This window comes from Salvia splendens, chromosome 14, assembly GCF_004379255.2.
Source record: "Salvia splendens isolate huo1 chromosome 14, SspV2, whole genome shotgun sequence".
Taxonomy (NCBI): Eukaryota; Viridiplantae; Streptophyta; class Magnoliopsida; order Lamiales; family Lamiaceae; genus Salvia; species Salvia splendens.
The window spans coordinates 20,325,386-20,469,564 of record NC_056045.1 but is presented as its reverse complement, the minus strand read 5'-3'; the positions used below and the strand labels follow the sequence as shown (position 1 = coordinate 20,469,564).

At 40.0% G+C, this 144,179-nt stretch overlaps 5 protein-coding genes and 1 pseudogene across 6 annotated transcripts; 4 read left to right on the top strand and 2 right to left on the bottom strand.

Moving 5' to 3' along the window:
- The first annotated feature begins 49,367 nt into the window (after nucleotides 1-49,367).
- LOC121765751 (serine carboxypeptidase-like 20) lies at nucleotides 49,368-53,248 on the top strand. The gene is made up of 14 exons (XM_042161965.1): nucleotides 49,368-49,674; nucleotides 49,789-49,925; nucleotides 50,758-50,831; nucleotides 50,927-51,049; nucleotides 51,143-51,245; nucleotides 51,325-51,362; nucleotides 51,434-51,535; nucleotides 51,669-51,749; nucleotides 51,832-52,070; nucleotides 52,130-52,196; nucleotides 52,266-52,387; nucleotides 52,507-52,620; nucleotides 52,815-52,860; nucleotides 52,946-53,248. The coding sequence occupies exons 1-14, from the start codon at nucleotides 49,523-49,525 to the stop codon at nucleotides 53,027-53,029; spliced, it is 1,482 nt and encodes a 493-aa protein (XP_042017899.1). The 5' UTR covers nucleotides 49,368-49,522; the 3' UTR covers nucleotides 53,030-53,248.
- A 2,134-nt stretch (nucleotides 53,249-55,382) lies between these two features.
- Nucleotides 55,383-89,385, top strand: LOC121764320 (annotated as a pseudogene).
- Nucleotides 89,386-90,963: 1,578 nt separating this feature from the next.
- Nucleotides 90,964-94,387, top strand: LOC121764865 (poly(A)-specific ribonuclease PARN-like). Its single transcript, XM_042160887.1, has 8 exons — nucleotides 90,964-91,294; nucleotides 91,790-91,920; nucleotides 92,015-92,200; nucleotides 92,277-92,389; nucleotides 92,480-92,590; nucleotides 92,668-92,782; nucleotides 92,880-93,095; nucleotides 93,235-94,387. The coding sequence occupies exons 1-8, from the start codon at nucleotides 90,978-90,980 to the stop codon at nucleotides 93,879-93,881; spliced, it is 1,836 nt and encodes a 611-aa protein (XP_042016821.1). The 5' UTR covers nucleotides 90,964-90,977; the 3' UTR covers nucleotides 93,882-94,387.
- A 35-nt stretch (nucleotides 94,388-94,422) lies between these two features.
- On the bottom strand, nucleotides 94,423-100,815 carry LOC121764864 (linoleate 9S-lipoxygenase 6-like). Its single transcript, XM_042160886.1, has 9 exons — nucleotides 100,590-100,815; nucleotides 97,212-97,501; nucleotides 96,893-97,133; nucleotides 96,474-96,818; nucleotides 96,315-96,400; nucleotides 96,112-96,201; nucleotides 95,682-95,983; nucleotides 95,354-95,617; nucleotides 94,423-95,268 (listed from the first exon to the last, which is right to left on the bottom strand). The coding sequence occupies exons 1-9, from the start codon at nucleotides 100,813-100,815 to the stop codon at nucleotides 94,500-94,502; spliced, it is 2,613 nt and encodes an 870-aa protein (XP_042016820.1). The 3' UTR covers nucleotides 94,423-94,499.
- Nucleotides 100,816-129,241: 28,426 nt separating this feature from the next.
- LOC121763839 (uncharacterized CRM domain-containing protein At3g25440, chloroplastic-like) lies at nucleotides 129,242-133,172 on the top strand. Its single transcript, XM_042159927.1, has 4 exons — nucleotides 129,242-129,399; nucleotides 129,555-129,837; nucleotides 130,520-130,927; nucleotides 131,132-133,172. Exons 1-4 carry the CDS (start codon nucleotides 129,287-129,289, stop codon nucleotides 131,663-131,665), a joined length of 1,338 nt encoding a protein of 445 aa, XP_042015861.1. The 5' UTR covers nucleotides 129,242-129,286; the 3' UTR covers nucleotides 131,666-133,172.
- Nucleotides 133,173-133,660: 488 nt separating this feature from the next.
- On the bottom strand, nucleotides 133,661-137,399 carry LOC121764935 (protein FAR1-RELATED SEQUENCE 5-like). 2 transcript variants are annotated; one of them, XM_042160967.1, is made up of 3 exons: nucleotides 137,239-137,399; nucleotides 134,125-134,585; nucleotides 133,661-134,051 (listed from the first exon to the last, which is right to left on the bottom strand). In XM_042160967.1, coding segments are annotated over exons 1-3 (687 nt in total). In that variant the 5' UTR covers nucleotides 137,240-137,399; the 3' UTR covers nucleotides 133,661-133,826. The 2 variants fall into 2 exon arrangements, with proteins under 2 accessions (XP_042016901.1, XP_042016902.1); XM_042160968.1 differs by having other exon boundaries at nucleotides 133,661-134,042; nucleotides 137,239-137,396.
- Between the last annotated feature and the right edge of the window lie 6,780 nt (nucleotides 137,400-144,179).

Below are 144,179 nucleotides of genomic sequence, written 5' to 3'. Positions count from 1 at the left end.
TACCCTCACTTTCACATGGAAAAATTCACACCACACTACACAATTCTCATCTACATTCTCTCATTTCCATTCTCATCTACATTCTCTCATCTCCATTCTCAATCTTTCTTCCACTCATACAACATAACAATGTCCGGCCAAGGCGATCACCCTCTAGGCTCCCACGGTTGAAACCCCGATTGGTTCGGTTCACAACCGTTTCCTAGTCCGAAAACGGAATATTCAGCCCCTCCTCAAACCCAAAGTTCGGGCGTTTCAGGTGGCTACCGGCCTTACCCGATGAACGACCAAGATGCCCCCGAAGGGCTATACGGGTGGACACCCGAACCTAGAGCGAGGTCGACCGCCCCCTCCCAAACTCCGACTCATCCTACTCGCGGTGTCCACACACCGTACACTCCGGCGGAGATGGAGCAATTGTTCAAGGAGTTCTTGTCAATCTCCGAAGATCCGGAGGTTGACACGAACCAATCCGGCGATCACTTTTGGTGGCGCATTTGTCGCCGGTACAATGAAAACCGACCGGAGGGAACAATCGAGCGCAACGAGAGTATGGTGCGCAACGCCATCTATAGAGCCAACGAAGAAATCCAAAAGTTCCAGGGGTATTACCTCCAGGAAGAGCGGTCGGCGGGGAGCGGCCGGAGCGAGGTCGACATCATCAGTTCCGCCATGTCGACCTACCAATCCATGAACTACAAGGCGTTCAAGTACCTCAACATTTGGCAGGCGACGCGGTCGCATCCGAAGTATAGGGGAGGCGTAACATCCTCCTCTAACGGCTCCTCCAAACGGTCAAGGTCGGTATCCCTATCCGACGCCGGCTCCGAAGACGTGGTTAGCTAACTCGCCGGAGCTAACTTGGGTAGCCCCGACGCCAGCCCGAGCGGTTCCCAAAGCCGACCGCAAGGAAGGATGAAGGGGGCGGCCAACCGCCGTCGCGCCGCGACTCCATCCGGCGATGCTCCCGAACCCGCTCCCATTCCCGTTCCCGTGCCCTATGCGCCACCTCTACCCCCACCAACTCGTTGTGGGCGATTTTGGCCCAACTCAAATGGCCGATAGGTCAACTATGACCCCCTCGCAACTTCGATCGCACGAGGCCATGATATTGGGCATCCAAAAATAATTGGGGGTAGTGCCGCCGGATGAATAGTCTTCCACGAGGATATTTTTAACTTTAATTATGTAATTGTGTAATTTTTAGTATTTTAATTGTGTAATTTTTAATTTTTAAGATTTTAATTATGTAATTTTTATTTTTTAGGATTTTAATTGTATCTTTTTTATTTTATTTATAATTTGTAATATTATTTCAGTTTTTTTAATGAATTTTAATATTATGGAAATGTTTTTATTTAAATTGAATAATAGAATGGTTGGACCCTTGTGCTCGTCCTTGCGGAAGAGCACAACTGTGGGTGTTGTGCTCTTGCCTAAGAGCAGGCAGAAGTAGTGGCGCCGGGCCAACAACCATGCTCGTTGGCAAGAGCACGGTTGTGGGTGCTCTAAATCGGGAATTCCACGAGTCACAAATTTATTCGTGATTAAAGGTAATGTGTCTGTTAAGGTTTGAAGCTCGACAAACACAACAATAACGCGATGAACTAAAACACACCAAGGATTTACGTGGTTCGATCAAAGATGATCTACGTCCACGGACAACAAAATGGATCTTTATTCACTCCACTCTCAAGATTACAATCTCTCAATCTATCTGCTATCTCTTGATTATTCAATGAGCAAAACCGCAAGAAGCTCTTGATGAATACAACAAGAATGAGAAAAAAGATTGAGCTAACTAACTTGTATGTGTGTGTGCGTCGACTGCTTTTATATGTGAATGGTTACAACAGAATCATAGAGAGGTTGGATTCTCTAGTAACAAACTCGTGCTGCTACTCCTGATCCTTACTTCAAACGGACTCCTTCCGAGCTGACGTGGATAACCGGACTCCTTCCGAGCTGCCGGACTCCTTCCGAGCTGCCGGACTCCTTCCGAGCTGACTATCCACATTTTTGAGTTGAACTTCACTTCGCATGCAGTCACAACTCCACCTCTTCTCTTATTCTCTTATGCCATCACATTCACACACTACAAATCTCCACCTTGAATGTGAAGCATAGAAACACTTTGCTGTCAACCTTTCCTTGCATTCATTTCTCAACCATATTTACCAACTCCTGACAATAGTTGAACTTGGCAGTTGGTAATGGTTTTGTGAGCATGTCGGCTGGGTTGTGGTCTGTGCTGATCTTCACCACTTTAACTTCTCCCTTGTCAACTTCGTCTCTGACAAAATGCATACGCACGTCAATGTGCTTGCTTCTTTCATGGAATACTTGATGCTTTGCAAGGCACAAAGCACCACTGCTGTCACAGTTGATCTCCACAGCCTTCTGCTTCACACCGAAATCCTCAAGGATCCCCTTTAGCCATTTACACTCCTTAACTGCTTCTGTGAGTGAAATGTACTCGGCCTCTGTGGTGGAGAGGGCCACCACTGACTGCAATCCAGACTTCCAAGAGATGGCTGAACCAAATAGAGTGAAGATATAACCGGATTGTGATTTTCTATTATCCAGATTAGCAGCATAATCTGAGTCACAAAATCCCACCAAGGGCTCGGATCCCACATCATCCACTCCTCCATACACAATGCCAATGCCCTGAGATTGTTTAGCATATCTCATCAGCCATTTCACAGCCTGCCAGTGGCTTCTGCCCGGATTGCTCATATACCTGCTAACTACACTCATTGCTTGAGCTATGTCCGGCCTAGTACACACCATAGTGTACATGAGGCTGCCCACAATGTTTGAGTATGGGATCATGTCCATTTGCTTCTTCTCTTGATCATCCTTAGGTGCTTGGTTTCCAGAGAGCTTGAACTGCTGGCTCAGAGGAGTTGAGACACCTTTCGACTCATGCATCTGATACTTCTTCAACATCCTCCCAAGATAATCTCCTTGCATCAGCCACAGCCTCTTAGACTTCCTATCCCTGACAATGTCAATGCCAAGGATTCTTTGGGCACAACCAAGATCCTTCATCTCAAACACTGAGCTGAGTTGCCTCTTTATGCAGTCTACTTCCTTGATATCAGGGCTAGCTATGAGCATGTCATCTACATACAGCAATAACCATGCCACAGCTCCCTGATTCCTGTATCTGATGTACACACATCCATCAAACTTGGACTTTATAAATCCCAGCTTGTGCATCTCTTCATCAAATTTGAGATACCACTGTCGACTTGACTGCTTCAGACCATATAGACTCCTTTTGAGGAGACACACCTTATCCTCATCACCCGGAGCTATGAAACCCTCTGGTTGAAGCATGTAAATCTTCTCCTCAAGGCTCCCATGTAAGAAAGCTGTTTTTACATCCATTTGGTGTAATTCCCAGTCGAGTTGTGCTGTGAGAGCCATCAAGATTCTGATAGAAGCATGCTTTACCACCGGAGAGAAGACTTCATTGAAGTCTATGCCTTCCTTTTGTGAGTACCCTTTAGCTACGAGCCTTGCTTTGTATCTAAGCTTCTCAATTCCAGTGACCTCCACCTTTCTTTTGAAAATCCATTTACATCCAATGGGCTTTTGCAGATCAGATCTCTTTACAAGGATCCATGTTCCATTCTTCAACAAGGATTTTATTTCATCAATCATGGCCTTCTTCCATGCTTCTTTCTCCTTGCTCTTGATGGCTTCTGCATAGGTCAGTGGCTCTGAATACTCTATCTCTTCAGCAACACACAAAGCATAGTATATCATATCAGCTTGGCTGTATCTTGTAGGTAGCTTCTGTACTCTCCTTGGCCTATCTCTTGCAAGCAAATAGTTATCAAGATTTTGAGCTACTGGAGCTGGCTCTTCATTATTTTCTGGAATAGGACCCTCAGCAGCTACTGGAGCTGGCTCCTCTGCTCCTTCTTGTGACTGATCATCATCATTACCATGCATTCTGCCCAGCTCCACCTCAGTCGAAGTACCACCATAATCAGAGATACCTGCTGCAGGTTGCTTAATCTCAGAGAATGGCATCTTGCCTTCATCAAACTTGACATCTCTACTTATCACCAATTTGTGATTCCCGGGCTCAATGGACCATAGCCTATAGCCCTTCACACCAGGCTGATACCCCAACATAATGCACCTTAAGGCCCTAGCTTCAAGCTTGCTTTGCTTTATGTGTGCATATGCAGCACACCCAAAACTCCTAAGCTGGCAGTAGCTGCTGTCCCTGCCATACCATCTGTAATCCGGGGTATCAAAATCAATAGCTGAGCTGGGGCATTTGTTGATCAAGACTGCTGCTGTTGTCACTGCCTCTCCCCAGAATCTCTTAGGAACACCCGAGCCAAGAATCATGCACCTAACTCTCTCCAATAATGTTCTATTCATCCTCTCAGCAGTGCCATTTTGTTGGGGATTGTTAGGCACTGTTCTGTGTCTTCTAATGCCCTTTTGAGCACAATAACTCTGAAACTCATTCGAAAGAAACTCTAATCCATTATCAGTTCTCAAACACTTGAGGGATCTGCCCTTTTCCAATTCAACTTCAGAGCACCAAACTTTGAATTTTAGAAAAGCTTGAGATTTTTCTTTCAAGATGTATATCCAAACTCTTCTTGAATAGTCATCTATAATTGACATAAAATACCTCCCTCCTCCCTCAGAAACAGTAGGTGAAGGCCCCCACAAATCTGAATGTGCATAATCAAGTGGAGAGGAAGAAGTATGAATACCTTTCTGATATGGAAGCTTCTTGCTCTTTCCTAATGCACAATCCTCACAGCTTGTCAGATTCTGCTGAGTTCCAGATCTTATCAATCCCCTTTTGATGAGCTCTTTCAGGCCCTTCTCTGAGACATGCCCGAGCCTCCTATGCCATAAATCCAAGTCACAGCTAGTAGCAGCATTTACCTGTGAACTGACTTCAGTCTCACCAAGCAAATAATAGAGGGTGTTGATTCTTGTTGCCTTCAACAATTCCTTGCCTCCTTTGGACACTATCATCTCCCCAGCTTTTGACATGAACACACACCCCTTTGCTTCAAGAACACCAAGGGACACCAGATTTCTTTTAACCTCAGGTATATACCTTACCTGAGTAAGAATCAGAGAGGAGCCATCTTCATTTCGGATCTTGATGTCTCCTATTCCCTTCACTTGGCAGATTTGGTTGTTGCCTAGTAGAACGGTGCCATCACTCTTGGTTAGATTCAAGAACCACGACTTGTGAGGACTCATATGAAAACTGCATCCCGAGTCCATAATCCAAGAGTTGCCAATGTCTTGCTCAACTACATTCATTATCTGAGGCATTTCCAGATCTTCAGCAATATCTGCCTCGTTTGCACCATTCTGCTCCTCAGCAACCTTCTTCTTCCAGGAATGACAATTTTTCTTTAAGTGTCCCGGCTTTTTGCAGTAGAAACATTCCCTAGTTTCCCTTTTCTGAGGATCTTTACTCCCCTGATACTTAGCCTTTGCATTCTTGGTTTTCTGCATGGGCTTCTTGCCTTTGAATCTGACATTCAAGGCTTCTGCTGAATGATCAGTGGTGGATTTGATGGTGGATTTCTGCAATTGTTTGGCTCTCAAAACCGATTGCACTTCATCAAGAGTGATGGTTTTCTCCCGGCCATACAACATCGCATCCTTCAAATGATCAAAAGACTTTGGCAAAGCATTAAGAAGGAGAATAGCTTTATCTTCATCAACTAAACTCACATCAATATTTTCAAGGTCATCAATGGCCTTGTTGAATTCCTCCAGCTGCTCCTCTACGCCCCTTTCTTCAAGAAATCGATAGGAGTATAGTTTCTGCTTCATGAACAGCCGATTTGCCAAAGATTTCGTCATGTGCAAGTTCTCCAATTTAGACCACACATCAGCGGCAGTCTTCTCCTTGGCCACCTCGCGCAAAACCTTATCCCCCAAGCAGAGAATAATTGCGCTATGCGCGCGATCAAGCATCTCCTGCCTTTTGATCGCAGCTTTCGGATCCTCTTCCACCACTGCAGCATCTTTATCGATAGGCTTCAGCGCCTCCGCCAGACCCTGCTGCACAAGGACGGCCTTCATCTTGATGCGCCATAACCCGAAGTCGTTGCGCCCGGTGAATTTCTCGGTTTCCAATTTCGTCGTCGCCATCGCTCCGCTTCCCACAGACGGCGCCAGTTGTTACGGTTTGAAGCTCGACAAACACAACAATAACGCGATGGACTAAAACACACCAAGGATTTACGTGGTTCGATCAAAGATGATCTACGTCCACGGACAACAAAATGGATCTTTATTCACTCCACTCTCAAGATTACAATCTCTCAATCTATCTGCTATCTCTTGATTATTCAATGAGCAAAACCGCAAGAAGCTCTTGATGAATACAACAAGAATGAGAAAAAAGATTGAGCTAACTAACTTGTATGTGTGTGTGCGTCGACTGCTTTTATATGTGAATGGTTACAACAGAATCATAGAGAGGTTGGATTCTCTAGTAACAAACTCGTGCTGTTACTCCTGATCCTTACTTCAAACGGACTCCTTCCGAGCTGACGTGGATAACCGGACTCCTTCCGAGCTGCCGGACTCCTTCCGAGCTGCCGGACTCCTTCCGAGCTGCCGGACTCCTTCCGAGCTGACTATCCACATTTTTGAGTTGAACTTCACTTCGCATGCAGTCACAACTCCACCTCTTCTCTTATTCTCTTATGCCATCACATTCACACACTACAAATCTCCACCTTGAATGTGAAGCATAGAAACACTTTGCTGTCAACCTTTCCTTGCATTCATTTCTCAACCATATTTACCAACTCCTGACAATAGTTGAACTTGGCAGTTGGTAATGGTTTTGTGAGCATGTCGGCTGGGTTGTGGTCTGTGCTGATCTTCACCACTTTAACTTCTCCCTTGTCAACTTCGTCTCTGACAAAATGCATACGCACGTCAATGTGCTTGCTTCTTTCATGGAATACTTGATGCTTTGCAAGGCACAAAGCACCACTGCTGTCACAGTTGATCTCCACAGCCTTCTGCTTCACACCGAAATCCTCAAGGATCCCCTTTAGCCATTTACACTCCTTAACTGCTTCTGTGAGTGAAATGTACTCGGCCTCTGTGGTGGAGAGGGCCACCACTGACTGCAATCCAGACTTCCAAGAGATGGCTGAACCAAATAGAGTGAAGATATAACCGGATTGTGATTTTCTATTATCCAGATTAGCAGCATAATCTGAGTCACAAAATCCCACCAAGGGCTCGGATCCCACATCATCCACTCCTCCATACACAATGCCAATGCCCTGAGATTGTTTAGCATATCTCATCAGCCATTTCACAGCCTGCCAGTGGCTTCTGCCCGGATTGCTCATATACCTGCTAACTACACTCATTGCTTGAGCTATGTCCGGCCTAGTACACACCATAGTGTACATGAGGCTGCCCACAATGTTTGAGTATGGGATCATGTCCATTTGCTTCTTCTCTTGATCATCCTTAGGTGCTTGGTTTCCAGAGAGCTTGAACTGCTGGCTCAGAGGAGTTGAGACACCTTTCGACTCATGCATCTGATACTTCTTCAACATCCTCCCAAGATAATCTCCTTGCATCAGCCACAGCCTCTTAGACTTCCTATCCCTGACAATGTCAATGCCAAGGATTCTTTGGGCACAACCAAGATCCTTCATCTCAAACACTGAGCTGAGTTGCCTCTTTATGCAGTCTACTTCCTTGATATCAGGGCTAGCTATGAGCATGTCATCTACATACAGCAATAACCATGCCACAGCTCCCTGATTCCTGTATCTGATGTACACACATCCATCAAACTTGGACTTTATAAATCCCAGCTTGTGCATCTCTTCATCAAATTTGAGATACCACTGTCGACTTGACTGCTTCAGACCATATAGACTCCTTTTGAGGAGACACACCTTATCCTCATCACCCGGAGCTATGAAACCCTCTGGTTGAAGCATGTAAATCTTCTCCTCAAGGCTCCCATGTAAGAAAGCTGTTTTTACATCCATTTGGTGTAATTCCCAGTCGAGTTGTGCTGTGAGAGCCATCAAGATTCTGATAGAAGCATGCTTTACCACCGGAGAGAAGACTTCATTGAAGTCTATGCCTTCCTTTTGTGAGTACCCTTTAGCTACGAGCCTTGCTTTGTATCTAAGCTTCTCAATTCCAGTGACCTCCACCTTTCTTTTGAAAATCCATTTACATCCAATGGGCTTTTGCAGATCAGATCTCTTTACAAGGATCCATGTTCCATTCTTCAACAAGGATTTTATTTCATCAATCATGGCCTTCTTCCATGCTTCTTTCTCCTTGCTCTTGATGGCTTCTGCATAGGTCAGTGGCTCTGAATACTCTATCTCTTCAGCAACACACAAAGCATAGTATATCATATCAGCTTGGCTGTATCTTGTAGGTAGCTTCTGTACTCTCCTTGGCCTATCTCTTGCAAGCAAATAGTTATCAAGATTTTGAGCTACTGGAGCTGGCTCTTCATTATTTTCTGGAATAGGACCCTCAGCAGCTACTGGAGCTGGCTCCTCTGCTCCTTCTTGTGACTGATCATCATCATTACCATGCATTCTGCCCAGCTCCACCTCAGTCGAAGTACCACCATAATCAGAGATACCTGCTGCAGGTTGCTTAATCTCAGAGAATGGCATCTTGCCTTCATCAAACTTGACATCTCTACTTATCACCAATTTGTGATTCCCGGGCTCAATGGACCATAGCCTATAGCCCTTCACACCAGGCTGATACCCCAACATAATGCACCTTAAGGCCCTAGCTTCAAGCTTGCTTTGCTTTATGTGTGCATATGCAGCACACCCAAAACTCCTAAGCTGGCAGTAGCTGCTGTCCCTGCCATACCATTTGTAATCCGGGGTATCAAAATCAATAGCTGAGCTGGGGCATTTGTTGATCAAGACTGCTGCTGTTGTCACTGCCTCTCCCCAGAATCTCTTAGGAACACCCGAGCCAAGAATCATGCACCTAACTCTCTCCAATAATGTTCTATTCATCCTCTCAGCAGTGCCATTTTGTTGGGGATTGTTAGGCACTGTTCTGTGTCTTCTAATGCCCTTTTGAGCACAATAACTCTGAAACTCATTCGAAAGAAACTCTAATCCATTATCAGTTCTCAAACACTTGAGGGATCTGCCCTTTTCCAATTCAACTTCAGAGCACCAAACTTTGAATTTTAGAAAAGCTTGAGATTTTTCTTTCAAGATGTATATCCAAACTCTTCTTGAATAGTCATCTATAATTGACATAAAATACCTCCCTCCTCCCTCAGAAACAGTAGGTGAAGGCCCCCACAAATCTGAATGTGCATAATCAAGTGGAGAGGAAGAAGTATGAATACCTTTCTGATATGGAAGCTTCTTGCTCTTTCCTAATGCACAATCCTCACAGCTTGTCAGATTCTGCTGAGTTCCAGATCTTATCAATCCCCTTTTGATGAGCTCTTTCAGGCCCTTCTCTGAGACATGCCCGAGCCTCCTATGCCATAAATCCAAGTCACAGCTAGTAGCAGCATTTACCTGTGAACTGACTTCAGTCTCACCAAGCAAATAATAGAGGGTGTTGATTCTTGTTGCCTTCAACAATTCCTTGCCTCCTTTGGACACTATCATCTCCCCAGCTTTTGACATGAACACACACCCCTTTGCTTCAAGAACACCAAGGGACACCAGATTTCTTTTAACCTCAGGTATATACCTTACCTGAGTAAGAATCAGAGAGGAGCCATCTTCATTTCGGATCTTGATGTCTCCTATTCCCTTCACTTGGCAGATTTGGTTGTTGCCTAGTAGAACGGTGCCATCACTCTTGGTTAGATTCAAGAACCACGACTTGTGAGGACTCATATGAAAACTGCATCCCGAGTCCATAATCCAAGAGTTGCCAATGTCTTGCTCAACTACATTCATTATCTGAGGCATTTCCAGATCTTCAGCAATATCTGCCTCGTTTGCACCATTCTGCTCCTCAGCAACCTTCTTCTTCCAGGAATGACAATTTTTCTTTAAGTGTCCCGGCTTTTTGCAGTAGAAACATTCCCTAGTTTCCCTTTTCTGAGGATCTTTACTCCCCTGATACTTAGCCTTTGCATTCTTGGTTTTCTGCATGGGCTTCTTGCCTTTGAATCTGACATTCAAGGCTTCTGCTGAATGATCAGTGGTGGATTTGATGGTGGATTTCTGCAATTGTTTGGCTCTCAAAACCGATTGCACTTCATCAAGAGTGATGGTTTTCTCCCGGCCATACAACATCGCATCCTTCAAATGATCAAAAGACTTTGGCAAAGCATTAAGAAGGAGAATAGCTTTATCTTCATCAACTAAACTCACATCAATATTTTCAAGGTCATCAATGGCCTTGTTGAATTCCTCCAGCTGCTCCTCTACGCCCCTTTCTTCAAGAAATCGATAGGAGTATAGTTTCTGCTTCATGAACAGCCGATTTGCCAAAGATTTCGTCATGTGCAAGTTCTCCAATTTAGACCACACATCAGCGGCAGTCTTCTCCTTGGCCACCTCGCGCAAAACCTTATCCCCCAAGCAGAGAATAATTGCGCTATGCGCGCGATCAAGCATCTCCTGCCTTTTGATCGCAGCTTTCGGATCCTCTTCCACCACTGCAGCATCTTTATCGATAGGCTTCAGCGCCTCCGCCAGACCCTGCTGCACAAGGACGGCCTTCATCTTGATGCGCCATAACCCGAAGTCGTTGCGCCCGGTGAATTTCTCGGTTTCCAATTTCGTCGTCGCCATCGCTCCGCTTCCCACAGACGGCGCCAGTTGTTACGGTTTGAAGCTCGACAAACACAACAATAACGCGATGGACTAAAACACACCAAGGATTTACGTGGTTCGATCAAAGATGATCTACGTCCACGGACAACAAAATGGATCTTTATTCACTCCACTCTCAAGATTACAATCTCTCAATCTATCTGCTATCTCTTGATTATTCAATGAGCAAAACCGCAAGAAGCTCTTGATGAATACAACAAGAATGAGAAAAAAGATTGAGCTAACTAACTTGTATGTGTGTGTGCGTCGACTGCTTTTATATGTGAATGGTTACAACAGAATCATAGAGAGGTTGGATTCTCTAGTAACAAACTCGTGCTGTTACTCCTGATCCTTACTTCAAACGGACTCCTTCCGAGCTGACGTGGATAACCGGACTCCTTCCGAGCTGCCGGACTCCTTCCGAGCTGCCGGACTCCTTCCGAGCTGCCGGACTCCTTCCGAGCTGACTATCCACATTTTTGAGTTGAACTTCACTTCGCATGCAGTCACAACTCCACCTCTTCTCTTATTCTCTTATGCCATCACATTCACACACTACAGTTACAACAGAATCATAGAGAGGTTGGATTCTCTAGTAACAAACTCGTGCTGTTACTCCTGATCCTTACTTCAAACGGACTCCTTCCGAGCTGACGTGGATAACCGGACTCCTTCCGAGCTGCCGGACTCCTTCCGAGCTGCCGGACTCCTTCCGAGCTGCCGGACTCCTTCCGAGCTGACTATCCACATTTTTGAGTTGAACTTCACTTCGCATGCAGTCACAACTCCACCTCTTCTCTTATTCTCTTATGCCATCACAGTGTCAAATACATCGAGATTACTTCTCTCGAATAAAATACTCCCCACTTTTACCGCACTTTTGCTTCCAACACGTTGCTTGAAAGCTAAACTAGATTCCCAAGTCAAAATTTAGATACAAAGATCCCAATCTTTTCAGATTTCAGTGTGTTGAAAATTCTAGAGATAATTTACCAAAAACATCTTCCAATTTAACAATATGTACATCTTTGTGCTCACCACCTTCCGACCTCCAGTGCCGCCGGCTACCGCTGCGGCAGGAGTCAGAGATGCACACAGACGGTGGCATAAGGCGAATGAGATGGCTAAGTGCTACATGTTGGCTTCTATGTCTTCAGTACTCAAGCATCAGCATTCAGCCATGGAAACAACCGCCGAGATTATGCAGAATCTTAAAAATCTTTTTGGTACTCAGAATCGAACGGCTAAGTCTCAAGCCTTTCGGAGTATCATGTCGAAGACAATGAAGGAAGGCTCGTCTGTGAGGGACCACGTCCTCGAGATGATGGGCCACCTCAACCAAATTGAGGTCTTGGGAGGGACGATCGATCCCGAGTCCCAGGTGACTATCATCCTTCAAAGTCTTCCCCCTAGCTTCCAACAGTTCAAGCTCAACTTCGAGATGAACAAAAGGAATTACACCTTGGCAGAGCTGTTAACTGAACTTCAGTCGGCAGAGGACCTTATGGTCCAGGCTAAGGCGGCCATGATGATTTTGGCGCCTCGTTCCTCTGGCTTAAAGCCTAGCAAAGGAAAAAGGCAGGCACCGAACTTAGGACCGGCCAAGATAGCTAAGGGAAAGAAGAAGAAGAGGGCTAACAAGAAGCCCACGGGGAAATGTTTCAAGTGTGGAGAGAAGGGCATTGGAAGCCAGACTGTCCTAAACGGGGCAAGGCTACAGGTTGCACCAAGCTCTAGTTGTCGAGTCTTGTTTGACTTCGACATCATTTTGCACTTGGGTTATTGACACATGAGCCACTGATCATATTTGTTTTGATCCTGACTTATTGCAGGTGACAAGACGGCTACATGATCGTGAGATCGAAGTCCAGCTGGGCGACTGACAAACACAGATTTTGCATGTTTTTAAGGACTCGATTTGACTTGTTTTAAATGTCAATCATGCAAATTATGTTCTTAAATTGCATATGTTAAACATTTGGTATTTTTGACGTGTTTGTTGATAAATGATAGAAAAAGATAGAAAAATGTGAAAAAAAGGCCAAACTGCAGCAGCCTCTGTTCGAGCCCATTCTGGAAGCGATTTTGAAGTCCAATCAGTGCCTACTAGATACCAGTCTCTTCCTCTTCGAAAGACCTTCGCGTGGATATCTTAAACATCTAAATCGGAGTTCTCTGGAGAAAGTTATGACCATTTTACAAACATCGCGCAATGCAGTCAAAATCTGGCGGAAATTAGGCGGAAATTCACGGAAGAAAAGAAATTATTATATTATGAAGCCAAATCTCTCCTATTTCTTGTAGGGCACGAAATTTATCAAAAATAAACCTTTTTCCAGCCTATAAATACCTCTGAACCTAATTCATAATCTTGATCTCAGAGCCTCCAATCCTTCTCCATCTCTACACCTCTTTTCATTCCAAAATACACACATAATTCATCCATCTTCCATTGGAGCGGAGCTCTGCAGATCCAGGCAAGAGAAGACTGAAGATTGAAGATTCAACCTTGGGTTTTATCAATTTCTTTCATGTATCGTACTTTAATTGTAGTTTTTACTTGTCTATGAGTAGAACATCTTTTGTAGATTTTTTTGGTATAGATATTCAATTGATTCTCCTTGTTAGCTCTTGCAGTTATTTGATTTATCTGGTGCTTTCTATGTTCAATTGATTAGCTACCTCTTGAATACATGTTAGAGTTGATTAGAGTACTCGGGAGACGAAATAATTGACTTGGAAAAATGGATAATTCACACCTTAATTCAATAGAACTCGGGAGAGTTGAGGTTTTGAGTGAGGTCTTTGATCTTATATGCTTTTAGGAGTTAGGGGTTTAAGGGTTAGAAGGGGACTTCAATCCTATCAACTAATCTACAGGTTTCTCACCTCGGGAGGGGGTTTAACCTATAATTGTGATCGACTTAATAGCTCTGGAGACCGTAATTCTAGGAAGTCGATTGTGTTTTTGGATCCTAAAATTCTACATTCTTAAGCCTGCTTTGTATTATTTCTTTTTATGTTTTCCATTTTTTTGTTTATTTCTTTCAGTCTAGTTTAATTAATCAACCCAAAAATCACATGTCTCTAGATAGTATATGATGCTTAGTATATGGTAGTCAGTTGCAATCTTATTCCATGTGTTCGATATCCGGTACTGACCTTTAGCTATACTAGATCTACCATGTATGCTTGCAGGTATTTTTAGTGCTAATAAATAGTGCATCAAGCTTTTGGCGCCGTTGCCGGGGAATATTATTGCTTTAAGCTGATATTGTAGAACGGTTGATAATACTAATTTGGAGTGTAATATTTTGTATAGTTTTATTTTAATTGTTTTTATTTTATTTATTTTGCAAGGAGCACGAAGCACAACAATGGATTACTCTGCGCTCTTATGGAAGATGCAATTATCTGCTACAACATTTGATATACTCCGTAGAGCGTGGGTGAGATATAAAATATGCTTGCTCTCTTGTTTTTTTTTTACCTTTAGTTTTCTCCTCCGTAGAGATGAAGTTTTTCTCCATAGAGCTTAAGTTAAATAAAAAAAATCTTTTCTTTAAACTTTTTTTTCTTTTCCGTGTGAATTTTTCCTTTTTTTTTCTTTTTCTTTTTTTTTTAACTTCTTACTCTTCGTTTTTTTTTCAAGAAAATCTTTAAAAGAAAGTAGAAAAACTAGAACCTCCTTCCCCCTATTTTTATTTTATTTTATTTTCTTCACATAAATCACTCACACACACTTCAAATTCACATCACTTAAGCAATTTCTTTGTACTCTACCAATTATTCATGTGCTTAGCTCTCAATCGACACAAGGTACGTTCTCTTTTAATTTCTGAGCTTTGATCTTGAATTCTTTCATTGAATGACTTTGTTGTTGATATATATATTGGGAGTTTGATGAGTGACGATTTACTTTGAATTTATTTTTGGTGAATTTGTGAGTTTTGGATATTTGCAAGAAATAGTTGTTGGGTGTGCTTGGGTATGTTTGGTCTTTGGTGGATGAAAATTGAATATCACTTTGGCTTGATTGTTGATACACATAGTTCATGTTCATAGCATTGCGAGGTTATTTTATCTTGCATGAATTGTGTTTTAGAAGCTTAAATTGTTTTGCGTGATCTTGGTCTATTGTTGAAAATTTTTGCAATTAATTGGGGGATAGAGAATATTACGGGGGATGAAAAATGATCATGTTAAGGTAGATAATTTGATTTGCATATTTTATGCCTTGATATGATTAAAGTTTAGGGGATTGCCACATGTTATGCATTGTACTCTACTATAATTTTCTTCATTCTATGCTCACATTGCGAAATTGTAGGTACATAAGGCATCCCAAAGAAAATCCCGAGAATGGGGGATATTTTATGAGCCTCAAAGAACGTCAAGCTAAAGACATTAACCAAGCGCTTGTTGGGAGGCAACCCAACATTGGTATTTTTTTATTAAGTTTGATTTGTTTTCTTAGTTTACTCTCATCTCCACAGACTTTGCAAACTTATTCTTAACGTAATTTTGAATAAGTTTGGGGGATGAAGTGGTGGACCGTGAGTTTAGTTGTTTTTGCTTATTTTTGTTAGTTTTTTTTAATAATCCCTAGGTGAATCTTGTCATGACCATAACATAGAAAATATAGAAATACTCATGTCTAGGAACATCAGACTGAGTTGCCTATGATTAAAAGTTCGTTTATGTGTTGATTGAGTTGACTTGATGCATTGATTTGAAGGTTTAGTGAAAATGTGCATAAATAATGAATTGCTTGTTTGCCTTGAATCTTGCTTATACCTTGTGAGACTTGAGCCATAAATTTCTTTCTTGTGTGATTTATCTGTATTCATGTATTTGTTTCTAGAACTTGCTCCTAGTCTGCTTAAGTCTGCAAAGTGTTTAAATGATAAAAGAGGACGTTAGGTCATCTTTCTTAGCTACTTTATATATCCAAATTATTTACCTTACTCAAAATATTTTTCCCTAGCTAGCCATTTTGAGCCTTTAAAGCCTTTTTCTTTGGAAGCTAAATAAAGGGGGAATATTCATACACTCTTGGAGAAAGTTAGTTCATATCTTACGAAAAGAGTTGGAGAGATAAGGTAGAAAGAAAAGTAGTGTGTTTACTTGTGAAAAGTGCATAGACATTTGTGGTTTGAATGAGATATTTGGTTGTGCATAAAAGAAAAAAAAAAGAAAGGATGTACAAAAGAAAAAAAAATGAAAAGAAAAAAAAATCAAAGGAATTTGGGAAGTGAGAAGAAATTTAGACAAAGTCTAGAATTTACTGAGATTCGAATTGTTGGTGCAGTGCTATGTTTGATGTAGTAGAAAATGATCACTTTTGCTATGTTTGGGATTAGTCACTTTTTAGCCATATTTTCTCACCTTACCAAAGAGCCTACATTATAACCGAAAATAAAGACCTTTCGGATTTTTGATTTTAATCACATAAAGTAGAGGATGTATTAGACATCGAGCAAGCCTATGGTAAAACTTTGCATGTTGCATGATCTGAGAGCATATATTCTTTACCTTATACACTTTGAGAGTGAGTGATAAACACACTTCTAAACACTTGTGAGTACATGCACTTCAAGGTGATCAACGAGCTAGTAATGAAAATGCACTAATAAGCTTTGCTTGATTTGATTTGTATTTTTGTCAAACTCTTTATTTCTTGTTACAATTTTTGAGGCAACTATGAAGTCTAGTTCTTAGCATCCGTATTTCTTTAGTAGTTTTTCTCTTGTTTTGTTTGAGGACAAACAAATAATTAAGTTTGGGGGAGATGACAAACACAGATTTTGCATGTTTTTAAGGACTAGATTTAACTTGTTTTAAATGTCAATCATGCAAATTATGTTCTTAAATTGCATATGTTATACATTTGGTATTTTTGACGTGTTTGTTGATAAATGATAGAAAAAGATAGAAAAAGGTGAAAAAAAGGCCAAACTGCAGCAGCCTCTGTTCGAGCCCATTCTTGAAGCGATTTTGAAGTCCAATCAGTGCCTACGAGATACCAGTCTCTTCGTCTTCGAAAGACCTTCGCGTGGATACCTTAAACATCTAAATCGGAGTTCTGTGGAGAAAGTTATGACCATTTTACAAACATCGAGCAGTGCAGTCAAAATCTGGCGGAAATTAGGCGGAAATTCACGGAAGAAAAGAAATTATTATATTATGAAGCCAAATCTCTCCTATTTCTTGTAGGGCACGAAATTTATCAAAAATAAACCTTTTTCCAGGTTATAAATACCTCTGAACCTAATTCATAATCTTGATCTCAGAGCCTCCAATCTTTCTCCATCTCTACACCTCTTTTCATTCCATAATACACACATAATTCATCCATCTTCCATTGGAGCGGAGCTCTGCAGATCCAGGCAAGAGAAGACTGAAGATTGAAGATTCAACCTTGGGTTTTATCAATTTTTTTCATGTCTCGTACTTTAATTGTAGTTTGTACTTGTCTATGAGTAGAACATCTTTTGTAGATTTTGTTGGTATAGATATTCAATTGATTCTCCTTGTTAGCTCTTGCAGTTATTTGATATATCTGGTGCTTTCTATGTTCAATTGATTAGCTACCTCTTGAATACATGTTAGAGTTGATTAGAGTACTCGGGAGACGAAATAATTGACTTGGAAAAATGGATAATTCACACCTTAATTCAATAGAACTCGGGAGAGTTGAGGTTTTGAGTGAGGTCTTTGATCTTATATGCTTTTAGGAGTTAGGGGTTTAAGGGTTAGAAGGGGACTTCAATCCTATCACCTAATCTACAGGTTTCTCACCTCGGGAGGGGGTTTAATCTATAATTGTGATAGACTTAATAGCTCTGGAGACCGTAATTCAAGAAAGTCGATTGTGTTTTTGGATCCTAAAATTTTACATTCTTAAGCCTGCTTTGTATTATTTCTTTTTATGTTTTCCATTTTTTTGTTTATTTCTTTCAGTCTAGTTTAATTAATCAACCCAAAAATCACATGTCTCTAGATAGTATATGACGCTTAGTATATGGTAGTCAGTTGCATCTTATTCCTTGTGTTCGATATCCGGTACTGACCTTTAGCTATACTAGATCTACCCTGTATGCTTGCAGGTATTTTTAGTGCTAATAAATAGTGCATCAGCGACGCTACCAAAGTGGCGGCCGTTGCAGTGGGAGACATTTATTTGCGTTTTAGTAGTGATAGATTTTTGATTTTGAAGAATGTTTTATTGATACCTTCTTTTAGAAGAAATTTAATTTCAGTTTCTAAATTGGTTTATGATGGATATTCGATTTCTTTTAATGACAACTGCGTTATTAAGAAAGATGGTTCTTATATCTGTCGTGGTATCATGGAAAACAATTTGTACACAATCACTTCTACACAGTTTAATAATCGCAAATCAGAACTCAATACAACATCGAAAATTTCAAAGAAACGAAAAGAACCTTCAAATTCAATGAACGAAACGTACTTGTGGCACCTTAGACTTGGTCATGCCAATGAAAGGAGGATCCATTCTCTTGTTCAACAAGATCTTATCAAAGGTCTAGAGGAGGAACCTTTTCATAAGTGTGAGTCATGCTTAGAAGGCAAGATGACCAAGAGGCCTTTTAAGGCTAAGGGCAATAGGTCCAAGGAAGTACTTGAGCTCGTTCATTCCGATGTATGTGGACCAATGTCAACTGAGGCAAGAGGTGGTTTTCGATACTTCATCACATTTATTGATGACTTCTCAAAAATTGGATATGTCTACTTGATGCGTCACAAGTCAGAGTCTTTTGACAAGTTTAAAGACTTTAAGACTCTTGTGGAGAAGTATCATGTGAAGAATATCAAATGCCTACGATCTGATCGTGCCTCAGTGCCTAATTTTTGGACTACTTATCGGAAGTGGGAATTCAATCCCAACTGACTGCGCCGGGCACGCCCCAGCAGAACGGCGTGGCTGAAAGAAGGAACAAGACCTTATTAAACATGGTTCGATCGATGATGAGTTATGCACGTCTGCCTATTTCGTTTTGGGGATATGCCTTGCTTTCCGCAAGTCACATTTTAGACAATTTACCATCAAAATCCGTACCTAAAACTCCATATGAGTTGTGGACTGGGCGTAAGCCCAATCTAGCACATCTCAAGGTTTGGGGTTTCCCGGCTCATGTATTGGAAAATGATCCAACTAAGCTAGGATCTAGGACGGAGGTATGTTTGTTTATAGGATACCCCAAAGGAACGAAAGGTTATGAATTCTTTAGTCTCCGAGATAAGAAAGTCATTGTGAGCACTCACGCGACATTCTTAGAGGAAGACTATGTAATGAATCATAAACCCAGCAGTGAAGTGGCTCTTGATGAGCTAACTTCAATCACAAGTTCCATTAACCAAGAACAAGTACCAAGTGTACAAACAATTCCCGAAACTTCAACTTCTACTCAAAATATTGTAGCGCCGCGCCGCAGTGGGAGGGTCTCACATGAGCCCGACATATACATTGGTTTGGGAGAATCTATGGATCACTCCACGGACAGCAATGTATTAGATCCCTGGAACTTTGCGGAGGCGCAGGCAGATATCGATCATTGCGCATGGGTAAAAGCAATGGATTCGGAACTACAATCTATGATAGACAAAGACGTCTACGATTTTTCCGTCCTACCTGAAGGTTGTACTGCCATTGGGAGCAAGTGGATATATAAACGTAAACGTGGACCCGATGGACGAGTTAAAGTCTTCAAAGCAAGACTAGTGGCCAAGGGGTATACCCAAAAGGAAGGCATCGATTATGATGAGACCTTCTCCCCAGTGGCCATGCTCAAATCGATCCGGATACTGTTGTCTATTGCAGCTTATATGAATTGGGATGTATGGCAGATGGACGTTAAGACTGCATTTCTAAACGGCAGTCTTGAGGAGACCATCTACATGGAACAACCCGAAGGATATGCCATAAAGGGCAAAGAACACATGGTTTGGAAGCTTAAAAAGGTCATTTATGACCTCTAGCAAGCATCCAGATCGTGGAACCAATGTTTCGATCAAACTGTTTGCAAGTTTGGATTCGAAAAGTGTCCAAGTGAAAGCTGCGTGTATAAGAAAGTTGATAAGGGGAATGTGGTGTTCTTAGTTTTATATGTAGATGACATTCTTCTAATTGGAAACAATAAAAAGATGTTGTCATCAGTTCGAACATGGTTATCAAACCAGTTCGAGATGAAGGATATGGGAGACGCGGGACACATCTTCGGGATCAAGGTTCTTCGGAATCGAGAGAAGAAGATGTTGTGCTTATCTCAAGAATCTTACACCGAAATAGTACTTAGTCGATTTAGCATGCAGGACGCCAAGAAAGGTTTCTTACCTTTTACACATGGTATCCATTTATCTCAAGAGATGTGCCCTAAAACGCCGTCTGAGATACAAGCAATGAGAACGATTCCATATGCTTCGGCAGTTGGAAGTCTCATGTATGCTATGCTTTGTACTAGACCAGATATTTGCTTTGTTGTTGGCATGGTGGCAAGATATCAGTCGAATCCGGGCCAAGCGCATTGGACTATGCTCTAGTTTACAATGCAGCCGAGCTCTGTCCTTTGGGATATACTGACTCAGACTTTCAAGCTGATTAGGACTCGAGAAAATCTACTTCAGGATATGTGTTCACCTTAGGAGGTGGAGCCGTAATTTGGAAGAGTGTGAAGCAGAAATGCATCGCGGACTCGACCATGGAAGCCGAGTATGTGGCCGCTTCAGAGGCTGCAAAAGAGGCTGTATGGTTCAAGAACTTCCTTATGGATTTAGGTGTGGTTTCGAATCTGCCCAAGAGCATCACCATTTATTGTGACAATTCTGGTGCTGTGGCAAACTCGAAAGAACCAAGAGCTCACAAAGCGAGCAAACACATAGAGCGGAAGTATCATATCATTAGAGATATAGTGCAGAGATGAGACATAAAAGTGGTCAAGATTGATTCAGAGAACAACCTGGCAGATCCTTTTACAAAGGCTTTGGCGGTAAAACTGTTCGAGTGCCACGTTGAAGGGATGGGAGTTCGACTCAATTAAGACCTCAACTCGCTTTCAGTATAAGTGGGAGAAATTTAGACGTGTGCACTACTATTTGTATACTCGAAAGCTGTTTTGAGTATAAGTGGGAGATTGTTAGGGTTTTGTATACTCGAAAGCTGTTTTGGATACTGTAAAACTCTAATGGTTATTTTCCAATAAATGCAACAGATTATTTTTGTCATAATGTTGTTATGTTTTACATTTAATGGTTGTTTATTGCATATTTAAATGTATGAGCAAACGTAACAAAGTCTAAGTCTTTGTTTTAGTAGACCGGTTGTGGGCGTCGTCCAATTTAAGGTAACACGGTCAGTTCTAAACAAAGAAAAATAAGAATTTCACAACCTAGATAGGCCTAGACTACCTATCGCGAAAGGTTACAATGTCAGTCCGATTATTTCTAAGCCTTATTGAAATAAGATGACGTTGGTGTGGTATAGCGCTGAATGGATCTAACTGCAAGACGAGTCTTTATGCTATCTACTGAAAGACGAGGTCTTGAGAATTAATTTCTTAATCAATGTACGTTAGCATTGAGCATACGATATTGAGTATCTACTACTTTGACTTACCAAAGGTGCGGGTTTTTCGTAACCCAACGATCCAGGTATATTGGGTAGTGGTGATCATTATCTAGAGGTGCTAGGATTGCTATTATGTTGAAACATGCGCGAGGAGAGTCTCGTTTGATGACATCCACAAGAGGAGCTCGAAACGAGGTTTTATTATTCGGAACCTAGCTAGTTGGAGTTTAATTACTCTATGAATAATAAATAAGAGTTTCGTGCTAAGTCCACTCTTGGAATTCGAAATATGTTAATTAATTAAGTCTATAGCAGACATTAATTAATTAATGGATGTTTCTATCTTAAGCGAGGGAAATAAATCAAATACAATTAAAGGAAACCCGGAATACTTGTAATTTCGGATTTAGAAGGCAGTGCAATATTACTTCTGTAGTGGCTGTTCGTAATATTCCAATATAAGCTTATATTAAATTGTGGGTTCAATTTAATTAGTAAAAAGCTAATTGGGTGAGGCCTGTTCCAAATTCTTCCTTAGATCCCTGACTGGGCCCAATATGTGACTTATATAAATAGGAGAATACAGGAGACAGACAAAAACAACAATTATTTTGTAAAATTTTTCGTCCCCCCCTCTCTTAAGAGAGTTTTCGAAAATTGTGCTCCCTCCGTGAGCTGAGTTCTGTCTTCCATTATTCGAGTCCTAGTACGTTGGTGAGATTTGCCCACACAAATAGCAGCGTATAGTCCGGGACACCAGTCAGAAGATCCGAGGTCTTGTATTGAAGATCTTCACGTGGAGACGGAGCAAGCCATCATCGATTCTTGATTGAATCAACGAGGTAAATTGGCTAATTCCGTAGTAAGCATGTTTTAGGAATTTTATGTGCTAAAGCATGTTTTAATTCAAGTTATGAGCATGATACATGTGATAATTACGCGAATAGATTTTGTCTAAATAATCTGCTAAATAGATCCAATTCATGTGATCCGTTTTGAACGCACGCTTCCGCTGCCAGCCCTTTCATAATTCATCTCGGGTTGCACATGCATAGCGCGTAGGTATTTTTTAAAACAGACATACATAATGTACATTTTAGTATAGTATAATGCATAGTTTAGTTTCTGTAATGCATTATTTGTAATATGGAATGAATATGTATCCTGGCCAGTTTAATTTAAGTTGTGCCGTGTTTCGAAGTTTGGCGCACGTTTCTTGTTTTCCCTAAGGGTTTAACAAGCCTAGGGGCTAGGGTCTAGTATGTACAACAACAACCACGTGATGCATAAAACAAGATAAATAATGTATTCAAATAGCCTAATAATGTACAGACCCACTCAATCAATGAATATACAAATATTGCATTCATTCTTAGACTCATGTACAACAACAATGTAATGATGCATAAAACATGATAAATAATGCATAGAAATAGTTAAATAACGTACAAATATTGCATTCACTCTTAGTCTCATGTACAAGTTCTGTGACGGCTTCTTTCTGCCGTGGAGTTAAACTCTTTATACAATTCAGAAACTCGGTAGGGGTTCGTCGACAATACAGATGGTCGACATGTCACACCTCAACCCCTCTGACGTATACTCTTTTAATAAATAAATCCCTTATCATACAAGCAATCAATACACGTGTCTAATTCATAGAACCCATATTATATAAGTTCAAACCAACACTTATCCGATACATATTTCAAAATATCCTATAAAGTAGTGGAACCCTCTCACCACTCTATATACTATACATTTATCTACATGCAAAATGATGAGGAGAAGAAGGTTGCCAATATGCGTCAGCCGCCGAACCTGATAACACGTGGAGTTCCTATGACCCATGTCAGTCAAAACCTTACTGCTATCTTATTCCTGAAAAATTTAGTGGTTTATATGAGCCACAACTCAGTATATATAAATTTCCACCTTTAGTCTCACATGATACAAACATCAAGCATATTCTTTTATCAATACATATAATCAGAAACAATATATATATATATATATATATATATATATATATATATATATATATAGGGTCAAGATTAAAAATCATACATATTAGACTATGTTTTCACGACATTCCGGACTCAACATGTGAAAAAACTCACATGTTGATGGAAGAATGAATGAAACGAATAAGAGTCCATGCATGCTTTATTTTTTCACTTATCTGCATTCACCCATTAATAATAGTTTTGGTTGTAATGGGAAGTTGTGCAAATCAACACCATTGGATTAAAAGATCTAACGACCTCCGTTTGGCATTTGTTCTACGTTTAAGAATGGTTCTACGTTTAAGAATGGTTCTATCTTGATCACAATCCTATATATATATATATATATATATATATATATATATCATAATTTAAAAACAAACCATTTCATATTCATATGCATATGCCACTCTATTCAGTTTATTATTCTGTAACAGTCAAGCATGGTATCTGCCCGGGATTCCTCTATGACCCGAAGGTCTCTCTGTAATTGGACTCATAGGTCCCTCTATATTTGACCCGAAGGTCCCTCTGTAATTGGACTCATAGGTCCTCTGTATTTGACCCGAAGTTCCCAATATATCCACTGTGATTTCAGATCCAGGGCAAAACCGTCACAGATCCTCTTTAATCCAATGATTCACATAATTGGTATCATAAACATATCCTTTGCACCAATAACATATCCATATTATATTCCATCAAATTATCCAATATATCTAAACAAACACGTCCATTTCATCAATCAAATATTCATATCATATTCGACCATCAAAATCAAATAATTCATAATCATATCAATTTCACACCATGTAATCCAATATTCAGTACAATTCAACATATAACAATCAACTACATAACACATGTAAAACTAAAAGTATGACTTATACACACCTGATCACGGTAGATAAACTACTAAAAAAACTCGACCCTTCCCTTCGTTTTCCACTCTCAAATTGTACATAGTTATTACGTCTAAATTCTGAATATTCTTCTCCTTATTATTTTCTACTTCTGCTATTCTTCTCTCTCTCTTTCTCCTAACTTTCGTCCCTTTTTAATACATGTATACTGTAGCTTCCTCCAATCTCCTCTTTTTTTCTTATCCTATCCATATGATATGCGAAGCCCAGCTTTATATGATGTAGAACTAAAATAATATATCTAAGTCGGCTAAATAAATCATTGAACCACTAAATTGATTGATCTCATCCATTTTCATTATTTTATTTCATTTCTATTAAAATTTTGAGATAACTTATTGTTAGCAACTTACACATATTTTTTTATAAGTACATCTATTACAAATAATATATAAATTATAACATGTATGCATAGGTAATATACATATATACTAATCTATATAATAAAATAATATATACACATCCCTTTTAACAATTCCCGTAAATCAAAACTATCCATATATTCGACTATATTGAGTTGTCATAACAATAAATTTATTCTCTATGACACACTTAATATCTATGTAGTAAAAATGAAATTTAATATGCAATGACAATATGCAAAATAATGCATGTTTCGGGTTAGGGATGTCACACGACGTTCCTACCCCTTGGTTTCCTATCCTCCGTCTCTTCCGGAGTTGTACTAGCCCCGGCCTCTGATAATCGCTCCCGGAATTTCTGGGCAATTCCTACTGGCAGTATATCACCGACCGCCTCGTCGATGTCCAATCTTAGCTGCTTTGATGTTGTACAACATACAGAATAATAACATACAATTAGTTACATAATGTACAAACTGAATAAAATAATGTGGACAGTTATACTGCATTCACTTATACACTCTTGTACAGAAGCATCAAAATAATGCCTGAAAACTGATACATAATGCATTTTAATAATCAAATAATGTTCAGAATAAATCAACAAATGCACCATGAATATTGCAATCACCCATTGTCCCATGTCCAACAAAAGTCACATAAAGCATAAACCATGATAAATAATGCACTAAAATAACTAAATAATGTACAGATCCGGTCAAGTAATGAACATACAAATATTTCATTCACTCTTTGACCCATGTACAACAACAATCACATGATTCATAAAACAGGATAAATAATGCATTCAAATAGTCAAATAATGAACAGAATCACTCAAGTAATGAACATATAAAATTTTCCATTCACTCTAAGACTCGTGTACAACAGCAGTCAAATGATGCATAAAACATGATAAATAATGCATAGAAATAGCTACATAATGTACAGATTCAGGCTAGTTATGAACATAAAATATTCCATTCACTCTTTAACCCATGTACAACAGCAGACACTTGATGCATGAAACAAGTATATAATGCATAGAAATAGTTAAATAATGCACAATATCAACCTAATAATGCATAACATTAACCCAGTAATGTACATTTAGAAAATAACATTCAACCTTCACTCATACTATAATAATGTACCACACCAACCAAATAATGCAACGATACAACAGAAATAATGGACTCAGATTGCAAGAACAAGACCTCAATCATCAAACAGTAGTCACTTGATGTTATATACAGATACTTTCAATTAATAAACATAAAAACTTGAATTCACTATTTTACCAATGTGCAACAGCAGTCACTTGATGTTTCTACCAGTGAACATAATGCATTCATATAGGCAAATAATGCAGAGAATATATCAGGTATGAACAAACAAATATTCCATGTACTCTTTGACAATATAAAACAGCAGTGACATGATGCATAATACAGGATATGTAAATGCATAAAAATAGTGACATAATGTGCAGATTCATTCAAGTAATGAACATAAAACTATTGCATTTACTATTTTTCCAATGTCCAACGGCAGTTGCTTGAAGGTTTGTACCAGTGAGTATAATGCATTCATATAGGCATATAATGCAGAGAAATGTCAGAACAAACATAAAACCCAGTCGGATACCACAATCCATGTTTTTATACCCAAAACAATAAAAACCCGTTTGAAATTTCATGAGCTGCGACAATTATCGATGTTCCAATTTCCCACAATCCATGCTTTTATACCCAATAAAATCATGTTACCTAATGCATAGTCCAACATAAATAATGCACAAATATAATTTTGCCAGAGTATATTCAGTAAAAAACACAACACCCTACATAATGCATCATTTACTGCACATAATGACACTTACATATATACATAATACATTAATCAAACATGCAATTATCCTTCCACAAAATTGACAGATAAGATATTGAATAGCACAAGCAGCGCCGCAAATATACCTGCAGCTTGGGATGGTTGTGAGCACGGACGTCCTCGCTTAGGCATATCAATTCTGTCGGGAATTAACCAAAGCAAATACCAAATCAAATACAAGAATCCATGCTTTCATACCCAAAATACAAAAAACCCAGCCAGATACAGCGAAATGTCAGCACAAACAATATAACCCCGTCGGATAACAAAATCCATGCTTTTATACCCAAAACAATAAAATCCGGTGTGAATTTCATGAGCCGCGACAATTGTCGTTGTTCCAATTTATAGTTTTCGTGGCTACAAAATAAATACGGGAAAGTAACGTACCTTGTGGGTGTTGAAATATTAGACGATTACTTCAATGAATTCAGAGCGGCGAACGGGATCTAGGGTTTAGATAGTGGAGATAGTGGAGAGTGGGTTTACAGAGTTTAATGAGCGAGAATGAAGAGACGGATGTTCGAATCCCAAAAATTTCGCCCTTTCCAAATTCTGGCGGTTATATTTGTGTAGAATGACAATTTTAGCCTTATAATGCCATACACACAGGTTCCAAATGCAACACGGATAAATATTGGTAGTACCTATCGGACCGTTGATGCATACGATCTAACGCCTAATAATAAGAAGAACAAAGGATGTTAGTGTTGAATAGGAGAATAATGTTCCCCTATATATATATATATATATATATATATATATATATATTATATATAGGGGTGTGATAAAATACAAACTCTCTAAAATACAAACTATACAAACTTTAATCATACTCACTTAATACAATTAATCAACGGTTAATATAAGAGATTTTTCTAATGTCAACATTTTGACATCGAAAAATCAGAATTTGGACATGCCCCGTCGATAGAATTTGTACACTCCGTACATCCCCCCGGTGACATAATTTGTACATTCCGTTGACATCGACCCCCGGTTGACAGAATTTGTACAGTCCGTTGACATAATTTGTACACTCCGGTGACAGAATTTGTACACTCCGGTGACATAGTTTGTATAGTTTGTATTTTAGAGAGTTTGTATTTGATCAAACCTCTATATATATATATATATAGTTTTAATATATACATACATGGGTGCGTTAAAATGACACCACCTCTTAAACTAATAGCGTGATACCCATGAGTCTGCAATATTATAAACGCTATACTGCAATAGTATAAACACTACACTGCAATAGATTTTCGGTTGCAGTCTTGCGTATTGGATATTGCAGACGGGGCAAAATTACTCTTGAGCGTGTTTTATTATTTTCAATTATTTTTAATTATGTTGCCATATGGCAGCTGATTATTCGTCCACCTGTACAAATGATTGGCTAGAAATTGTGGTATAATGTTATTTTAAGAGGTATTGTCATTTTAATACAATGAAATCTTATATATATAGATCTCGCATAGCGCGGGTGAAACTAGTAAAGATAAACATTTGATTCACGTTGACAATCCCACAATATTTACTGTTATCAAGATTAACAGAAATCTTGAATTCCGCGAGTTACAAATTTTTCGTGATAAATGGTGATGTGTCAAATACATCAAGTCTATTCTTCGATATTAGAGCATCCACAATGGCGCCTAGCGCACCGCCTAGCCGAGCCACTGCGCTAGGCGGTGCGCTCGGCGAACCATTGCAAACCGCCTAGCAGTTTTCCGAAAAAAAAATCACCTAGCGCTCGGCGATCCGCTCTGCGCCATTGCAGGATCCGGATCGCCGAGCGCATCGCCCAATAGATTTTTTTTAATTAATTTTCGAAACACTATATATACGCGCTTGCACGTCATTTTCATTCGCACCACTTGTTTTAACGAGTTTTCTCGTATACTTAATTTCTGGACAAGAGCAACAACGCGAAATGGAGAACAACAACGAAGGTACTCCAGTGACGAGCGGTCTCAAACTCCCCCGGTACCCGTGGGGGTGGATGGAGTCCGATGCCAGGGTACTACGACAATGTACCCGTGGCAGGGGATGAATTTCCCGGGATGGCAGCCGGGGGGAATATGCCCGGGATGGCAGTTGTGGGGAGTATGCCGGCGTGGCAGGGGGTACCGGGGATGCAACCCGGTATGCAGATGATGCCGGGGTGGGTTCCCGGGATGCAGATGATGCCGGGGGGTGCCCGGGATGCAGATGATGCCGGGGGGCAATGCAACCCCCGACAGGAGGGGTACCGGCGATGCAGGGGACGCCGGGGGAGGAAAACATCTATTGCCCCAGTTTTGATTTTTCGACTGCTTCTTCGCACACATCGACCCCAATGGAGGCGCAGTTCACGTAATTTGAGACTTTTTCCTTAGAGGAGTTGGGTTTGATATTCTCGGAGTTCGGATACTCCCGTTCAAACGGGGAGAGCAGTGCGGGGTCGTCGCGCCCCAAAGAAGAAGGGCAAGGGGAAGAGGGTCGGTGAGTCGTCGCAGTCGGGTGAGGACAACTGCTCGGTACGGAGGAGGTGGACGGATGCGGAGAACGTCGCGCTGTCCAAGGCGTGGTGAGTGTTTGCGATGATCCCCTCACTTCGAACAATCAGAGGATCGTCAACTTGTGGGCTAAAATAGCAGCAGCGTACGAGACATTTTGCCCGGAGGGGAGGCCACGCACCACGGATTATTGCCGGAAGGCATGGGACCGAATCAGGGCTGCGGACTCCCGATTTTCGGGCTTGTACACCAACGCCCTCCGCATGCAGAGCAGTGGCCAAACAGAGGATGACTGCAGGAGGATAGCGGAGAAAGCCTTCCCCTGCCCGGGTTTGTATAAGGATTTCACCTACTGGAACTGCTTTGTGTGCTGAACGAATCCGAGAAGTTTCGAGCAGGTGTCGACGCTGGCTGGCCGAAGAAGCAACGACTGAACTACACCGGTGATTACAGCGGCAGCAGCGGTGGTTCCCACGACTTCCCCGAGACGGCCCAGGTGATCCCCACCCCTCGTTCGTTCGCTCGCCGACCTAGCCCGGCTGGGCAAAAGCGGGCGCAAACGGAGGCGAGGGGGGTCGCCGGGGGTTCCCAGGAGGTCCAATCGGCATCCCCCCTTGGCCGGTCCACAGAGGATCTCAAATTCTTCGCGCTTCAACAAACACGCGCTCAGATGGTCAAGACGTTAGCCGAATGGCGGGCGGCGACGGACCCCGAGGAGAAGAGTTTTCTTCACGCATTGCTCGTGAGCATGCGTGACGATTTGTGTGGAGGCGGCGGCTACGGTGGCGACGGAGACGAGGAGTGAATTTTTTAAATTAATATACTTTTTTTTAATTAATGTACTTTTTTTATTTTATTGTATTTTTTAATAAATGTATTTTTTAAAATTTTAATAGTATTATTAAATTTTTCCGTATTTGTGTCGTAAATTTAATTCCGTATGTTGTGTGATTGTTAATTATTTGTTTTATATAATTTTAAGTGATGTGGCTAGGCTATGGCTGTGCTATCTTGTCTTGATGATGTGGCAGAAGGTTTTTAGGGCTGATGATGTGGCAGGAGGAGTTTGTGACTAGGCTATGGCTGAGCTATTGCCGAGCTATTCCTATTGTGGATGCTCTTACTATATGCAAAGTTATTAAAAAAACAATAAAAGCAAGAAAGATAAAGAAGTAAAGAAAAAACAACTGGGTATTGGAATTCCTCATCATACCCTCCCCACTTTTTAGCTCACTTTTGCTCACGCCGCGCGCCTTGAAAGCAAAACTAGCTTCCTCCAATAAAAATATAGATACAGAAAAACCAAATCTTCTCAGTGTGTGTGTTCTTGAGTTGAATATTCAGGAGATACTATCCAAAACATCTCCTGTTTTTCCAATTTGACAATATGAGACTTTTTGACCTTTTCACTGTTTGCTGCTACTTGTTCTGAATCAAATTGCATTCACCTTCTATTCAGCATCATCTGCGCCAGATGGCAATCTTGTTACAAAGCTCCCTGGATTCAGTGGCAGTCTCCCTTCCAAGCACTATTCTGGGTGAGTTAAAGATTCAACCTTTGTTTTGCTTCTGTGATTTTTCTCATCAAACTATTTTGGGTAAATTAAAGATTCAATCTTTCTATTTTTCTCTCGCTCTCTACACACACACAGGTATGTCACTATTAATGAGGAGAAATTGTATTACTATTTTGTGGAGTCTGAGAGGAATCCATCAAAGGACCCTGTGGTGCTCTGGCTCAATGGTGGTCCGGGTTGCTCTAGCTTTGATGGATTCATCTACGAGCATGGTAATTATGAACACCCCCTTCTCACACACACATACATTTGTGTGCGTGTGTTATTTATCAGTTTATCTTGTGTGGACTTGTTTTTGGCAAGATCTTGGCTTTGTTGTTGAGGTGAGTAACAATGGTGTGGAATGGGACTTAGATTTCATAGAAATTGTCGTTTAACAAAAGGATTTTGAGTCTGATGCTTTTGTAGAAGCTTTTATTCTTGGTAAAGACTATGTTTTTGGTGTTAATCTGTTGGATACTAAGTTGATTATGTGGTCATTATTTTGAGCTAAGGGAATTAAAAGGTGAGCTGCAAATCAGTTAATAGCATCTTGTTATTATGGCACACAAAAAAATTGTACCAACACTTATTTTTTAGAAGATATTGTAGAACTTCATTCTTGAACTTATAAAATGCTTGTTGATGAGCAATTCTGTCGTTCATCTCTTGAAAGTTAGAAGGTAAGGATGTAATCATTCTTTTTGATTTGTGATAAGGCAAGTGAATAGTTGGCATTTGTGCTATATCTGCAAATTAATTAAGCATCATCTGTCGTGGTACACAATCAGGAAATGGACCTGCATTGATCATTTATTCATTTTAGTATAAATTGTAGAAGTTCAATGTTGATATTAACATAGTGTTTTCTTGAGTATTTCACTCCTTATATAAGTATAGCATTTCTAGTGAACAAGCATTATTTTAGTTCATTCTTGAGATGTTGCTTCAGATATGTCGGAACTGGCCATGTAGCATTCTTGGGAAGTTTTTAGTTTAACTTCAGAGATTAATTTCTTTTAGTTTCAATATGTCAAGAAGGCTTACATGATAGTGAGATCGCAGTCCAGTGGGCGACTGACAAACACAGATTTTTCATGTTTTTAAGGAATCGATTGACTTGTTTTAAATGTCATCAATCATGCAAATTATGTTCTTAAATTGCTATGTTAAACATTTGGTATTTTTGACGTGTTTGTTGATAAATGATAGAAAAAGATAGAAAAATGTGAAAAAAAGGCCAAACTGCAGCAGCCTCTGTCGAGCCCATTCTGGAAGCGATTTTGAAGTCCAATCAGTGCCTACTAGATACCAGTCTCTTCCTCTTCGAAAGACCTTCGCGTGGATATCTTAAACATCTAAATCGGAGTTCTCTGGAGAAAGTTATGACCATTTTACAAACATCGCGCAATGCAGTCAAAATCTGGCGGAAATTAGGCGGAAATTCACGGAAGAAAAGAAATTATTATATTATGAAGCCAAATCTCTCCTATTTCTTGTAGGGCACGAAATTTATCAAAAATAAACCTTTTTCCAGCCTATAAATACCTCTGAACCTAATTCATAATCTTGATCTCAGAGCCTCCAATCCTTCTCCATCTCTACACCTCTTTTCATTCCAAAATACACACATAATTCATCCATCTTCCATTGGAGCGGAGCTCTGCAGATCCAGGCAAGAGAAGACTGAAGATTGAAGATTCAACCTTGGGTTTTATCAATTTCTTTCATGTATCGTACTTTAATTGTAGTTTTTACTTGTCTATGAGTAGAACATCTTTTGTAGATTTTTTTGGTATAGATATTCAATTGATTCTCCTTGTTAGCTCTTGCAGTTATTTGATTTATCTGGTGCTTTCTATGTTCAATTGATTAGCTACCTCTTGAATACATGTTAGAGTTGATTAGAGTACTCGGGAGACGAAATAATTGACTTGGAAAAATGGATAATTCACACCTTAATTCAATAGAACTCGGGAGAGTTGAGGTTTTGAGTGAGGTCTTTGATCTTATATGCTTTTAGGAGTTAGGGGTTTAAGGGTTAGAAGGGGACTTCAATCCTATCACCTAATCTACAGGTTTCTCACCTCGGGAGGGGGTTTAACCTATAATTGTGATCGACTTAATAGCTCTGGAGACCGTAATTCTAGGAAGTCGATTGTGTTTTTGGATCCTAAAATTCTACATTCTTAAGCCTGCTTTGTATTATTTCTTTATGTTTTCCATTTTTTTGTTTATTTCTTTCAGTCTAGTTTAATTAATCAACCCAAAAATCACGTGTCTCTAGATAGTATATGATGCTTAGTATATGGTAGTCAGTTGCAATCTTATTCCATGTGTTCGATATCCGGTACTGACCTTTAGCTATACTAGATCTACCATGTATGCTTGCAGGTATTTTTAGTGCTAATAAATAGTGCATCAAGCTTTTGGCGCCGTTGCCGGGGAATATTATTGCTTTAAGCTGATATTGTAGAACGGTTGATAATACTAATTTGGAGTGTAATATTTTGTATAGTTTTATTTTAATTGTTTTTATTTTATTTATTTTGCAAGGAGCACGAAGCACAACAATGGATTACTCTGCGCTCTTATGGAAGATGCAATTATCTGCTACAACATTTGATATACTCCGTAGAGCGTGGGTGAGATATAAATATGCTTGCTCTCTTGTTTTTTTTTTACCTTTAGTTTTCTCCTCCGTGTAGAGATGAAGTTTTTCTCCATAGAGCTTAAGTTAAATAAAAAAATCTTTTCTTTAAACTTTTTTTTCTTTTCCGTGTGAATTTTTCTTTTTTTTTCTTTTTCTTTTTTTTTTAACTTCTTACTCTTCGTTTTTTTTCAAGAAAATCTTAAAAGAAAGTAGAAAAAACTAGAACCTCCTTCCCCCTATTTTTATTTTATTTTATTTTCTTCACATAAATCACTCACACACACTTCAAATTCACATCACTTAAGCAATTTCTTTGTACTCTACCAATTATTCATGTGCTTAGCTCTCAATCGACACAAGGTACGTTCTCTTTTAATTTCTGAGCTTTGATCTTGAATTCTTTCATTGAATGACTTTGTTGTTGATATATATATTGGGAGTTTGATGAGTGACGATTTACTTTGAATTTATTTTGGTGAATTTGTGAGTTTTGGATATTTGCAAGAAATAGTTGTTGGGTGTGCTTGGGTATGTTTGGTCTTTGGTGGATGAAAATTGAATATCACTTTGGCTTGATTGTTGATACACATAGTTCATGTTCATAGCATTGCGAGGTTATTTTATCTTGCATGAATTGTGTTTTAGAAGCTTAAATTGTTTTGCGTGATCTTGGTCTATTGTTGAAAATTTTTGCAATTAATTGGGGGATAGAGAATATTACGGGGGATGAAAAATGATCATGTTAAGGTAGATAATTTGATTTGCATATTTTATGCCTTGATATGATTAAAGTTTAGGGATTGCCACATGTATGCATTGTACTCTACTATAATTTTCTTCATTCTATGCTCACATTGCGAAATTGTAGGTACATAAGGCATCCCAAAGAAAATCCCGAGAATGGGGATATTTTATGAGCCTCAAAGAACGTCAAGCTAAAGACATTAACCAAGCGCTTGTTGGGAGGCAACCCAACATTGGTATTTTTTTATTAAGTTTGATTTGTTTTCTTAGTTTACTCTCATTCTCCACAGACTTTGCAAACTTATTCTTAACGTAATTTTGAATAAGTTTGGGGGATGAAGTGGTGGACCCGTGAGTTTAGTTGTTTTTTTGCTTATTTTTGTTAGTTTTTTTTAATAATCCCTAGGTGAATCTTGTCATGACCATAACATAGAAAATATAGAAATACTCATGTCTAGGAACATCAGACTGAGTTGCCTATGATTAAAAGTTCGTTTATGTGTTGATTGAGTTGACTTGATGCATTGATTTGAAGGTTTAGTGAAATGTGCATAAATAATGAATTGCTTGTTGCCTTGAATCTTGCTTTATACCTTGTGAGACTTGAGCCATAAATTTCTTTCTTGTGTGATTTATCTGTATTCATGTATTTGTTTCTAGAACTTGCTCCTAGTCTGCTTAAGTCTGCAAAGTGTTTAAATGATAAAGAGGACGTTAGGTCATCTTTCTTAGCTACTTTATATATCCAAATTATTTACCTTACTCAAAATATTTTCCCTAGCTAGCCATTTTGAGCCTTTAAAGCCTTTTTCTTTGGAAGCTAAATAAAGGGGGAATATTCATACACTCTTGGAGAAAGTTAGTTCATATCTTACGAAAAGAGTTGGAGAGTAAGGTAGAAAGAAAAGTAGTGTGTTACTTGTGAAAGTGCATAGACATTTTGTGGTTTGAATGAGATATTTGGTTGTGCATAAAAGAAAAAAAAAAGAAAGGATGGTACAAAAGAAAAAAAATGAAAAGAAAAAAAAAATCAAGGAATTGGGAAGTGAGAAGAAATTTAGACAACGTCTAGAATTTACTGAGATTCGAATTGTTGGTGCAGTGCTATGTTTGATGTAGTAGAAAATGATCACTTTTGCTATGTTTGGGATTAGTCACTTTTTAGCCATATTTCTCACCTTACCAAAGAGCCTACATTATAACCGAAAATAAAGACCTTTCGGATTTTTGATTTTAATCACATAAAGTAGAGGATGTATTAGGACATCGAGCAAGCCTATGGTAAAACTTTGCATGTTGCATGATCTGAGAGCATATATTCTTTACCTTATACACTTTGAGAGTGAGTGATAAACACACTTCTAACACTTGTGAGTACATGCACTTCAAGGTGATCAACGAAGCTAGTAATGAAAATGCACTAATAAGCTTTGCTTGATTTGATTTGTATTTTTGTCAAACTCTTTATTTCTTGTTACAATTTTTGAGGCAACTATGAAGTCTAGTTCTTAGCATCCGTATTTCTTTAGTAGTTTTTCTCTTGTTTTGTTTGAGGACAAACAAATAATTAAGTTTGGGGGAGTTGACAACCACAGATTTTGCATGTTTTTAAGGACTAGATTTAACTTGTTTTAAATGTCAATCATGCAAATTATGTTCTTAAATTGCATATGTTATACATTTGGTATTTTTGACGTGTTTGTTGATAAATGATAGAAAAAGATAGAAAAGGTGAAAAAAGGCCAAACTGCAGCAGCCTCTGTTCGAGCCCATTCTTGAAGCGATTTTGAAGTCCAATCAGTGCCTACGAGATACCAGTCTCTTCGTCTTCGAAAGACCTTCGCGTGGATACCTTAAACATCTAAATCGGAGTTCTGTGGAGAAAGTTATGGCCATTTTACAAACATCGAGCAGTGCAGTCAAAATCTGGCGGAAATTAGGCGGAAATTCACGGAAGAAAAGAAATTATTATATTATGAAGCCAAATCTCTCCTATTTCTTGTAGGGCACGAAATTTATCAAAAATAAACCTTTTTCCAGGTTATAAATACCTCTGAACCGTAATTCATAATCTTGATCTCAGAGCCTCCAATCTTTCTCCATCTCCTACACCTCTTTTCATTCCATAATACACACATAATTCATCCATCTTCCATTGGAGCGGAGCTCTGCAGATCCAGGCAAAGGCAAGAGAAGACTGAAGATTGAAGATTCAACCTTGGGTTTTTATCAATTTTTTCATGTCTCGTACTTTAATTGTAGTTTGTACTTGTCTATGAGTAGAACATCTTTTGTAGATTTTGTTGGTATAGATATTCAATTGATTCTCCTTGTTAGCTCTTGCAGTTATTTGATATATCTGGTTGCTTTCTATGTTCAATTGATTAGCTACCTCTTGAATACATGTTAGAGTTGATTAGAGTACTCGGGAGACGAAATAATTGACTTGGAAAAATGGATAATTCACACCTTAATTCAATAGAACTCGGGAGAGTTTGAGGTTTTGAGTGAGGTCTTTGATCTTATATGCTTTAGGAGTTAGGGGTTTAAGGGTTAGAAGGGGACTTCAATCCTATCACCTAATCTACAGGTTTCTCACCTCGGGAGGGGGTTTAATCTATAATTGTGATAGACTTAATAGCTCTGGAGACCGTAATTCAAGAAAGTCGATTGTGTTTTGGATCCTAAAATTTTACATTCTTAAGCCTGCTTTGTATTATTTCTTTTTTATGTTTTCCATTTTTTTGTTTATTTCTTTCAGTCTAGTTAATTAATCAACCCAAAAATCACATGTCTCTAGATAGTATATGACGCTTAGTATATGGTAGTCAGTTGCATCTTATTCCTTGTGTTCGATATCCGGTACTGACCTTTAGCTATACTAGATCTACCCTGTATGCTTGCAGGTATTTTTAGTGCTAATAAATAGTGCATCAGCGACGCTACCAAAGTGGCGGCCGTTGCAGTGGGAGACATTTATTTGCGTTTTTAGTAGTGATAGATTTTTGATTTTGAAGAATGTTTTATTGATACCTTCTTTTAGAAGAAATTTAATTTCAGTTTCTAAATTGGTTTATGATGGATATTCGATTTCTTTTAATGACAACTGCGTTATTAAGAAAGATGGTTTCTTATATCTGTCGTGGTATCATGGAAAACAATTTGTACACAATCACTTCTACACAGTTTAATAATCGCAAATCAGAACTCAATACAACATCGAAAATTTCAAAGAAACGAAAAGAACCTTCAAATTCAATGAACGAAACGTACTTGTGGCACCTTAGACTTGGTCATGCCAATGAAAGGAGGATCCATTCTCTTGTTCAACAAGATCTTATCAAAGGTCTAGAGGAGGAACCTTTTCATAAGTGTGAGTCATGCTTAGAAGGCAAGATGACCAAGAGGCCTTTTAAGGCTAAGGGCAATAGGTCCAAGGAAGTACTTGAGCTCGTTCATTCCGATGTATGTGGACCAATGTCAACTGAGGCAAGAGGTGGTTTCGATACTTCATCACATTATTGATGACTTCTCAAAAATTGGATATGTCTACTTGATGCGTCACAAGTCAGAGTCTTTTGACAAGTTTAAAGACTTTAAGACTCTTGTGGAGAAGTATCATGTGAAGAATATCAAATGCCTACGATCTGATCGTGCCTCAGTGCCGAATTTTTGGACTACTTATCGGAAGTGGGAATTCAATCCCAACTGACTGCGCCGGGCACGCCCCAGCAGAACGGCGTGGCTGAAAGAAGGAACAAGACCTTATTAAACATGGTTCGATCGATGATGAGTTATGCACGTCTGCCTATTTCGTTTTGGGGATATGCCTTGCTTTCCGCAAGTCACATTTTAGACAATTTACCATCAAAATCCGTACCTAAAACTCCATATGAGTTGTGGACTGGGCGTAAGCCCAATCTAGCACATCTCAAGGTTTGGGGTTTCCCGGCTCATGTATTGGAAAATGATCCAACTAAGCTAGGATCTAGGACGGAGGTATGTTTGTTTATAGGATACCCCAAAGGAACGAAAGGTTATGAATTCTTTAGTCTCCGAGATAAGAAAGTCATTGTGAGCACTCACGCGACATTCTTAGAGGAAGACTATGTAATGAATCATAAACCCAGCAGTGAAGTGGCTCTTGATGAGCTAACTTCAATCACAAGTTCCATTAACCAAGAACAAGTACCAAGTGTACAAACAATTCCCGAAACTTCAACTTCTACTCAAAATATTGTAGCGCCGCGCCGCAGTGGGAGGGTCTCACATGAGCCCGACATATACATTGGTTTGGGAGAATCTATGGATCACTCCACGGACAGCAATGTATTAGATCCCTGGAACTTTGCGGAGGCGCAGGCAGATATCGATCATTGCGCATGGGTAAAAGCAATGGATTCGGAACTACAATCTATGATAGACAAAGACGTCTACGATTTTTCCGTCCTACCTGAAGGTTGTACTGCCATTGGGAGCAAGTGGATATATAAACGTAAACGTGGACCCGATGGACGAGTTAAAGTCTTCAAAGCAAGACTAGTGGCCAAGGGGTATACCCAAAAGGAAGGCATCGATTATGATGAGACCTTCTCCCCAGTGGCCATGCTCAAATCGATCCGGATACTGTTGTCTATTGCAGCTTATATGAATTGGGATGTATGGCAGATGGACGTTAAGACTGCATTTCTAAACGGCAGTCTTGAGGAGACCATCTACATGGAACAACCCGAAGGATATGCCATAAAGGGCAAAGAACACATGGTTTGGAAGCTTAAAAAGGTCATTTATGACCTCTAGCAAGCATCCAGATCGTGGAACCAATGTTTCGATCAAACTGTTTGCAAGTTTGGATTCGAAAAGTGCCCAAGTGAAAGCTGCGTGTATAAGAAAGTTGATAAGGGGAATGTGGTGTTCTTAGTTTTATATGTAGATGACATTCTTCTAATTGGAAACAATAAAAAGATGTTGTCATCAGTTCGAACATGGTTATCAAACCAGTTCGAGATGAAGGATATGGGAGACGCGGGACACATCTTCGGGATCAAGGTTCTTCGGAATCGAGAGAAGAAGATGTTGTGCTTATCTCAAGAATCTTACACCGAAATAGTACTTAGTCGATTTAGCATGCAGGACGCCAAGAAAGGTTTCTTACCTTTTACACATGGTATCCATTTATCTCAAGAGATGTGCCCTAAAACGCCGTCTGAGATACAAGCAATGAGAACGATTCCATATGCTTCGGCAGTTGGAAGTCTCATGTATGCTATGCTTTGTACTAGACCAGATATTTGCTTTGTTGTTGGCATGGTGGCAAGATATCAGTCGAATCCGGGCCAAGGACATTGGACTATGCTCTAGTTTACAATGCAGCCGAGCTCTGTCCTTTGGGATATACTGACTCAGACTTTCAAGCTGATTAGGACTCGAGAAATCTACTTCAGGATATGTGTTCACCTTAGGAGGTGGAGCCGTAATTTGGAAGAGTGTGAAGCAGAAATGCATCGCGGACTCGACCATGGAAGCCGAGTATGTGGCCGCTTCAGAGGCTGCAAAAGAGGCTGTATGGTTCAAGAACTTCCTTATGGATTTAGGTGTGGTTTCGAATCTGCCCAAGAGCATCACCATTTATTGTGACAATTCTGGTGCTGTGGCAAACTCGAAAGAACCAAGAGCTCACAAAGCGAGCAAACACATAGAGCGGAAGTATCATATCATTAGAGATATAGTGCAGAGATGAGACATAAAAGTGGTCAAGATTGATTCAGAGAACAACCTGGCAGATCCTTTTACAAAGGCTTTGGCGGTAAAACTGTTCGAGTGCCACGTTGAAGGGATGGGAGTTCGACTCAATTAAGACCTCAACTCGCTTTCAGTATAAGTGGGAGAAATTTAGACGTGTGCACTACTATTTGTATACTCGAAAGCTGTTTTGAGTATAAGTGGGAGATTGTTAGGGTTTTGTATACTCGAAAGCTGTTTTGGATACTGTAAAACTCTAATGGTTATTTTCCAATAAATGCAACAGATTATTTTTGTCATAATGTTGTTATGTTTTACATTTAATGGTTGTTTATTGCATATTTAAATGTATGAGCAAACGTAACAAAGTCTAAGTCTTTGTTTTAGTAGACCGGTTGTGGGCGTCGTCCAATTTAAGGTAACACGGTCAGTTCTAAACAAAGAAAAATAAGAATTTCACAACCTAGATAGGCCTAGACTACCTATCGCGAAAGGTTACAATGTCAGTCCGATTATTTCTAAGCCTTATTGAAATAAGATGACGTTGGTGTGGTATAGCGCTGAATGGATCTAACTGCAAGACGAGTCTTTATGCTATCTACTGAAAGACGAGGTCTTGAGAATTAATTTCTTAATCAATGTACGTTAGCATTGAGCATACGATATTGAGTATCTACTACTTTGACTTACCAAAGGTGCGGGTTTTTCGTAACCCAACGATCCAGGTATATTGGGTAGTGGTGATCATTATCTAGAGGTGCTAGGATTGCTATTATGTTGAAACATGCGCGAGGAGAGTCTCGTTTGATGACATCCACAAGAGGAGCTCGAAACGAGGTTTTATTATTCGGAACCTAGCTAGTTGGAGTTTAATTACTCTATGAATAATAAATAAGAGTTTCGTGCTAAGTCCACTCTTGGAATTCGAAATATGTTAATTAATTAAGTCTATAGCAGACATTAATTAATTAATGGATGTTTCTATCTTAAGCGAGGGAAATAAATCAAATACAATTAAAGGAAACCCGGAATACTTGTAATTTCGGATTTAGAAGGCAGTGCAATATTACTTCTGTAGTGGCTGTTCGTAATATTCCAATATAAGCTTATATTAAATTGTGGGTTCAATTTAATTAGTAAAAAGCTAATTGGGTGAGGCCTGTTCCAAATTCTTCCTTAGATCCCTGACTGGGCCCAATATGTGACTTATATAAATAGGAGAATACAGGAGACAGACAAAAACAACAATTATTTTGTAAAATTTTTCGTCCCCCCCTCTCTTAAGAGAGTTTTCGAAAATTGTGCTCCCTCCGTGAGCTGAGTTCTGTCTTCCATTATTCGAGTCCTAGTACGTTGGTGAGATTTGCCCACACAAATAGCAGCGTATAGTCCGGGACACCAGTCAGAAGATCCGAGGTCTTGTATTGAAGATCTTCACGTGGAGACGGAGCAAGCCATCATCGATTCTTGATTGAATCAACGAGGGTAAATTGGCTAATTCCGTAGTAAGCATGTTTTAGGAATTTTATGTGCTAAAGCATGTTTTAATTCAAGTTATGAGCATGATACATGTGATAATTACGCGAATAGATTTTGTCTAAATAATCTGCTAAATAGATCCAATTCATGTGATCCGTTTTGAACGCACGCTTCCGCTGCCAGCCCTTTCATAATTCATCTCGGGTTGCACATGCATAGCGCGTAGGTATTTTTTAAAACAGACATACATAATGTACATTTTAGTATAGTATAATGCATAGTTTAGTTTCTGTAATGCATTATTTGTAATATGGAATGAATATGTATCCTGGCCAGTTTAATTTAAGTTGTGCCGTGTTTCGAAGTTTGGCGCACGTTTCTTGTTTTCCCTAAGGGTTTAACAAGCCTAGGGGCTAGGGTCTAGTATGTACAACAACAACCACGTGATGCATAAAACAAGATAAATAATGTATTCAAATAGCCTAATAATGTACAGACCCACTCAATCAATGAATATACAAATATTGCATTCATTCTTAGACTCATGTACAACAACAATGTAATGATGCATAAAACATGATAAATAATGCATAGAAATAGTTAAATAACGTACAAATATTGCATTCACTCTTAGTCTCATGTACAAGTTCTGTGACGGCTTCTTTCTGCCGTGGAGTTAAACTCTTTATACAATTCAGAAACTCGGTAGGGGTTCGTCGACAATACAGATGGTCGACATGTCACACCTCAACCCCTCTGACGTATACTCTTTTAATAAATAAATCCCTTATCATACAAGCAATCAATACACGTGTCTAATTCATAGAACCCATATTATATAAGTTCAAACCAACACTTATCCGATACATATTTCAAAATATCCTATAAAGTAGTGGAACCCTCTCACCACTCTATATACTATACATTTATCTACATGCAAAATGATGAGGAGAAGAAGGTTGCCAATATGCGTCAGCCACCGAACCTGATAACACGTGGAGTTCCTATGACCCATGTCAGTCAAAACCTTACTGTTATCTTATTCCTGAAAAATTTAGTGGTTTATATGAGCCACAACTCAGTATATATAAATTTCCACCTTTAGTCTCACATGATACAAACATCAAGCATATTCTTTTATCAATACATATAATCAGAAACAATATATATATATATATATATATATATATATATATATATATATATATATAGGGTCAAGATTAAAAATCATACATATTAGACTATGTTTTCACGACATTCCGGACTCAACATGTGAAAAAACTCACATGTTGATGGAAGAATGAATGAAACGAATAAGAGTCCATGCATGCTTTATTTTTTCACTTATCTGCATTCACCCATTAATAATAGTTTTGGTTGTAATGGGAAGTTGTGCAAATCAACACCATTGGATTAAAAGATCTAACGACCTCCGTTTGGCATTTGTTCTACGTTTAAGAATGGTTCTACGTTTAAGAATGGTTCTATCTTGATCACAATCCTATATATATATATATATATATATATATATATATATCATAATTTAAAAACAAACCATTTCATATTCATATGCATATGCCACTCTATTCAGTTTATTATTCTGTAACAGTCAAGCATGGTATCTGCCCGGGATTCCTCTATGACCCGAAGGTCTCTCTGTAATTGGACTCATAGGTCCCTCTATATTTGACCCGAAGGTCCCTCTGTAATTGGACTCATAGGTCCTCTGTATTTGACCCGAAGTTCCCAATATATCCACTGTGATTTCAGATCCAGGGCAAAACCGTCACAGATCCTCTTTAATCCAATGATTCACATAATTGGTATCATAAACATATCCTTTGCACCAATAACATATCCATATTATATTCCATCAAATTATCCAATATATCTAAACAAACATGTCCATTTCATCAATAAAATATTCATATCATATTCGACCATCAAAATCAAATAATTCATAATCATATCAATTTCACACCATGTAATCCAATAATTCAGTACAATTCAACATATAACAATCAAACACATAACACATGTAAAACTAAAAGTATGACTTATACACACCTGATCACGGTAGATAAACTACTAAAAAAACTCGACCCTTCCCTTCGTTTTCCACTCTCAAATTGTACATAGTTATTACGTCTAAATTCTGAATATTCTTCTCCTTATTATTTTCTACTTCTGCTATTCTTCTCTCTCTCTTTCTCCTAACTTTCGTCCCTTTTTAATACATGTATACTGTAGCTTCCTCCAATCTCCTCTTTTTTTCTTATCCTATCCATATGATATGCGAAGCCCAGCTTTATATGATGTAGAACTAAAATAATATATCTAAGTCGGCTAAATAAATCATTGAACCACTAAATTGATTGATCTCATCCATTTTCATTATTTTATTTCATTTCTATTAAAATTTTGAGATAACTTATTGTTAGCAACTTACACATATTTTTTTATAAGTACATCTATTACAAATAATATATAAATTATAACATGTATGCATAGGTAATATACATATATACTAATCTATATAATAAAATAATATATACACATCCCTTTTAACAATTCCCGTAAATCAAAACTATCCATATATTCGACTATATTGAGTTGTCATAACAATAAATTTATTCTCTATGACACACTTAATATCTATGTAGTAAAAATGAAATTTAATATGCAATGACAATATGCAAAATAATGCATGTTTCGGGTTAGGGATGTCACACGACGTTCCTACCCCTTGGTTTCCTATCCTCCGTCTCTTCCGGAGTTGTACTAGCCCCGGCCTCTGATAATCGCTCCCGGAATTTCTGGGCAATTCCTACTGGCAGTATATCACCGACCGCCTCGTCGATGTCCAATCTTAGCTGCTTTGATGTTGTACAACATACAGAATAATAACATACAATTAGTTACATAATGTACAAACTGAATAAAATAATGTGGACAGTTATACTGCATTCACTTATACACTCTTGTACAGAAGCATCAAAATAATGCCTGAAAACTGATACATAATGCATTTTAATAATCAAATAATGTTCAGAATAAATCAACAAATGCACCATGAATATTGCAATCACCCATTGTCCCATGTCCAACAAAAGTCACATAAAGCATAAACCATGATAAATAATGCACTAAAATAACTAAATAATGTACAGATCCGGTCAAGTAATGAACATACAAATATTTCATTCACTCTTTGACCCATGTACAACAACAATCACATGATTCATAAAACAGGATAAATAATGCATTCAAATAGTCAAATAATGAACAGAATCACTCAAGTAATGAACATATAAAAATTTTCCATTCACTCTAAGACTCGTGTACAACAGCAGTCAAATGATGCATAAAACATGATAAATAATGCATAGAAATAGCTACATAATGTACAGATTCAGGCTAGTTATGAACATAAAAATATTCCATTCACTCTTTAACCCATGTACAACAGCAGACACTTGATGCATGAAACAGGTATATAATGCATAGAAATAGTTAAATAATGCACAATATCAACCTAATAATGCATAACATTAACCCAGTAATGTACATTTAGAAAATAAACATTCAACCTTCACTCATACTATAATAATGTACCACACCAACCAAATAATGCAACGATACAACAGAAATAATGGACTCAGATTGCAAGAACAAGACCTCAATCATCAAACAGTAGTCACTTGATGTTATATACAGATACTTTCAATTAATAAACATAAAACTTGAATTCACTATTTTACCAATGTGCAACAGCAGTCACTTGATGTTTCTACCAGTGAACATAATGCATTCATATAGGCAAATAATGCAGAGAATATATCAGGTAATGAACAAACAAATATTCCATGTACTCTTTGACAATATAAAACAGCAGTGACATGATGCATAATACAGGATATGTAATGCATAAAAATAGTGACATAATGTGCAGATTCATTCAAGTAATGAACATAAAACTATTGCATTTACTATTTTTCCAATGTCCAACGGCAGTTGCTTGAAGGTTGTACCAGTGAGTATAATGCATTCATATAGGCATATAATGCAGAGAAATGTCAGAACAAACAATAAAACCCAGTCGGATACCACAATCCATGTTTTTATACCCAAAACAATAAAAACCCGTTTGAATTTCATGAGCTGCGACAATTATCGATGTTCCAATTTCCCACAATCCATGCTTTTATACCCAATAAAATCATGTTACCTAATGCATAGTCCAACATAAATAATGCACAAATATAATTTTGCCAGAGTATATTCAGTAAAAAACACAACACCCTACATAATGCATCATTTACTGCACATAATGACACTTACATATATACATAATACATTAATCAAACATGCAATTATCCTTCCACAAAATTGACAGATAAGATATTGAATAGCACAAGCAGCGCCGCAAATATACCTGCAGCTTGGGATGGTTGTGAGCACGGACGTCCTCGCTTAGGCATATCAATTCTGTCGGGAATTAACCAAAGCAAATACCAAATCAAATACAAGAATCCATGCTTTCATACCCAAAATACAAAAAACCCAGCCAGATACAGCGAAATGTCAGCACAAACAATATAACCCCGTCGGATAACAAAATCCATGCTTTTATACCCAAAACAATAAAATCCGGTGTGAATTTCATGAGCCGCGACAATTGTCGTTGTTCCAATTTATAGTTTTCGTGGCTACAAAATAAATACGGGAAAGTAACGTACCTTGTGGGTGTTGAAATATTAGACGATTACTTCAATGAATTCAGAGCGGCGAACGGGATCTAGGGTTTAGATAGTGGAGATAGTGGAGAGTGGGTTTACAGAGTTTAATGAGCGAGAATGAAGAGACGGATGTTTCGAATCCCAAAAATTTCGCCCTTTCCAAATTCTGGCGGTTATATTTGTGTAGAATGACAATTTTAGCCTTATAATGCATACACACAGGTTCCAAATGCAACACGGATAAATATTGGTAGTACCTATCGGGACCGTTGATGCATACGATCTAACGCCTAATAATAAGAAGAACAAAGGATGTTAGTGTTGAATAGGAGAATAATGTTCCCCTATATATATATATATATATATATATATATATATATATATATATAGGGGTGTGATAAAATACAAACTCTCTAAAATACAAACTATACAAACTTTAATCATACTCACTTAATACAATTAATCAACGGTTAATATAAGAGATTTTTCTAATGTCAACATTTTGACATCGAAAAATCAGAATTTGGACAGCCCCGTCGATAGAATTTGTACACTCCGTACATCCCCCCGGTGACATAATTTGTACATTCCGTTGACATCGACCCCCGGTGACAGAATTTGTACAGTCCGTTGACATAATTTGTACACTCCGGTGACAGAATTTGTACACTCCGGTGACATAGTTTGTATAGTTTGTATTTTAGAGAGTTTGTATTTGATCACACCTCTATATATATATATATATAGTTTTAATATATACATACATGGGTGCGTTAAAATGACACCACCTCTTAAACTAATAGCGTGATACCAATGAGTCTGCAATATTATAAACGCTATACTGCAATAGTATAAACACTACACTGCAATAGATTTTCGGTTGCAGTCTTGCGTATTGGATATTGCAGACGGGGCAAAATTACTCTTGAGCGTGTTTTATTATTTCAATTATTTTTAATTATGTTGCCATATGGCAGCTGATTATTCGTCCACCTGTACAAATGATTGGCTAGAAATTGTGGTATAATGTTATTTTAAGAGGTATTGTCATTTTAATACAATGAAATCTTATATATATAGAATCTCGCATAGCGCGGGTGAAAACTAGTAAAGATAAACATTTGATTCACGTTGACAATCCCACAATATTTACTGTTATCAAGATTAACAGAAATCTTGAATTCCGCGAGTTACAAATTTTTCGTGATAAATGGTGATGTGTCAAATACATCAAGTCTATTCTTCGATATTAGAGCATCCACAATGGCGCCTAGCGCACCGCCTAGCCGAGCCACTGCGCTAGGCGGTGCGCTCGGCGAACCATTGCAACCGCCTAGCAGTTTTCCGAAAAAAAAATCACCTAGCGCTCGGCGATCCGCTCTGCGCCATTGCAGGATCCGGATCGCCGAGCGCATCGCCCAATAGATTTTTTTTAATTAATTTTCGAAACACTATATATACGCGCTTTGCACGTCATTTTCATTCGCACCACTTGTTTTAACGAGTTTTCTCTATATCTTAATTTCTGGACAAGAGCAACAACGCGAAATGGAGAACAACAACGAAGGTACTCCAGTGACGAGCGGGTCTCAAACTCCCCCGGTACCCGTGGGGGTGGATGGAGTCCGATGCCAGGGTACTACGACATGTACCCGTGGCAGGGGATGATTCCCGGGATGGCAGCCGGGGGGAATATGCCCGGGATGGCAGTTGTGGGGAGTATGCCGGCGTGGCAGGGGGTACCGGGGATGCAACCCGGTATGCAGATGATGCCGGGGTGGGTTCCCGGGATGCAGATGATGCCGGGGGGTGCCCGGGATGCAGATGATGCCGGGGGGCAATGCAACCCCCGACAGGAGGGGTACCGGCGATGCAGGGGACGCCGGGGGAGGAAAACATCTATTGCCCCAGTTTTGATTTTTCGACTGCTTCTTCGCACACATCGACCCCAATGGAGGCGCAGTTCACGTAATTTGAGACTTTTTCCTTAGAGGAGTTGGGGTTTGATATTCTCGGAGTTCCGGATACTCCCGTTCAAACGGGGAGAGCAGTGCGGGGTCGTCGCGCCCCAAAGAAGAAGGGCAAGGGGAAGAGGGTCGGTGAGTCGTCGCAGTCGGGTGAGGACAACTGCTCGGTACGGAGGAGGTGGACGGATGCGGAGAACGTCGCGCTGTCCAAGGCGTGGGTGAGTGTTTGCGATGATCCCCTCACTTCGAACAATCAGAGGATCGTCAACTTGTGGGCTAAAATAGCAGCAGCGTACGAGACATTTTGCCCGGAGGGGAGGCCACGCACCACGGATTATTGCCGGAAGGCATGGGACCGAATCAGGGCTGCGGACTCCCGATTTTCGGGCTTGTACACCAACGCCCTCCGCATGCAGAGCAGTGGCCAAACAGAGGATGACTGCAGGAGGATAGCGGAGAAAGCCTTCCCCTGCCCGGGTTGTATAAGGATTTCACCTACTGGAACTGCTTTGTGGTGCTGAACGAATCCGAGAAGTTTCGAGCAGGTGTCGACGCTGGCTGGCCGAAGAAGCAACGACTGAACTACACCGGTGATTACAGCGGCAGCAGCGGTGGTTCCCACGACTTCCCCGAGACGGCCCAGGTGATCCCCACCCCTCGTTCGTTCGCTCGCCGACCTAGCCCGGCTGGGCAAAAGCGGGCGCAAACGGAGGCGAGGGGGGTCGCCGGGGGTTCCCAGGAGGTCCAATCGGCATCCCCCCTTGGCCGGTCCACAGAGGATCTCAAATTCTTCGCGCTTCAACAAACACGCGCTCAGATGGTCAAGACGTTAGCCGAATGGCGGGCGGCGACGGACCCCGAGGAGAAGAGTTTTCTTCACGCATTGCTCGTGAGCATGCGTGACGATTTGTGTGGAGGCGGCGGCTACGGTGGCGACGGAGACGAGGAGTGAATTTTTTAAATTAATATACTTTTTTTAATTAATGTACTTTTTTTATTTTATTGTATTTTTTTAATAAATGTATTTTTTAAAATTTTAATAGTATTATTAAATTTTTCCGTATTTGTGTCGTAAATTTAATTCCGTATGTTGTGTGATTGTTAATTATTTGTTTTATATAATTTTAAGTGATGTGGCTAGGCTATGGCTGTGCTATTTGCTTGTCTTGATGATGTGGCAGAAGGTTTTTTAGGGCTGATGATGTGGCAGGAGGAGTTTGTGACTAGGCTATGGCTGAGCTATTGCCGAGCTATTCCTATTGTGGATGCTCTTACTATATGCAAAGTTATTAAAAAAACAATAAAAGCAAGAAAGATAAAGAAGTAAAGAAAAAACAACTGGGTATTGGAATTCCTCATCATACCCTCCCCACTTTTTAGCTCACTTTTGCATCACGCGCGCCCTTGAAAGCAAAACTAGCTTCCTCCAATAAAAATATAGATACAGAAAAACCAAATCTTCTCAGTGTGTGTGTTCTTGAGTTGAATATTCAGGAGATACTATCCAAAACATCTCCTGTTTTTCCAATTTGACAATATGAGACTTTTTGACCTTTTCCACTGTTTGCTGCTACTTGTTCTGAATCAAATTGCATTCACCTTCTATTCAGCATCATCTGCGCCAGATGGCAATCTTGTTACAAAGCTCCCTGGATTCAGTGGCAGTCTCCCTTCCAAGCACTATTCTGGGTGAGTTAAAGATTCAACCTTTGTTTTGCTTCTGTGATTTTTCTCATCAAACTATTTTGGGTAAATTAAAGATTCAATCTTTCTATTTTTCTCTCGCTCTCTACACACACACAGGTATGTCACTATTAATGAGGAGAAATTGTATTACTATTTTGTGGAGTCTGAGAGGAATCCATCAAAGGACCCTGTGGTGCTCTGGCTCAATGGTGGTCCGGGTTGCTCTAGCTTTGATGGATTCATCTACGAGCATGGTAATTATGAACACCCCCTTCTCACACACACATACATTTGTGTGCGTGTGTTATTTATCAGTTTATCTTGGTGTGGACTTGTTTTTGGCAAGATCTTGGCTTTGTTGTTGAGGTGAGTAACAATGGTGTGGAATGGGACTTAGATTTCATAGAAATTGTCGTTTAACAAAAGGATTTTGAGTCTGATGCTTTTGTAGAAGCTTTTATTCTTGGTAAAGACTATGTTTTTGGTGTTAATCTGTTGGATACTAAGTTGATTATGTGGTCATTATTTTGAGCTAAGGGAATTAAAAGGTGAGCTGCAAATCAGTTAATAGCATCTTGTTATTATGGCACACAAAAAAAATTGTACCAACACTTATTTTTTAGAAGATATTGTAGAACTTCATTCTTGAACTTATAAAATGCTTGTTGATGAGCAATTCTGTCGTTCATCTCTTGAAAGTTAGAAGGTAAGGATGTAATCATTCTTTTTGATTTGTGATAAGGCAAGTGAATAGTTGGCATTTGTGCTATATCTGCAAATTAATTAAGCATCATCTGTCGTGGTACACAATCAGGAAATGGACCTGCATTGATCATTTATTCATTTTAGTATAAATTGTAGAAGTTCAATGTTGATATTAACATAGTGTTTTCTTGAGTATTTCACTCCTTATATAAGTATAGCATTTCTAGTGAACAAGCAATTATTTAGTTCATTCTTGAGATGTTGCTTCCAGATATGTCGGAACTGGACCATGTAGCATTCTTGGAAGTTTTAGTTTAACTTCAGAGATTAATTTCTTTTAGTTTCAATATGTTAAAGTATCTTGTGTGGTTCCGATTGCAGGACCCTTCAATTTTGCAAAGGAGCCACATGGTGGCTTCCCAACTCTGCATCTCAATCCATACAGCTGGTCCAAGGTTGTGATTCTTTATATTGGTTGCTAAAATCTCATTTCTTTCTTGCACTAGCAGCTTTCTATATATCAATTGAGGCTATCAATTTGTCATTCTAGGTCTCTAGTATGATATATCTAGACTCCCCGGCTGGTGTTGGATTATCTTACTCAACAAACGAATCAGATTACATCACCGGAGACCTAAAGACTGCTTCTGACTCTCATAAATTTCTCCTCAAGGTGAAAAATAATACCATTCGTTTTTGTGGGATTTCTACTTTTGTATGCCTTTGCTGCATATTTACCCCGAATAGCTGTATGTTGTCCGGCTAGTGGTTTGAGCTCTACCCGGAATACCAGAGCAACCCATTCTACATATCGGGAGAATCATATGCCGGAGTCTATGTCCCAACTTTGGCTTTTGAAGTAGCTAATGGTACTATCATTCATACTGTCTGAAGAGCTTCTGATATTTTTGGGTGCACAAACTGATTATGTTTGTCACAAATTTATAGGAATTGATGTTGGTGTGAAGCCTATCATTAACCTCAAGGTATTACATATATTATGCCCCCTCTTTGTAAGCATGAAATATGAAGAATAATGTGAATTCTTATATTGCAGGGGTACCTGGTGGGAAACGGAGTTGCTGACGATGTGTTTGATGGCAATGCTCTCGTACCATTCGCTCATGGAATGGGCCTCATTTCGGATGAACTATTTGAGGTATGTTTCTCTAACATGTCCATGATTGTGCAAGAGATACGTATTTGCACTTTTAGTTGAACAAGAGTCGGGTTTGAAGGACTATATATATGTAGATAAATATGTGTCTCATAAATCATGCTTAACTACGCAGGCAGTAAACTCTGAATGCAACGGTGCTTACTACAATCCGACGAGCCAGAACTGTGAGAACAAACTTGTCAAAGTTGATGAAGTAAGTTGTTTTCAATCTGTCAAATATTGGGATATATATGTGCTCTATTCGTATTGTATTTATCATCTTCGTGTCGTTCCAGGCTCTCAAGGACCTAAATATATACGACATTCTTGAGCCATGCTATCATGCCCCGGCAAGTATCACTCAACTCAAGAACACAAGTGTGCCACTGAGCTTCAGGAAATTAGGTGAGACCGAAAGGCCTCTACCCGTTAGAAAAAGAATTTTTGGGCGTGCATGGCCCTACAGAGCTCCAGTTAGAGACGGATATGTCCCAACATGGCCACAGCTTCTGAATGGCGAAAATGTTCCTTGCACGGACATTGATTTTCTCGGAACAATTTATCAACATCTTTCTCATCCTTCATCAACATGTAGGATGAAGAGGTCGCGGACATATGGCTAAACAACGATGCAGTTAGGAAGGCGCTTCATGCTGACAGCGTAAGGTTAAATTTTCCTGTTAAGTTGGTTCTCAAGGTAACAAACTAAAAATCATGCCCGAACCCACAGGCAGACCTATCCGGAAGGTGGGATCTTTGCACGGATCGGATTTCATTTCACCATGATTCTGGGAGCATGATCAAGTATCACAAGAACCTCACATCACGCGGGTATCAAGCCCTTATCTACAGGTTTGAATTGCACTATACGAAGTTTTGAAATACTATCTACCTTTTGTTTAGCTTTGAGGTATAGACTGCTCGAATGGTTTTTTTCCAAGACTATACATGATTGATTTGCTTGGTCGCAGTGGAGATCATGATATGTGTGTCCCATTTACGGGAAGTGAAGCCTGGACAAGATCGATCGGATACAAGATTACTGATGAGTGGAGGCCTTGGTACGTGAAAGGCCAAGTTAGTGGGTATGTAACAAAACTTGCACTGCTATTTTTCTTTTGGAGTTTGATATTTATGACTGAAAATCTAACAAAAGGTTGTGTCAAACTGACTGATGATAAGTTGGCATATTTGTGGACGATGCGTCGTGGCAATTTGACACAAGACTCCCCCTTCTGGATGACGACGACTAACATTTTTTCATTTTATGACTTCATAGGTACACTCAAGGCTATGACTACAACCTCACCTTCCTCACCATCAAGGTATGAAAACACACGACTTTTGATTGAGTACTTGTTGTCAGCTCGAGAGATTGACTACGTTGACACCTGAATCTCGACTGTGCAGGGGGCCGGACACACCGTGCCAGAATACAAGCCATCTGAGGCGTTAGAGTTCTATTCGCGCTTCTTGGCTGGGGCAAAGATATGAAAAACAACATTGCCTTCGTATGGGACGAGAGTAGTTAATCTATTCACTATTCGATTCTTCAAGTTCTCAATCATGTTGATTGATGATTGGAGAAAATATTTCAGTTATTATGTAGGGAAACAAAAAGAGTGTTTAGAGTAGTAGTACTCTTTGCTTATACTAGGAAGAATCTGATATACTGTGATTTCGAATTTATAATAAATGTTACATTTTCACGTATTCAAAATCGTATATAGTATAGATTATTCAAAAATTGGCACAATAACATATCGACTGTGATTATTTAAAGTTATGTATTTTTTACAAGATTATAACTTCGTCCTATAAACTACTGGTCATATGACGTAGTATCCGATTGCCCTGTGGGATCAATTTCGCTTTAGATTTTTGTACTCCTATATTTTATTTTTATCACATTTAAAGTTTGAGATAAAAACATGAATTAACCAAAAGTTGGGAGTGCTATTCAAGTAGGTTCCTGTAAACTTTCAGACACCTATAATATTTCTACACTTCTCTGTTAAAGCTTCTAACTTTTTGCCATAGCTTTTATAACTTGAATTCAGCATTCCTTGACTTTGTACAGATGGAAGGATTGATTGTCTTTCCGGGTGCAATTCAGTTATTATTTCTACTACTAGTAATCATGAAAAAAAAATTAACAACTATAAAACGCATAAATATTTTATATATAAAACTAAACTAGTACATAAATTAAATATTATAATGCGATAGGTATAGACGCGGATAAATAGCATGGAAAATAAATTCAAACTATTTACTCAAACAGTTCAAACTCAAAGTTCACCAAAACAATTTCTCTACTCCAAATATCTTAAACTCAAATGGAATAGGCAAAACTCAATCATTTTATCACAAAATCCTATATATACTATATTTAACAATACAAATGGTGTTTTTTTCATAATTTCAATTTCTCAATACAATGAACTGTAAAAAAAAATTAAGATTGTGCATTAGTGAACTAAAAAGAATAGAATAATTAGGGAGAAACTTATCTTACGCATTAATGCTCTGCCAAATAGACCAAAGTTATCAAGTTTGTGTGGAATTTAATGGGAAAATTTTGTAAATAATATTTTATGTAAAGATAGTTGCTTTGCAAATAAACCCTTGGAATTTGTTTTTATTAAGTTGGGAATTTAAATCTGCCTACGCAAATTACATAGCCCTTTTAGTGCAGCACTTTTAATTTAATCAATGCATTTTAACTTCTACTCCCTTTCCATCGGTCCTGTCCCTGTGTAGTCTTTTTTTTATTCCATTCTATAAAAATATGTATTTTTCAATTTTAAAAACTCTTATTTTACTAATTTTATATTAAAATCTATGCCAAACCTAAAATGCATAAATAATCATTCTATTTTAAATTAATAAAAGGGACTCGGCACATTTTATGAGTACTATTCATAATAATAAGACTAAAGTCTTAAAATGGTCCTTAACATATTGCGATTTATTTATTTCGGTCCAAAACATTATCTTTTGAATTATTCGGTCTCTCACATTTGAAAACGGGTCACATTTGATCAATTTTGGACGGTTCCGTCAAATTTTTGACGGTTTTAATTACCTGGTCACAAATCCGTCACTAACACAAACCAAACTCAACACCGCCCCTTTATGCCCTTTCATGCAGCAAGCAACGAAGAAATCCATCTCTTCATCGTCGCCGCCGTCGTCTCTCCTCTCCCAAACCAGAATCACTCCGCCGCCCCGCCAGAGGCCAACCCCGCCCCATCCGGCGTCAGCGCGAGAGCATTCACGCTCGAATCGTGCTTCGATAGCGTCGTCTTCAAGCTCTGTTTTCTCCTGTCGCCAGAGGCGGAGGCTCTCCACACCTTGATCTTCCCGTCGGCGGAGCCGGTGTAAACGATTCCGCCGGAGGAGGCGACGAAGTTCACGGCATCGGAATGCGCTGAACTGACGGAGTCGATGCAAGCCATATCGGAAGATGATTTCCACGTTTTGAAGCTCTTATCCCAGGAGATTGAGTAGAGCTCGCCGCGATCGCCGTCGACGGCTAGTCCGGAGACGGCGTCGGCGTGTTGGATCTATAAATTCTGCTTGTGGCGGCGGATTTTGACGTAGTTTTTGGCGGATAGGCAGTTGAAATCAGTTGGCGATTTTTCAATTTGGGGGAAATTGGAGTTGTCCAAACCCTAATTTTACAATCCTGGTGCGCGGTGAAGATTTTTCCGCCGGTGAACGCGATTGATTTGGCCCAGCCCGAGCCCGACCCGAACAGTGTTCAGCTCGTCGGCGGACATGTTGTGACGGTGTTCAGCTCGTCGTTGATTTGGCGGCGACGGTGTTCAGCTCGTCGGCGGACATGCGGCCGGTGGAGAAGGCGTTGAGGGCAGCGTTAGTGACGGATTTGTGACCCGGTAATTAAAACCGTCCAAAAATGACCAAATGTGATCCGTTTTCAAATGTGAGGGACCAAATAATTCAAAAGATAATGTTTTGGATCAAACTCAAAAAATCGCAATATGTTAAGGACCATTTTGGGACTTTAGTCTAATAATAATATATAATATTAGTAACATTTTTTAATTAAGTTAGTATTCTTCTTCCTGGCAGAGCTCGACAGGGTTTTTTATTTTGCTCTGTAGTTTTTCAATTTCAGATTAAGTTCAGCCCCCTCTGATCATTCAGTTTTTAGTAATTTGATCTTCAAAAGCATTGACGTAGAAAGGACTTGAGACAAGTTTTAAAATTTTCTAAAATAAAGTAGTAGAAAAAACAAGAAATATCCTTTTTGGGTGGGGGGGGGGGGGGGCGCACAAGCGGTGGAGCACGTCTGCATTTGGAAGTGTTGAAGACGAGACTGAAAAGCTAGAGATTTCTAGCTATCTATCTTCTAGCTAAGTATTAGATGGACTGGAGACTTGTTCAACAATAATTTACCAAAAAACATCTCCAGTTTTTCCCATTTTGCAATATGAGAGTGTTTGCCTTTTTTCATGGTTTGCTACTTCTTATTCTGAATCTAATTGCATTCACCTTCAATTCAGCATCATCATGGTAATCTTGTTGCAAAGTTTCCTGGATTCAGTGGCAGTTTCCCTTCCAAACACTATTCTGGGTGAGTTGAGATTCAACCTTTGTTTTGCTTCACTCATTTTTCTTCTGATTCCATCTGTAACACTATTACGGGTAAGTCATACATTCAATATTTTCTTTATTTTTTAGTGACTTCTTCCCAATGTCATCATCTCTTCTTGGATTATAGTACCCCTCTATAATAATTTTTTAAAAAATAAGGTCATTTGAGATGACACGAGAATTAATATATAGTAATTAATAAAATAAGAAAGTGAAAGTGTATGAAAATGGTAATTAAAATAGTATTATTAGATAGTGTATCCCTTATTATTATTATTAGTGTTTAATGGTTGAGCACTAGTGGTATAAGCCGTAAATAAATTAATATATATAGATAATGAATTTGGGAGAACTTTCCATAAGTGAAAATATGATAATTTTATGGGACGGACGAAAAAAGAAAATGTCAATATTTTGTATGGGACTGAGGGAGTATTATCGTTCTGGTATGAATAAAAGGTCTTTCTATTTTTCTCTCTCTCTACACACACAGGTATATCAGCATCGATGAGAAGAAATTGTACTACTACTATTTTGTGGAGTCTGAGAGGAATCCATCAAAGGACCCTGTGGTGCTCTGGCTCAATGGTGGTCCGGGTTTCTCTAGCTTTGATGGATTCATCTACGAGCATGGTAATTGATGGCTGGGCGAATTTTTGATGGTAACAAATGCAGGTAATAAATATATAGATCACGACACAAGGAATTACGTGGTTCGATTTACTGAGGTAAATCTACGTCCACGGGAAGAAAGGAGGGCAAGATTGTATTGCTTGATCTGGTTTACAGCTTACAAATACAGACTTGCTATATGATATTTGATGTTTAGAGAGCTTCCTCTTTCTGGTCTATCTGATCTAAGTTCTATTTATACATTGAACTAAGATCGTGGCTTGCATCACCACTAACTAGGTCGTGGCTTGCATCACCACTAACTAGGTAGTGGATGTCGTGGAGGTCATGAGATCCTGCATGGGTCCACTATCTCTTTGTTTGGTCCGCTATCCTGCATGAGATCCTGCATGAGTTGACACCACTAAATAGATCGTGTAGTGGAGGTCGTGGAGGTTCTGCATGAGTCCACTATCTCCCAGTTCGGTCGAATACTGAGACCGAACTGCTGAACTATTGCCGAGCAGCTTTTGCCGATCTGAGAGTAGAGCTTGATTGGTCGGCTTTTACCGAGCTGTAGGCTGGGGCCGAACTCTTTGGTAATGCCGAACTGATACTCTTCCTTGGGCTTTGGGCTGATGGGCCGTCACTGCTATTGGGCTTGTTTAGTACGTACCCCATCACTACCCCCCCCCCGAAAAGCAAAGTGAATCACTTCGGCGAAGCGAGTCACTTCGGCATTCTGGATAAAGGTACGGGGGAGGCTGACGTTAGGGGACGTGCCTTGCGCGTGACTGCATTAAATGCGACAGTAAAATCCGGCCGTTGAATCCTGAAAAGGTGGGATTCGAAACGGTGCGATGATTTTGAAATCTTCTCCGAATCTGATAAATACGTCCTTTCTTCATCATTTGAACACTTTTGCTATTGCTTCTTCTGCATTCTCTCTCTTTTGCGTAAAAATTTCCTTCCGTTTTCAAGAATTTCTTCAGAATTTCTTCAGACTTTCAAAGAGTAAGAACCATGTCTTCTTCTTCTTCTTCTGAGTCAGGTAGCGGTAGGAAAGGGGGTAAGGAGTCTTCTAGCCGGAAAGAATCTGGGGAGAAGACCGTAGAGTATTTTCACAGCATCTTGAGTAAGGATACTGTGATATCCCTACACGAAAAATATTTTTTTCCTGGGGGGAAGGTTGCGATTCCCGACGACCTTCATAGGGCTGACTCGCCGCCGGAGGGTTACGCCACCGTTTATGAAGCCGGCTTGGAATGCGGGCTTCGTTTCCCTCTTCCCCCTGCCTTTGTAGAGCTGCTTGATTTTTTCCAACTCCCTTTAGGTCAGGTGACTCCGAATTCTTGGAGGCACTTATCGGCCTTTGCTGCCGAACTGCGTAGGCTAGATAAGGATCTGTCTCTGAGGGCAATCCTTAATTTTTTCCAGTTTAAGAGAAAAGGATCTTGGTTTTACTTGATCCCTTTACAGCCTTTTAGGGCCTTCTGCAAAACCAAGTGGCCAAAGTGGCAACATCGCTTCTTTTTTTATAATAGGACAGCGGCTCCGGGCTTTCCCTGGAGAGGGCCGAAGTCCGTGATTCCTCATCCTCGGTTAGAACCGTTGAACGAGCTCGAGGGCGAGCTCAATAAGATTCCTATGATTAGGAAGCAGTACCTGGAGTCTGAGCTCGTCAAGGGCGACTTCGTGTTCGACTCCTCGTCTTCGGACGAAGAGACTGAGGGTGAGGACTTCTTTTTTGTGCCTTACTGCTTTTGTGGCGAAAACTAACCTTGCTTTCTTGCTTTTTGGCAGTGAACTTGCTAAATAAGATTAGCCGCAAATCCTCCGAGCTTAAGGAGCCGGAGAAACAGAAGGCTACCAGCTCGGCGCCTGATGCCGAGAAGAATCCGAAGAGGCAGAAGACCTCTTCTTCGGATCCAAAAAAGCCGGAGTCCACTTCGGCAAAGGGGAAGGGGAAGACCCAGAAGCCCCCAAGAGCGCCGGAGAGAGACATCGTCTTGGCGCCCCCTTCGGAGCATGTCTGTGAGCCTTTTGCATGGCCAACGGACTTTGCCGAGGTAACTTCTCTTCTTGATTCTTTGGCTTTGCATCTTTCCTATGTTTTTTTGGTGGCCCCTCTGTTGACTCTTTCCTTTTTCCATTTTCAGAGGAATAGCATGCTCAGCAAGCTCGTCGCAGTCGAACTCTCTAAAGCGTCCAGCGACTATGCTGAGATGCAGAGGAAGTTAGCGGCTGCTCGTCACCAGGCCGAACAGGCTAAGGCAGACTTTGAGAAGGCCAGAGCTGCTAGGATCTCGGCCCAGGATGAAGCCCAGTTTGCCAAAAACCAGCTCGTCATCCAGCGAGAGCAGACGAAACGGAGGGATGCTGCCGCCGTGGTTGCCCAAGGGGAGGTTCTCCGTGCTTTCGCGGAGAAACTCTTTCTGAGCAATCAATTTTCGGCCTTTGTCGGTGATCTGCTGAAACTGATGACCGATAATGCCGAGCAGGGGCCCGAAGTCGTCCTGCCGCTGTACGGCCGAGAGATAGCAGCTCGTCTCCAGAGTCTGCCGCTCCTTGAGGAGCTTGCTTCGTCCTCGGTCCTGCTTTCTGCTGACCGAGTTCGTAGTTGCCGAGCTGACCGGGACGAGAATATGGAGGCTATCTTTGCCTCCTTAGGGCCAGTTTCACCCGCTCCAATTTTCCACGGAGAGGGTGAGACCGAGCAGCTTGATCAGCAGACCGGAGACAGGCAGGCCGAGCAAGAGGTGCTGCTGATCGGTGATGGGGGCACCGAGCAGGCTGGGGGGAGCAGGGAGGCCGAGGCTGAAGCTGAGGCAGACAAGGAGAAGGAAGCTGAACCTCACCGAGGAGCCGGAGACGAAGCTGGCGGAGTATGATTTCGTCTCCCTTCTCTTAGTTTAGTTTCTTCCTTCTTGTAAAATGGCCTTGAAGCCCTCCTTGTGTAAAAAAAATTTTTTCTTATGAATGAAAAAATTCTTCTTTCTACACTTGTGTCTTCGTATAGCTTTTCGTACTCTCTTTTACTCCTGTTGTGGTTTACTACCTGCTCAGTAAAATGAAATGCCGAACTGACATAGCAGCTTTGTATTCTTAACTCTTAAGGAGCTGGAGGTACTTCACTGGAAGCGGCTGTACTCTTCCGCTTTAGACGAAGCTGAGAAAAAAGCCATAGCTGACCAGATGAAGAATGACGAACTCTTGGCTTGTTTAGTGAAGCTGGAGGCCGACAATAAGGACTTAGAGTCCGAAAAGAAAGATCTGGAGGCCGAGCTGAATACTGCCGTCGCTGAGAGGACTGCGTATGAGGATTTCATCTGCAGGCGCGGGGGAATGACCATCTCTGAAGTTCAGGAACGAGTTGACGAACTGTGGGAGGAATATCATGTACTCCGGAGGAACAATGCGCTGGAGAGCTCGGCTTGCCAACAAGTCGTGAAATCATTGCGGCGCTGGGCTTCTCGGTACGACATCATTCTTTCCCGGCGTCCCTCAATCGAGAGATTCCTTAGGCATTTCCCGCCAACAGATGGTCGCACTCCAGCTCAAACCTCTGATTCACTTGCTCAAAACCCTACTCCAAGTCAGCAACGAACTCAGGAACAACCGGAGACGTCAAGACGAGGACGGACTGAAGTTCGCAGAGGAGCGGTGACTATGAGTGAGCAAGATCGGCAAATGATTCGTGAAGAGACTCTTCGCCGCCGAGGTGCTAGAGCTTCCCGGGCTCAGGGAAGAGGCGGTAGGTCGATTAGAGCATCTCGTCGACCTGCTTATTCTTCAGCTGCCCGGAATGGCCGAACTCGGCTTCACGAGGATTTTGTGAATAGATGGCTCAACTTTAGCAACCAGGGACAGTAGAATAGTCCTTTGTAATGGCGTAACGCCTTCTCGTAGGGCAGCAGAATTATATGCCGAACAAGATTTAATAAATGAAATTTTCATTTCGCTTCTATCACTGCGTATTTACAGCTCAGCGAAAAAATTTCATCGTGCTCGTCCTCGGTCTTATGAAGTAAACTTCTTCGACCGGACTCGTCCTCGGTCTTATGAAGTAAGCTTCTTTGACCGGACTCGTCTTTGGTCTTATGAAGTAAACTTCTTTGACCGGACTTGGTCCTCGGTCTTATGAAATAAACTTCTTTGACCGGACTCGTCTTTGGTCTTATGAAGTAAACTTCTTTGACCGGACTCGTCTTTGGTTTTATGAAGTAAATTTCTTTGACCGGACTAAGCTTGTGTCCTAATTTGGCGAGTTTTATCGCTCGGATCGGACTTTCCCTTGTCCTAATTCGGCGAGTTTTATCGCGTGGATCGGACTTTCCCTTGTCCTAATTTGGCGAGTTTTATCGCGTGGATCGGACTTTCCCTTTGTTGCAGTTTGTTTCAGACGAACTGCTTGTTTCTTAAGCTGAATTGTGGTCTTGTATCCTCCTTAGAAGCTTGGACTCACAATCGTTGGCTTATATATGTTCTAAAAAGGGGATCAGCCTTTGAAGAACAAGATACCTCAGTAACATTTGTAAGAGACGACACGCACATAGACAGACAAAACGCACATAGACAAATAAAAAAGACGAAAAACAAGTAAAAAACAAAGAAAGCACATACCCCTAGGACCGAACTAGACACAAGACTGACTGACCGGACTGTCTCTTACAAATGGAACTTCTTGAGGTTGGAAATGTGCCATGTTCGGGGTACTTGTTCTCCTGACATGTGGGTCAATTTATAAGACCCTTTGCCGAGGACTTCTGACACCCGATATGGACCTTCCCATGTGGGTTCGAGTTTGCCCAGCTTTTCTGCTCGGCTTACTTCGTTGTTTCTCAAGACGAGATCTCCCACTTGAAATTGCAGCTTTTTCACCCTTTGGTTATAATACCGGGCTACTTGCTCCTTGTACTTGGCTGCTTTTATGCAGGCCAATTCTCTTCTTTCTTCGGCCAGATCTAGTTCGGCTCTCAGTCCGTCATCATTCATTTCTGAGGAGAAATTTAGAGTTCGGGGACTGGGTACGCCGATCTCAACCGGAATCACGGCTTCAGTGCCGTACACCAGACTGTACGGAGTTTCACCGTTGGAGGTTTTGGGTGTAGTTCGGTAGGAGGGAGATTTTCTACCCATTGTCCTTTGGCTTGTTCAATGGTACGAACTGAGCGGGCGGCTTCTCAGGATTGAGACGTGGCCCCAATCGGTCTTGCACCGGAGTCCTTTGAATCCTTTCAAAAGGAGTTCGGCGAGGATGTCCCTGATCGCCAAAAGGAGTTCGGCGAGGATGTCCCTGATCGCTATGATCGGGCTTCCTCCTGTCTCCTCGGGATGAGCTGTCTAAAGACCGTTTGCGACGGTCTGCCTCATCGGCACGGGAGAACTGGTCCGCAATGTCCCACATCTCTTGAGCTGTTTGCGGACTGCATTCCACGAGCTTTCTGTAGAGAGCACCGGGCAGGATTCCATTTTGGAATGCCGAAATGACAAGTAGATCATTGAGATCATCTACTTGTAGGCATTCCTTGTGGAATCTCGTCATAAAGTCGCTGATCTTTTCGTCGCGACCTTGACGTATAGAAAGCAGTTGAGCCGAAGTGATTCGGGCTTCCGCTTTCTGAAAGAACCTCCTGTGGAAAGCATCCATTAGATCTCGGTAAGATCTAATGCTGCCTTGGGGGAGGCTATCGAACCACCTTCTTGCGTTCCCGATAAGCAGCTCGGGAAACAGCTTGCACATATGGACCTCATTGAGACCCTGGTTCGCCATGTTATACTGATAGCGTCCCAGGAAGTCATGAGGATTCACTAACCCGTCATAAGTCATCGACGGAGTTCGGTAGTTCTGTGGCAAGGGAGTTCGGGGTGATATCGTCCGAGAACGGAGTCTTCAATGCTCCGTACATGGCGAACCCGACATCTCTTCGGTATGGAGGAGATGGAGTTCTCCTGTGATTCCGGTACCGAGGAGGAACAGGAACATGTCGGGGTTGAGGATTCTTCTTCCTGGAAGACACGGCACTACTGCGGTAGTGACTTTCATGTCTGGATGAGGAGGGAGAATCCACCGTTTTCGTCTCCGGCTTTTGGCCCTTTTGCAGGAAAATTAAGAACTCTTCCTGCTTCTCGGCCAAAAACAACTTGACAGCCTCGTTCAAATCGGGCTGCTGGGAAGACTCGGTGCGATGAGTCTTTGAGCGGCTTGTTCCTTCTCCGTGAGAACTGGAAGTAGATTTCTCCCGAGGCTGTTTTCCAGACCTGCGGGCTGGACTAGCTTCCTCATGGTTATCACGAACGGTATTATGGGTGTTACGTGATCTGGTATGCATTTTTTTTTTTTTTTTGGGTGGAAAAAGGGTCAAAAATTCGCTTTATCACAAATTTGGTTCTCTGTTTCCCACAGACGGCGCCAGTGATGGCTGGGCGAATTTTTGATGGTAACAAATGCAGGTAATAAATATATAGATCACGACACAAGGAATTACGTGGTTCGATTTACTGAGGTAAATCTACGTCCACGGGAAGAAAGGAGGGCAAGATTGTATTGCTTGATCTGGTTTACAGCTTACAAATACAGACTTGCTATATGATATTTGATGTTTAGAGAGCTTCCTCTTTCTGGTCTATCTGATCTAAGTTCTATTTATACATTGAACTAAGATCGTGGCTTGCATCACCACTAACTAGGTCGTGGCTTGCATCACCACTAACTAGGTAGTGGATGTCGTGGAGGTCATGAGATCCTGCATGGGTCCACTATCTCTTTGTTTGGTCCGCTATCCTGCATGAGATCCTGCATGAGTTGACACCACTAAATAGATCGTGTAGTGGAGGTCGTGGAGGTTCTGCATGAGTCCACTATCTCCCAGTTCGGTCGAATACTGAGACCGAACTGCTGAACTATTGCCGAGCAGCTTTTGCCGATCTGAGAGTAGAGCTTGATTGGTCGGCTTTTACCGAGCTGTAGGCTGGGGCCGAACTCTTTGGTAATGCCGAACTGATACTCTTCCTTGGGCTTTGGGCTGATGGGCCGTCACTGCTATTGGGCTTGTTTAGTACGTACCCCATCAGTAATTATAACCCCCCTTCTTATCTCGGTGTGGACATGTTTTTGGCAAGATTTTGACTTTATTGTTGAGGTGGAGTAACAATGGTGTGTGAGTGAGAGTGAGAGTGTGAGACTTAGTTTTCATAGAGAAAATATTCTCTAGACATATGGTATATCATGGTAGCATTATAAGGTGGTATATTCCACCAATACTTCTTTGACACGTGAAACTTAAATTCAACTCATTTGCAGATGGAAACTTCCCATATTAGATTTAGACTATTACTAATATTTATGTTCTAATATTAACATGTTCCATTTTGTCATGTTTAAGTCTTTTTCTAATATTAATATTTTAATATTTAATAAATTATAAAAATGGTATTCAACTTACAATAATTTTTTAATTGTATGTCCATAAATCAAATCAGATTATTTTTAATGTTTTACAAATTTAATAAATATTTCATTAAAACCTTAATTATACCCTGATATTAGTATCATATTTGTCCTTATATGTTTTCTGTCTTAATATTTAATATTTATTATTATTCTTAATGGAAATTAATAATTCATTTAAATTTAATTGAATCATATCCCTATTCTTTCTTTTAATTTAAAAACCAATAAATGAGTTTGACCCATCTCCATACAATTAATGTCCGACGAATTGAGATATGATTCGATTAAATTTTAATGAATTCTTAATTTCCGTTAAAGAAAATTAAATAAATAATAGTAATTAATATGACAAGAAAAGTCGAGGAGAAAAAAATAAAGAAAAAATGTGATATTAATATCAATTGAGAGATATGATTATGATTTTAATAAAATATTGCATATTAAATTCATAAAACATTAAAAATCATCTAATTTGATTTATTAACGTAATTATAAATTTGTTGTAAGATTAGATATTATTTTTTATAATTTATTAGAAAAGGATTACACACAACAAGATGGAACATATTAATATTAGAATATTAAATATTAATTTAAATTCAATTTGAAAAGTTTCTATATGCAAAATGTGAGTCGATTTTGAGTTTCACATGTCAAAGAAGTATTGGTGGGCATACCACCTCATATTGCCACCATGATATGCCTATACTAGGGAATATTTTCTCAATTTTCATACAAATTATTGTTTAACAAGAGGATTTGAGTCCGATCCTCGTACAGAAGCTTTCATTCTTGGAAAAGATTCTGTTTTTGTGTGGATCTGTTAGATACGAGCATACAAAATTGATTATGTAGTCATTATTTATTTTGGGGTAGATTCGTTGCTATGCTAATAAAACGTGCGTTTGGAGTCGATTACTACACCACTTTTCATTATCAATTTAGTTACGGTACTCACTTTTTCATTTACTCAACTTTTGCAACTTTATCCATCCCAAATAGCTTCAACATATTTTAGGTGGTTTACGTTGGATAATAGCTTACACATGCTTACTTTTTAAATTAATTTCACTTGCGGCATGATTTAAGTTATTATTGCACTACTATATTGCCCACACCGGCGATTAAATGATAATTATTTTATAATATATTTGAATTCTGATTTTACTTATATAGTAATCATACTTTGTTGAATATTAGTACTAGCTTTTAGTAAATAAAATTTTATCACTTAAAATTATTAACTTATATCGAGTATTATTTAAATGTAATAATATCTATATATTGAATACTGCTTTTACAATTCTAATTTATTTTGACAAAAATTTATCAAAATTGGAAACTTATTTTATTTTTGAATTCAAGGATAAATACTATTAAATCATAATTCTTCATTGAATTTTTGGCCATTTTCATAATTTTGAAACTCGAATATAACATTTCAATTTTCTCAATTGATCCATAATGGTGAAATTGGAACTAATATAACAAAATAAAAAATATATTACATGACAATAAAATCATAGTAACATTTTTTATTCATCAACATGTAATTAACACTCCAAATATAATAACATCACTCTATCAAGAGACAATGTTATATTGTTGTTTTATCATATTTGAATTTTTTTCATGTTAATTTCTATTTTTAGCATTGTGAGACAACTAAGAAAAATAAAAATATTTTAGTTTTATATTTCAATTTATAAAATCAATAATTAAGAAGTCCATAAAAAATACCTTAAGTTATTAACTCTCAAACAATATTACACTAAAAATAAGTTAAAGAATAATACAATGGGAATTTCAATGATTTTTTAGTCTAATAGTAGTATTAGTAATTCAGATTAATAAAATTTAATATAAAATGACGTTTCGAATTTGGTAGCCTCCAATTGCTATCATAACTCTAATATTAAATAGTAATTTATTGATATTACATTAATTTATCATAATATTAATAGTTAATACATAAAGTTTAAATGATCATGCAATTGAATATAAAATCAAGAAATTTTAAACAGTAAAATAAATAATTCATAAATTGTAATGAATAGTTCTAATTAATCATTATTTGAATAAAATTATTATCCAACGTGAACCACCTAAAATATGTTGAAGCTATTTGGGAAGAATAAAGTTGCAAGTTAAGTAATTGAAAAAGTAAGCACTTAAATTAAATTGACAATGAAAAGGGATGTTGTAATTCACTCAAAACGTTGTCGTTTAATTGGCACAATAGCCACTGCTATGTTCCCACCATAGCACCATAGCAGGGGATCCACCCCCATTGTTTGTGAGGTATGGAAAATTAATGGTGAGCTTTCTATTTGCAAATCAGTTAATACCATCTTGTGGTACTATGGCACACAATCAAAAATTGTACCAACACTTGTCTTTTAGAAGAAATTGTAGAAGCTTCATTGATTCATTCTTGAACTTACAAAATGCTAGTTGATGATATTCTTTCGTTCATCTCTTGAAAGTTAGAAGGTAAGTGTGGGATATAGTAGTCAGCATTTGTGTTATATTTGCAAATTAATTGAACATCATCTTTTGTATGGCACACAATCAAGAAGTGGACCAGCATTGATCATTTTGGTATAAATTGGAAAAAGTTCAATGCCGGAGTTTACTTAGGGTGTGTTTGGAAGCATGGAATTGGAGGTGTGAAATTGGAATTGGAGCCTTCAATTGCAAATCCAACGTTTGGCACCACAAAAATGTTTGGATTTGGAATTGAATTGCAATTCCAAATCTTCCAATTCAACAATTTGAATTCCATATCAAAAGTAGAAAATTTGAATTCCAAATAGTCATAAAATTAGATAAATTCACTATATATCCACAACACACATTTCACACATTTCACACACTACACACACTTCACACACTACATACATTTCACACACTTCACTCACTTCACACACTACACACATTTCACACACTTCACGCACTTCACACATTTCGCACACTACACAGACTACACACATTTCACACACTACACACATTTCACACACTACACATATTTCATGCACTACACACACTACACGCACTACACACATTTCACACACTACACGCACTAAACACATTTCACACACTACACACATTTCACACACTTCACACACTACACACATTTCACACACTACATACACTACACACATTTCACACATTTCACACACTTCACACACTACACACAATTCACACACTACATACACTACACACATTTCACACACTACACACACTTCACACACTTCACACACTACACACACTACACGAATTTCAAGCATTCAATTTTTGAATTTTTTTTGTTTTTGGATTTTTTTCTATCCGAACCAAACCAACTCAAAAAATTAAAATTTTCAAAAAGTTTAAACTGAACTAACCAAAAAACAAAAAAACTGAACCAAATTTGAAATTTCAGTTTGTGAATTGTGTGCGTGTGTATAGTGTGTTATTTTATGTATAGTGTGTGTATTTTGTGTAAAATGTGTGTAGTGTGTGTTTTGTGTGTAATGTGTGTAGTATGTATACTTTATGTATAGTGCATGTAGTATGTTTATTTTATGCGTAGCATGTGTGTAGAGTGTGCAATGTGTGAAGTGTTTTTTTTTGGTACAGTGCGTGAACAATTTGTATTTTGTTTATAGTGTATGCAACATGTGTAGTGTGTATATTGTGTGCAGTGTGTGTATTTTGTGAAGAGTGTGAATTGTGTGTACTTTTTGAAAATTTTAATTTTTCGATACAGTTCGTTCAGATAAAAAAATCTAAAAACAAAAAAAATCCAAAAATTGGATGCTTGAAATATGTGAAATGTTGAAGTGTGAGAAATGTGTGTTATGTAGGAAATGTGTGTAGTGCGTGAAGTGTGTGAAATGTGTGTAGTGCATGAAGTGTGTGAAATATGTGTAATGCGTGTATAGTGTGTGTAGTGCGTGAAATGTGTGTAATGTGTATAGTGCGTGAGGTGTGAGTAGTGTGTGGAATGTGTGAAGTGTGTGAAATGCGTGTAGTGTGTGAAGTGTGTGTAGTGTGTGAAGTGTGTGAAGTGTGTGTAATTTGTGTAGTGTGTGTAGTGCGTGAAGTGTGTGTAGTGTGTGTATTTTTTGTAATGTGGGTGAGAGTGTATTTTGTATATAGTGTGTATGCATAAATTCTTCAAGTTCAATTCCATATCAATTACTTCATTTACCAAACATAAGATTTGGAATTGAATTTGAATTCGATTCAATTCCATCCAATTCAATTTCATAGAATTTGAATTCCAATTCAATTCCAATTCTGTGTTCCAAATGCAGCCTTACTGTTTTCTTCAAATTTCACTCTCTATAAGTATTGTATTCTTCAAATTTCATTCTTTATAAGTATTGCATTGATAGTCAACGTGCAATTATTTCGTCTGTTTCTTGAGATGTTCCTTCCATATGTCATAACTGGATTATGTAAGCATTCTTGGATGTTGAATTCGATTGACATTTAGTTTCGATATGCTTAAAGATCTTGTGTGATCCAAATTGCAGGACCCTTCAATTTTGCGAAGGAGCCACTTGGTGGCCTTCCCAAGCTGCATCTCAATCCATACAGCTGGTCCAAGGTTTTGATTCTTTTTTATTTGATTGCTAAAAATCTCATTTCTTCCTTGCACTAGCAGCTCACTACATTTTAATTGAGGTTTTTTCAATGTGTCATTCTAGGTATCCAGTATGATATATCTAGACGCCCCGGCTGGTGTTGGATTATCTTACTCGACAAACGAATCTGATTACATCACTGGAGACCTAAAGACGAGACCTAAAGACTACTTCTGACTCTCATACATTTCTCCTCAAGATGAAAAATACTACCATTCGTTTTTTCTGAGATTTCTACTTTTGTATGCCTGTGCCGCATATTTACCTCGAATAACTGTGTGTTGTCCGGAAAGTGGTTTGAGCTCTACCCGGAATATCAGAGCAACCCATTTTACATATCGGGAGAATCATATGGAGGAATCTATGGCCCAACTTTGGCTTTTGAAGTAGCTAATGGTACTATCATTTATACCGTTTGAAATGATATTGATATTTTAGAGTGCACGAAATGATGATCGTGTTTGTCACAAATTTGTAGGAATTGATGCCGGTGTGAAGCCGATCCTCAACCTCAAGGTATTACATATATCTGTCAAACTTACCATAAACAGAAGTTACCAAATGGAGAAGAGAAAAATCAGGAGAAAGATATGTGATTGATATGTAATTAGTATGTGATTGATATGTAATTAGTATAGATGATTCACTACCTAAATTACATTGTACAAAGCCCTATATTAAGAGGGAGGAATGACAGAAATAGAGATCATCAAGCAATATTCTCTCATCACTATTGTTGTCAATATGGTATCAAGAGCGGGTGAGGACTCAGAGCAATTTCATCATTGTCCGTAAACCTTTCCCGACCCTTTGTGCCTGCAAAAAAAAAAACCAAACACAACCATGTCAGAATCAGACAAACTGGAGACTACGGGCAGCCAAGAATCGCCTGTTTTTCCCCAGAACTCGCCGCTCAATTTGCGGAGTTCCTAAGACAAAGCTTATGCTCAATTCCGAGCAAACCAAACCCACCAACTAAGACTCATCAACCCGAGTCTTTGGGAGATATCATCGTCAAGACGAAACTGGATGGGGAGAATTACCCCCTCTGGGCCAACCTGATGGACAGGGCAATCGGGGGGAAGGAACTCACATCGCACATCGACGGAGTCACCGACCCCCCCTCTCGATCAGATTCGACCTACCAACAGTGGCAACAACGAGACCACACCGTCTTCAACTGGATTATCAACAATATTGAAGCCGATTTGGTCAATGAAGTATCACAATACGCGATGGCAAGGGACCTATGGGAGGGCCTCGCCGTCACGTATGGCAGTGGCACGGACCCGTTCCAAGTGTATGACTTACACAGGCAGACAAGTGTGATCAAACAAGAAGGAACAACCCTAGAAGCGCTCTGGAACAAATTACAGAGCCTGTGGATCTCAATAGATCGCCACGAACCGAATCCCATGGAGGGCGAACCTGCATCAGCAATAGAGAAGTACAACAAGATTGTACAGAAACAACGATTGTACCAATTTATCACTGCATTAGATGATAAGTTTGAAGCCATAAAGAAAGAAATCATCCGACGCGAACCCCTACCAACAGCTCGCGTCGCCTACGGCATAGTGCACCGGGAATCGACGAATGAGCAGATCATGGGCGGAGGCAGCCACACGAAGGACGCGCAACACCCCGGAATCGGGACTGGACTAGCCGCCATGGACCGCGGCCGCCCCGGTCAGCATCAAAATGCCTCCAATCGACCGGGGATTCAAAAATCGGAAGAAGACCGGAATCGATTGATATGTTCACACTGTGGTGGAAAAAGGCACACCAAGGAGGGGTGCTTCCTCATTGTCGGGTATCCCGACTGGTGGGATGACATGAAGAAGGCACGAGCGGCGAGAATGGCAAATAGGAATAGCCGGGCGGCGATTTCGGTGGCTGACCGGGCCGCCGACGCTGGGAGAGCAGCGGGCAACAGCGGCAGCGCAACCCACGGCAGGGATTCCGATGGCGGCGACCGAACTGATAAGGACACGGCACATGTAGCAGCGGCGGCTAGATCTCTCGTGGAAGAAGGTAATGAAATACCATTTCATTTAAATCCTCCTAAAATCCATTTATTACATAGAGGACCCCACACTCTACCCCTATCACAAAAAGGGCACCTCCCCATAACTGTCTCACAAATCAGCCCCAAAACTTTACCTTTATTACTAAAAGGGCACCATCCTACACCTTCCTTACAAAACAGCCATAGCAGTTCAAAAATATTCCAAAAAAACCCCAAAACCAAGGAAAATTGCGCAAAACAGCCCTACACTTTCAAAATTTCCGAATGCATAAACTCAAGGTCCCTGGTTTGCCATAATACCCCACACAACTCTTCAGGATTAGATATTATGCCCAATATTCCTTGTGAAAATAAGTTTCAGGCACTGGCTAACTCATCCGCCCTTGGAGCTTGGAAGAAGGATTCCCAGTGGATATTCGACTGTGGTGCCACGGACACAATGTCCTTTGAAGCATCCGACTTTACGAGTGTCACCACCTCCCAGACAAAATTTGTCCAAACGGCAAATGGGCATCTAATTCCAGTTCAGGGGGCAGGAACAATCAAAATCTCTCCCACTCTAGAGATCTCGAACTGTCTATATGTTCCAACTTTGGCTCACAAATTACTATCTGTTAGTCATGTAACTCGTGAATTGAAGTGTAACCTGCTGATGAAGCCAAATTTCTGTGTCTTACAGGATATCAAGACGGGGACGATAGTTGGGCATGGCACTGAACGACGGGGACTGTACTATGTGGAAAAGATGGCTCAACACGGCACTGCGATGCTGACTCACGGGTCGACTGAATCACAGGGTCAACTTTGGCATCGCCGGTTAGGACATCCTTCCATAGGATATTTAAGAATGCTTTTTCCTAAGTTAGCTAGCACTCACTTCTCTTTTAAGTGTGACACTTGTTTTTTGGCGAAAAGCCACAGACATTCATATAAGTTGAACAATTCTCGTGTTAAAACTTCCTTCTCTTTGATACACTCTGATGTTTGGGGTCCTGCCCCTATTTCGGGTAGTCACGGGTTTAAATATTTCCTGTTGTTTATTGATGATTGCACACGCATGACTTGGGTTTATTTTTTGAAATCAAAATCAGAAGTTTTCGAGAAATTTACTCAATTTTATATTTTCGTGCAAACACAGTACAATAGGCAAATCCAAATACTTAGATCAGACAATGGGGGGAATTTGTGAACACCAAAATGCAAAACTTCTTTTCTGATAAGGGATTAGTTCACCAGACCACATGTCCTCATACCCCAGAACAAAATGGGGTGGCAGAACGAAAAAATAGGAAACTCTTAGAAATGACTAGAGCACTCCTATTCGATTCAAATGTCCCAAAAACCTTCTGGCCAGAAGCCCTAGCCACATCTGTCTTCCTACTAAATCGCCTTCCCACACACATCCTGAATTTTAAAACTCCACTTGATATTTTCACAACCCAGAACCAAATACCACATCCCCTTACACTCGAACCACGTGTGTTCGGATGCACTGTCTTTGTCCACATACCTAAACAAGATCGATCTAAGCTTTCTCCGTGTTCCATTAAGTGTGTTTTCGTGGGTTACGGGAAAAACCAGAAAGGGTATAGATGCAACGACCCCAAATCTAAACGTCTCTTCGTCACCATGAATTGTGATTTTGTAGAGTCTGAATACTTTTATTCCCAACTTAGCAGTCAGGGGGAGGAAACTGTTTCTGAACCAATTAGTGACCCGCTAAGTTGGCATTCCACTCACACTCCAGATCCTATTCTAACTCCATTGCCATTACCAAGCCCTGTGACTGAAGTTGGTCCAACAGACGAAGCGAGCTGCAGTACTACCGAGCCGTCTGCAGAACCCCATGTACAACCTCACGAGTCCAGTAACACTGTCCCATATTCTTCCTCGTCTATGAATCCTGAGGTTAGTAACACTGAAAACAACACTCCTCAATATGATACTGACCATATAAGACAGGAATCTGACAAAACACCTCCAGAAAGCCCAGAAAGCAGTAGACGACCATTTGAGTTACCACCAAGAAGCACAAGGGGAATACCGCCAAGGAGATATTCGCCTGACTGGCAAGGACCAAAGACTAGATACTCTGTAGCAAATCTCATGCAGGGACAGCTCACCGAAATGGCTCGGGCCTTTGAAATGGCCCTATATGAGGAAGAAGACATTCCTTGAACAGCTGAGGAGGCGATGAAGCACAAACACTGGCGAGAGGCCATGAAGAAAGAAATGGATGCATTGCTACGAAACAACACTTGGGAGAAGTGCGAGCTTCCTGAAGGCAAGAAACCAGTAGGATGCCGATGGATCTTCACAATCAAGCGACGAGCAGACGGGTCAATTGAAAGATATAAAGCTCGACTAGTGGCAAAGGGGTACACTCAGACCTATGGGATTGACTATGAGGAGACATTCTCCCCAGTAGCAAAGATGAATACTGTCAGAACTCTACTCTCAGTAGCGGCATGTAAGGATTGGCCACTTCACCAATTCGATGTGACAAACGCATTTCTACATGGAGAGCTGAAGAAGAATGAAGAAGTCTACATGGATGTCCCTCCAGGATATTCTGGAATGTTTGGGAAAGGACAGGTGTGCAAGCTGAAAAAAACTCTATATGGACTGAAGCAGTCCCCCCGTGTTTGGTTTGGAAGATTTGCAAGGGCAATGCTGAAATATGGCTACACTCAGAGCCATTCGGATCATACACTATTTATTAAAAGAAATGGTGATAGAGTTGCATGTTTGATCATTTATGTCGATGACATGATCATAACAGGCAATGACAGAGAAGAAATTGAGATCTTAAAGATGAACTTGTTTCAAGAGTTTGAAATGAAGGACCTCGGGCCCTTGAAGTATTTTCTAGGAATTGAGGTATTGCGATCCAAGGAAGGAATATTCCTACGGCAGAAGAAATACATTCTTGATCTCCTATGATGGTGAACCACGGACTACAGTTCGAGGAAAACGCTAAGCTGGCAGACCAAGGAGAATATCAGCGTCTTGTTGGTAAACTGATTTACCTTGCACACACACGACCTGATATTGCATATGCAGTTGGGGTTATAAGCCAATTTATGCACCGACCTCAAGAAAACCATATGGATGTTGCACTTAAGATAGTTCGCTACCTGAAAGGAACGACAGGCCACGGAGTGTTGCTAAGGAAGAATGATGATCTGGAAATAGATGGATACACTGATGCAGACTGGGCTAGTAATCCTATAGATCGAAAGTCCACTGGAGGCTATTTCACCTTTGTAGGGGGTAACTTGGTCACTTGGAAGAGCAAGAAACAAAAGGTAGTATCCTTGTCAAGTAAAGAAGCTGAGTTTAGGGGAATCAAGAGTGGATTGACAGAGATATTGTGGCTACGTCGACTGCTCACAGAGATAGGATTCACACCTACTCAGAAGAGTAAGTTGTTCTGTGACAACAAAGCGGCCATCAGCATCTCGGAAAACCCAGTCCAGCATGACAGAACCAAACATGTGGAAGTGGATCGCCATTTCATCAAGGAGAAGATTGAAAGTGGCATCATAGAGCTGCCATTCGTCCGATCAGAAGATCAGTTGGCCGACATACTTACAAAGGCTGTAAATCCAAAGGTGTTCAAAGATGTCTTGAGCAAGTTGAGTATCGGAGATGCCGTTGCTCAACTTGAGGGGGAGTGTCAAACTTACCATAAACAGAAGTTACCAAATGGAGAAGAGAAAAATCAGGAGAAAGATATGTGATTGATATGTAATTAGTATAGATGATTCACTACCTAAATTACATTGTACAAAGCCCTATATTAAGAGGGAGGAATGACAGAAATAGAGATCATCAAGCAATATTCTCTCATCACTATTGTTTTCAATAATATCATGTCTCCTCTTCGTAAGTATGAAATATGAAGAATAATGTAAATTTCTTATATTGCAGGGGTACCTGGTGGGAAACGGAGCAACTGACATTGTGTTTGATGGCAATTCTTTCGTACCATTCGCTCGTGGAATGGGCCTTATTACAAATGAACTATTTGAGGTACGATTCCCTAACACGTCTGATGGGGTACGAACTAAACCCTAATGGCAAGCCCAATAACAGTGACGGCCCATCAGCCCAGAGCCCAAGAAAGAGTATCTGTTCGGCACGACCAAAGAGTTCGGCACGACCAAAGAGTTCGGACTCAGCCTACAGCTCGGTAAAAGCCGACCAGTCAAGCTCTCCTCTCAGATCGGCAAGAGTTGATCGGTAAAGTCCAGCAGTTCGGTCTCAGCATTCGACCGAACTAGGAGTTAGTGGACTCATGAAAGGCCTCCACGACCTCCACTATACCCACGATCTATTTAGTGGTATGAAGCAGTTATTGAGCAGTTATTGCTCACCCACGATCTTGTTAGTGGGGCTGCAAACCACGATCCTAGTTCAATGTATAAATAGAACTTAGATCAGATAGAAAAGGGTTAAGCTCTCTAGAGATAAAATAGCATATAGCAAGTCTGTGTTGTAAGCTGTATTTTCGCAGATCAAGCAATACAAACCTGCCCTCATTTCTCCCCGTGGACGTAGATTTACCTCAGTAAATCGAACCACGTAAATTCATTGTGTCATAATTCTCTACCAGCATTTACTAACATCAATAATTCGCGGATTCATCACTGGCGCCGTCTGTGGGAAGCAGAGAACAAAATTTGTGATAAAGCGAATTTTTGATCCATTTTTTCCACCCAAAAAATGCATACCAGATCGCAGAGTGCCCGTATTCCTGCCCGTGAGAACCAGGAGGAAGCCAATCCATCCCACAGGTCTGGAAAACAGCCTAGGGATAAATCCACCACCAGTTCTCATGGCGAAGGAACAAGCCGCTCCAAAAATCGTCCCACTGAGTCTTCCCAGCAGCCCGATTTGAATGAGGCTGTCAAGCAGTTTTTGGAGGCGAAGCAGGAGGAATTCTTAACCTTCCTGCGGAAAAGCCAAAAACAGTCGGAGACGAAAACGGCGGATTCTCCTTCTCCCTCCGCACAAGAAAGTCACTACCGCAGTAGTGCCGTGGCTTCCAGGAAGAAGAGTCCTCAGCCCCGACATATTCCTGTTCCTCCTCGGTACCGGAATCACAGGAGAACTCAATCTCCTCCATACCGACGAGATATCGGATTCGCCGTGTACGGAGCACTGAAGACTCCGTTCTCGGACGACATCACCCGAACTCCCCTACCACAGAACTACCGAACTCCGTCGATGACTTATGACGGGCTCGTGGACCCTCACGATTTCTTGGGGCGCTATCAATATAACATGGCGAACCAGGGTCTCAACGAGGTCCACATGTGCAAGCTGTTTCCCGAGCTGCTCATCGGGAACGCGAGAAGGTGGTTCGATAGCCTCCCCCAAGGCAGCATCAGATCTTACCGAGATCTAATGGATGCCTTCCACAGGAGGTTTTTTCAGAAAGCGGAAGCCCGAATCACTTCGGCTCAGCTGCTTTCCATTCGTCAAGGTCGCGACGAAAAAATCAGCGACTTTATGACAAGATTCCACAAGGAATGCCTGCAAGTAGACGATCTCAACGATCTGCTTGTCATTTCGGCATTCCAAAATGGAATCCTGCCCGGAGCTCTCTACAGGAAGCTCGTTGAGTGCGGTCCGCAGACAGCTCAGGAAATGTGGGACATTGCGGACCAGTACTCCCGGGCCGATGAGGCAGACCGTCGCAAACGGTCGTTAGACAGCTCATCGTCCCGAGGAGACAGAAGGAAGCCCGATCATAGCGATCAGGGGCATCCTCGCCGGACTCCATTTGAAAGAATTCAAAGGGCTCCGGTGCAAGACAGATTGGGACCTCGTCTCAATCCCGAGAAGCCGCCCGCTCAGTTCGTCCCGCTGAACAAGCCAAGAGCGGAAATTTTCGAATTGCACTCTGACCTATTCGAAAAGCCAAAGCGGATGACGAAATCAGCCGCGCGCCGACCACAGGATAGCTACTGCTCCTACCATCAAGACCACGGTCACGATACTGAGGAGTGCAGAAACTTGGCTGCAGGTATCGACGTTCTTGTGAAGGCAGGGACATTGAAAAAATACCGAAGCAAGCAGCCAAAGAAGAATAAAAAGCAGAGTGGTGCGAACTGCGCTCCTCAGGATCCGAAAAGGCAGCCGGATCCCGAAGACGATGACGAGCCGCAATATGATGGAGTAATCCAGACTATTGACGCGCTCCCTGCCGGGAAGACCAAGTCGTCCCTAAAGTCAGAACGCAGAGGCTCCAATCGAGAGGAGCCAACGCATAAAAGGCTGAAGCAGGACGAAGTGATTACGTTCTCGGCTGCTGATCCCGTCCCGGCCATCTCTCCTCACCAAGACGCCATTGTCATCCAAGCCGGAGTGGCAAACAAACTGATCCACAGGGTGTTTGTGGATACAGGAGCGTCGGTTAGCATTCTTTTTAAAGAGTGCTTCGACAAACTAGAAGTGGACCCAGCTCGGCTCAGTCCGGCTCCGCTTCCCCTGAAGAGCTTCACCCAGGAGGACACCCGCCCTGAAGGTATTATCAGCCTTCCGATCACGGTGGGGAAAGCGCCTACTAGCTCCAGTACGATGATTGAGTTTTTCGTGGTGAAAGCTCGGTCCCCGTACAACGTCATCCTGGGAAGAGACTGGCTCAACACAGTTCGGGCCGTTTGCTCCACCTATCACCTCACCATCAAGATCCCCACTAAAGGAGGGATAGCGGTCATCCGAGGTGACCAAAAGAGAGCAAAGGAATGTCTGCAAATTGCGCTTAGAAGTGCCGAGCAGTCAGATCGGCACCACCAAGCATAGCAATCACAGCAGCCGGAGTCAGAGGCGATGACCGAAGTCATACTGGAGCCGAACTCGATGACAGTTCAGCTGTACGAAGACGATCCATCCAGAACGGTTAAGATCGGCTTCGCGGGAACGCCTCTACTTCGGGAAAAAACCATCCAGCTCCTCAAGGAGTATAAAGACGTCTTTGCATGGTCTCCGTTGGACATGACCGGAGTGCCCCCCGAGGTAATCACTCATCGGTTAAATATTGATCCTTCAGTCCGGCCGATAAAACAGAAGCAAAGACTCTTTGCGGCAGAACGAAATCAAGTCATCCATGACGAAGTCCGTCAATTATTGAAGGCGGATGTGTTATTCGAAGTGAAGTACCCTTCGTGGGTAGCCAATCCTGTCATGATCAAGAAAAAGGAAGGAGGATGGCGGATGTGCATAGATTTCACCGATCTAAATAAGCACTGTCCCAAAGATTGCTATCCCCTTCCGAACATAGATAAAAAAGTAGAAGCTTTGATAGGCTTTGAAATTTTTTGTTTTCTTGATCTGTACAAAGGATACCATCAAGTTTTAATGGATGAGATTGACGCTTCAAAAACGGCCTTCATTACTGATTTCGGCATTTTCGCTTATAAAAAGATGCCATTCGGTTTAAAGAATGCCGGAGCCACTTATCAAAGGATGGTAGACAAGCTTTTTCGGCACCTGATTGGAAAGGAGGTCGAAGTGTATGTTGACGATATAGTCGTCAAAAGCAAAAGCACTTCGGAGTACGAGCACAACCTCAAGTCCACTCTCAACGTGCTCAAGAAAGCCAACCTCAAACTTAATCCCCAAAAGTGTACCTTTTTGGTAGATTCGGGAAAGTTTCTGGGTTGTTGGGTTTCAAAGGACGGACTCAAGGCAAACCCCTCAAAAGTTCAAGTTGTTCAAAACATGGCAATGCCGAAGTCCATACATGACGTGCAAAGGCTAACCGGATGTCTAGCCGCACTGAATCGATTCCTTTCTCAAGCAGCCGAAAAGCAACTGCCGTTCTTCACGGTGTTGAAAAAGGCACCAAAGTTCGAGTGGGGAGCCGAGCAGAAAAAGGCCTTTGACGAGCTCAAAAGTTATCTAGCCGAGCTTCCTATGCTCTCTGCTCCAACCGAAGCCGAAGTAATATTCTTATACTTAGCGGCATCGGATCAAACCATCAGCGCGGTGCTTGTACGAGAAGAAGGCCTAAAGCAGCTTCCCATCTACTTTACAAGCCGAGCATTAAGAGGTCCAGAAACAAGGTATCAACCACTGGAAAAGATTGCTCTGGCATTAGTAAATGCAGCAAGGAGACTGCGGCCATACTTCTATGCTCACAAGGTATGCGTCTTAACTGATCTGCCACTTCGGCAAGTGTTGACCAAACCGGAAGCATCAGGCAGAATCGCCAAGTGGGCTATAGAGTTGGGAGAGCACACAATTGAATATCTACCTCGGAAAGCCATCAAGGGACAAGCCTTGGCAGATTTTCTTGCAGAAGCAAAGTTCGATCAAGCAATTCCTGTTATTGCCGAACAGAAGAATTCTGCCAATGCCGAACTAGCACAGCCCTTGGAATCCGAAGTAGAGCCGCCGGACTGCTGGAGCGGATTCGTAGATGGAGCTTCAAACAAGATGGGAAGTGGAGCTGGTATTCTACTTGTCGCTCCCGACGGACACGAGGTAACCTACTCACTTCGGTTCCTATTCCCCACTACTAATAATGAAGCCGAGTACGAAGCCCTCCTGGCCGGACTCCAGCTAGCGCAAAGTCTGCTCGTCAAATCTCTCAAAGTCCATTGTGATTCACAAGTCATAGTAAATCACATGTTGGGTACAAGTGAAGCTCGTGACGAGAGAATGAAGAAGTATTTGGACAAAGCGCAAAGCATCAGCCGAAGTTTCTCCTATTTTCGGATAATCCGCATTCCCAGAGCGGAAAATAGCCGAGCAGATACCTTAAGTAAGTTGGCCTCAGATCCGAGCTCAAAGGCGGAAGAATTAATGCATCGAAGCATTGATGAAGCCGAGGTACATTCAGTATCCAGCTCGCCGAACTGGATGACGCCGATCTTGCGGTATCTGGATCAAGGACAATTGCCCGAGGATAAGAGAGAAGCTCGGAAGATCACGTGCCGAGCTCTTCGGTACGAACTTCATGAAGGAGTCCTCTTTAGAAAGTCTTACCTCCAGCCGTTATTGCGGTGCGTAGGACCAGAAGAGACGGACTACATCCTCAGAGAAGTTCATGAAGGATCGTGCGGTAGCCACATCGGAGCCAGAGCTTTAGCTAAAAAAGTTCTGAGATGGGGATATTATTGGCCAACCATGGTACAAGAGGCAGTGCAGCTCGTCAAGAAGTGTACGAAGTGCCAAATTCATGCAAATGTCCCAAGGATGCCGCAGACCGATCTGTACACTATGCAAAGCCCTTGGCCTTTCATGCAATGGGGCATAGACATAGTGGGACCACTTCCTCAAGCTCCTCGGCAAATGAAATTCCTTATCGTTGCCGTGGACTACTTCACGAAGTGGGTGGAGGCTGAACCATTAGCTACGATAACGAGCTCAAAGGCATTGGACTTCGTCTGGAAGAACATAGTGTGCCGATTTGGCATACCCCACATCCTCATCTCGGATAATGGGACTCAGTTCACCGACAAGACGTTCAAGAATTGGTGCCAAGAGCTGAACATTCAACAGCGGTTCACTTCGGTCTCCCATCCCCAAGCAAACGGACAAACGGAAGTAACGAACCGGATTCTGGTGAAAGGGTTAAAAGCTCGGTTAGAACAAGCCAAAGGACAATGGGTAGAAAATCTCCCTCAAGTCCTATGGTCCTACCGAACTACACCCAAAACCTCCAACGGTGAAACTCCGTATAGTCTGGTGTACGGCACTGAAGCCGTAATTCCGGTGGAGATCGGCGTACCCAGTCCCCGAACTCTAAACTTCTCCTCAGAAATGAATGACGACGGACTGAGAGCCGAACTAGATCTCGCCGAAGAAAGAAGAGAATTGGCGTGCATAAAAGCAGCCAGGTATAAGGAGCAAGTAGCCCGGTATTATAACCAAAGGGTGAAAAAGCTTCAATTTCAAGTGGGAGATCTCGTCTTGAGAAACAACGAAGTAAGCCGAGCAGAAAAGCTGGGCAAACTCGAGCCCACATGGGAGGGTCCGTATCGGGTGTCAGAAGTCCTCGGCAAAGGGTCTTATAAATTGACTCACATGTCAGGAGAACAAGTACCCCGAACATGGCACGTCTCCAACCTCAAGAAGTTCCACTTGTAAGAGACAAAGTCCGGTCAGTCTGTCTTGTGTCTAGTTCGGTCATAGGGGTACATGTTTTTATTTGTTTGTTTTTTTACTTGTACCTTTTACTTGTCGTTTTATGAAAAGTTTAAAGTTTTTTTCTTTCGTCTTTTTCATTTTTTTCTCTATGTGTTTTGTCTCTATGTGCTTGTCGTCTCTTACAAATGGTACCAAGGTATATCGTTCTTTAAAGACTGATCCCCTTTTTAGATCGATTATTAAAGACTATTGCGAGTCCAAGCTTCTAAGGAGGATATAAGACCACAATTCAGCTTAACAAGCAGTCCGTCTGAAACGAACTGCAATAAGCCAACGATTGTGCGTCCAAGCTTCCAAGGAGGATACAAGACCGCAATTCAGCTTAATAAGCACTTCGTCTGAAACGAACTGCAATAAGGGAAAGTCCGATCCACGCGATAAACCTCGCCGAATTAGGACGACCGAGTTCGGTCAAAGAAGTTTACCTCATAAGACCGAGGACGACCATGTCTAGTCAAAGAGGTTTACTGCATAAGACCACTTCGGTTAACTGGGAAAGTCCGATCCACGCGATAAAACTCGCCGAATTAGGACAAGGGAAAGTTCGATCCCGGCGACAAAAATCGCCAAATTAGAACACAAACCAAGTCCGGTCAAAGATGTTTATTTCATCAGACCAAAGACGAGTCCGGTCAAAGATGTTTATTTCATCAGACCAAAGACAAGTCCGGTCAAAGATGTTTATTTCACCAGACCAAAGACGAGTCCGGTCAAAAATGTTTATTTCATCAGACCAAAGACGAGTCCGGTCAAAGAAGTATACTTCATAAGACCGAGGACAAGTACGATGAAATTTTTTCGCTAAGCTGTAAATACAGTGTTAGAGGCGGAAACAAAATTTCATTTTTCAAATCTTGTTCAGCATACAACTCCGCTACCCTACTATTACAAAGGACTATTCTACTGTCCGGGGTTGCTAAAGTTGAGCCACCTATTCACAAAATCCTCTGGAAGCCGAGTTCGGTCGTTCCGAGCAGATGAAGAATAAGCAGGTCGACGAGATGCTATCCTCGACCCAACGCCTCTTCCCCGAGCCCGAGAAGTCCTAACACCTCGGCGATGAAGAGTCTCTGCAATAAGCATCTGCTGATCTTGCTCGCTCATAGTCACAACTCCTCGGCGAATTTCAGTCCGTCCCTGTCTTGACGATTCCGGTTGCTCCTGAGCCCGTTCTCGTCTAGACGTTTCCGGCTGTTCCGGAGTTCGTTGTTGACTTGGAGTAGGATTTTGAACAAGGGAACCAGAGGTTTGATCTGGAGTGCGAGCATCTGTTGGCACGATATGCCGAAGGAATCTTTCTATGGAGGGGCGCCGAGAAAGAACAATGTTGTACCGAGAAGCCCAACGCCGTAGTGATTTCACAACTTGTTGGCAAGCCGAGCTCTCCAGCGCATTGTTCCTCCGGAGTACAAGATATTCCTCCCACAGTTCGTCAACTCGACTCTGAACATCTGATATGGTCAATCCCCCGCGCACACGGATGTAATCCTCGTACGCAGTCCTTTCAGCAATGGTCGTATTCAGCTCGGCCTCCAGATCCTTCTTATCGGACTCTAAGTCCTTATTATCGGCCTCCAGCTTCACTAAACGAGCCAGAAGCTCATCATTCTTCGTCTGATCGGCTATAGCTCTTTTCTCAGCTTCGTCTAAAGCCGAAGAGTACAGCCGTTTCCAGTGAAGTATCTCCATCTCCTTGAGTACAAAGCAGCTATATTAGTTCGGCAGCTGTACCGAGCAGATAGTAAAATACAACAGGAGTAAAGGCGAGTACGAAAAGCTATACGAAGACAAGTGTAGAGAATTTTTCATTCACAAGGAAAAATTTTTACACTAGGAGGGCTTCAAGGCCATTTTACAAAGAAGAAACTAGACTAAGAGAAGGGAGACGAAATCATACTCCGCCAGCTTCGTCTCCGGCTCCTCGCTCTGGTTCAGCTTCTTTCTCCTGAGCTACCTCGGCCTCGGCCTCGCATCCTGCCGGCCTCGCCTCCGCCTCCTGATCGGCTTCCTCCTCTGGATGCCCGGCCCGCTCGACTTCGGCCTCCGGCTCCAGCGGCTCGGCCTCACCCTCTCCATTGTAAGTCGAAGCGGGTGAAACAGGTCCCACGGAGGCAAAGATAGCCTCCAGGTTCTCGTCCCGATCAGCTCGACAACTCCGGACTCGGTCTGCAGAAAGCAGGACCGAGGATGAAGCGAGCTCCTCAAGGAGCGGCAGATTCTGAAGCCGAGCTGCTATCTCTCGGCTGTACAGAGGCAGCACGACGTCGGCCCCCTGCTCGCCCTTATCGGCAATTAGCCTTACCAGACTACCGACAAAGGCCGAAAACTGGCTGCTCAAAAAGAGTCTCTCCGTGTAGGCACGGAGACCCTCTCCTTGGGCAACCACGGCGGCAGCATCCCTCTGTTTCGTCTGCTCTCGCTGGATGACGAGCTGGTTTTTGGCAAACTGAGCTTCATCCTGGGCCGAAATCCTAGCAGCCCTGGCTTTCTCAAAGTTTGCCTCAGCCTGCTCGGCCCGGTGACAAGCAGCCGCCAATTTCCTCTGCATCTCGGCATAGTCGTTGGACGCTTTGGAGAGTTCGACGGCGACGAGCTTGGAGAGCATATCATTCCTCTGAAAATGGATAAGGAAAAAAGTTAACAGAGGGCTCCAAAAATACAGGACAGAAGCCAAGCCAAGGAATCAAGAAGACAATTCACCTCGGCGAAGTCCGTGGGCCATAGAAATGGCTCACAGATATGCTCCGAAGGAGGCGCCAAGACCATGTCTTTCTCTGGCGCTCTCGGGGGCTTCTGGGTCTTCCCCTTCCTACTTGCCGAAGTCGACTCCGGCTTCTTTGGACCCGAAGAGGTCTTTTGCCTCTTCGGATTCTTCTCGGCATCAGGCGCCGAGCTGGTAGCCTTCTCTCTCTCCGGCTCCACAAGCTCGGAGGACTTTCTGATAGCCTTATTCAACATGAACACTGCCAAAAAGCAAGAAAGCAAAGTCAGATTTTCTTCGTTAAAGCAGTAGAGCATAAAGATAAAGAGAAATCCTCACCCTCGGCCTCTTCGTCCGAAGACGAGATGTCGAACACGACGTCGCCCTTGACGAGCTCAGACTCCGTGTATTGTTTCCTAACTATGGGAATCTTGTTGAGCTCGCCATCGAGCTCGTCCAACGGTTCAGGCCGAGGGTGACGGATAACGGACTCCGGCCCTCTCCAGGGGAAACTAGGAGCCGCGGTCCTATCATAGTAGAAGAAGCGATTTTGCCACTTCGGCCACTTCGTTTTACAAAAGGCCCTAAAGGGCTGTAAAGGGATCAAGTAAAACCAAGACCCCTTCCTCTTAAATTGAAAGAATTTAAGGATCGCCTTCAAAGACAAATCCCTTCCTAACCTACGGAGTTCGGCAGCGAAGGCCGACAAGTGCCTCCAAGAGTTCGGAGTCACCTGGCCTAAAGGAAGCTGAAAAAAATCTAGTAAATCTATAAAGGCAGAAGGGAGGGGGAAACGAAGCCCGCATTCTAAGCAGGCCTCGTACACGGTGACGTAACCCTCCGGCGGGGAGTCAGCCCTGTGATCACCGTCAGGTACCACCGCCTTCCCCCCAGGAAAAGAGTATTTTTCGTAAAGGGATATCACAGTATCCTTACTCAAGATACTGTGAAAATACTCTACGGTCTTCTCCCCAGATTCTTTCCGGCTAGAAGACCCCTTACCCCCTTTCCTAACGCTACCCGACTCCGAAGAAGAAGAAGAAGACATTTTTCTTACTTTTTGAAGGTGAAGATAGTCTGAAAAAATTCTTGAAAGCGGAGAGAGAATTTTCGCAAGAAAGAGAGTATAGAAGACGCAACAGCAAAAGTGCTTCAATGATGAAGAAAGAGCGTATTTATCAGATACGGGAAAGATTTCGAAATCGTTGCGCCGTTTCGAATCCCACCTTTTCAGGAATCAACGGCCGGATTTTACTGTCGCATTTAATGCAGGCATGCGCTAGGCACGTCCCCTGACGTCAGCCTCCCCCTTACCGTTATCCAGAATGCCGAAGTGACTCACCTCGCCGAAGTGATCCACTTCGCTTTTCGGGGGGGGGTAGTGATGGGGTACGAACTAAACCCTAATGGCAAGCCCAATAACAGTGACGGCCCATCAGCCCAGAGCCCAAGAAAGAGTATCTGTTCGGCACGACCAAAGAGTTCGGCACGACCAAAGAGTTCGGACTCAGCCTACAGCTCGGTAAAAGCCGACCAGTCAAGCTCTCCTCTCAGATCGGCAAGAGTTGATCGGTAAAGTCCAGCAGTTCGGTCTCAGCATTCGACCGAACTAGGAGTTAGTGGACTCATGAAAGGCCTCCACGACCTCCACTATACCCACGATCTATTTAGTGGTATGAAGCAGTTATTGAGCAGTTATTGCTCACCCACGATCTTGTTAGTGGGGCTGCAAACCACGATCCTAGTTCAATGTATAAATAGAACTTAGATCAGATAGAAAAGGGTTAAGCTCTCTAGAGATAAAATAGCATATAGCAAGTCTGTGTTGTAAGCTGTATTTTCGCAGATCAAGCAATACAAACCTGCCCTCATTTCTCCCCGTGGACGTAGATTTACCTCAGTAAATCGAACCACGTAAATTCATTGTGTCATAATTCTCTACCAGCATTTACTAACATCAATAATTCGCGGATTCATCAACGTCCATGATTGTGCAAGAGGTATGTATTTGCACTTTCACTTGAACAAGGCTCAAGTTTGAAGGAAAATAGTACTCCCTCCGTCCCGGACTACTCGCACATTTCCTTTTCGGCACGGAGATTAAGGAATGAGTGTATAGCAAAGTCAACAATTGCGGCTGTAGGTGATAATTTTTACTAAAAATGGAAAGAGTGCAAATAACTTGGGACTCCCAGAAAGGAAATAAGTGCAAATAGTTCGGGACGGAGGGAGTATATAATATAGTTATGATATATGAAAAACTCAATCTTATTGCAGCAGAACCAAAATAAATTGGTCACTTTTAGGAATAATAGAGGTCATTGTAAGTTTGTTGTTATATCATTTTAGAAAGATGCATAATTTACTAAAAACTAACTAATAATGACATCCGTACAAGATACAAATTTTTTACCATCAGACTGACAAATCTCATAGTTAGGATTTGACATGCGTTTTGTATTAGGCTCAATTCTTGTTTTATATATAGGATTTTGATCGAAACAAGATTTAATCTTAATACAAAACGCATAACAGTTGTGGTTTAATGCCTTAAGTGCAGCATATGTAATGCTCTAAGTGTATCATACCTAATGCCTTAGGTGAAGTTAATGCTCTATTCACATGTAACTAATGCTAAGCAAGAGCCCTAGATTTCCACCATCCATTTTTATCTAACGGTTCATATTTGACATTACATACACTGCACATAGGGCATTACGTACGCTGCATTAAGTGCATTAGAAAACTATTATGCGTTGGACATAAGAATGAGTTTTGATAACTACCCTACCCTATATATATAATAGAATAGAGTTGTGATGTATGCAAAACTCAATCTTAATGACAAACTGCAAAACCAACACGAAGGTCATTATTAGGTAGCACCGAGGTCATTTTTTGATCATTTTAGAAAATTCAAATTTTCAAAACACGGAGATCATCTTTAGATAGCGTGAAGGTTATTCTATTATCGTTTTTGGTTCATTTTAGATAAATATGTGTGTGTCTTACAACGGCCATAAATCATGTATCACTATGCAGGCAGTCAAGTCCGAATGCAACGTAATTACTACAATCCGACGAGCCAGAACTGTGAGAACAAACTTGTCAAAGTTCATGAAGTAAGTTGTTTTCAAGCTGTCAAATATTGGGATATATATGTACTTTTCTATGTTGTATCTATCATCTTCGTGTCATTTCAGGTTATCAAGGACCTAAACATATTCAACATTCTTGAGCCATGCTATCATGTCCCTGAAAGTATCATTCAACTCAAGAACACCAGTATGCCGTTGAGCTTCAGGAGATTAGGTGAGACTGAAAGGCCTCTACCGGTGAGAAAAAGAACCCTACACAGCTCCAGCTAGAGACGGATATGTCCCTACATGGCCACAACTTCTGAATGGAAAAAATGTCCCTTGCACTGTAAGACTTAAACAACGATTTGCTCCAAAATAAATTCTCAAAAACTTTCTTATCCTTCATCAACGTATAGGATGATGAAGTCGCAGACATATGGCTAAACAACGAAGCAGTTAGGAGGGCGCTTCATGCTGACAATGTAAGGTTTACATTTTATTGTTAAGTTGGATCTCAAAGTAACTAACTAAAAATCATGCTGGCACCTACAGACAAGCATAGCCGGAAAGTGGGATCTTTTCACTGACCGGATTTCATTTCACCATGATGCCGGGAGCATGATCAAGTATCACAAGAACCTCACATCACGCGGGTATCGAGCCCTTATATATAGGTTTGAAACATTGTCTACCTTCTTATTAGTTTTAAGGTATGGACTGGTTGAAAGCTTTTTCTTTTTTCCATGACTATACATGATTGGTTTGCGTGGTCGTAGTGGTTATCATGATATGTGTATCCCGTTTACGGGAACTGAAGCCTGGACAAAATCGATAGGATACAAGATTATCGATGAGTATGTGAAAGGCCAAGTTAGTGGGTATGTAACAAAACTTGCACAGCCATTTTTGTTTTGGAGTTTGATCGATTTATGACTGAAAATATAACCAAAAGCTTATGTCAAATTGACTGAAGATAAGTTGGCAGATTTGTAAAGTGCTTCATTGTTTTGATGATCTGTTGGATAGGTGCCCGTATTCGGATCCAAAATGACTTGCACTGGACGATGTGTCGTAACAATTTGACACAAAACTCTCTCTTCTGGATGACGACTACTAATATTTTTCGTTTTGTTACTTCATAGGTACACTCAAGGCTATGACTACAATCTCACCTTCCTCACCGTCAAGGTACAAAAATACATGACTTTTGATTGAGTCTTGTTGTCAGGTCGAGAGATTGACACCTGAATCTAGACTGCGCAGGGGGCTGGACACACCGTACCAGACAGGGCCGGCTCTGGGCCTAGGCAAACAAGGCCACGGCCAGGGGCCCAGGATGGACAGGGGCCCAATTTTTTTTGCAGCTCCTTAATTTTTTTGAAGAAGGATAATTCCATCAAGTACTCGAGAAGGAATGACAAAATTAGACCTTTTGAGAGTGGCGGCGAAACTTCTCTCGAGTTCTTCTCTCTCAAGACAGATTGCAGCCTCTTTGTGGTATGCAATGCACTTAGATTTTTTCACCCTCAATTAGATTAAATTTGAGTTTATATTCTCAAGTTTTGTGCAATGATTATGTAATACACTATGTAATTATTTTATCTAATGGTTGTGATTGCCGAAGATAACGAGTTCTCTTGATTTATTATGGAGCTGTCTGTATTTGTTTTTATTGACAGTATTCTTCAGTTCTTTTACTATATCTCATTGCCATTTGTTGTTTGAAAAATTGAGGTCATATGAGCATGTTCTTTATTACTCTGAAACTGAAATAATTGGCTTAACGCATTACGCATGACTACTTTTTGCAGCCTCTTATCGCCCCTCCCCTCTTATCACCCCATGCCTCGACTCAGCGAATCCTCTTCTAGATTTCTGGACTTTGCATATCTAATTTCCAATACATAATTTAGGTGTTGGAATGTTGCCAAAGAAACATTTGTCTGGAGCTCAAAAAAGAAAAAAAAGAAAACAAGATGAATTGTTTAGCTGCAGAAGTTGAGGTCAATGAAGATGCTACAGCTCCAGGGGAACAAAGTTTAATAGCAGAAGTTGAGATCAATGAGGAAAATTTGCATACTGTTGAAGATTGTTATCCAAATGTTTCTATTGCATATCGAATTTTATTGACCATACCTGTGACTGTAGCCTCAGCTGAAAGGAGTTTCTCAAAGCTGAAATTGCTCAAAAATTATTTGAGGTCATCTATGTCGCAAGATAGATTGAATGGCTTAACTACATGTTCTATTGAGAAGGGTATATTGGAGAATGTTGATCTCAACATCGTCCTTGCTGATTTTGCTTCAAGAAATGCTCGACGGAGTTTTTTGTTATGAGACATTGAGTATTAAATGTAATCAAAAATATTGAGAGTTTTTTGTTATAAGACATTGATAATTAGATGTAATCATAAATTTTATAATCCAGTATGGGGCCTTGACATCCAGCTTGGCCAAGGGCCCTTCAAAACACAAAGCCGGCGCTGGTACCAGAATACAAGCCATCCGAGGCATTAGAGTTCTATTTGCGCTTCCTGGTTGGGGCGAAGATATGACAAACAACGCCACCTTCGTATGGGACGAAAGTAGTGAATCTATTCACTATTCGATTCTTCAAGTTCTCAATCTTGATTGATGATTGGAATATTTCAGTTATTATGTAGGGAAAGAATAGATTTGTGTGCCAAAGAGAGGGTTTAGTAGTATTATTTATACTATATGAAGAATCTGATATATTGTGATTTCGAATTTATAATAAATGTTACCTTTTCATCTACTCAAAATAATAAATGTTACTTTTTCATCTACTCAAAATCGTATATAGTGTAGATGGGTAGTGTTAAAATGCAAACTCTGTATATTGTACAAACTCCAAACTTTTTAACACAGTATCAACACAACGCCAACATAGTATAAAATATCAAGATTTTGATGTCAATACAATATCAACACAATGTCAACCATTAACACTGTGTTGATATTTTTTGTTGCTGTTATTTTGTCATCTGTTAACATTTTCTAACGGTCTAGATCATAGTTTGAAATTTGTACAACATTTAGAGTTTGCATTTGATCACATCTCTAGTATAGATTAGGTAAATATTTGCATAAAAATATATAGATTGTGAATTTTAATTGTTTCATGGTTAGTGCCAGATATACATGATCAATTGATCATCATGGAGTCGAGACAAAAATATATATTTTTTCTCTAAAACAAAAAGAATATCTGAATATTGAAAATAAATTAATGTTTAGAAAAATTACTCCCTCAGTCCCAACTAAGTTGAGTCGTATTGCTATTTGGAATGTCCCAACTAAGTTAAGTCATTTTTTAACAAAAAAAACAAAACATCCAATCACTCTTACTTTATTTCACCATCAACTTTACTCTTTTTTTATCTTTCCTACTTTATTCATCTCTCGTACATTTCAACAATTTATTAATCTCTGTGCCTAAAAGTTATGTCTCAACTTAGTTTGAACGGAGGGAATAAAAAGGATATTTTTAATATTAAAAAGAATACATGATCAAATCATGGTAATGTACAAAACATGAGACAATAATAAAACTTTAATAGCAATATATAATTTTTATATTAATATAAAATAATAATAATAAATATTTTATATTTCACACAGGAAAAGAATTAACCGTATCCAAATAAAAATTACGGAATATACTAAAATAAACACTATGAGAACTTTTTATAATAGGTATGTAAGAGTGTCCACAGTCAGTGGTGCCGCTGCGGCTAACCACTGCTGGACGTGTGCAGCCAGGGGGGAGCCGCATTTGCGGCGTGGAAGGGGCGCATCGGGCGGAGATCCGGCGACCCGACTGCGGTGGTCTACTGCAAATTGCCGACCGCGCCGACGGTGTATAAATTAATGTGATTTGTTAATAATCAATTAATGTGATTTATTTCTATAAAAATATCTTTTCAATTCATTTTTTCACTCCATTTCATTCTATTTATTTTTATCCAATTAATTTTATTCTTGTTCAATTAAAATATATCAATAATTAAAATATATTAATAAGTGATAAAATAACTGATTGGTTAATAATCAATCAATAAAACAAAGGTGAAAATTTTCAATGTATATACCCCCAATGTAGTACTACTAATTTTATTTACTGAAAATGTATTTCCGACGCTATTTCTGCTCGCTAACAGCCGCCGGCCACCGCCGCCACTATCAACGGCCGGTGAAGCAAGTGATTAAATCTAACTTCCCCGAGACTTTATCTGAAATCAAGGAAAGCATCTTCAGCTCCGATTTCGTAGCGGTTTCGTTGCAAGAAACCGGCAGCTACTCCGCGCCGTGGCAAAAATGCCTCCCGATTGACACGGATGAGACGGCTTATTTGAAGGCCAAGCGCGCCGCTGAGCGATTTCAGATTCTACAGTTCTCGGTTTGCCCTTTCTCGGTTAAAGCTTCTAAGCTCATCGCGAATCCGTATGCCTTCTTCTTTGCCTTAGCTTTTATAACCTGAATTCAGCATTCCTTTACTTTGTAGAAATGGAAGGATTTTCTTTCCAGCTGCAATTCAGTTTAATTAATTGTTTATCATTGTTGTGCGGAGATGACATTATGATGATGAAAACTCCTACCATTCTAGCCAATTTATGCAAAATTAATGATGCTACGAAGACACCAATGTTTGCTTGAATTTGAATATCATTGAATTGGTATAGTAATCTCAGTAAAGAGCCTATTAGGATAATTGATTGTTGTTGGATTTTTGGCTTCTGAGCTTAATTTGGTCGGTGATCATTGAATAATTCAAAATACTATCCTTCAAGAGTTATGGATGTGGCCGTTTCTTTCTAGCAGGAGTTTTAATGACATGTATATCTAATAATCTAGAAGCTAAAGTTTGCAAAAGTTTATTCATCTGATGATGTTTAGATGAGAAGCATTTCAAATTCAGTTCTCCCACTTCTATTGCAGGTATAACTTCCAGTTGTTTCCGAGGCATGAGGTGAAAGTTGGGATGCCATCTTATAGTTTTTCATGCCAATCATCGAGTTTGGCCTCCATGGCGCAAGAAGGTTTTGATTTCAATGCTTGCATATACAATGGTATGTGAGAGCTCAGCCAGACTTTCTCTTTAGCTTGACTCTATTCCTGCCTTGTTTATTGTGAACCAGGCACATTTCATTTTCTTTCTGACAGGCATATCATACATGTCTAGAGCACAAGAATCAGCTGCAACAGTTCAAACTCGAAGTGTATTACTGAACGGTGGCAGTTTGCAATCTACTTCAGCCCTGTCAGTTGCTGATGTTATATTTTCCGAAAGGATCAAAACTCGAGTTAAAAACTGGATTAATGGTTGTAACAATCAACATAAAACTGAGGGTGAGCAGTGTTACATCTTCTTATGATCTGCTATTTTTTGCCATTGATATTGTAAAGTGTGCATTTGAAGTTGCAGATTATCTGATAAGTTCATTGAGGAAACTAGTAGAAAGATGTGAAAACTATGGTTCCAGACCATCCTTGATCATAGACGTCTGCAGTGAACGCCAGGTGCAGCTTACATCGGAGGTGAGTTTACCGGCATTGAGAACTACGGTTCATGCATGATGCATTTTGATGCTTTTTTTCTGTTTTTGATTTTCTGGAATTGAGGTACAGGCGTTGAAAGAGTTTGTTAATATTGTACTAGTACGTCGTCCGGCAAAAACAGGGGTAGAGGCTGTTCAAGTTGTTTTGACGAGTTCAGAAGAGGATAAGAATCTTCTTGTGGTAAATAAATTGATCTAGATCGTTGCAAGGTGTATGTTGATCCAACGAAATTTTTTAATTTTCATTTTACAATGTAGAAGGAAATTCAAGATCTGGAAGAGGAGCAGAAAAGGCTTGTTAGTGGCTTTCGAGAGGTGATAGACTTGATTTCTACTTCTCAGAGGCCGGTTGTTGTGCACAACTCACTTAAAGGTCTGTCTCTGCTTTAAATCATTGTACTCATTTCAGAACCCAATATCTGCCAATGTTCATATTAACGCCATGCACTTTTGTTGTGTTTTTCCCCCAGATTTTGCTTTCATACATGAAAAGTTCCTTGCTCCACTTCCTCCAACTACAAATGAATTCTCGAGTTCTTTGCTTTCGGTTTTTCCTCATATACTCGATGTCAACCATCTTATGAAAGAACTTGGATTATTTGATCAAATGAATAACTTGTCATCAGCCATTTCCTATCTGGATAGTAGGTTCTCTGCGTCAATAGACATGGAAGTTTCTTATGAAGGTAGGTACTCAAGTACATCAAATCACATACTTTACTAGAAAGTCTTTCCTATAATCTACTTGTCCTGATTTTAATAGTATTGATGTGTTTATTAAAACATAGGTGTTAATTAATTAGTGATGACTTCCTTTTTCCGCAGAGAAGACAGACTGTGTCGATGTTCATGGGCATAGTGTTACGAAAGTATGCCAGTTGTTTGTTAAATTGTGCTCTATACTGAAAATCTCTTTAGAGATTCCTGAAGAAGGTCGTACCCAATTGCCTGCTTTACTTCAATGCAGTTCCAATATGTTTTGTTCAAGTGATGTTAGAGATCCTTGCAATGATGACGTGAGAATTTGGACATCCAAAAGTAGAACGGTTAGCTTAAGAAATTTGGTATTCTTATGGGGGTTTAGAAGGGGAATGTCAGCCCAAGATCTTAAAGACGTTCTGTGTAATTCACATGATGTTTTCTCAGAAGAATTTGATGTTAAGATGGTGGATAGGACATGTGCTATAGTTGTTTTCTGGACTCCTGGTTTCTCAAAAAGTTTTCTTGGGATAATTGATTCTGGAGAAGTTTTCTCGAATAAGCTGGGAAATATGATATTCGAAGGCCTGAAAGCTGCAGATTACGAGACATATAGAAGAGTTTGCAAATCTGATTTTTGGAAACCAGATCTAGCAGAGTGCTTGGCCCAAGCCACAGATGAAACCAAAGTATTTTCTGGAGCCAAGATGCAGCAGGAGAAATCAGTAATATGCTGGAATAATGATGAGATGATTAATCTGGATGAACTTTAACATACATCATTGTCATGGCATCACCTGGAATAGGGTTTGTTAAACTATTGCCCAATTCTACGCACTGCGGTGGGTTAAGATGCCCCACATACAGATTTCAGTTGATGAATATCTTGACAGCCATGGCGTACCCGTGGGCACATAATAAGTTCCATTCAAGAACTTGGACAGCCATCCACGCCCAGTTTGACCGTTATCTTCCAATTCCATTCTCGGTGAGGGATCTCTACTGCTCGAATGATTGGGTACTGAAGATGGATGCTGTTGAGTTACTTGAGTACAGTTGCATATGAAGTGCTTTTCCTGGGCTTTAGTCTCCTGCAGCTAAAGAAGATTGGAAGCTACAGTTGTAATTTCACCTGTTGACGATTGTCACAAGGTTTAGCATTGCTATTTTTGTCATTCAGAACTAAGAGTTATGTTTGTATAACAAGCTGTAAAGATTTTAAATTATAAATTACAGACACGTTTTTTGCAAATGATGCTGAGATGTGTTGTTTATTGTTTGTTTGTTTGTCCAATTAGATTCAATGGTATCACAAACTCCAACTTTCTCTCAGATTCACACAACGTTGCTATTTTTTGTTTCATTTTACAGCAGCAAGATCTTTCAAGACATCATATGGATATGCTGTTGGGAATTCCGCTTCTCGGGATTCCATCACTTGATCTAACCACTGATGTTTCAGGATACAGAAGCTCGTACGGGGAATCATCTTTCCCCCGTCTGTTCTTCAGCTTGGGGTCTCGGTTTCTAACTTGGATTCTTTGCTTCACTTCTTCGAGGTCATCTTCGAAACTGCTGAACATCCGAAGTATCCTTCCATCTGCTATCCATTTCAGTGAAGGCTGTTGCCCTAAGCTCATTTCATCGGACAAGCGCCTTGACAGAACGTCAACCACAGCTATTCCAAGAGCCGTCTCAAACTTTTCAGGTAACATACTGAGAAAATATTTGTCTGGATCTATGAGAAGCTCGGCAAACTCCATTGTCCCTTCATATGGAATAGGTTTCCGACATGCTGTTGGACGGTTTGGTGGATAGCCTGCATAGTCGTACTGTCCTAAGCTTATTGCAGCATGATGAGCCGAGACAGTCCATATTAGAGTTGTTATAGTCTCAATCAGTTCAGACACAGTTTTCATTTCATACCACCATGTTTCGTTGCACTTATCCCCATGACCGACATATCTGATCTCCGACCACCACTCTGCAATCTCATTGTCAGACCTTAAAGAGGCGTCATCTTCATAGAAGTAAGAACAATATTCTATCACCCAGTTTTTTATGGCTATCCAAATATCAAGTCCATCTGCACCGTAGGGATAATCTTGAAAGAGAAGTTCGATGTTTTCTGGCTGATTCGGGTTATATCTGGCGAAACCTCTGAGAAATGTTTTCATAGAAAAGAAGACTGTAAGAGAAACGCATAAATTTAAGCTATGGCTGTGCATTAAATAATGAATAATACCTTTTGATCAGGTCTGCAGGGAGGCTTTGCTCATCAAATCTCCAGCTTCTGTACAGAGATGACGAGAGCTCCATTGAGATGTCACCGGTAAACAGTATCTTTTCAAGAATTCCTCCAGCATTTAGCAACATGCTTCTTGCCAGTGCATTTACTTGCATGGTGTCTTTGAAATGAGGTTCGAGTAACCGGTGAATGGGGTGCATAGCACTCAACTTCCTTCGAGTTGCAATGATAAATGGCTCGACTACTGCATGTGTATGTAGCCTAGAAAAAGGTGAACTGCTTTAGAAAATGGTTCAAATACTATGATCAGAGTGAAATATCTTACCAGTGGCTGACTAGATGATGGTAAACTGAATCTGCTGCTGCCACATGAGCTTTTGCAAGTTGCCAGAGGGCAGCTTCTGTCCCTTCGTGTGCTGGACGTAAAACTCTGCTGATTTCCTCATGGTACAAAGAGCCAGGCAAGCTCAGTTCTATGGCTACTGGTTTCAGTGTGCAATCGTCTCTCAAGAAGAGTAACGTGCGTGATGCATAAGCGCATACGCCTTCGTCTCTGTTTATTCTCGTCAAGAATGGCATCAGATAATCATGGTGATCTAACTTGAAAAGTCTCCACTGGTTCATTGCCTGCATATCAACGGTAGAAGATGAAGATTGTAGAGAGTTATTGCATATCATCTTTCATGTTAACTATTTCTTTCCCAGAGAAATCGAAAACATGACATGGATTCATATCAAGATGAGGTCCTTTCTACCTCTGTGATTGTCAGACCATCAAGGCTATGCTCTATGTCGGATTGTTTGATCGAGCTTTTCACTCCATTGCTGCCTTCTGGTGGGAAATTCTACAATATATAGAAAACTTGTGTGAATCTGTGTTGATAATAAGTGTAATTGAGAAACAATGGCTTCAGAAATTCGATCAAAGCTGATGACTTTTTCGTTGTTCAGGGGTTACCTGCAGAGATGAAATTACAGTTGGATTAGTTCCAGCGAGCATCTGCCGTCCAAATTCATCGTCGTCCATACATGCAAATTGGTTCCCTGCAATGCATAACATCTTAATATGTCATAATTCGGATCGTAGTTTTGCCTCCAGTGAGATAAGTAGCATTACCTGCTGCAATCCGAGGCAACGGGAACTTAGCAGGTTTCTCCGTGATCACTTGTTTTAGCTTCTTGAAAAGATCATCTGAAAGTTCGTGGTTTAAATGCTTCAACATCCATTCATCAACCGATTGATTTTTGTTTCCCACAAACAGCCTATGAATCTGATCGAAGGACTCAAAATGGCTCGTTTCTTGGTTGAAGACCGCTCTTGCTTCAGGCATCACAAAATGGACAGCAGCCCTTACCGCGTTTGTTGTGAATTCAGAGAGTTTCTGTTGGCTATAGCGCTCATCTGGAGGTACATATATATCCGTGTTAAACCATCCATGCAGTCGCCTCTCAGATCGAGTATCTGCACATATTTATTCTCTCTACATTGAGCTGATGATGCTGAAAGCAAAATCAATTAAAAATATCTGCAGGTACCGTAGTTGTTTGAAGGGCGGCCGGTTCTCAACCTTCGTGGATATGGAAACGACTGTGTTCCACCTAAAACAGGTCTTCCATATTCAAGGCTTGTTTCAGGTATGCCAAGATCGTTGTAGTAGTCATAGTCATAGATTTGTTCCCATTTACGTCTCTCCCCGGTTCCATTCCCTCTCAATCTCACGAGTTCATCTTTTCTCAGTTCCACCAGTGCAGGCGGTGTTTGGCTCGGGAGATAACACTAATGATGAAAAGAGACAGAAAATCGAATCACAGTAAAATTCAGCGATCAAGAAGTGCTGTATCGAACTAAACTAACCGTGTTTGGGAAGAAAACACGATCTTGTTTGGTTAAGTGGAAAGGATAGAGCCACGAGTTGCATTCGAAATGAACTATGTTGTTGTATCCTTGCAAAGATATATTTAGAAGGAAAAACTCGTGTTTGTGCTCGTTTTTAACGGAGATTGCTCCCGGAGCACCGAAGCCTGGCTCAACTTTGAACTCCACTTCATACCTCAGGACTTTAGCACAGGAGCTGCTGTCCGTTTCCTCGTCGATGCTTCCTTTTTGGAGAACAGCTTTATGTGTAAGTTTCCCTTTTCCGGTTCCTAATATTAACATGAGAAACAACATATTTTTTTTGTTATAATTCATGCTACATCTCTCGAACCCCAACCTATTGAAAAATTTTACCAATTGGGACGTGCATATCTTGAGTTCGAGTTTTTCACTAAAAGATAAAATTATGATCTATTTTTTTCTTTTAGCTCGCTAATAGAGTTGTGCCTGACCAAGCCCAGGGATACCTACCTGGTTTGAGGCCCGGACCAGCTTAAGCAAATGTCTGAAGCCTAATCAAATAGGCATGTGCTTGGAAGTGGGCCTGGGCTGTATGGGTGAGTGTTTTTTGGCCAAACCGAAAAATCAAAATTTTGAGAAGATGAAAACCGAACCCGAAAAATTGAAATTTCATAAATATATCAAAAAATAATTATAACAACTGGAATCCAAAGAAGTACTCCTTCCGTTCCAACTAAGTTGAGTCAAAACTTTTAGGCATGGAGATTAAGAAATTGTATTCAAAAGTATGAGAGATGAAAAAAGTAGTGGGAAAGATAAAGAGAGAGTAAAGTAGGTGACGAAATAAAGTAAGAGTGATTTGATGTTTTGTTTTTTGTTAAAAAATGAAATGACTCAACTTAGTTAGGACATCCCAAAAAAGAATACGACTCAATTGGTTGGGACGGAGGGAGTACTCACTTTGTTTCCCATTATGTATCCCAGTTTTTTATTTTGGTATGTTCTTTATTAATTGTCCTACTTGATATTTACTAATTTTGGTTTTGGTAGTAAACTCCACGTTCCACTGATTCATTGTACTCATATTTTATTACAATACTAATATACTCCCTTCGTCCACCAATACAAGACCAAGTTTGATCGGACACAAGTTTTAAAAAATATTGTAGAAAGTAGATTGAAAAGGTTACTGGAATGTAGGTCATCCTTTTATATATTGGTTTTATAAATGATTTTTTTAGTGAGATAAAGTTAGTCGAATGTGAGGTCTATTACCAAAAATAGTAAAAAAGCGAATGAGACATTTATTGGTGGATAGAGGGAGTATAAAAGTAAAACTCATATTTCATAAACTTTTTCAATCTATTTTCTTTTATATTTCTTAAAACTTATGTCATGTTAAAGTGGTACACATATTGAGGGGGGCGAAGGAAGTACAAAACTGAACTCGAAAAACCGAAATTGCATAATATATATAAGAGTGAACTACGCAAATGATCCCTGAACTATGTCTTTTGCACATCAATGGTCCCTGAACTTTAAAAATATCGTGGGTAGTCCCTGAACTAAGGTGTAATCACATTTATGGTACTTTTTCACTATTCATCACAATTTTACACCCAAAATGCCCTCAAGGCATGAAGGGCATTTTGAGACTTTCATATCTAGGTATTGAATTTGATATTTTCTTTATCTAGTACTAAATATGATATTTTCTTATAGTTTGAGTACCTAAAATGATATTATTCACTTCAAGTACTTAAAATGATATTATTCACTTCACTTTTTCAACATTTCTTCTTTCTCTCTTTCTCTAAAAATAAAAATAAAAAATAGTACTATGAAATTATTAAATATATTAATTATAAAAATCAAAATTATAAATTTAATTATAAAATAATTTTTGCAAAATTTAATTTTGATTGTGATTTGATTATTTTTTAATATCAAAATTTAATGCTTAGTTTAATTAAAAAATTAATTAAGAGAATATATCATCAAAACTTATAATACATCAAGAGAATATATCATAAAAAATTAATGCTTAGTTTTAATTAAAAAATTAATTTTTAATATTAAAAAAATAATCAAATCACAATCAAAATTAAATTTTGTGAAAACTATTTTATAATTAAATTTATAATTTTGATTTTTATAATTAATATATTTAATAATTTCATAGTACTATTTTTTATTTTTATTTTTAGAGAAAGAGAGAAAGAAAAAATGTTGAAAAAGTGAAGTGAATAATATCATTTTAGGTACTTAAAGTGAATAATATCATTTTAGGTACTCAAACTATAAGAAAATATCATATTTAGTACTATATAAAGAAAATATCAAATTCAATACCTATATATGAAAGTCCCAAAATGCCCTTCATGCCTTGGGGGCATTTTGGGTGTAAAATTGTGATGAATAGTGAAAAAGTACCATAAATGTGATTACACCTTAGTTCAGGGACTACCCACGATATTTTTAAAGTTCAGGGACCATTGGTGTGCAAAAGACATAGTTCAGGGACCATTTGCGTAGTTCACTCTATATATAAAAAGCAAACATCTAAAAATTAATTTTCAATTATTAACACAAAAATTATATCGTATTAAGCCGTTAACATCTCTAAATAATTGCAAATTTATAAAATCTAAATACTATTACAATCATTGATACTATAAATCAAGACAAACAGAGTTTGTTTTTATGTATAATACTTACTTTATTAATATAATATTAAAAATAAATTTTGTTTTTTGGTTTTTTTCTGCTCCGAAAAATTGAAATTAGCATCAAGTTTAAACTAAATCAAACCGAATCACGAAAAAAATGAATCGAATTTTAAATTTCAGTTTGGTTCGGATCGCATATTCAGTTTCCGATTATTTTGGTCATCCCCGTAGCCTGGACGTATTTTTAACTATTTTTATACTCAGTTTATTAAATCAAAATGACTAGTGTAAGTCGGTTCAATTGAAACAAAATTTCATTTTTTTTAAACAAGGGTTAACTAGACTTATTTACTCTGGTAGGCTTCAGGTGGGTTGTTCGTGGGATGGGCTTGTATTGGGCTTCTAGTGGGCCTAATCCTAGGCTGGTCTTATGTTTGCAAACATGCCTAATTGGAGCCCATCAAAATCAACTAGTCCAGTCCATGCCCACTTTGTTTCTCTGGTGGGCTAGCCCGAGTTGGACTGGGTCATCATCCCAACCTAGTTAACCCTCTACTCGCAAATATAACTTGGATGGAATATTCATTAAAAATATATATATATATATATATAAATAAATAAAACCCTTTACGGCAAATAGCTTGCCTAATTTTAAAGGCTACCTAATTACCAAAAATAAGTGAGCAATGGCTAACTAGAATATCATAAATTTGAACATGTAACTCACCGGGATCGATATCGGAATCACTATACAACCAAACGGTGGCTGCTTTTCCATGGCCTGATTCGCCACGGCCAACCCGGATGATGATCTCTCCATATATGGTGGCGTTTGGAATGCCAAAACTCTTAACTTTGCTAGCGGTGACGTTGCCTTGGCACCTATTCAGGCAGCTGACGAGGCTTGTACACAAGCCTCGTCGTATCCCTTTATGTTCGCGTCCTTTCTTCATCCTGCCAAACTCATTGATGTCAACTCCAATTTATTGAGGATTTATTATGGCATGATATTAAAAAATATCATGTTGAAGAAAGGAAGTGGGTGCAAATCTTGTGTTTCGAGCAAAGGATCGGATTCATTTTCACAATGTTGGACTTCCAATTTAGCTTTGATTGAATTGCAGTGTTAATCAATTAATGTGATATCTTTATTTGAGAATATGCTTGGAAATTCAAAAAAGGAATAGGAGATCTTGTTTACGTGATGAATCGTTTTTTTAATTCGATGCATATATCAAATCAATTTACTCTTTCAGATTGTGACTTTAGGTACACTCCACTGCGTTCGAATGCATGGTACATTCATTTTAATTAAATTTCAATATGAGATTTAAGAGTTTTAGTTGATGAATGTAGCATGTATCCAAATTTATACTACTTGCAAGTTTTTTGGTGTGGAGTCTTATGTTCTTTCGTTCAATTATAGTTGATTCATTTCTTTTGAAGATAGAATTAAAAAAATTACGTTTCGTGAATTTAGTAGACAGATAATAAATTAAAGAAATAAAGAGCGGATAATTTAGGAAAAAGGTTAAAATAAAAGATATAAGATATTTTATTTTTTAAAAAGAAAAATAACTAATCTATAATCCAGTGACTCAAAAAAATAGTATGACTTAAGTGTAGTGGAATGAAGGGAGTGTTGGAAATATAATATGAGAGTTTCAAGATTGTGGGAAAGTGTACCTTTAGGGACTCTAGGGAATATTTCATTAATATGTAGAGTCCCAAGTTCATTAGTTTTCTAGGTACATTTACTTCTATAGTCCTATAAATAGGGATGTAATATGTATCACAAAAACAATTCAAAATCAATCAAAATGTAGTCTTCAAGAGTTCTTCAATTTTATTTTCCGCATTTTACTTTTCAACATGGTATCAGAGCAGGTTCGATTCCTTGCATGGATCGATCTCTGTCTCAAAAAAATCAAAAAAAAAAAAAAAAAACATAGGCAGCAGCTGGCTCCTACTGTTAGCAAGAGGTTGTTCCCAACTGTAAATTCTTCACCAACAAAGTGACGGTATAGCAAGACTCGACGGAAACGGCATCATGACGGCAGCGGCAGCAATCGCGTCTATGGTTGGCGGTGGCGTCGCTGTAAACGACAGTGGCGCTTGGCTGGACCAAGACAACAACAATGAGCTCTCGTTTACTGAAATTCAAACGTGAATTGGTGGCGATACCCGACCATGGTGTGGCAACAGCGAGATCGAACAACAACAGCCCCACGGAAGGAACGGAGATGGCGAGAGAGTGTCGCAGCGGTGGCAGTGAGGAGGCTAGGCGAAGGCAGTAAGGCACCGACTTTGTGCCAGCAGCACGGCGATGGAGACTCAATAACCAGTTACTGCTCAAGTTGTCGGGAACGTATTTGTGTCGCAGTATTATCACATATTGCATGTCACAAGAGCTGGTTCACAAGTTTTATCGAGATGGCAGTAAGCTTGGTCGTTCTGAGGAGGATGGCTCCATGAGCTTAACCACCACAATGCAAGCCATCAACAAAAAAAATTGTTTTGCTCAACTTGGGGAGTTGAAAAGTGAGATTAAGTCCGTAGATTCTCAAGAATCATTTAATGATGGAGAAGATGCTGATGGAGCAACCGCTGCCAAACTATTCATCTCTGAATCAAGGAGAGAATAGTCGAGGAAGAGGCAGAGCAACCAACGTCAGCGCGGTGAGGGGGAGAGAGATAGTGTCGCCACACGAAGGAAAAACTGTGGAAGAAGAGCTAGAAAGCCTCCACGGAGAAACCAAAAGGAGGTGGCTAGTGGAAGAGCGAGCCAGCTACCGAACACTATAATTGTCGGATGATTTCACCCATTGTCGAAGAAGGCCGGGTAAAGACGCAGGGGCAGCAAGAAGGATAGCACTGCAGTGTATGAAGCATCAGACGAAATCCAGGACGAAACTGATATTTTTTGAAGCTCCTAATGAGATGATAACCGTGGAGCCTAAGGATGAACCAGAACTGCCAGCTGAAGATGAAAAACACAAACCCAAAGGTCTCGAACATTATCAAATCAAGGCGGGAAGTTTACTGGAAGACCTCAGACCTCCTAAACAAGACTATTGAAGTGGTCTCAGAAAAAGCTCCTATTGTGGAGAAAGATCCTGCACCAGAATATGTTCGAGTTCGACTTTTCAGAACTGCTCTTAATGGCATAGTGTGTGTTTGATAAAAGAGAATGAGCTGCCCAGAAATCCCTTTCCGGATGCACCGAAGAATAAGAAGAGAAGCAGGAGTTGTGTGTTGAAGGAAGGGGAATTGGCAACTCTAAGACGAATCCCATTTCTAAAAATGCTCAAAGGTTCAAGCTTTATTGCATAAGGGGGAATCAATTGAAGGTATTGAAGAAGGGTTCTGAAAAATTGGAGGGGACAAAGCCATTCCTGAGTTCAACTCCCCCACGTGTCTGACGAAATGCCGCAATTGAATTGGATTCGAGAAGAGCTGAACGTGGCAACGGCAGCGAATCGAAGGCAAAGCCGCCGTGATGGCTGAGAGAGGAGAAACCAAAGTGAAAGGATTACCGCAGAAGTCTCACCGCCGGCTATTGGTGACGCAATTCGTGAAGGAAGGACGAGCAGCCGATAAGAGGCCGCCCGGAATAGTGAGAATTCCGGAGAGACGGGGAACACAATGCCGGAGTAGCCACGACTGATTTACCGAAGAATAAAGTAGCATGACAGTCGGGGAAAGACCGGCTAGGAAAGGGGCACCAAAAATGTTGAGAAGCCGACGTAGAAGGGGAAAGGAGGCACTTGTTTGAAGTCGTCCGTCTTTAAGGGTGAGTAATCTGGGCTTAAGTGTTGTTGGGCTCAAGAAGAATAATAAAAAAATGGGCTCATAGTTTGAGCTAGAATGGGTCAAGAGTGGTTCCCCAAAAATAAGCTTTGGGCTTCATTAAATTCAGTCCAAAGATGAGTAAGCTCCTCGGTATGAGCAAAAACTGTCAGTCAGAAAAAAAAGCTCCTCGGCACGAGTAAAAACTGTCAGTCAGAAAGAAAGCTCCTCGACAAGAGTAAAAACTGTCAGTCAGAAAAGTTAGCTCCTCGACACGAGTCAAAACTGTCTGAATTAGCTCCTCGACACGAGTAAAAACTGTCAGTCAGGAAAAAAAATGAAGAGGCTCCTAGATACGAGCTAAAACTATCTAAGATGGCTCCTTGACACGAGTTAAAAATGTCAATCAAAAAATTGAAGAGCTCTATGACACGAGTTAAAACTGTCAACAGAAAATTGAAGAAACTCCTTGAAATGAGTCTAAACTTTCAATGATGAAGAGCTCCTTGATAAGAGCCTAAACTTTCAATGGAAAAAAAAAACTCTATGATACGAGTATAAACTGTCAATGAAAATTGAAGAACTCCTAAATATGAGTATAAACTATTTATCAAAGTGGAGATCGTGCAAGTTAAGTATCGAAAAGTTCGATACTCAACTTGAGGGGGAGTGTTGGAAATATAATATGAGAGTTTCAAGATTGTGGGAAAGTGTACCTTTAGGGACTCTAGGGAATATTTCATTAATATGTAGAGTCCCAAGTTCATTAGTTTTCTAGGTACATTTACTTCTATAGTCCTATAAATAGGGATGTAATATGTATCACAAAAACAATTCAAAATCAATCAAAATGTAGGCTTCAAGAGTTCTTCAATTTTATTTTCCGCATTTTACTTTTCAACAGGGAGTAATATACTTTCTCCCTTCTTAAACGTCATATTTGATTCAAGTTCTTATTGTAAGTGTCCAGTTTCAAAATTGTACAATAGATTATTCGTAATCTTCTATTTATATTTATCACTATTCAATTCGTACTTTGACTAAACAACTGGATGAATGAATGCATGTTCCTAGTGAAATTAGTTTTACTTCTTCAATAAAATAAAATGACTCTTTTATTTATTTATGCAATTAATATACTTGACATTATTATTTAAAACATGATATTAGCGCTTAAGATGAGATCATGAAAATGTTTTTGCATCAGTAGATAACGATGTGGATTCCCAAAGTATTGATAACTATATAAAAGTTCTTTCATGATTTTGATTTTAAAATCAAGATGGTGTTATATTTGAAATGATTGCAATTATGCTGGTGTTGAATTTAAGTGATTGCAATTATGCATTTTTAGGACACACATATATGGAGTTAAAAGAGGAAAAATTTTATTAACCAATAACATTTATCAATCTTAGGATTACACTAAATTTTTCTGGAAGAATTGTCAATTAAATCACAATTTTTAGTTTACTTTTAGTTTATTTTAGTTTATCCCACGACGTACAAAAGTGAGCTAATTATATAGCAACTTATACTCATACTTTCGCAATTATCCTATAATTATAAAATTTCCTGCGATTATGTTATGATGTGGACACACGTGTTTTCCTACGTGGACATAGCCGTCGTTTATTCGTCTCTAACACCCCTCAAAACGACGTGACGTCATTTTCAGATTTAGAGTTTTTTTTTCAAATGAAAAACGTTCTTAGTTCAATCATTCCATCATTTTTAAAATTTTGTAATATCACATAAGAATGCCACATCATTAAATAATGCCACATAAATGCCTTATCACTAAATAATGCCACATAGTTACTAAAAATTTTGAGTTATTGGACAATTATGAAAGTGTCATAATTTATGATTTAATTTATTAACTTTTAAGTTGTGAGATAAACCAGAAGTCAACCAAAAATTGTGATTTAATTGCCAAATTTTCTCTTATTATATAAAAGACAAATTTTGAGCTGTATTTTGAATATTTAAGAGTTTTGGGCATGATATATAAATAGATGTGGCTAATATATAAAATATGTGATTGATTATCATAATTTAAAGGCTAAGCTGCCGTTACACTCATGATTATACATTTGTTTGTGTGTATATAAAGATCTTATATTTCAATAGATTTAATAAGACCTGCCGGCTCATAAATCGCCAGTTTCGGTTCGGAATCGCCGGTTCCAGTTTTGGAAAATATGGAACTGGAACCGAACCGTGAGGCTGTTTTACGGTTTCGGTTTCGGTTCTGAACCGCCGATTTTCAAACGGTTCGTAGCGGTTTAGGTTCGATTTCACTGTTTTTTCCTTAATTTTTTTTGCCATGTAGTTTGAAATTATAAATTGGAACAAGAAAATTGATAGTTTAAATTGAATTAAGACGAGTAAGGTCAAAATGATATAAATTACAATATGATAAAATTTACAAACAAATTTCAATGTGATATAATTTTTAAAAAATTATAAAGTGATATAAATAATAATAATAATAATAATAATAATAATAATAATAATAAAAGAAATGGTGTTTTGTGCAATCAATTTTGAATAGTGCAGCCATCACCACCGCCAACCAATCTATTTGAAGACTCAACTAATCAAGTTTGAAGACTACAAATGCATTAACCAATGTTAATTAGAGTATTATGCTTTATTTAAAGTAATCAATTCTTCTAAGTTTTATTAAACAGTGTTCGATAAATATTTATAAATAATGATCCATGCTCCATAGACTCCATACATAAAAGACTGTGTTAATTAATAAAATCGGAAATAGTATTATAAAGTTATTACCATAATCAATGGTCCGTACTCCATAGACTCCATCTTGTAATTTAGTTTATTTTTGTTTTATTATCTTTTCTCTTATATTTTCCAAATTACCATCCAATTTTACCAAATAGTATTATAAAGTTATTTTTGCTGCAAAATTTTGTCCCACATTATTGTTTCCACGGATATTACTAAATCCAAAAATGAAAGTTACTTATAAAAGTATAAAACTCAAAAACCGGATCATTCAACAATATTTTATTTAATGGAGTATAGTTTTAATACAAGGATTAACTATGTTTAAATTTATCATTGCATCGGCAGTTCGGAACCGTAAAACCGCCGGTTAACCGGCGGTTAGGTCGCGGTTTCGGTTTGAAAAATTTGGAACTTGAACCGAACCACGGTTCTAAAATTCACGGTTTCGCTTTAGAAACGTAACCGCCGATTACGGTCTCAGTTTTAACCGCCGGTTCGGTAAACCTTGGGCAGCTCTAGATTTAATGAAGGATTATAACTTCTCATATCATGTGCACGTTATCCACCACAATAATATGATCCCGTCAAAAGCTATATTCACTCTCATTAGTAAAGTATATATTTATATACATTAAAATAATTGAATTTCAATTATTATGTTATTACATTTAAAAAATAAAAGGTTTTTCAAATTAATTTATCATTAATAATTGGAGAAGTGAAAGGTTTTTTCGACTATAAATATATGACATGTGGTGGCTATAAATCCACTAACTCATTATGTTATTTTCTATTTCTAGGACATTTGTCACTAAATTTCTAATAAACTTTATTCTTTAGTTTCATCTTCCGATAACCTTTATTCCATGATTTTCTATAAACGTCATTGTATAGATTTGATTAACTCATTGTAGGAATTATATACACCACGTGAATTGTGGTGTTGAAGACAATTGTTTAAGCATAAAATCAAAACTCTTTTATGCAAGTATTGAGATTTGTAGTTTATTTCGAGAATTGATATTGAGATGTCAATAGTATTTTCATTTCAATTACATATGTAAATATTAATATTTTTTCTAAGATAATAAAATTTATGTTGACCACAAATAAGGAGTTTAGGCGTAAGTTGCGGCGAAGTATATTTAATGTGTAATTATTTTTAGGCTTGGCCTTGGAAATAATTCCATGCACAATTATGGTAAGCAATATATTTTTTTTCCAAAACGTGGGATAGATTTTGTGATTTTTTTTGAAAATTTTAATTTGTATCAACTAGGTTGATTGTACTTGGAATTCCATTGTTAATACTGTGCATAAAAAAGTTATTCTAAAACTTATGATTATTAGTCATTGTATAAACTTTTTATATGTCCTACCTACTTAATTGTTCATCTTTACATTCTAAAGTGTCCTTAGTGAAACATCCTTACTAAGAAATAAAAAAATTATTTTAAAAAAATATTATTTAAATGTTGAATTTGTTGTCAAACAAAGCGGAAAATAAGTAAAAATTTAAGGTGGGCTTTCAAAGTGGAGGGTGGCTTTTGTTTTTTAGATTTAGATAAATATATTTCGATTTTTTTCTTCTTTATCCTATTTTATCTTCAACTCGTATATAGATGTATAGATCAGAAAATAAATTAGTACTACTACTAGATATCGATAGTGGGCTTTAATATTTAGAAGGTAGGCCTAGCCCAACACGTATTCCATTGTTATCTTATCTGTGCCCTAATTCTCCTTCTTATTTATACATACCCTCTCCCTCTTTAATCCTATCACCCATTGATTTCGAAATTGAGCTCAGTTTCTCCCTCAACGTCTCGCCCACTCTCTCATGCTTTGAATTTTTTGAAAGTTTGTTTGAAATTGGTTTCAGCAAGATCAGCTTCTTGACTGGGTGCAGATCTATCCCCATCCAGCCAATTATTTATTCAAATCTTGCGAAATTATAATCGCCGGTAACACTCGCCTGAATCTGATCTCTTCCTGATTTTTCAGGCCCTTATTCTACCGTCACATTCATTTTCATAATATTTTTTTGTATTAGATGGCAAACGCACTCTGTCCCTTAACAATTCTAATGTTTCGAGGCAATTTCTTCGTTTGCCAAATTGATTGCATCTCCGATTTTACTCGCCCGATCGATCTTCAATTGTTTGGTTCTTTGGGCACATGGTTGGATAACATTTCTCAAAATTTGAGGATTAATGTCACTGCAATTTCAGCTTCTTCAACTGAACCATTTTTATCTTTTTAAATGTTTTCAAAGTTTGTTTGAATTTGTCTTTGCAAGATCAGCTTCTTGACTGTGTTCAGATCTATCCCGATCCAGCCAATTCTTTACGCAAATCTTGCGAAATTGTAGTCGTCGGCACTCGCCTGAATTTGATTCGTTCATGATTTTTCATGCCCTTAATCTACCGTCAAATTCATATTCATTAATTATTTTATAAATTATCTAATTTTCGCCCTAATTCTACTGACATTCTCTCATGATTTTAAAAAATTGTATAAATTTTTCCTTGCAAGATCAGCTTCTTGACTGGGTGCAGATCTATCCCGATCCAGCCAATTAATTTACTCAAACCTTGCGAAATTGTAGTCGTCGGTAACACTCGCCTGAATCTGATTCCATCCTGATTTTTCAGGCCCTTATTCTACCGTCACATTCATTTTTCCAAACGCACTCTGTCCCTTGAAATCTATTAAATGTTTTGAGGCAGTTTCTTCGTTTGTTAAATCAATCCCCTACTTCGTGATCACAACAAAATAAAATAATCCATCATCACTTGTTAAAATTACTCATAATTATAATATTATTTTATTTATTTTACTGTTTTTAATTTTATTGTGATAAGTTGGAGTAGACCTTCGTTACTTATTAAAATTAGTCAATTATAATATTATTTTATTTTATTGTGAGTAGATGGAGTAGAAGTGGGGTAGGTGAACTGTGCTGGATTTTACTCTCATTTTATCTAAAATATCTTGGTCTATTGGGCACATGGTTGGTTAACATTTTTCAAAATTTGAGGATTTATTGCTGTTGTTTACTTGAGGTGAAAAATAAAAAACGATAAATCCAAAACGTTTTTAACAAATTACTTATCTAATCGATTATTTTAAAATAATTAGTGACAAATGTAAGCGTAATTAATGTTTAATGGATTGTATATCAATCAGAAATTTTTAGCGCATCCGTATCTGTACTCTTGTCAAAGAGCAAGGATGTAGGCTCAGATCTACTTTTATTACTTTTAAGCAAGAGTAAACACTCACATTTATGTTTTTTGCAAGGACATACGGAAGAGTCTTATTATTTTATTATTCAATTTAAATAAAATCATTTTTTTAATATTAAAATATATTAAATATACCTGGAATATTAGTACAAATTACAAAAAAATTAAAAATTAATAAATAAAAATCCTAAAATTAAAAATTATATAATTAAAAACTTAAAACTTAAAAATTACATAATTAAATTTATAAAATAAAATAAAATCACTGCCTGTGGCTAAATTTCGCCCAAATGTATTTGAGTAGGTCTTCTTGTAGCTTAGTGTGGGTTTGGATATCACGCATTGTGTTTCTTATTTCTATTCTGTCGCCCATTGTCGTATGCACACCTCGGCGTGGTGGAGACATTGCAGTTGAGCTTCCGGCTTCATTCTCGTCGTAAAAGTTAGCCGTCATCAGTCCTTCGTCAGCTATAATCATGTTGTGCAAGATAATACACGTGTACATGATGTCGGCGATATTCTTAACGTACCACAGCTAAGACGGGGTCTTCACAATATTGAATTGGTCTTGAAGGACCCCAAAAGCTCTTTCGACGTAATTCCGAGTAGACCCTTGATGCTGCGCAAAAAGAACCCGTCTCGGGTCTTGCGGATTGCTGAACGTCTTCACGAAAGTCGACCACCTTGGGTAGATACCATCGGCGAGATAGTAACCCATGTGGTATGTATTTCCGTTGACGGTGAAATCAATCGCCGGTGTTACACCATTCAAAACATCATTGAAGAGTGGTGAAGAATAGAACACGTTCAAGTCGTTGTTGGATCCGGCAATAACGAATTGTGTATGCCAAATCTATAGGCGGTAGTCGGTGACCGCTTCAAGGATAAGTGTTGGGCCGCCGCCTTTGTGGCCGCTTAAGTGTTGCCCCCTTCAAGTAGTCAGACAATTCTTCCACGTCTAATGCATGCAGTCAATGCTGCCAAACATACCGGGAAAACCTGGGACTGTTATGTGAAGACGAAACAGCCGTTGACAATCATCGGTGGTGGGTGCGCGAAGGAATTCCTCACCGAAAGTAGAACGAACGCCGTCGCAAAAAATTTTTAAGGCATAGGATTCCAGTTGACTCACCGACATGCAAATACTCGTCGAAGAGGTCAGCTGTTTGCCCAGTAGCAAGTTGTCGGATGGCACAAGTATACTTCTGCAATGCCGAGAGAATTTGCCGACCGGTTGGGTCCCTACTTGATTGAAAGTATTCAATACGGGCAGACAATGTGTTGACAATACGCATAAACAACCGTTTTGACATGCGAAAACGGCGCTGAAAGTAATATTCCAGAAACCGCGGTTGGTCGGAAAAATAGTCGGCAACGAGCCTTTCGTTGGCTCCCTCCCGGTCACGAGGGATGCAACGACGAATTGATATAGTTGGTCGAGGAAGAGGGGCGGGGGTAGTGGCGGCGACGTAGGCTTCATAGGCGGCACGATATTGTTCATAGTATTCTTATTCTTCGCGCTCCGCTTCCGACATGTTATCGGTGAAATCCATTTGAGAGGGTTTGAGTAAGAGAGGAAGATATAGATGAGTTGTATGAAAAAATATGAATGAGAGATGAATGAGAGATGATTTGATGTAAAAAATGGATGATGAATGTGTGTATTTATAAATGATTTTGGGAATAAAAAAATTATAAAAAAATAAAAAAAATTTCAAAAAACGGTAAAAAAACGGTCATATTTTTGGGAATCTAAAAATATTTTTTTTAAATTTTTGGTATTATTCTTATTTAAAAATAAAGAATTTCCAACGGATAATCTGTTGGCCAATAGAAACGCACCACGTAGCCTGCTCAGCGGCACGGACGTGCTCGATGCATCGAGCAGCGCCGTGCCAACGGCGGGAGTGCAGCAGCGGCGACAGCGGTGCCGCGCCAGCGGCACGGACGCCGTCCGTCCCAGCGAGCACCGCTGCGAATGCTCTTAATTCGTGCCCAAGTTGGTTGTTTGAGTTCGCACGCTAATCCCAAACTGACTCTCACTAATAAAATTTGTATACAATTATGATAAACAAATATCTTGACGTATTTAGAAAATCAAGATTTAACCCTAAGCCCTAAAATTTATACAATAAATTAACTAAATGGTTTTAAACAATGTCAATAGCTCAATAATTTTCTTGATTTTAAACGATTAATGATCACGTTAGTACGAATTAATACTTTATTTCATTTACTGTAATAACATTTTATTTTACAATAATATATAAGTTATACATTCTTGCTAGTGAAATGCATAATGTCGATTCTTTGGATAAAATCTCTTATTGAAACTTATCAAGAATACGTGAATATTAAACAGTTATTTTGGATTTGGATTTGAATTTTTAGCAGATGCATAGAAAAAATTGTTGTCAATTTCGGCTGTTTACATAAATTGTTGAAATAAAAACGCTCAACAAATTCTAAAAAACTTTAATGTAAGAAATTAGAAATATGACCAAAACTGAACATCAAAACTTAAATAAAAACAAATTGGTCGATTTTTTGTTGATTTATTGACCGTTTCGATTTAATTTATGTGGAAACTGAATGAAATTTGCAATTAAGTTCAACTATATTAGAAGAATTTTTAATTTTTTTTTTCTGGTGATACTTTATATGTCTTGAATTAAATTGTATAGACTCGATTAATAACATTTTCTTCCTCTTCTAAAAACATAGATTTTTATAACTTTACGGGTTTTCAACAAAAATAGAGATTTTGAAGTAGTTATAGGATAGTGATACTCATTTTAGTTGCGTAATTTGTGGTAAAAATATTAAAGTGCTTAATAAAAATTGAAAGAAAGCTAATTTTAGAAAAGACTAAATATGAAATAGTAACTTTTCAGATTAGCCTCTTAGACCAAGTTTATCGATTGGTGAAGGCCGACCTTCGTGTTGTTAGAGTTTGTATACTAGAAATCACCTTTCGAGTGATTGAATACTGTAAAAACTCTTATTTTATTTTCCAAGGAATGAAACAGATTAATTTTATCATAATGCTGTTATGTTTTACATTTAATGGACGTTTATTGCATGTTTAAATGTATAAGTAACTTAACAAAGTCTAAGTCTTTGTTTTAGTAGACTGGTTGTGGGCGTCGTCGTCCACTTTAAGGTAACACGGTCAGTTCTGAACAAAGAAAAATAAGAATTTTACAACCCAGATAGACCCAGACTACCTATCGTGAAAGGTTGCAATATCAGTTCGCATATTTCTAAGTCTTACTAAAATAAGATGACATTGGTGTGGTAGAGCACTGAATTGAATCTAACAGCGAGACAAGTCTTTATGTTATCTACTGAAAGATGAGGTCTTGATAATTATTTATTTCTTAATCAATATACGTTAGCATTGAGCATACGGTATTGATTATGCACAACTTTGACTTATCAAATGGTCCTAGTATTCTAGTGAGATCAGCCCACACTGATATCAGCGTACAGTCCGGGAACCAGTCAGAAGATCCGTGGTTTAGTACTCAAGATCTTCACTTGGAGAAGGCGCTAGCCATCTCCGATTCTTTGGAGAATCCCTAAGGTAAAATGGTTAATCCGTAGAAAAGCATGTTTTAGGTTTCAATCTATACTAATATAAAGGTTGAGTTTTGAGGGCAATTTGGTAAATGAGAGAAGAATACCAAAAGCTACCAAATCTTCTATAAATACCAATTCTATTAATCACACGTTACAACCCTTCCATTCTTAAATAAAAAATACTCGCACTACATTAATCAACTCAACAAATGCTTATAATGCCCACCATCCATGTACGTTTCTTATTGATGAATAAGAGGATAAGAAGGGCATGAGCATTTGTATAGACTTTTCATTAAATACCAATAGGTATGGGAATTTATTTTTTTAAATTGCATTCGACGCCATACTACTTTGCATTAGAATGTACAATAATGATGAGTTGATGACAATTTATTTTCCTAATTTCATTAATTGTATTGTAAGGTTCGTCAAATTACATGCATCTCTAAAATTGTCATGGAATACATCAAAATGTAATTTAATTAATTATTATAAATTAAATTGTGCTCACTAAAAGTCAATAGAGACGAATTTGAAAGGAGAAGAATACCAAAAGCTACCAAATCTTCTATAAATACCAATTCTATTAATCAAAAGTGTCATGAACATGGTGGAAAAAGGAGTGTTGCCGGCGATGATTCTCATGTGTCAACCGTACAACATGGCTATCGACAACTGAGTACACTACACATCGTCCTAAATGTCTAGCGTCTGTTGATGATAGTTCTACTGAAGTGGTAAAGGGATACAGATGAAATAGTCTGAGATCGTGCGAGATGGTGAGAGTCGAAGAGCGGACCGGAGGTGCTGGTAAATAGAGGCGCAGAGCAAAAATCAACGAAAAAGCTTCAAAGGAGGAGTGTGAAAGAAAATAGAGAGCGCTCAACTCTTCTCAGGATTAGGGTTTACAGATGTAATAGAAATAGGAGATATATAAATTACATCTTTCTAAATTGTAAAAATATCCTGTCAGTTGTATAAAAAAATATACAAAACTACGCTATTTCATTGCATCCATATTATGCGTATGGTATAGATTTTCTAGGGCTCATTTATTACCCAAAATTTGTGCAAAGTAGATTATGAGATTGGTAAGTTACTTGAAGAACAATGGGGGAAATTGTTGCCATTTCAATTGTTTCATAAAGATGTAAAACTGCTGATTTGAAGATTGAGTGATCGTTAGTGTCAGTTGCTTTTCCCTTCGTATTTTAGCCGAAAGCATGGCCAGCAATAGGCGTCCAATCGTTTGTTCTAACAATTACTTAAATTTAAAATAATAATTTTACATATAAATTTAGAATCTTATACGACAGTTTCATATGTAGTATAAATGTAATCCTCCATAATTGAACAATTACGTTGATTAAAATATTGATTTTATAACAAGAAGATGCAATGTGAGGTAAAAGCAATATTAAATGTTTGTCGGTTAGAAATATTGGCCTCCAATATGTTACTAGAAGTTTGAATGCATTACACAATTTAATAGTTTTAATGCTTACGGTTATGCAAATAATTAAGGGGTTTAAATGTAAGAATGTAATGAGCCATGTATGTCGTTTTTCTTACTAGAAGAATGCAAAAAGCTACCCATCTTCTATAAATTTAGCTTGTGTTGGTTTGGTTTTGAGTTGGGGGAGATTGGAGAGCCTACAGTTGCGACATGCGATTCAAGTAGGAGCTTGAAGGAGAAAGCTAGCAGGCATGGTGATGAACTGATATGGAGGTGAAAGAAATGAAGATCTGACGTATGGTGATCGGGTCGGGGAATGTCAGGGTAGAAGGCGTAAATTGCCACCATGGATGGAGGCGTAAATTAAGATTTAAATTTCTAAAATGAAAAGATTTTTAAATCAAATAACATAAATTTTATTGAAATATCAAATGTTAAATATTAGAAGTGATAGTAAATTTATTTAAAAGATTTCTTCAGTTACATAACTTGTGTAATTATTTATTTTGGAAATTATGAAAGAGAACGGTTGGAATGAGATGGTCGAGCTGCCGTTTAAATGTAAAAAAAATATGTGTGAATTAATTGTACATTTCATATGCTACTATCTTTTAAATAAATTTACTATCACTTCTAATATTTAACGTTTGATATTTCAATAGCCATTTATGTTATTTGATTTAAAAACCTTTTCATTCTAATGCTTGGATGAAAACAAGCAAGATTTTTTTTTGTTTACCGTTCACATAGCCCTATTGTAAAACACTTTCTTAATACGAGCATATAAACAGATTTACAGACAAGATTCAGGTAAAAAAACCTCCACTATCAGTAAGGATTATCAAGTAGGCCGACCCAATGTAAGATATCAAATACAGATCTAAAACCCTCAAAATAGAATAAGTGATCAACAAAGTACAATTGAACTGGAACGGAGGGAGAATTTTATTGATATTTGGCTCATTTGTTGGTCATGATGAGTATATTTTGAATAAGTGATCAACAAAAAATTGAACTGGGGTGGAGGGAGAATTTTATTGATATTTGGCTCATTTGTTGGTCATGATGAGTATATTTTAAAGTTAAGGGTTTATGATTTGGGTTTCAAGGTTTGGGTTTTTAGTGTATAGGGTCACTATATTGCAATGAAATGAAGCTCGACTAGGAAGTGTCTCACCAGTGCAATCTTAAATTATTGCAACGTAAACTTGCTCTTGCAGTTATAACGCAACGATTAATTCATATTTTCACAGAATTAAAATGCTTTTTAATTTTAAGTCTGATATTTAAATGTCAAGACAGTTTATTAAAATGTCAACACAAATATGTGTTGAAATTTTAATGTGATCGTATTGACATTTTTAAGAAAAGTTAGCATTTAAACGCACTCTTGTGGCCATGTGGGGTTAATGTGATTGAAAAAGTATAAACCCGAAATAAATATGAAGAAATTAAAATGACTTGTGCATCGCACAAGCGTGATACTAGTTATACTTAAAGCATGACTTTATTAAGTTATGAGCATGACACATGAGATAATTGTGCGAATAGAATTTGTCTAAATAATCTACTAAATAAATCAGAATTATTATGTAATTGATTTATGTATATTTCCACTGCCAACCCCTTCACATGTCATTACACAATTAAGAAAAAAAAATGGAATTGAAGGTCTCCCCGTCCCTTTTAACCATGGCTGCATTGTGGGCAACCTCCAACTATTTGGTTGCCCATGTCATTCTTGTGTCAAATTTGGTTGTCCATGTCTTGTGTCAAATTGCATAATCTTCTCAATGGTTGATGTTTTATTTTTTATAAAATTTATATACCTCTTATATGTTATGTTAAAACATTATAAAAATTATATCGAAATTCATAATTTTCATCCTTTATAAATAGAGATCACTTTGCTATAGTTTTGTACACAAAATTTTTTGTCTTTTCTCTTTATAATTTTTTTGTTTTTTATTTATTTATTTTTATCATTTTTAGTTTATCATTTATTGTGTTAATACTAATATTTCATGTAATAGTATTATTATAAAATATTATAAAAATAAGTATATAATAGTGTGATTGGGTGGTCATTGATAAACCATAAAGAAAATATATGATTGGGTTGGACGAATATTAATGATGTGAAAGATGATGGAGGGGATATAAATTAATTAAATATTAAAAAGTGGATGGTTGGGTTGTGTGGTTGACTGGTTGTTGATAAATATAGTCTTAGAATGTGTCATCAATAGTATATTTTCTTTTATTACTACATGAATACATATTCTTATTTCCACAAATGTTCCAAGACCGCCAGTCTTCTAGCCAGAGGCGGGATTTGAACCCTAAACCATTATCACAGCTCCACATTGCCAACTGCGTTAAAACCCCTTGATTCAATATGAACATATTGATATACATATAACACGGTCTACATGAACACATTACAAAAATATCTTACTTGCAAAAACAATATTATTTCATTCATCTATCACTAAATATTTCATTTCATTAATCTAAAATATTTGTTATTATATATATATTTTTTTATAAATCAAAATACTATTATTGGTGAATGACATAAATTTCGAGTATAAGACTAAGTTTAGTGGATAAATTAAAAGAGAAACATATGACATTTTTCATAGACAAAAGAAAAGAAGTATTCCATCCATGCAGCTATAAGTGAAGCATTTTTATTAAACAAAAATATAAAAAATCTAAATTTAAAGAGTGAAATGAATATAAGAATTAAGTAAAGTAGTGAAAGAAGAAAAAAGGGAAAATTAAATAATAAAGTGTAATTGTATATATTTGTAAATAAAAAAAAGTACTCTCTCCGTCTCATTTTAACAATCTTATTTGAGGTCGACGCGAGTTTTGAGAATTGTAAAGGAAAGTTTGTGAAAAAATGATTATGAATTGCGAGTCCCATTTTTATATAGGAGTATTAGAGTAATAAAATGTGAGTGAAAAAATATTTGTGAAACGTGAGGTCTATTACTATTTAAGAAATATTCTAATCGGAACTCGTAATACGGGATAAATTGGGACTCCTAAAATGAGACGGCCGGAGTATATCATTTAAAAAATGTGGGACAAACCTGGACTCCTATAGTTTATCTCACTTTTTAGAAGGCAAATAATAACGAAGCCCCAATTCACATTGACAAAATCGGGTTTATAGGGTAGTTTACCTTTAAAATAACGTAAATGTACCCATTTTGTTATCTCTTCCATATATGGGAAAAATGCCACCCACATTGGCATGTTTATAAGTGAAGACGCCACCCGCATTGGCGTTTTACAATTTAGATCCGTATATCGTCGTATTTTATGTAAGTATATGTAATTTAAAACACGCCAACCGGGTTGGCGTGTTACGTAAAAAATGCCACAGCCGTCTGTGTGTTTTATGCCTAAAAACGCCACAGAAGTAGGCGTGTTTATACCTAAAGACGCCCATGGAGTTGGCGTGTCCACCATAAAGACGCCTACCCCGTCGGCGTGTTTGGCTTGAATCATGCAAACTGTAACCCGCCTACGTGACTGGCGTGTTTCATAAAAACGCCAACTAGGTTGGCGTTTCTAGTAGAAACGCCAACCGGGTTGGCGAGTCAATGCAGACGGTGCACTCCGTCGAGGAAAAAAGGGTGAAATAGCAATCTGTAACACGCCTATGTGAGTGGCGCGTTACATAAAAACGCCAAATTGGTTGACGTTTTTGCTCAGACTGTTTGCATGAAATTGCAGGCTTTCGTTTTTCCAGCCAATTATCTTACTATTTACCCCGTCTATTCAAACTGTTGCAATCATTCCCACATCAAAAATATACATAAGTATAAAAAGAGGAGTTATAAAATTATCAATATAAAGAGTGCAACTCAATGAACAAACACAAATTTCAATTGCATCAACAAATACAAATAGTTGGGGTTTAGTTTAATCGTCTCGCCGTTTCCGCATAAACAGGCCATGTATCCCCTTCCCGATTCTGGAAGTAGGGAGTCTAGAGGGAGGAGTATCTTGAACAACAGCGTTCTCTAGATCTACCCCAAAAAACTCATCTCGCACAGACGACCGCGGTGGAGAAGCGTGGACATCACTGAGGCCAATATCTTCTCTTGTACCACCGGTGTGGCTGACAGAATGACGACCTCGAACTGCAGATCTAGGTGGAGGTGGATGCACAAAATCGTCATCGGAGTCATCTACCAACTGAGCATTCATCCTTGAAGATGAGGACTCTCCGCATGCAGTTTTCTTCTTGGTTCGTCGTTTTCCATTTTGCCTCACGGGCATGTCCATGTCCAGCGCAGAGCGCTGGGAAGGACGGTAGTCCATCAGCTCAGCCTCCCCAGATATCTGCAGACCATCTTCAACCATCCTCGAAATGGTTACCAAAGCCGGATGTTCTGTCATATCTTGGCCACATAGAAAGTGGCGTATGTTGTGAAGTGTCTCCACCTACAATTTTCAAAGTTAATTACATATCATCATATGAATTTAAATAACTAATACTAGTTTTTTCAATTTACCGCAAAGTTATGAGAAGATGTCGTTTCATGGAAGCTCTCTTCAGCATGCACGCCAGGTTTGGTTAAATACACCACAGTTATTTGGCGAAACCAATTCATATATTCATCGGTTGCAATAGGCTCAGTAGAGTACTCCAGATCAGTCCACACCAAGTTGTGCCTATTGTCCCACTCCTGTATATGATGGGCGTGGTAATCAACCCAATTCCGGCCAGATTTTCCACAACGATCCTGTTTCGTAAAATCACTACCGTGGAACCGGTCGAGGAGCGGGATATACGGTTGGACAATCCCAAATTGTCGCAACACTCGGTGTGGCAAGTGTGGCTCAACCATATTCCAGCAAATAAGAGTTGTTATCGACATCCATATAGGACGACCGTTAACACAACATTCTGGCAAGTTCTGTTGGACATAAGGCCTCCAAATAAACTACATGTGAAACAAATTTATTAAAAATAAATTCAATCAAAAACAACAAAAAAAAAACAATTTAAGTTATATAAATTACTTGGTTGGCGTGCATTCTGGAGAACTGATCTCGGAAGTTCTCAATGCAATGCCCCAGGTGCTTTTACATATGACGCCGGACCATTCCATCTAAAAAATTTAAATTATGAGCGAATAACACGGAAATTGATGAAAATTATGCTTAAAAAATGAATTAGTGAACAACTTACGCGAATGCACATGGTGCGTAGTCTATATGCTCGGGATTTAGCATCCTCGGTCTAATATTTGGGATTCTCTCCCAAGCCCACAGCTATAACAAAGTTAAAGCTCCCCCGACACCGGTCCTCCTAGCAACGGCAGCTTCACATAAATTGTGGTACAAGCAAGCAAGCGTCGCACCACCCCAGCTATAGGTAGAACACCGTTCTACATCCATGAAAAATTACACGTAGAAGAACGGAATTTTATTTCCGGAGGTGTTCGGGATCATCAGACCACCAAGTAATAGCAGACAATAAATACGAGCACGCTGAACATATATGTAGTGGTCGTGATCTTCACTCAGCTCAATCCTCAATTGATTTGATAAGCTTGTTTGCTTCCAAACCATTTCTTTCAACTCAGATGCATCCGGTACAAATCCTAGATAATCCAGACACAGTTGCTTCCAATATCCCACATCCTTCGTGGGGATGTAACCCGTCACAGCTTCTCCGTCAACTTTGAGGCCCCATAAGACCTCCACGTCTTCCAATGTCACAGTCGCTTCACCGACTGGAAAGTGAAACGTGTGAGTCTCTAGCCTCCAACGTTCAATCAATGCGGTGATAAGATGGTGGTCAATATCCTTTGGTTGACCACACCTCAATATACCGCCGAACCCCATCTGGTCCACTACTGCCAAAACATGGGGATGTATAGGAACATCCCAAATGATTCCTCATATCTTCGACAGCATACGTCTTCTGATGGAACTTCTGCCCATATATTATTAGAGACGTGTTGTCTCTGAAGATACAATACCGAAGGATCCGCAGGACCACATAAGAGCCGGCGACGAGAAGTTGAAGATGAAGCCATAATTTACCTACACAACATTCACATTTCAAATTAAACAATAAACAAACCTAAACAATTTCAATAATTAGATACAATTTAATCCAATATCACAAAATGGAACACCAATATCAAATAATGCACAATACACAAATTCACCTACACAACATTGCACAAAATCATAACACAATTCACCTACACAACATTAACAATTCAAACTAAACAATATACATCAACCTAACAATTTCAATAATTTGTCACTAGGGTTTAGGTTTATAAGCCAAATAAAACCCAAATAAACCAAAACCCATATAAACCAAATCAATTTGCCCAATTTTTAAGTTATAACAACACTAGGGTTTAGGTTTATAATCAAATTTATACTCTAACTAAACACCAATATCTATCTCAACGAAGTGCAGCTCGGTGGTAAGACGCTTCACCTCCGACCGTTAGGCCGGGGGTCCGAGTCACTTCGGGGGGTAGATGGGGAACCATCGTTGATCCTCCTTTATTAAAAAAAACTATCTCAACAATACACAAGTTCACTTAAACCCAAACAATGCAACATCAATTTACAACCCAAATAAACCTAAATAACAACGGTATTCAATTAAGCATACTAATCGGAAAATTTAAGCATACTAACCGGAAAATTTATCAAATACCGGGAAGAATAACACCGATTGATGGAGGGAGGGCCAAATCACCGATTTCGGGGAGGAGAGGTTGAGAGAATCGCGATTTGGGGAGGAGAAGATGAAAACCCGGACGAAAATTTGATGTGTGTGCTGTGTGTTTCGCGTTTTGGGGAGGAAGACTGATATAGCGTTTCTGACTAAACACGCCGATACCGTTGGCGTGTCTAATTAAAAACGTCAGTTCCGTATGCTTGTCTAATGAAAAACGCCAGTAGGGAAGGTGTGTTTGACTTGAACTACGTCAGTGTAGCATATCTCTCTATATTGAAACACGCCAGTGGTGAAGGCGTTTTTATATAAAACACGCCAACCATCTTGGCGTGTTTTAACAAATACTGTATTTCAATATAATACGACGACATACGGATCTAAATTGTAATACGCCAATGAGGGTGACGTCTGTAGAAATCATGGTATTAAATATGCCCGGTCAATGGATTTTGACCAAATAATAAATGTGACGAGACATTTAATTTTGTGAAATTAAATGACATAGCTTCGATCTACATTTTACGTAGATAAATGTAGTATATTCACTTTCTCAAATCCGATTTCCGGTGAGTGAGAAATAGTGGATTAAAGTTGGGCATAATTAGCTTTTAATTAAAGCTTGGAGTTGGAGCTTAGGGAATAATTAACTAGTGTTAATTATCCCACATTGGAGGATTAACACATCTTTTAATGTGTATAAATTAAGTGACTTTATGTTACTTAATAATTATAGTGGACCAAGATGGGTGAAAGAGCCCACACGCGCGCACACGCGCGCGCCGCTGCCGCACGCCCGAGCCCGAGCCCGAGCCCGTGCCCGTGCTCGTGCTCGCGCCCGCGGGCCGCGGGCCCGGGCCCGATCCCGATCCCGATCCCGATCTTGGCAATTGGTCTTTGGGTGGTCTTTGGGCTTGGTGCTTGCCCCAAACTATTCTTTTTAGACCACCGCCGAGTCAGCAATCCAAGTGGCTTGACACGTCGTCAAGCGAGGCACAGTCACGGCTGCCACGTGAGAAATCCACACGCTCCACACAAGGGTGGCACACTCCAGCCACACGCCTGTAACCGACGTCGGTTACGAATTGCCATGATGAGCCTTCAATGGCTGGTTGACCCTGCATGGTGGCTTGGCCTATAAATAGGCTAGCCATACCACTGCATTAGGACACACATACAAGCATTCTGCATCATAAGCTCTCTCCCTCTCTCTGCATTGTTTTCTGTCGAAGCTCTGCCCTCTCCTCCATCCCGTTCGCCGGAGCTCTACTGATTGCGGTGCTGCATCAATAGAGACGTAGCCGTTTTACCTTTGGGGACGACACGCCAAACCGAAGAGCACTACCGGGGCGTATCTCGTCTTGCGGGAAGAGGCCTCCTCGACTCGGCTAATCATACTGGTTTAGTAGTTTCGATTCTACGTTGTAATTTCTAAAGTTCAGTTCCTTCTTTTCCTTTCTTTTGGGTTGTATTACGCCCGGTTTTTGTTATCTCTTGTAATCCCCAGAAACCAACAATCGCAAGACGAGATAACTTGCCTTTGAAGGGATTTGGACCTTTTAAACTGAACTTAATAATTTTGAAACTTAAACACATTTGCTGGAGATGTCGACGGAATCTAACACCACTGCTGCCGCCACCACCGCCGCCATTCCTTCCACCATGGCGACCACTGGACCGGTCAACACGTCGTCAATTCCAACGATGATGCCCACTCCCGGGCGCTATCCCTCTTCATCGACAACCCCTTGGGAGTTCGTTAATCCCCTTGGGCTCACTGGTGGATCCACCTCGAGTGGATCGGTTGGTTCCACTTTTAGTGGTTCATTCGGATCCTTTAATGGATCGAGTGCTGGGGTCTTCGGGCCTCACACGAATGCTGGGGCCTTCGGGTCTCATGCGAGTGCTAGTCCATTCGGGGATAGTACGTTCATGGCGGGCTCTATGCCTAACGTGAATGGTGGGGGCTCTATGCCCAACCACGTTGTTGGCTCCTTCGGGGGCAACGGAATTGGTTCCTTCCAAGGACCAACTGCGGCACCTTTGGCACCAAGAATGATGCCACCGGCCGAGAAATCACCCAAGTTTGGAGGATCAGACTTTTAGAGGTGGTACCAAAAGATGTTGTTCTACTTGACAACATTGGGCGTCGCCAACTTCCTCACGGAGAACGAGTCGCCCGCGCCAAGCGACCAAGAGACTAGGCTCGAAGTCATGGCGGACTATGAGGCTTGGAGAAAAGGGGATTATCTATGTAAAAACTTTATTTTAAGTGCATTAGATGATAGCCTCTATAATGTATACTCCAATGTAACCACATCTAAACAAATGTGGGAGAGCCTAGAGAAGAAATATAGCATAGACAATGCTGCAGGGACTGAACAGGTTGTAGCATCCAAGTTTATGGACTACAAGATGGTCGACTCTCGACCCATCATGGAGCAAGTCCAAGAGCTCCAAATGATCATCCACTCCTTAGTGGCTGAAGGGATGACCTTGCCCGATAAGTTCCTAAGGTGCACGATCATTGACAAGCTCCCTCCAAGTTGGAAGGACTTCAAGAGTTATCTCAAGCACAAGCGAAAACAGATGACCCTTGAAGACTTGATCGTGAAGTTGCGCATTGAGGCCGACGTGCGCAAAAGTGATCAAAAGGCTAAGGGCTTCACCCCAAATGAAGCCAAAGCCAACCTGTTGGAGCGGGGCGGTCCCTCCAACAAACGCCCTCGCCCAAACCGTCCAAACGACAAAGGGAAGGGAAAGCAGCCTTCAAAGAAGTTTGAAGGTGACTGCTACAAATGTGGCAAACAAGGCCACTTTGCTAAAGACTGCCACAGCAAGAAGAAGAAGCCGGCTGCCCACGTCGTTGAGAAGGAGTTCAAGGACTGGGATGAAAACGACCTCATTGCTGTGGTCACCGAAGAGGTTAACCTTGTGGATAACAAGGGTGGCTGGTACATCGACACCGGCGCTACTGCTCATGTCTGCTCAGATAGGAGCAAGTTTGCCTCCTACACTGCTGCTGAAGGGAGGAAGATCAACTTGGGGAATCAAGCATCGTCCGAAGTCCTCGACGTTGGTAACGTGATTCTCATGATGACGTCTGGCGTCACGATCACTTTGAAGGATGTGCTGCATGTCCCGGACATCCGCAAGAACCTAGTGTTAGGATCAATACTAGTTAATAAGGGGTTTAAACTTGTATTTGAGTCTGATAGGTTTACTTTGTATAAGTTTGGAAAATCCCTCGGAAAAGGTTATGTAACCGATGGGCTTTTCAAGCTTAGTGTGGCAACTCGCAGTGTTGCAAAGGCTTTGGCTAATAAAAATAAAACATCTACTTCCTCTTACTTGACTGAGTGTTCAAATTTGTGGCATTGTAGATTGGGACATGTAAATTCTAAAGCCATTAAAAGATTAGTAAATTTAGATTTACTAAAGGCTAATGAATTGGATATCCAAGATAAATGTGAAATTTGTCTTGAAGCAAAAATGACTAAGTTGCCGTTTCACTCGGTTGAACGAAGCACAAAACCCCTTGAATTAATTCACACGGTCGTATGTGATTTAAAGATGGTGCAAACTAGAGGTGGTAAAAAGTACTTTATCACTTTCATAGATGATTGCACAAAGTATTGCTACATTTATCTTTTAAGAAGTAAAGATGAAGCAATAGAAGCGTTCAAAAATTATAAGAACGAAGTTGAGAATCAACTTGGTTGTAAAATCAAAACGATTCGAAGTGATAGAGGAGGCGAATATGTAGCCCCGTTTGAGGAATTATGCAACGAAAGTGGTATAATCCATCAAACGACTGCACCATATTCACCACAATCTAATGGTGTTGCAGAACGCAAAAATCGAACTCTAAAAGAGATGATGAATGCACTGCTTCTAACTTCAGGATTACCACATAACATGTGGGGGGAAGCTGTTTTGACAGCCAACTATATCTTGAATAAGATCCCTCTCAAAGGAAAAGATGTCACTCCTTATGAGTTGTGGAAGGGAAGGAAGCCATCCTACAAATACCTTAAAGTGTGGGGGTGTTTGGCAAAGGTGATGGTTCCTCCGCCCAAAGAAGTTACAATCGGACCTAAGACGGTTGATTGCATCTTCATTGGATATGCACTTAACAGTAGTGCATATCGATTTGTTGTTCACAAGTCTGAAATATCGACTATCACAGTAGGAACAACAATTGAGTCGAGGAATGCTGTATTTCTCGAAAATACATTTCCTTGCAAAGACAAGGAAAAAGTCTCAACCAATTCTGAGACAAGAATTGAAGAAGCCACTAGTTCTAAACCAGTGGAAGAAGAAGCCACTAGTTCTAAATCAGCGGATGCGGAACCTGAATCGCGCAAGCGTGCATGGCCCGATCCAAAAGATACAGTACTAAGACGTGGTAATAGAGTCAGAACACCAAAAAGTTTTGGTCCTGACTACATTGCTTTCATGTTGGATGAAGAACCAACATCGATAAAAGTAGCCTTTGCTGGCCCAGACGGGCTGCATTGGAGAGAAGCTGTTCAAAGTGAAATTGATTCAATTTTGCTAAACCACACATGGGTGTTGGTTGATTTGCCCGAAGGTGCTAAACCTTTAGGATGCAAATGGGTTCTTAAAAGAAAGTTTAAGGCCGATGGAACAGTTGATAAGTATAAAGCCCGATTAGTAGTAAAGGGTTTTAAACCAAAGGAAGGACATGACTTCTTCGATACCTATTCACCTGTAACAAGGATTACATCTATCCGGGTGCTTCTCGCTATTGCTGCATTGCACAATCTTGAGATTCATCAAATGGATGTAAAGACCGCGTTTCTGAATGGTGAATTAGAAGACGAAATCTATATGCAACAACCCGAAGGGTTTGTAGTACCTGGACAAGAGAAAAAGGTATGCAAGCTCGTAAAGTCCCTATATGGATTGAAACAAGCGCCATTGCAATGGCACTTGAAGTTTGATAATGTGATGTTATCAAATGGGTTTAAAATCAACGAGTGCGACAAATGTGTCTACATCAAGAGCACTAATAACGGTCATGTTATAGTGTGTCTCTACGTTGATGATATGTTAATCTTGGGTAGCAACACTCAAGCAATTAACGATACAAAGGTCATGTTAAAGAGAAACTTTGACATGAAAGACATGGGTCTAGCCGATGTAATTCTTGGAATAAAGATTCTAAGAACGAATGATGGAATCATCTTAACACAATCACATTATGTTGAGAAGATATTGAATAAATTCAAAGCCTATGATGGCGCGCCGGTTAAGACTCCAATTGAACTCGACGTTCACTTGAGCAAGAACAAATGCGAGCCCGTTGCACAAGAAGAGTATGCACGGGTCATTGGGTGCATTATGTACTTGACTAATTGCACTCGACCTGACATTGCTTGTGCCGTGAACAAGTTGAGTCATTACACGAGCAATCCAAGCAAAGAGCATTGGAGAGCTCTTGTGAGGGTTTTGAGATATTTAAAACACACTCAAAATCTTGGGCTACACTTCTCGAGATACCCCCCGGTACTTGAAGGGTACTGTGATGCCAATTGGATATCCGATAATAGAGACTCACTTTCAACAAGTGGATATGTCTTTACTATTGGGGGTGGTGTTGTATCATGGAAATCTACAAAACAGACCTGTATAGTCCGATCAACAATGGAATCGGAGTTCATTGCCTTGGATAAGGCTGGTGAGGAAGCCGAGTGGCTTAAGAACTTCCTTGAAGACATTCCATGTTGGTCTAAGCCAGTGCCACCAGTGCTGATCCACTGCGATAGCCAAGCGGCTATTGGAAGGGCAAACAATGGTTTCTATAATGGTAAGTCTCGACATATACGTCGACGACATAACACCGTGAGACATTTGATCACAACAGGGGTGATTACAATTGACTATGTGGAGTCAATAGATAATCTAGCGGATCCGCTAACCAAAGGGTTAAACCGTGATCAAATGAACAAGTTGCTAGAGGGAATGAGTTTGAAATCCACAAACTAAAGAACTATTATATTGGTAACCCAACCATGATGACTGGAGATCCCTAGAACTTGGTTCAAGGGGACAACTAAGCTATGAGAGTTCATGAGAAACACTCAACTATATCTATTCCCTAGAGAGCAATAGAGTGTTGGAGAACTTGCCTAGTGGTAAAGGCCAAGTCTATGACTTCTAATGGTTCTTAAGAATCCCAAAGAGATGGAGTTCTCAAAGAGACCAAGTATGGCAAGGTACTTGACTAAGAATCACCTATGTAAGTGTGAAGTGTGGTCGCTTCATAAAACACACTTATGAATCCAAAGTGGTGTCCAAGACCGCAATGGACACAAAACGTGAGAACGGATGAGGTTGAGGTGTTTAGGCGTTAACACCATTGTCTCGGTGCACGCCGTGGGGGATTAGTTCAAAGCATCGCGCTACTAAGCCGCCTGTGTATCCGATGGTGTCGACTATGGAGGGTTCAAAGTCAACAACTACCTATCCTTATGCTTATATACCTCTCGAGGGTTGAGCTTGTGTCTGCATGCATATGCATTCGGCTATTTCCACTCATGTGGGGGATTGTAGAAATCATGGTATTAAATATGCCCGGTCAATGGATTTTGACCAAATAATAAATGTGACGAGACATTTAATTTTGTGAAATTAAATGACATAGCGTCGATCTACATTTTACGTAGATAAATGTAGTATATTCACTTTCTCAAATCCGATTTCCGGTTAGTGAAAAATAGTGGATTAAAGTTGGGCATAATTAGCTTTTAATTAAAGCTTGGAGTTGGAGCTTAGGGAATAATTAACTAGTGTTAATTATCCGGAGGATTAACACATCTTTTAATGTGTATAAATTAAGTGACTTTATGTTACTTAATAATTATAGTGGACCAAGATGGGTGAAAGAGCCCACACGCGCGCGCCGCCGCCGCCCGCCCGAGCCCGAGCTCGCGCCCGCGGGTCGCCGGCCCGGGCCCGATCCCGATCCTGATCCCGATCTTGATCTTGATCTTGGACTTGGATCTTGGCAATTGGTCTTTGGGCTTGGTGCTTGGCCCAAACTATTCTTTTTAGACCACCGCCGAGTCAGCAATCCAAGTGGCTTGACACGTCGTCAAGCGAGGCACAGTCACGGCTGCCACGTGAGAAATCCATACGCTCCACACGGGTGGCACACTCCAGCCACACGCCTGTAACCGACGTCGGTTACGAATTGCCATGATAAGCCTTCAATGGCTGGTTGACCATGCATGGTGGCTTGGCCTATAAATAGGCTAGCCATACCACTGCATTAGGACACACATACAAGCATTCTACATCATAAGCTCTCTCCCTCTCTCTGTATTGTTTTCTGTCGAAGCTCTGCCCTCTCCTCCATCCCGTTCGCCGGAGCTCTACTGATTGCGGTGCTGCATCAATAGAGACGTAGTCGTTTTACCTTTGGGGACGACACACCAAACCGAAGAGCACTACCGGGGCGTATCTCGTCTTGCGGGAAGAGGCCTCCTCGACTCGGCTAATCATACTGGTTTAGTAGTTTCGATTCTACGTTGTAATTTCTAAAGTTCAGTTCCTTCTTTTCCTTTCTTTTGGGTTGTATTACGCCCGGTTTTTGTTATCTCTTGTAATCCCCAGAAACCAACAACGTCTTCACTTATAAACACGTTAATATGAGTGACGTTTTTCCCATATATGGAAGAGATAACAAAATGAGTACATTTCCGTTATTTTAAAGGTAAACTATCCTATAAATCCGATTTTCTAATTCACATTTTAGCCATTTTTCCACGTACTTATAATTTAGATGAACAGGTTACAGAGCGTTAATCGGAAGGCAAAGAAAAAGAAAAATGGCGGTGAGAAATTTAGCATCTAAACTCCCATTCCTCAAACATCTCCGCTCCAATTTCGCTCCCTTTTCGCCTCTTCTCTCTCATGCCCATTTCATATTCCAGAGCTCCAGGTGATTAATTTCTTCCGTTTTTTCTCTTTCCAATTGTGAAAATTCACTGTGTAATAACAAACTGCTATTTTCGCAGCAACTACCAGTTGAATCATATTTAATTACTTCAGTGAAAGTGTAATTAATTTCTAGGGCTGCTGATCGTTGTATGGCAGGATCGTTAGCAGCAGCACACCTCTTGCAGTCGGGAAATGTGTGATTGGAGGGCAAATATGTAAATTTGGCGGCGTCGCATCGTTCCATTCGGGTCGGGTTCTGAGAAATGCGGAGCCTGAGGTGGAGCGGGGCGGGCAAAATGGTGCTGCTCCGGTAACGAAAAGGAAGAAATTGAAAGGGAAGAGAGCTGTGGTGAGGTGGCTGAAGTTATTCAGGTATAAGAAGAAGAAAACCTTTGAAAGGATGACTGCGGAAGAGAAAATCCTCTACAAATTGATGAAGGTGGTTTTTTTTATATAATTTGAATCTCATTTAGTTGCAATGTATCGATTTGTGTAGTGTCTTTGATTATGCTTAGCTTGATTGAGTGGATGTTTAAGGAGTGGATGTGGGAATTTGGCATTGGACCAATGTTTTTGTTTAGGTGTTGAAATGTAGGTCTTGAACACACGAGAAACGGGTGTTTATCGTGTCGACAACTGTTGATTATTATTGTTCATTACTAATTAAGGTGTACTGGTTTTAAGAGTCTATTTTAGTGATTTATGGACAGGTTTAAGTCATAGTTGTGAATTCTGTTTATGGGATAAGGATTTGAATGGTCTCTTTGATTATACTTTGCTTGATTGAGTGGATGTTTATGAAGTGGAAATTTTGAATCGGATCCTGCTTTGAAGTTGGTGTTTTTTTTGGACCTTTGAGTTAAAGTGTAGGTCATAAACAAACAGGAATCGGGTGGTTTTGACCTCAATCAATGTTGATTATTATCGTTCATGAATTCTTAAGGTCTATAGTCATAGTTTGGATCACAATTCATGTAGCCTTCGTGATTATTACATACCACATGATAGAGCCTTTCAATAATTTTGTGATTATACCTGGCTTGATTGAATTAACGAGAAATGGATGATTTGGAAACTATGTGTTATTTGAGATTCTCACAACAAGTTAATGCTTCACCTAGGCTCGGAGGAAAGAGGAAAGATTACTTGAAGCCCTCAGAAAGATCGAGCCTAAAGAGACATCGGACACGATGCACGACCCTGAAATATTGACACCCGAAGAACACTTTTACTTTTTGAAGATGGGCGAGAAGAGCAAAAATTATGTCCCTGTTGGGAGACGGGGATTGTATCAAGGCGTTATACTGAACATGCACTTGCACTGGAAGAAGCATCAGACATTGAAGGTCATTGTGAAGACTTTCTCCCCTCAAGAGGTGAAGGAGATTGCCTCAGAGCTGGCGCGTTTGAGCGGTGGGATTGTGCTCGATATTCAGGAAGATAACACCATAATTATGTATAGAGGGAAGAACTATGCCCAACCCCCGACCGAGATAATGTCTCCAAGGGAAACCCTTTCGAGAAAGAAGGTACTAAGTAGTATTATTCAAAACTCATTTCTTACTCAACGCTGGTATTGTTGTTTGGGCACATTCTAGTGCATCCGCCATAATTAAATCCTAATTGGGAATTAATAAGCCCTAATTGGGTGGGTGCACTGTACACCAGATGTACAAGCTTTTCCTTTGTTTTGTTTGATTTTTTAATGTTAATGCACATCTATGATTTTATAGGCCTTGGATAAATCGAGATATAGGGACGCGCTGCGGGCTGTTAAGAGATATATCCCAAGACTGGAGCAGGAGCTAGAGCTGCTTCAAGCTCAGGCGGGAAGTGAACCTACCACGAATGAAGAAAAACAGGCGAATGATGCTGGTGATCTAGATTCCGGGAACCATCCCAATGGAGAGTTCGAAGGGTCTGCTAGGCTGAAAGAACTATTGACTAAAAGTGAAGAAAATGGAGCCAATTCGAGCGTACACATGGATATGGTTTCAGATTCTGAAGATCTGTCTGATATTTTTGAGTCGGAGTCGGACGCGGAGACAGAAGGGAAAGATGTAAAGCCTCTTTACATGGATGAGTTTGAAAAGTTTCCGGTGCAGAGTGAGGGAGAGGACGACGATTTCGAAGAACATTTGCGCCAAATATCTGCTGATATGAAAAAGGGCAAATCGCTCAACCGAGACGTAGAGGCAGAGGATCTCGATGAGGTTGATCGAATGGTTCTACGAGCTGCTTCACTCTTGAAAAAAAAGAGGAAATGATCGCACAAGAGACTAAGGGTATATTTGATAGGGTAGAGTAGGGTCTTATCTGTAATCTGTCGTAATCTTGAAAGCTCGTGAGATTGCCCAAGCCCATGCTCAAAACACATTTTTAGCCAGATTAGCTATCATACCATTACCCTGCGATAGCTAATCTGGCCTTTTCACTGTTCATCGAGAATAACTTCATTTTGCTCGACTTGCCCTCACTCATTCTTCTTCTCTCTCGCCGTCTGCAACCAGGAAAGAAAAACCCTTCCCCTTTTCTCTTTCTTAACTCATTTCCATTGCTTCTGCAATTGAAGTCTTTGCTATGGCTTGCTCAATTTCTACAGAAAGTTCATTATTTTCTTCTAAATAGTATAAATACCACTCTTCCTCTTTCCCATCTTGTACAAAACTTAATTTTTTCGAAAAGGAAATTGAGAGATTGTCTGCAAAAGAATCTCTGCTTCTTCCGTACGATAACGATTCTGATTAGTTTTCTCATTTTTGTTGAAATTTGAAGTGTTTGGTGATTTCTTGAGAATATTTTGTGAGGTAGATTCTTGATGATTGGAGATTTTCTCCAATGGGACGATTGATTCTTGGAATTTTGTTCGGAGTTCTTTGAATTCTGACACCACAGAATTGTCGTCATCTTCTTGATCTATCCAGCTAGACTTTTTCCTGGATTTGGTGCCAAGGGCACTTAATCTGGGATTTTGGAATGAAGGGGCTTCTTCATAGACTTGTTCTTAGGGGATGCTTGTTTGTTCAGATCTGAGATTTTCTTGGTTGGAAAGCGTCGAATTTAGTGAGATTTTTCCGGTGGTGGAGTTTGATGATTATGTGTCCTTGATGAGTTAGTTTTGTACTTGGATGAATTAGATGGGACATTGGTGATCACTTTGGTCTGATTCTTGGATGACAATGAAGTAGGTTTAATGAGTTTGGTTTGGTTTGGTTTGGTTTGGTTTTGGTGGAGATTTAGTGATGGATATGGACCTTTGTCTTGATGAGGCAAGTCTTGATCATCTTCAGACAGTAAGCTAGCTTCGTGGCTGGGCAGAAACGAGTGAAGAAGTGACGGAAAGAAGATGCCAATGCTGGCTGGCTCTGATGTTTGTTGAGTGCGGCTGTGCTCATTGGGGACGTGGGAGAGATTTGGAGAGTTGTGATGGTGAATTATGATGTAAATTGGAAATGGGAGAAAGTGAGAGGTGTGAAGAGGATGAGTAAGGAAGGAGGGTGGAGTATGTGACTGTGGAAGGGTTCGAGGATATAGATGATTAATATGCAGTGAGTGATTGGATTTTCTTTACTTCCATTGATGAAGTATTGAGGCATATAGATGATTTGCAGAGGCAAATGGTCACAACTCAAGTGGACATTGGTTTGTAAACTACTAGTTGATATAATCATGATGCAGAAATTTTATCATGCATCACTTGTTAATAATGTAGGTTTTGGTATCAAATTCGTGGATTTGGATAATTTTACTCGTGATCAATTAGTTTTCGTGGTATTGAAAGCTTGACGAGAATATCTGTGAAGCTAAGAACATTGCATGATTTTTTATCTCATGCTCCAAACATATCTCACTCTAATTTGATCACATACACTTGAAGACAAATTATTGAAAATAAATTATTAACTTCGGTCAAATTTTCGTCTGCAACCTTTAATATCAGTAGGAAAAACTATGAAGCTTTAAGCAATTATCAATGATACATATTTTTTTATGGTTGTATTTGATATACTTGAATACTAAAAAATCATATTTCCACATCACCACCGGTTAGACAAACAACATACTAATGTAAAACTAGCATCGTTTTGGTTAGAAATCCTACACAATCATCTGACAATTTTTTTTAGTTGGATAATTCAGAACAAATCCAAATTTATAATTTTTTTGGCTAATTTAAAATGATATAATCAAAATTTGATCAAAGTTCATGAAATTTTTCCAGCTAACCTTCCATAATTTTACATTCCGCTGACTTTGAGGTATAAACACAATAGTTTCTTCAATATAAATCAATACTAGTACAAATTATACAATTGCTGCAACAAGGTAGCACTCTTATTAGTAGTAATAACAATAACAGAGTGAAAAAATCTTGATATATACTAAAAATAAAAATAACATCAAAATAACTCTTGCATCATACTACAACTATTTATCCGATCCTATTGTCAGTGCTTCACTAAGAGCTTCTGCTTCAGCTTTTTTAACACTTTCAACCACTGCGAGAATTTTCGACGACATCTGATCGGCTTGGCTCTCGACTGTCGTAAGAAGGCTGATCAGACTCTCCCGATACTCAGCGCATAGCTTTTCTTGCCGCTGCAGCTCTCGTGCAAGTTCTTGGATCCGCTTGTCCTTATCGAGCTGCATTGACTAAAGGATAATCAAAATATATAGTTTTTGGTAGTAGCAATATGTACACGAATAGAGGATCGCAAAGGCGTACCACATTAGTGTATTCTTGAGCGGTGACAACTAGAACGTGGTTGTGTTCCTTGGCGAAACGAGTCACCACCCACTTCCCAGACTTCTCCAACTTGAATAGTATTGTTGCCTTGCAACCCTCGCGTGCACTAGGACGTGGCTTCTTCTCGGGCCCAACCATACCCTTTGTGTTTGGGGAGAAGCCCTGTTTGTTACACCCAAGCCGGCGAGCGAGAGTTCTACCGTCTATCTCAGAACGACGTCGTTGCATGACGCGCACAACGAACCCTACCCTCCTAGCATAGTCGTTATAGAATCTCCTAGCATCATCTTCCGAGTCAAACTCCATACCTACATGGGGTTCGACAACTTCACCTCCTTCTCCCAAGCATGCTTTCTCCTCAGATTCAGCTAGATCATCTTCGTTCGAGCCCCTTGAGTTCAAATCCTCTTTGTCCGAGTCACCAGCCGTTTCTTCTACCACTGCAAACCATTCAGACGCCAAAATTAGCACAATGCAGATAAAGCAAATCACATACTTTTCGAAATCCTCTAACATCAACGGTCAATGCCTCCACGTCCATGCTATTTGACTCTCCTATGAAGCTAAAAGAGGCTATAATACCACAGGGGGTTTTCGGTTAGTAAGATTGTATCCCGGGATTAAATATGTTGTGTGTTTAGTTCATGACATTCAACCCCACAACTCAATCCTAGATGGATAATCATGGGATAATTAGTCATAGCTATTGCCATGTGACTAAAATAATCTCACAACTCAATCCTAGATTATATCTTGGTACTATTTTAGCTTGGAAACCGAACACCACCTATAAATACTTATAATAGATGGATCTAAGTGGCTCCACAAAGACATAATATTGAAGCCTTTTTTGGAAACAATTAGCAAGATTTTGATAGAGATCAAGCTAATGATCTCCATTATCTCTTGAGATTATTTTCATTATTATGGAGATTGTTGAAGATTACAATTGATAGAGATCAAGCTAATGATCTCCATTATCTCTTGAGATTATTTTCATTATTGTAGAGATTGTTGAAAGGTTACTTTAAATGTTGAGGATTTGTTTCTTTGTTTATCTATAGGTTAATCCTTATAAATAGCTCCTCTTTAGAAGAGCTAGATAGCTCGGAAAATAAAGTGTATTAGGACGGTATCAACCGTAGGCCTCTTCGGAGGATTATCTTGGCCTCTATGGAGGATTGTTCTTCTTTTATATTGAATTCCAGTTCTTGTTTTACTTCCGCCTTTAACTCCATATCAATTTGGTGCGGTGAACGTGGATTGCATCATGGTGAACACTCAGAGCACTGAAGAACGTCTTGACAGATTGGAGAAGGCGGTCGCGAACATCAAAGTGCAAATGAGCACATTCGAAGCCCGGATCTCTAACTGTATCAATGATGCCTTGGCACCATTCTTGCAGGATCTGCAGTCTCGTGGCTTCATTCGGGAGCGCAGGCAACAGATCGCATTCACTTTAGATGATCAACCTTTATCTCACACCAACAATACCAAGTCCCACAACTTCAACGCTGAGCCACCGCCGCCCCTACTTCCTCTTGCACCTAATTCGCCCCCAACCAGCCCCCTAGTGCAGGAGATACAACCAGTTCAGCAACCCGTGACTCTCCCATGTTTGGATGCACCATCCATCCCTGCAAATCAGCATCTCCATAAGTTGCCCATCAGCCAACCTAATTTTGCACTTTCACCATTCATTTCACAATCAAAACTGCTTGAACTCTCTCCACCCCTCACTGTACGTCCAGTTGGGGCAGGCCATCTTTCTTCACTCATGTTTTCATCTCCCAATTCCACATGTGCATTCAGTGAAGCTAGTTGTAGGCGTATGACAACCAAACATCCTGAGTATGAATGGCTACTTGCAAGCCCAACAACAAGGATATCCAAGCAATGCATTAATGTTGTTGGTCGTTCTCTATTGTTTGGCAATCTGGATTCTCTTCGAAAGCACGAGTACGAGCCTCCACCGATCAAAGCAATGTGTTTATGTTTCAACTCCAGCCTTGTGGGCAAGGCTGTTTTGACAGCGAGGCAATTGATAGAGATCAAGCTAATGATCTCCATTATCTCTTGAGATTATTTTCATTATTATGGAGATTGTTGAAGATTACAATTGATAGAGATCAAGCTAATGATCTCCATTATCTCTTGAGATTATTTTCATTATTGTGGAGATTGTTGAAAGGTTACTTTAAATGTTGATGATTTGTTTCTTTGTTTATCTATAGGTTGATCCTTATAAATAGCTCCTCTTTAGAAGAGCTAGATAGCTCGGAAAATAAAGTGTATTAGGACGGTATCAACCGTAGGCCTCTTCGGAGGATTATCTTGGCCTCTTTGGAGGATTGTTCTTCTTTTATATTGAATTCCAGTTCTTGTTTTACTTCCGCCTTTAACTCCATATCAGATTTTGTAAAGACCAGAACAACAGACCTTTAGTCCTATATCAACAAATGAATCAGAATTTCAATCTTGATCATTCTCTTCTCATTCTATCACTATAATATTACCTATTTTCGTGCATCAATACAGTTTAAAAAACAAGTGATTCTGAAAACTAGGCAATTCTCTTATTCCCTAGTAATGATTCTAGAATTAGATAAAATTGCATAGGTAATTAGGTATCATCTAAACAGATATACAAATACAATAACAAAAAAAGTTGCAAAGTCAAGAAGACTACTTCACGAAACGAGTTTCGTTTAAACACAATTTCCTCTGTTTAAAATCTAATTATCTCCATTAAATTCTGCAAGTGAATTAAAAATTCAATTCTTAATGAAATTTGCAGCATTTCGAGTAATTATTTATGAGCAATGAAATTGAGGCATACATACATATGCATTTGTTAATTTCGACTCTCTTTCTCTATCACACGCAAAATCAACCAAAATACACAAATCAGCAAGAGAAGTGAACGAAACCTAGAAAACTCATCCATCCCCAAAATTATAGAAAAACCAAATCAATATATCAAATAAAACAAGAAATTCCGTAATTTTGTTTCCGTCTAATTCCGTAATTTTGTTTCCGTAATAAAATACCGAATTTCGAAACACAAAGAGCGAGGGGAAACGGGAATCTTACTTGTCGGTGGAAGTAAATCAAAGTATTAAGATGAAATTTGGAGAGGAATGCAAATCGAACGTGAAAGAGAGGAGTTTTGGGACGATTTGTTCTGAGCTTCGAAGCTGAACACCGCAGTGTGCGCGCTCCCACCCGTTTTCCTCCTTTTTATAACTCTTCTTAATTTTGGCATAATATTTTATGTAGCTTTCTTTTTATTGTGAAATCCTATTTTTTTGGAAAATGCATTAGACTTACTGTTGGATTAAAAAGCAATGATAAATTCTCAAGTATACAAGAGGATGACCACCCTCTTGAGTCTTGACTATTCGGAGAGTCTTAGAGCATCTGCAGCGGCGTCTCGCTGAGGCTCATCTCGCCCGTCTCGTCGCTTAGCTCGTGGGGGAGGGGCGGAACGCGGGACAGCCCGCCACGCGCCAGCGCTACGTGGCGAGCTCTGGCGCGCGGCGTTATGTCCACTCACCGGCACGTGAGTGGACGTCGATTTTTTGCTATTTTTAATTATTTTTTAAAAAAAATCTGCGTTTTTTTTATTGTTTTTTCTTTTTTTCCCACATTCATCTATAAGGCCACCCGCAACGCGTTACGCGGGTAGCCCGAGTCACGTTACGGAGGGACGAGACAAGCACGGGACGCGTTGCAGCGTCCCGGCCCGTCACCAGCACGTCACGCGTTCCGTCACTCCGAGACGCGGCACGGGACGGCTCGCCACGCGCTCCCGCGAAGTGGCGCGCTCCCAGGCCATGCGTGACGCCCACTCGCCGGCCCGCGAGTGGAATTCGTCACGCTGACACAATAAATCCTTTTTAAAAAAATATTCGAATTAAGATAAAAAATTAAAAAATTGGCCAACGGTAATGTTACCGTTTTTATAGTCGTTTCCAATTTTTTTTACACTATAAATACTCCTAATTCATCATCATTTCACACACAACTACACATCTATTCTTCTCAAATCATCTTCATTTTATCTCCAATTTTCATCTCAAATCATCTCTCTTTTATTCTTTCCCCAAATTTAATCGATCTCATGGATCCGTATGAGCAAATGCGTCGAATAATGGAAGAATCACTTGAAGAAGATCGACGCCGGGAGGCGGAGGAAGCCGCGCCGCCCCAAAGACGCTCCCGGACTTACATCCATCGTAACCGGGAGGAAGCCGTCGCAAGGTTAGTCCGCGACTACTTCTGCGATAACCCGGCCCGGGAAGAATTCTTCCAAGAAAGGTTCGACGCCGTCAACCGTCCCAGCCACACGACACTGCAGAAATGTACTGCAACAATCCGTTAGCTTGCGACTGGACAAACGGTGGATGTGTTCGACGAATACCTCCACATTGGAGACATCACTGGGAGAATGTGTTTGCTCCAATTCTGCAAAGGCGTCCGGGCAGCCTTCACCGACGAATTTCTCCGGAAGCCAAACACGACATATTGCCAGTTCCTGCTCCGCCTTCACGAAGAAGTGCATGGATTCCCCGGGATGCTTGGCAGCGTCGACTGCATGCACTAGCAATGGAAGAATTGCCCGGTGGCGTGGAGGGGGTCGTACACGAGCGGCCACAAAGGCACCCACCCCACCGTTATACTCGAGGTCGTTGCCGACTACCGGCTATGGATCTGGCATGCGTACTTCGGGGTCCCCGTCTCGAACAACGACATAAACGTGCTCCACCAATCCGACCTCTTCGCCGAAGTTTTGGATGGTAAAGCGCCGGCCATCAACTTCACCGCTAACAACCGACGCTATAAAATGGGGTACTATCTTGCCGACGACATCTACCCGAAGTGGCCAACCTTCGTGAAGACGTGCGTTAGGCCTGTGAACGCAAAGCAGACGCTTTTTGCACATAAGCAGGAGGCTGTTTGAAAGGATGTGGAGCGGGTGTTCGGGGTTCTCCAAGCGCGCTTCAATATTATCAAAGCCCCGTCTCGTATGTGGTTCATGGAGAGCATGGTCGACATCATGTATACGTGCATAATCTTGCACAACATGATTGTCCAAGATGAAGGACCCGAGGCGGAAAATTGGTTTGACCTCGAAGCCCCTGGAAGTTCAACCGCCAGTAGTCCGCCTCGAAGTGGAGTGCATCCGTCTATACAAGAACGGTTGTCTATTCGGGCAAGGACACGTGACTCTTCCGCCCACGCCCAACTCCAAGATGATCTAATGGAGCACATTTGGGCAAACTTTGGCGGAGGAAATTAAATTATGTATTTTGTAAAAAAATTTAGGATTTTTAATTATGTTTTTTTAAATTTTTATGAATTTTATGTTGTAATGTTATTTTATTTTTAATGAAGTATGTTTTTTTATTAATTGAATTTGTTGGAAAAAAATAAAAAAAATTAAATTGAATGAATAGTAATTTAAGGGAGGGTTAAGGGACGGATAAGGGACGGAGGGTTGCAGGTATTGTCCCTTAGTTAAGGGATGGAGTAAAAAAGTACAGTGGTGCCCGCGAATAGTAATTTATGGGACGGTTAAGGGACAGTATAGTGACAGCGTTGTGGATGGCCAAAATAACCCAATTCCCCCACCATTTTTTCCACACACAAACACTACACTCTCACAAACACCATCTCTCTTTCCTCTCCAATTTTTACAAAAATGTCTGGTGACGAAAACTCCGGCAGCAAGGGCGGCGGCTACGACTTGAACGTGTTTGTCGACTGGGGGGCATATACAATGGTTTGGGTGCTTCCGATTCCTGTTCGTCTCCGAGCACCCAAGGCTCGGCGACGCCGGCGTACCAAACACCATATTTTCCAGTTGATGCATACTGTCGTACTCCCTTGGGTCCGAGGAGCTCGCAAATGCAGAGATTATCCCAAATTTGGGAGGATATTCCGGATTAACACATTCCGGAGGCGGTGGAGGACGGAGAGGCCAACGACCGTCATCCATACACACAAGCGGAGACGATGCCTCTGTTCGACGCTTGGATCAGTACGTCGAACGATCCCACCGCTCTCATTTTGAGCGAGCCGACAGAGATGTCAAAAGATTTTGTGGGATCCACAAGAGGGAAGCGGAGCAATACCAAAGCGGAGCTAGTGGAGCCTACATTCTGAGAGCGGCTTTGCTAGTCTTTAAATCCGACACCAGCAAAGATTTCAAATTTCCCGATGTTTGGGAGGCGGTCAAACATCTTGATAGGTGGGCTGGCAGTGTCGATTCCTGCACGGGCTCGAGCTCAAAACGCACGAAGCATAAAACTAGTGGCCAATACTCTTCTAGTGAGGGCGGGGAAGGCGACGCCTCACAAGAGGTTGAGTTCCCGACATCCGATGCAGGGGGCTCCTCCGGTACACGACGTCGGCCGCAAGGGAACAAGGCGGCGAAGGCGGCTAAAGGGAGGGGGAGGGGTCGAGGTGAATCAAGCCAGGCGGGTTCCCAAGGGCCGTCGTCCTCCCTAATGTCCATGTACTTCACTGCCACGATGGCTAACACTTCCCGCATGACGCCTCCCCAATATCAAGCTCATCTTGTTGGCATTGAGTATCTGGCAAATCAACTTGGTATTCCACCTCCACCTAGCTTGAGGGCACCGCCACCGCATTCGGGGGATGATTCGCCGGCGGAGTAGTTTTTATAATTTAAGGGTGCAATTTTTAATTTCTAGTATTTTAAATTATGTATTTTTTATTTTTTTAGGATTTTAATTATGTGTTTTTTTTATTTTTTTAGGATTTTAATTATGAGTTTATTTTTTATTTTTTTAGGATTTTAATTATGTATTTTTTTAGGATTTTAAATTGTAATTTTCTTTTATTTAACGAAGTGTGTTTTTATTAATTGAATTTGTTGGAAAAAAAATAAAAATGAAATTGAATGAATAGTTAAGGGATGAGATGGTTAAGAGATGGATGGATGCAAGTGTTGTCTCTTAGTTAAGAGATGGGGTAAAAAGTGCAGTGTGACCCATGAATAGTGAAGGGATGAGACGGTGACGGTATTGAGACACGGATGCGGATGGCCTTAACATCTTCTAGAGACAAGTCGAAAAAAGCATTTTAGTGTATACAAAGATATATTTATTTTCAATATATATTAGTTTTTTTAACTAAAAGATTTATAATTCGACTCTTTATGGAAATAAATATGACTAAAGTCCCAAAATGGTCCTTAACATATTGCGTTTTTTTTTATTTTGGTCCAAAACATTATCTTTTGAATTATTCGGTCCCTCACATTTGAAATCGGATCACATTTGGTCCATTTTGGACGGTTCCGTCAAATTTTTTACGGTTTTAATTACCGGGTCACAAATTCGTCACGAATCCGTCACTAACTGGGAGAAACTGATCCGTCACAAATCCGTCACAAATCCGTCACAAATCCGTCACAAATCCGTCACTAATTCGTCACTAATCCGTTTCAAAAAACACAATATGTTAAGGACCATTTTTGGACTAGTCTAAAAAGTTATATGAGTGATGCTAGATTTTTATATTTTATGAGTAACTTTTTATTAATTACATAGACTAGAAATCTACTAATAATTTCCAAATCCTAACAACAAAATCAAAAAAATGTATGAAGCCTCCTACCTCTTATAAATACAGCACTCGAAGCAGTCGTTTAAACCATGATGTATTTTTATTCATCTTTCCTCTCTCTTGAATTCACACACAAGTATATATCTCATGTCGTCGCCTATGAAGAAAATGAACGCAATCAATCAGATTGTAAGGCTAAGGCAAGTGATGAGGAGCTGGAAAAACAAAAGCCTCTACGAACCGACCGATCTGAACCCCCGAACCCCATCCGGTTCAGTGGCGGTCTATGTCGGGCGGGAGCGCCACCGCTTTGTGGTCCCTACCCGGTTCTTGAACTTCCCGGTTTTCGTGGCCATGCTGGACCAGGCCGAGGAGGAGTTCGGGTACCGGGCGACCTGGGGCATTGTGCTGCCGTGCGACGCCGGTTTCTTCGGGTGCATCATGGAGCTCCTCCAAAAAGACGAGAAAAAGTTGCACGGTGATGGATCCACGAATTTCTGATGTTAGTAAATGCTGGTAGAGAATAAAGACTACGACACAAAGAATTTACGTGGTTCGATTTACTGAAGTAAATCTACGTCCACGGGAAGAAGGGAGGGCAAGATTGTATTGCTTGATCTGGGATTACAGCTTACAACACAGACTTGCTATATGGTATTTTATCTCTAGAGAGCTTAACCCTTTTCTATCTGATCTAAGTTCTATTTATACATCGAATTAAGATCGTGGTTTGCAGCCCCACTAACTAGATCGTGGAAGGGTAATAACTGCTTAATAACTGCTTAACACCACTAAATAGATCGTGGGTGTAACGGAAGTCGTGGAGATCCTGCATGGGTCCATTATCTCCCAGTTCGGTCGAATACTGAGACCGAACTGCTGAACTTTGCCGATCAGCTTTTGCCGATCTAGGAAGTAGAGCTTGATTGGTCGGCTACCGAGCTGTAAGCTGGGACCGAACTCTTTGGTAATGCCGAACTGACACTCTTCCTGGGGCTTTGGGCTGATGGGCCGTCACTGCTATTGGGCTTGCCACTAGGGTTTAGTTCGTACCCCATCACTACCCCCCCCGAAAAGCGAAGTGAATCACTTCGGCGAAGCGAGACACTTCGGCATTTTGATAAAGGTACGGGGGAGGCTGACGTTAGGGGACGTGCCTTGTGCGTGGCCGCATTAAAATGCGACAGTAAAATCCGGCCGTTGTATCCTGAAAAGGTGGGATTCGAAACGGTGCGACGATTTTGAAATCTTCGCCGAATCTGATAAATACCTCCTTTCTTCATCATTGAAGCACTTTTGCGACTGCTTCTTCTGCACTCTCTCTTTTTTGCGAAAATTCTCTCTCCGCTTTCAAGAATTTCTTCAGACTTTCTTCACCTTCAAAAAGTAAGAAAAATGTCTTCTTCTTCTTCTTCGGAGTCGGGTAGCGGTAGGAGAGGCGGTAAGGGGTCTTCTGGCCGGAAAGAGTCCGGGGAGAAGACCGTAGAGTATTTCCATAGTATTTTGAGTAAGGATACTGTGATATCCCTACCCGAAAAATACTTTTTTCCTGGGGGGAAGGCGGTGGTACCTGACGGTGATCATAGGGCTGACTCCCCGCCGGAGGGTTACGCCACCGTGTACGAGGCCTGCTTAGAATGCGGGCTTCGTTTTCCCCTCCCTTCTGCCTTTATAGATTTACTAGATTTTTTTCAGCTTCCTTTAGGCCAGGTGACTCCGAACTCTTGGAGGCACTTGTCGGCCTTCGCTGCCGAACTCCGTAAGTTAGGGAGGGATTTGTCTTTGAAGGCGATCCTTAAATTCTTTCAATTTAAGAGGAAGGGGTCTTGGTTTTACTTAATCCCTGTACAGCCCTTTAGGGCCTTTTGTAAAACGAAGTGGCCGAAGTGGCAAAACCGCTTCTTCTATTATGATAGGACCGCGGCTCCTAGTTTTCCCTGGAGAGGGCCGAAGTCCGTTATCCGTCATCCTCGGCCTGAACCGTTGGACGAGCTCGATGGCGAGCTCAACAAGATTCCCATAGTTAGGAAACAATACACGGAGTCTGAGCTCGTCAAGGGCGACGTCGTGTTCGACATCTCGTCTTCGGACGAAGAGGCCGAGGGTGAGGATTTCTCTTTATCTTTATGCTCTACTGCTTTAACGAAGAAAATCTGACTTTGCTTTCTTGCTTTTTGGCAGTGTACATGCTGAATAAGGCTATCCGAAAGTCCTCCGAGCTTGTGGAGCCGGAGAGGCAGAGAGCCCCTCGCTCGGCGTCTGAAGCCGAGAAGAATCCGAAGAGGCAAAAAACCTCTTCTTCGGATCCGAAAGTGCCGGAGTCGTGTTCGGCTAAAGGGAAGGGGAAATTTCATGAGTCCCCAAGAGTGCCGGGGAAAGACCTGGTCATCTCCGAGGTGGTTGCAGACATCCCGGAACACGTCCCTGAGCCTTTTCAA

Coding starts and splice junctions, on each gene's coding strand:
- LOC121764935 (XM_042160967.1), bottom strand. Junction 134,052..134,124: donor CTCAAGAATACACTAATGTG/GTACGCCTTTGC, acceptor ATTATCCTTTAG/TCAATGCAGCTCGATAAGGA.
- LOC121765751 (XM_042161965.1), top strand. CDS start 49,523: ATGAGACTTTTTGACCTTTTCCACTGTTTGCTGCTACTTGTTCTGAAT. Junction 51,363..51,433: donor AGCCTATCATTAACCTCAAG/GTATTACATATA, acceptor CTTATATTGCAG/GGGTACCTGGTGGGAAACGG. Junction 52,621..52,814: donor GTGAAAGGCCAAGTTAGTGG/GTATGTAACAAA, acceptor ATGACTTCATAG/GTACACTCAAGGCTATGACT.
- LOC121763839 (XM_042159927.1), top strand. CDS start 129,287: ATGGCGGTGAGAAATTTAGCATCTAAACTCCCATTCCTCAAACATCTC. Junction 129,838..130,519: donor TCCTCTACAAATTGATGAAG/GTGGTTTTTTTT, acceptor TGCTTCACCTAG/GCTCGGAGGAAAGAGGAAAG. Junction 130,928..131,131: donor AAACCCTTTCGAGAAAGAAG/GTACTAAGTAGT, acceptor ATGATTTTATAG/GCCTTGGATAAATCGAGATA.
- LOC121764865 (XM_042160887.1), top strand. CDS start 90,978: ATGTATTTCCGACGCTATTTCTGCTCGCTAACAGCCGCCGGCCACCGC. Junction 91,295..91,789: donor TCTAAGCTCATCGCGAATCC/GTATGCCTTCTT, acceptor CTTCTATTGCAG/GTATAACTTCCAGTTGTTTC. Junction 91,921..92,014: donor CAATGCTTGCATATACAATG/GTATGTGAGAGC, acceptor TCTTTCTGACAG/GCATATCATACATGTCTAGA.
- LOC121764864 (XM_042160886.1), bottom strand. CDS start 100,815: ATGAAGAAAGGACGCGAACATAAAGGGATACGACGAGGCTTGTGTACA. Junction 95,618..95,681: donor CATCATCTAGTCAGCCACTG/GTAAGATATTTC, acceptor ACCTTTTTCTAG/GCTACATACACATGCAGTAG. Junction 95,269..95,353: donor CCTGCAGACCTGATCAAAAG/GTATTATTCATT, acceptor AACATTTCTCAG/AGGTTTCGCCAGATATAACC.